The sequence below is a fragment of the Drosophila mauritiana genome, chromosome 2R, assembly GCF_004382145.1.
Source record: "Drosophila mauritiana strain mau12 chromosome 2R, ASM438214v1, whole genome shotgun sequence".
NCBI classification, from domain to species: Eukaryota; Metazoa; Arthropoda; class Insecta; order Diptera; family Drosophilidae; genus Drosophila; species Drosophila mauritiana.
The window spans coordinates 1645270-1789448 of NC_046668.1; the positions used below are offsets into that span (position 1 = coordinate 1645270).

General features: G+C 39.6%; 3 protein-coding genes across 6 annotated transcripts; all 3 read right to left on the reverse strand.

Moving 5' to 3' along the window:
* Window positions 1-25884: 25884 nt before the first annotated feature.
* LOC117136631 (nipped-B protein) lies at window positions 25885-83747 on the reverse strand. Of its 3 annotated transcripts, XM_033297620.1 has the most exons (24): window positions 83559-83747; window positions 83189-83307; window positions 82935-83106; window positions 82764-82879; window positions 82549-82708; window positions 81910-82489; window positions 81600-81837; window positions 81367-81531; window positions 74929-75107; window positions 73118-73558; window positions 45887-46561; window positions 45597-45828; window positions 38364-38685; window positions 38069-38297; window positions 37820-38014; window positions 36595-36687; window positions 36042-36535; window positions 31710-31858; window positions 31367-31654; window positions 27274-27509; window positions 27036-27193; window positions 26319-26973; window positions 26102-26269; window positions 25885-26043 (listed from the first exon to the last, which is right to left on the reverse strand). In XM_033297620.1, exons 2-24 carry the CDS (start codon window positions 83253-83255, stop codon window positions 25891-25893), a joined length of 6165 nt encoding a protein of 2054 aa, XP_033153511.1. In that variant the 5' UTR covers window positions 83256-83307; window positions 83559-83747; the 3' UTR covers window positions 25885-25890. The 3 variants fall into 3 exon arrangements, with proteins under 3 accessions (XP_033153511.1, XP_033153510.1, XP_033153509.1); XM_033297619.1 differs by having other exon boundaries at window positions 81600-82489; window positions 83566-83747; XM_033297618.1 differs by having other exon boundaries at window positions 81600-82489.
* Window positions 83748-106429: 22682 nt separating this feature from the next.
* LOC117137326 (protein CNPPD1) lies at window positions 106430-108431 on the reverse strand. 2 transcript variants are annotated; one of them, XM_033298714.1, is made up of 4 exons: window positions 108323-108431; window positions 107975-108268; window positions 107490-107612; window positions 106430-107440 (listed from the first exon to the last, which is right to left on the reverse strand). In XM_033298714.1, exons 1-4 carry the CDS (start codon window positions 108356-108358, stop codon window positions 106757-106759), a joined length of 1137 nt encoding a protein of 378 aa, XP_033154605.1. In that variant the 5' UTR covers window positions 108359-108431; the 3' UTR covers window positions 106430-106756. The 2 variants fall into 2 exon arrangements, with proteins under 2 accessions (XP_033154605.1, XP_033154604.1); XM_033298713.1 differs by having other exon boundaries at window positions 107975-108384.
* A 3737-nt stretch (window positions 108432-112168) lies between these two features.
* On the reverse strand, window positions 112169-118908 carry LOC117135604. The gene is made up of 2 exons (XM_033295954.1): window positions 118152-118908; window positions 112169-113852 (listed from the first exon to the last, which is right to left on the reverse strand). Exons 1-2 carry the CDS (start codon window positions 118551-118553, stop codon window positions 112194-112196), a joined length of 2061 nt encoding a protein of 686 aa, XP_033151845.1. The 5' UTR covers window positions 118554-118908; the 3' UTR covers window positions 112169-112193.
* Between the last annotated feature and the right edge of the window lie 25271 nt (window positions 118909-144179).

Genomic DNA, 144179 nt, shown 5'->3' on the forward strand with positions numbered 1-144179 from the left:
GCGTTCTTGGACCAATCCTCTACACGCTGTACACAGCAGACCTTCACATCACACCCTCCCGGAGCCTTATAGTGGCCACATACGCTGATGACACCGCCTTCCTAGCCTCCGCCTCAGACCCCCAAGAAGCATCAGCCATCATCCAAAGCCAACTGGATGCCCTCGATCCATTGAAACGATGGAACATCGCAGTGAATGCAGAGAAGTCCTCCCACCCCAGTCATTCTTTCCCATCATCAAGCTCCCCGAAAAACTTAGGACTGACTCTAAATAACAGGCTCACATGGCGCCCTAGTTCCTGTGGCCGACGGAGGAAAGCTTCCAAAAAAACATCTGAGATGTTTGAGGTATGAAATAAGAATAAATCTCTTTATTACAAAAGTTGCATGCTTCTCATAAATGCGTCTTCGTCCGAGTTCGTATTGGCGATCTTCTTTGAACCTTCGCTCGGCTCTCAGTCCCTTGTTGTTGGGTCGGTGTTGTCTTTCTCTGCAGTACTGGGTAGACCGAGAGACCCCCTCTCTAACTCCCTCACCTGATCTCCAAGCGACACCAGGCTGACCTGCGCCTAAAGCAACTGTACTGGCTCATCGCGAAAAGGTCCAAACTGAGGGATATCCTATAACTTATCCTTTACAAGGCCGTACTGAAGCCAATATGGACATACGTATCCAGCGCTTCCAAAACAAGTGCCTGAGGTTAGTCGCAGACGAAAACTCCACAATACACAAGGGGCATGGAATGCCATGGGTAGCAGAGGAGATCTCCCGCCTCAGTGGAAGATACAATAAAAGACTGAACCACCCAAGCTATCTGGCCATGCATCTATGTAATCTCTTAAGTTAATGTACACCAACCCCCACCAACCCGTATTATGTATGGGCTGATTTATAGCTGGACCCACTGTTATGCAAATATCTCAAAAACTGTGGATAATTTTTTGTAATTTTCCTGCAAAGTCCTTTAAGTTGGTCATTTTTTCAGAATTCACCTTAAGTAACGACAAGAAATAAGTAAATAAAAGCCTTACCAAGTAAATTATATGTATTCATGATCTAGTCAGTCCGTGTAAACTTCGTGATCTGGAGAGTTATAAAAGCTAGACAACAGAAAGTTGTCACGTCCATTCGAAAAGTCACAAGACGCCCAACAAAAATTAAAATATGTTTCGGTTCTTTTAAATTTAATTTCCGGAAACCTGACAAAACTGCCATGACCAAACTTAAAAAACATTTGTTTTTTATTGCCGTTTATTAGTGATATATTTTCACCGATCTACTTTTTCTATGATCTGTACCTAAACTAACAATTTAAAAATTTCTAGCAGTCTAAGATTGCGAAATAGTACTGGCTAATGCCACCAAGACTCAAACTGGCCTTAGAAAATAATATTATCACCACCCTCAAGGCCTCACTAATATTATTTATGTTATCTAAAGCCAAAAACATAATTTAAATATATATAAATATTTAAATAATCCTAAATTTAAAATTTCTCATTATTTAAAGTTGCATAGACGTTCGTTGTACGCTTTTTATATAAATACATTTCCATCTAAGGATTTTAAAAATTGCAATATTGTGCAAGTTATCCAACCCGTAAATACAGCACTCTGTCCTAGTTTATAAACAAATTTCAAACTCCAATCTCAGCAGCATTGCCTTTGCCCTTGTTTTTGTCGCCACACTTATCCACCCGTTGTCGCCAACAGTAAATAACCAAACTTAAAGTAAACAAAACTTCCGCTTGGAGACCAAGCCATGATCAACTTATTGCGCTCTAATCAAACTGCATAAACTGCATGAAGTGAAATAATTTAAACATAAAGCTTTTATCCTAAACATAATTGAAAGTTCAAAAAGTTGCGAATGAAAACCTTCTGGCTGAGGTTGATTGGATCAAGTTGAAGAATTAGAAAATATATCTGAATCGGAACGAGATCGTGAACAGCTCAAGTCAAAGATAAGCTATAAAAAAGTGTCTTGTAATACTATAAGTGAAAAAGTCTATTACCGAATAAATATTAAATAATAAAAAATTCAAATTATTTTTTTAAATGATTAAATAGTAATAATTTTAATTGTCGCCGGTCGTGGGGCGGTGTACTTCAAGAGTTCTTAAAAGGTTTTAAAAAATGAATGATAAGTTAAATATAAAACGAAACTCGCGCCGCCAACAACTCCCATTTTTAGTAGAAAAATTACACATTAATCCAACGACATCTAACCCGACAACAACTCACATTTTTAGTAGAAAAAATCCACATTAATCCAACGACAACTGTGATAATGATCCTGGAAAAACTTAATTGAAATAAATTAATGCAATAATCCATCGAAGAATTTAATATTTTATGACAATTAAACTGGAGGAAGACCCCAACAGAAAGTAAAGACAACTAAACGGAAATAAGACTCAAACGGAAAGTATTGTGAGCGGAAAATACTATTGTCTTTAAAAGAAATTAATAAAATAAGAGCAAGATACTGGGAATACTATACAAATTTAAAAGTAAACATTACAACATCAATTTTAACAATTTATTAAAGAAAATAATCTGGAAAATTTGGCAACCGGAGGGTCAGAACCAACCTTATCTGCGGGCGGAGTATCCAGCGCCACCAAACTGACAATTGAATTATTTAACCGATTAATAAATGGACAATTGGGTGAAGTGACCAGAAAAATTGAAGAGATAGAAGGGCAGTTAAACGCTAGCAGAAATGTAGTGGAGGATAATAAAATACAAACAATTGACCCAACCATAAAATGCGAAACTACCCTAGAAGTAGTTAAATCCTTACCAAAGTTCACATGTGAAATAACCCAATATGTAGGCTGGAGAGAAACGCCAGAAACTGCCATGAGTCTATAAAAAATTCAAAGCAACTAAAGCAATATTTATCGCTTTAACAATTCTACGTAATAATATCATGGGAGCAGCACATGATGCTCTAATTAACCATGGTACGGTTTTAAACTTCCAAGCAATTCTTTCCAGATTGGATTTTATTTATAACGATAAAAGACCAATCCATATTCTCGAATCAGAATTTAGCATCCTTAGACAGGGACGCTTAAGCATTACAGAATTCTACAACGAAGTAAACAAGAAAATGACATTACTCATAAATATAATTATAATTACATATGGAAATAAATAAATAACCAAAGAAACTAATAAAACAATTAGGAGCAACGCTCTTTTATTGATTTTTATTTCTGGATTGAACGGTTCAATCTCAGAAACACTCTTTTCCCTAAGCCCACCAGACTTGCCAAATGCTCTGGCAAAGTGTCAGGAATTAGAGTCAACAACAACGAGCCCAATTCGCAAATAGGTATTCTGAGTTTTGGAATGAAAATAAAAATCAGGGAAACAACTTAAGATTTAATCCAGTAGATTCGGGACAGAATAATATTACGTTAAATAGACGAATGATAATTGGAATAATAATCATAACAATAATCAGAATAATAATTGGCCGGAAAACGGGAACTTTTGACAACAATAATTGGAATTTAAATAACAATTTTAATGTACCACCCCAACCAGAACCAATGCAGGTAGATAGTCCCATAAGGTATGAAAATCGTCAGTATAATATCTACAATCGTCGGAGTAATAATTACAGGCGGGCGTATAAAATTAGAAGAGAGAATTATAATAATTTTTCGCCAGGAAATAATTTTAATCCACAAGAACTGAACCTCAAATCCCATTAAAAGGGGAAGCAACTGGGACCGTAAGTCAACCACCCCAGACAGTCGCGATCGAACACTCGACGAGTGCAGACGTGCCTGCGGATCGACAGCAAATTGTTAGCAAATTGTTCACAGTTGTAAGTCCCGTTACTTGTGCCCAGCCACTTCGCGTCGCGTGATCTTGTCGCGCGTTTTGATTGGCCCAGCCAACGTACCTAACGGTAGTTCGCACTAACACCATCGCACACCCGAGTGTGCGTGTTATCAGCGCAAAAAACCCAGTGCTCGAAGCAGCGGTATAATTGCAAAGCAGCAGCCACGTGCTGCCTGGCTCACCGGCTTACGGTGCCCAGCTTCCCCCCCCCCCCCCCTCCTCACTCCTTATCAACTTTGGAGAAGATGGACTGGCAGGCCCCCCCGCGCACCCACAAGCTTGGAACAACACCACGCAAAAAGGCTCTGAGAACACGCAAGAGCAGCTCCAGCAGCGAGGGAAGCACCTCGCATACAGAGCCGGGCGAGATAAAGCGAAAACCGGCAAAGAAAGCACAGGGAGAGGAGCTGGAAGATAAGCCAAGCACTAGCGCAGCTCTGCGCAAGAAGCTCGCCAACAACGCCTTCGCTTTACTCTCGACCGAAGAAGACGAGTACGACCAAGAGAGCTCTGATGACGAACCCGGACCTAAAGACGATTCCAAGCCCAAGACCCCCGAGAAACCAAAGCCCACCCCGAAGACCATCAAGCCACCTCCGATTTTTATCCCCGATGTGACCAACATCTCGGCACTCGTCAAGATGATCACGACTCTTGTAGGCCCGAAGAACAATTTTACCTACAAGACCGTGAATGGCAACAACGTACGTGTCATGATGCCGGACAAAGAGTCCTATACAGCTCTGCGTCTCCAACTTGTGGCCCAAAACAAGAGGCATCGGACTTTCCAGCCGAAAGATGAACGTGCATACAAGGTTGTCATCAAAGGACTCCACCACTCCACCGATCGTGAGGAAATCATTGAAGACCTTCGCAGACAAGGGCACGCTGTTAGAGATCTGCACAATCCCATTGGCAGAAGAACTAAAGAACCGCTGGGAATATTCTTCGCCAACCTGGAGCCTTCCAGCAACAACAAAGACGTCTACCAAGTCAAGCGGATCTGCAGGTCGGTAGTAACCATTGAACCGCCGCAGAAGTTCAACGACGTGCCTCAATGCTTCAGGTGCCAAGGATTCGGTCATACACAGCGCTACTGCTTCCTGGAATACCGATGTGTAAAGTGTGGAGGCCCTCACGAATCGAGGGCATGTGAGAAGAGGGAGGACGACAAAGCGTGCTGCTTCCACTGCCAGGCGGACCATCCTGCGTCTTTCAAGGGATGCCCTGCATACAAAAGGGCCAAAGCACTCGCTGCTCCGAAAACAAGGCCCGTCGCTAATGCTAACAAGGCGCCGCCCGTGGCATCACCAAACGTCACCTCTGGCAGGAGCTACCGAGACGCCCTCAACGGAGTGCACGCAGCACCGCAGAATCCCACAACCCCAGTCCAAACCCAAACAGAAACCCCACACTCCGGTCAGATAGAAGCGATGTTCGCTCGCATGGAAGGAATGATGGAAAGGATGATGGAGCGCATGTTCACCCAGATGACACAGCTGGTGGCCACCATTCTCAACAGCAAGTCATGCAACTAAAGCTCCACCTAGTCGTCTGGAATGCGAACGGCCTGCAGAACAGCAAGGCCATAGTCGAGCACCATCTGAAGACCCACCAGATCGATATCCTACTCGTAGCCGAAACCCACTTCTCCCCCAGATCCCACTTTAATATCAGCGGATATGACCTCATCCATGCAGACCATCCTTCTGGCAGAGCACGCGGTGGAGCAGCCATCCTCATCAGGAGCGGTATTCAATACCTAGAGCTGCCCGCGTTTCAGCAAGACTGGGCACAATGTCCTGTCATCAGGATTGTCAGCCCGCAAGGAGATTTAGACATTGGAGCGGTCTACTTTCCCCCCAGATACCGCATAACAGCATCTCACCTCAGTGAGTTCTTCGAGCATTTTGGGCCCCGCTTCATAGCAGCTGGAGATTATAACGCCAAACATTCTTGGTGGGGATCGCGCGCCAACAACCCCAAAGGGAAAACTCTGTTTGGGTACCTGCAACGCCACCGACTGGACTGCCACTCCACTGGCGAGCCCACTCACTGGCCAACGAATCCCCTCAAGACTCCAGACCTACTGGACTTTGCTGTGTCGAAAGGCATAGGGCATGCGAAGATCAGCTGCACAACAAATGCTGATCTCCTGTCAGACCACTGTGCAATAAACGTGCTAATCAACACGCCAGTCCTCAGGAAAACCCCGCTCAGAAGGCTCACTGGAAAATATACCGACGCCGCCAAGTTCGCGTCCTGGATGCTCTCCACCGTCAATCCAAACCCCATCCTCAACACACCCAGGAACATTGATGAAGCTATCGGGAATCTCACCAGGCAGATGCAAAACGCTGCGGAATTCGCAAGCCCACCGCCACCAAAGACTGCGAGAACACCTAGCAGGGACCTCCACCTCTGGTCCCCGGAAATTGCGGCACTCGTGACTGAGAAGAGGCGTCTCAGGAGAGTTTGGTTCTTGACGCGCAATCCAAGAGACAAAACAGCGCTCAATCACGCCACAAAGGAGTTGAAGGACAAGATCTCCAGCCTACGCCAGGACTCCTTCCTCAGATTCCTCGAGGAACTCTCTCCCGGGGACCCAGACCACAATCTGTGGAACGTCACCCGCCACATTAAACGACCAGCCAAAAAGGTTTCCGCAGTGCGCAAAGCAGATGGATCCTGGTGCCGTTCGGATGCTGAAAGAGCAGAAGCTTTCGCCGAACACCTTTACAACGCCTTCTCTCCGTTCGACTGCTGCACTGCCGAAGAACATGCTGAAACAGCCCGGTTTCTCAATAGCCCAAGCTCTCCCGGTCCCCCGTTGGAACCAGTCGACCCTGAGGAAGTTGCGCAGGAGATTGCTCTACTGAAGAACAACAAATCTCCAGGCCTGGATCGTATAGATGCGGCGGCCCTAAAAATGCTCCCATTCCGCTGCACACAAATGCTGGCCAGCATTTACAACAGCTGCTTCCGGCTAGGGTACTTCCCGGAAGAGTGGAAAAGAGCAGAGGTTATTGTCCTCCTCAAGCCTGGTAAGCCTGAAGCCAATCTCGCCTCCTATCGTCCGATTAGTTTGCTGGCAATCCTCTCCAAAATACTCGAAAGAGTATTTTTGCGCAGAGTATTGCCAGTACTGGATGAGGCTGGTTTGATCCCCGATCACCAGTTTGGCTTCAGGCGCTCCCACGGAACACCAGAGCAATGCCACCGGCTAGTCGAACGGATCCTCGAGGCATTCGAGCAAAAGAAATACTGCTGCGCTGTAATGCTCGACGTGAAGCAGGCATTCGACAGAGTTTGGCATCCTGGACTCCTCCATAAACTCAAATCCTACCTCCCAAGCCCCCATTTTACCCTCCTCAAATCCTACACTGAGGGAAGAGCATTCCAAGTCAGATGCGGAAGTGCAATAAGCCTACCCAGACTGATCAGAGCTGGAGTTCCGCAAGGCAGTGTGCTCGGACCAATACTGTACACCCTTTACACCGCAGACCTTCCCATAATCCCCTCCAGGAACCTAACTATAGCGACTTATGCAGATGACACGGCTTTCCTCGCCTCCTCATCCGACCCACGAGAAGCCTCCGAAACAATCCAAAGGCAAATGGACGCGCTACATCCCTGGCTCAGCAGGTGGAACATCGTAGTGAACGCGGAAAAATCTACCCAAACAACATTTGCACTAAGGAGAGGAGACTGCCCACCGGTCACGCTAAACGGAGTCATCATTCCCAACGCACCCGCACCCAAGTACCTAGGACTTACCCTGGACCGCAGGCTCACTTGGCGTCCCCACATCGTCAGCAAACGCATACAGGCCGATGCGCGTCTGAGGCAGATGCATTGGCTTATTGGGAGAGGGTCCAAGCTAAGGCAGAACCACAAAATCCTGGTGTACAAGGCAATTCTCAAGCCCATCTGGACCTACGGGATACAGCTATGGGGCACGGCAAGCCACACGAATCGCCTGCGTATACAGCGGTTCCAGAACAGGTGCTTGAGAATTGCCTGTAATGCGCATCCCTACCACGAGAATGTCGCCATACATAGGGAACTTGGAATCCCACAAGTCGCTGATGAAATCTCCAGGCTCAGCGAGAGATACCTGAAAAGGCTCGAAAACCACCCTAACCACCTCGCCACCAACCTGTTAGACAATAGCCAAACAAGCAGACGTCTCATGAGGAGACACCCTCTCGATCTTCCACAACAATAGACAACACATATAAAACCCGCCACAAATACATGTACAATAGTATCCCTTAAGCTAATGTTCCCCCGCAAAACCATTTAATTATTGTCCACTAGGACAGATTTTAAATAAATAAACGCACGCTAAAAAAAAAAAAAAAAAAAAAAAAAAACCACCCCAGAAAGGAATGAGAATAAATAGCATTGATGAATATCATTTTTTAGATCAGAACCCTACAGGGGAATGCCTCATATAACAAAAATAGACATAAATACAAAAAAACAACTAAAAATATTAATTGACACAAGAGCCATATATATATCAAAAAAGGAATTTATGAAAATAAAAAAGAATTGCCAAGGACTTGTGTTTAATTGAGGAAAATTTGTTCTTCCACTAATAGAATGTATTATAAAAAATACTTTGATGAACATTTAAGCCCGAAACGGTAATGAGCGAAGGAAGTTTATATAGCATGGGATCAAAGAATCCTGAGAACGCCGACGTTGAATTATCCGTGAACAAAAAACTAATAGCTTGGGATCAAAGAATCCTGAACACGCCGTCGTTGGGTTTTTCGACTAAGACAAAATGCATAATCTAAAAATAATTTCAAATCAAATAAAAGATTTCGAAAATAAGATTATTAATAAAATTGAAAAGGAGCATTCTAAAATATTCGAGGAGAATTAAATACTAACAATGATAGGGCAATTTATAGCAAAAAATATACTTATGCTATATCAGTCTGAGATTTCTTTAATAATGAAGTCGATAGAATGCTAAAAGAACAATTTATAAGACCAAGTAGAAACCCTTATAATTCACCAGTCTTAGTAGTACCCAAAAAGGGTCAAAACGAAGATGGAACTCTAAAACATCAACTAGTAATTGATTAAAAAAAACTAAACGAAAACATAATTCCGGACAGATACCCGATGCATGAACCGTCTGTAATATTATCTAACTTAGGAAAGTCAAAATATTTCTCAACAATTGGTTTGGAATCAGTATTTCACCAGTATTTTCCTCTGTCAATTCGTCCGCCACAGTGTGAAGACGTTTTTTATCGAGCTCCGCACAAAATCGGTTGTTTTTGAGTGAAGTGAACGCCAAATAAAGTAAACTAAATAAAAAAATCCGAAAGCGAAAGAGACGCTCTATGCGATGCAAGATCGCTTAAATATATATTGATTTGTTATCTTAAATTATAAAACTATGAGTCAGAACGACACTTGCGCTCAGCGACAGCGCGAGCAAGACGAACGCCGGCTCTCAATTCAACGCAACAACGCGTACTTCTCCTACGTCTCACCGACAATCCCAAACGCAGACATCGAGCGGTCAATAAACCTTCTTCTACCAACAAATCAAGATAGAGCGCGCTCCTGCTCTCCCGCTCTCTTAGCTCCGACAGAAGCCCCGCTACCTCCAACAACAACAGCTGGAGATAGACCGAAAGCCCGCTCTACCTCGTCATCGGCTGCACCCGCTCACGCTCTGACTGAGTCAGCGAAAGCAAAACCGCAAGCAATAAACGGTACTGCTGCACTACCAGCAAAACAAAACGAAAACGTAAACAAAAAAGCTGGGTCGACCTGGCAGACTGGAATGGACCGCTACATTACAATAAAGCGAAAGCTCAGCCCGAAAAATTCAGATTTGGAAAACAAGCCGAAAAATACACGCGACAACTCTACCTTGATCAAAAATGTAGCCCCTGCAAATACCAACAGATTTGCCTTGCTGGTAGACACCGCTGAGGACGTGCCGCTGGGATCCGTTGATATCGAACCGAAGAAAACAAAACCTCCGCCAATATACATCCGCGAGAAGAGCACAAGCGGTTTTGTAAATACTTTGATTGGCCTTATTGGAAAAAATAGCTTTCATATAATTCCCCTCGTAAGAGGTACTATCAACGAAATCAAACTTCAGACGAAAACGGAGGACAACTACAGAAAAGTCACAAGCTATTTTACCGCACAAAAAATAGGCTTCTACACCTACCAGCTTAAAAGCAGCAAGGGCCTGCAAGTAGTCCTAAAGGGCATTGAGTCTGATGTTACGCCCGAAGAGATAACTGAGGCGCTAAAGGAAAAGGGATTTTACGCCAAAAGCGTGTTCAATATCAAAAACAGAAACAGGCAGCCCCAACCACTCTTCAAGATTGAGCTTGAACCAGAAAACAAGCCTCCTAGAAAAAACGAGGTTCACCCAATTTACAAACTCCAGCTCCTTCTGCACCGTAGGATCACGGTAGAAGAGCCGCACAAACGTAACGCTCCTGTACAATGTACAAACTGCCAAGAGTATGGCCACACGAGGTCGTATTGTACACTTCGCCCGGTATGCGTAGTCTGTGGAGATCTCCACGACTCCAAACAGTGTCAAACTAACAAAAAAAAAATGCATGCGAGAAAAAATGCAATAACTGTGGGGGCAACCACACAGCAAACTACAGAGGCTGTCCAATCTACAAAGAGCTGAAAATCCGTCTTCACAATAGAATGAACACGGCGCGGGCACACCAAGGAACAGCTACGCTGATACCATCAGAGACAAATCCTGAAGTAATTTTCTCGAAAGCAGCAAGTTTCGCTCCCTGGCCTACATCCAACACTAACAAGACAACATTTGCAAACGTTTTAAAATCAGGTATGACGCCTCCAACCCAAAATTCCCAAACTCCACATGAAGTGCACACAAAATTAGACACACAACAAAACTATAACCCAGCTGCGCAGCAGGAAACAAAAACTGAAGCTATGATGCAAGCCTTACAACAGAGCATGATGGAATTTATGACATTTATGAAGACCACCATTCAAGACATGATGCGTAATCAAAACCTTTTGATACAAATGCTTGTAGCCCAACAATCAAATAAATAATGGCTACCTTACGCATAGCTACGTGGAACGCCAATGGCGTCTCACAGCGCAAACTTGAGCTAGCTCAATTCCTACATGAGAAGCATATCGACGTAATGCTTCTTTCGGAAACTCATCTCACAAGCAAATACAATTTTCAAATAAGAGACTACCATTTCTACGGTACAAATCACCCCGACGGAAAAGCACACGGTGGCACCGCCATACTCATAAGGAACCGTATGAAGCACCACTTTTACAAAGAATTTGCGGAAAATCATCTTCAGGCCACATCCATCAGCATTCAGCTGGATGACAACACTCTCCTTACACTAGCGGCCGTATACTGCCCCCCCCGTTTCACAGTATTAGAAGCTCAATTCCTGGATTTCTTCCAAGCACTAGGGCCACACTTCATTGCAGCAGGCGACTACAACGCTAAACATACTCACTGGGGATCGCGACTTGTGAACCCAAAAGGAAAACAGCTTTATAAGACTATAATAAAAACCACTAATAAACTTGACCATGTTTCCCCCGGGAGTCCTACATACTGGCCATCAGACCTCAATAAGCTGCCTGACCTGATCGACTTCGCAGTTACGAAAAATGTTTCCCGCAGTTTGGTTAAAGCTGAATGTCTGCCGGATCTGTCATCTGATCACTCGCCTGTACTAATTCACCTCCGCCGGTACGCAGAAAACGTGAAACCACCATTCAGATTGACTTCTCACAAAACCAACTGGCTCAGGTATAAAAAATATATAAGTTCACATATTGAGCTAAGCCCAAAACTCAATACTGAATCTGATATAGAGAGCTGCACGTGTGCATTGCAATCCATCCTTACTGCAGCAGCTCTTACTGCAACACCCAAAATAACAAATAATACAATTAATTCAAAAAAGACCAACGTACAAATCGAGCAACTCGTCCACGTAAAACGACGCTTACGCAGAGAATGGCAATCTTCCAGATCCCCGACTGCAAAACAAAAGCTAAAAGTAGCCACACGGAAACTGGCCAACGCTCTGAAACAAGAAGAGGGCGACGATCAGCGCCGATACATAGAGCAACTCACACCGACAGGCACAAAACAAAAGTCACTGTGGCGAGCCCACTCAACTCTTCGCCCAACGACTGAAACCGTTTTGCCGATAAGGAATTCCTCAGGTGGCTGGGCCCGTAGTGATGAAGACAGAGCCACCACATTTGCCGCTCACCTACAAAATGTGTTCACGCCAAACCAGGCTACTAGTACATTCACGCTGCCGTCCTATCCCGTAAACCGCCACCAGCAACACACCCCAATTGTGTTTCGTCCTAAAGAAGTAACTAAAATAATCAAAGACAATCTCAGCCCGAAAAAATCCCCCGGCTGCGACCTTATAACACCGGAAATGATCATCCAGCTGCCATATTCTGCAGTTCGCTACATAACCAAGCTCTTTAATGCCATCACCAAACTTGGTTACTTTCCACAACGATGGAAGAGGTCGATTATCATAATGATTCCAAAGCCTGGTAAGAACCACACAGTCGCTTCATCTTACAGACCAATAAGTCTACTCTCATGTATTTCGAAACTATTCGAAAAATGCCTGCTGATCCGTCTTAATCAACATCTGATATACCACAATATAATCCCAGCCCACCAATTTGGATTTCGCGAAAGCCATGGAACCATTGAACAGGTGAATCGTATTACAACGGAAATAAGAACTGCATTTGAATATCGCGAATACTGTACAGCAGTATTTTTAGACGTATCCCAAGCATTCGACAGAGTCTGGCTCGACGGCCTAATGTTTAAAATCAAAACATCCCTACCCGAAAGCACACACAAACTTCTAAAGTCTTACCTCTATGACGGAAAGTTTGCAGTACGGTGCAACACTGCCACTTCCACTGATCATACAAGGCTGGAGTCCCCCAAGGCAGCGTTCTTGGACCAACCTTATACCTCATCTATACAGCCGACATCCCTACAAATAGTCGCTTAACGGTATCCACATTTGCCGACGATACAGCTATCCTTAGCCGTTCAAGGTCCCCTATCCAAGCTACAGCACAGTTGGCACTGTACCTCATCGACATTGAGAAGTGGCTCTCTGACTGGCGAATAAAAGTAAACGAGCAAAAATGCTAGCACGTGACGTTTACGCTAAACAGACAAGACTGTCCTCCGCTCTTGTTGAACAACATACCACTCCCGAAAGCAGATGAGGTAGCGTACCTAGGAGTACACCTTGACAGAAGACTCACATGGCGCAGGCACATTGAAGCCAAAAAAACCCAACTTAAACTCAAAGCCAACAACTTACACTGGCTCATCAACTCTGGTTCTCCGCTCAGCCTAGATCACAAGGTCTTGCTCTACAATTCTATATTGAAACCTATCTGGACCTATGGCTCACAGTTATGGGGCAATGCCAGAAACAGCAATATTGACATCATACAGTGAGCACAATCAAAGATTCTGAGAACCATCACTGGGGCACCGTGGTACGTTCGGAGTGAAAACATCCAAAGAGACCTAAATATCCCATCAGTTACCAACGCAATCACGGAACTTAAGGAAAAATACCATAGCAAGCTTTACACGCACCCCAACCACCTAGCGCGAGGTCTAATCCAGCTCAGCAGCCGTTCCCGTCTCCGGCGAAAGGACCTACCAACCCAGCGAATAAATTATTAGGGCCGTTTAATCATAGAACAGTTGGAAAAATAATACAACTGTTCAAAAAATACTTGTTATAGTTAAGATTTTTAAACTTATTGTTAGTTCTTATACAAGAAGATTCAATAAATAAAAAAAAAAAAATTCTAAAAAAAAAAAAAAAAGTATTTCACCAAATCTTAATGAAAGAGTCAGATATTGAAAAAACAGCCTTTTCTATTAACGGGAAATTTGAGTTCTTACGTATGCCATTTGGGCTAACAAACGCACTTAGAATATTTCAAAGAGCAATGGACGATATATTAAGAGAACAAGTCGGAAAAACTTGCCATGTTTATATAGATGATATAATAATCTTTTCAAATACAACTGAACATCATTATCCTGATTTAATTCAAATAAAAAATATTTTACAACAATCTCTCTTGAAAAAACTAAATTTTTTAAATTAGAAACAGCATTTCTTGGTTATATTTTTTCTCACAATGTAATTAAAACAGATCCAACAGATCAAATCTATGATAGCGCAATTCACAGGTGACGTTCAGAGGACATGGGACGATAACTGGCCGGAGATGCACCAGGCAGTAAACACAAGTGTGGCGGAGACCACTGGATAGTCGCCGCTATTCATTATGCAGGGAAGGGAGCCGAGGCTGCCGAAGGCGTTTTTCGACGAGCAGACGAGCGGGATGGGCACGTCTACTTAGGCAGGAGAACGCAGAGAAGATGAAGGAAATCTTCGAGCTGGTGCGGAGAAACATGAAGAGGGCGGCGCAGGATCAGGGGCGTCACTATAATCTCCGAAGGCGGCCATGAAAGCCCAAGGTGAAAACCCAACATACCTACAAAAAACATTCCAAATACAAAAATATAATATGAACTGTAAATTGTATGCTTTTTAAGGCCGGGTACAAAACCACAAAATTACAATAAATTTCACACCTTAATAAAAAAAGGAAAAATATTATAAAAAATAAAAAAATTAAATTTTAATTTTTAGTTATCCAACTTATCCTGCCTTTGCCCTTGTTTTCGTCGCCAATAAATAAAACAAACCCGATAAATAACCAAACACAACCTCCACTTGGAGACCAAGCCATGATCTTTGCGCTTCAATCAAACTGCATCACTCAGCAAATTTCACTTTCACAATGCTGTGAAAAAATTTCAGCATAACGCTTTTATCCTAAACATAACTGAAAGTTAAAAAGTTTGAATGAAAAGCTTAAGGCCAAGGTTTATTGGATCAGGATTAAGAATTAGAATATCAGTCCGAATCGGGATAAGATCGTAAACAGCTTCAAATCAATAGTAATAAAGTGTCTTGTAATAGTATAAGTGAAAAAGTTTATCACCGAATAAATATTAAATAATACAAAACAAAAACAATTTTTTAATAATTGTGCTTATGCTTAATCTCAACTCCAGCCTTTATAGTGACTGATCCTGGTCAATAATATATGTACTTTTTATGGTCGGGAACGCTTCCTTCTACCTGTTACATACTCTCGCCGATCAACACGAACAGGACTTCGCCGGCTTGAAGTCCCACTTCAGCTGCTCCTTGGCACAAGAGTGCTTACGCTGCGTAAGTCAGAAATTCTGTTGCGCAAGCTCGTCGACAATGTGCATGCGTGCTGACGTTGCACATGATAGCTCAACAATGTTACGTCGCATCAGCTTGCCGTCAACGCGCCGGCGTAAGGAACCTGACGCTGCACATTATTGCCGTAGCTGCTTCCGGTGCTTGTGCTGAAGTTGCGATCTCACAAGCAAGGGTGGGGGCGTCAGCGGGGTTTGGCTAGGGCGGTCGTTGGCTCTTGAAGAGAGCAGGTAGTTAACTCATGTTTATAAAAGATTTAAAATTCATTTAAAAATTATTATGCTCATTCAGATTATTTTCATCATTTAAGTTTCAGTTAGATAAACATAGATAAACAAATGGTAAGACTAGTAATTGTTTTGATTTGATTATGGTTATATATATATATATATATATAAAAGATTCAAACTTCATATAAAAATTCATTTTGCTCATTCAGATTATTTTCATCATTCAATTCGGTTAGCCCCAGTTGGTCTCGCAGTGCAGTGAATGTGGAAGTTGATAGTGGCTTTGTCATAATATCAGTCAATTAGTTTGTTTTCAATTTGTTCTCTGGTAAAATGATACTTGATATCTATGTGCTTAGTTCTCTTGTGGCAAGTATCGTGTGCCAAAAATTCGTATGGCGTTACGCATCTTGTTATTCTAGTGTCTTTAGTGGCACCCTTGTGGGACACCGGATGTGACTCGGAGAATACAAGATAGAGAATTTTTAAAGAGGACTTTTTGCGTCCTGACATTCAGATAGCTTGAAATCCAATTTAGAAGATCATCAGGGAAACCTAATAGATCAAGTTGCCTTACTAGAAGGTAATGATTAACAGAGTCAACATTGTTAGTGTAGATCACATCTGTTTGAAGATTATTTGATTATTTGAAACCCTGTATTACGAAAGAAGTTAGCTCCAAGAGGTTAGTGGTTGTAGATCTGCGTTTCATAAAACCGTGTTGACACGGTGATATGATTTTTCGAAAAGTTTTGGGATAGCCGACAATTTAGAGATTCCTCTGTAATTGCTTGCATCCAGTTTGTTACCTTTTTTATGAAGAGGAATCACAAAGGACTCCTGCCATATATGAGGAAACTGTGAAGATTCCAGAGATCCTGTGCGTTTCGGATCCTGTGCGAACTGGAACTTATAACGGTTTAAATAATTCCTGTAGCACTGAGCATTAAGCACGGTAAAGTTTAACCGAGCGCTTACATATTTATAAAGGATGGACTGAGAACCGGTTTTTTAAAATTGTGTGTAAGGTCTGGACTTTACATTTCTTAGATGTGTCAACTCTTTATTAAACCAAGGAGGTTTAGAGATTGACGGATAGTACATCGGAACACAAGAGTCAAAAATGATTTAATTGCGGTATAAAACATATTAATCGCATCCGCCATTATGTTGCAGGAGTAAAGATCGGACCAGTTAAAGCCAGCAATAAAATTGTTTAGCCTCCGTAAATTTGTCTTGCGAAAACAGTGAATTCGCTTTCCTGATTTCTCTGAATTTACTTTTAATACCGTACCTGTGTCTATTGCCACCTCGAAAGTATGATATGGATCTTCAGGTTGAGTAAGAGGTGCTACCCTGGACAGAAACACACTTGTTTCTGGACTTGTTACAAAACATAGATCCAATTATCGACCAAGAGAGTTTCGAATATAATTTACTTGCGACAACGATAAGTCGAGCAAGCCGTCAATAAATTCATGTTGTGCTAAAGGGAGAAGGATATTCGAATTTTCATCTGGGGACCACGTTGTGTCAGGTATATTTAAATCACCTAGAACTACCAATTGGTCCCTGTCCGACAGTTTATTCAAGATGGACTGGATAGCGGACAGATGATTCTGATATTCTGGGAATTCAGAAGATGGCGGAATATACGAGCACGTAATATAAACTGATCTGTCGGAAAAAGACAGCTTTACACATAAGAATTCCGAGTTACGGGAATCGTCCAAAAGTAACTCCTCCGACGCGAGGGAAGATCTTACCGCAATTAAGACTCCACCTCCCCGTCTGGATTGACGGTCATACCTATATATGATATAGTGTACATACCTCAGAAGACTTCGGAGTTAAGTATCTCCGGCTTTAACCAAGTCTCTGTGAGCACTATTATATTATACTATCACAATACAATTTGCCTAATTTGCTACGCAAGCCTCGAACATTTTGATAGGAGATAGTAAGTTTTGTAGTTAGTTTTTTGAAGAGGAAGAAGATGAAGAGGCGGATGGTGCAGTGGTCTGGCCACGTGAGGGAAGTTTAATTCCCACGGGCACCTTTTTCTTATTTTGGATCTTAGCTTCGAACTCTTTTACCACCATACTATCCGACCAAAAATCACCCCAACATATGGTCAAAAAAAGCTCGAGAAACGAAAATTTGTTTCTTTAGTGGAACCACCGCGAGGGGTTTTGGCCATGCAGATTGTATTTTTGCAGTGCCAACTTGTGCCGGTAGTCCGGACTCAATGTTCCCTTGTGGTAGTAAACTAATCGGGCCAGGTAGAATCACTGGTTGAGAGACCAGTGCAGACAAATCGGAATCTTTATCAATCACAGGGTGGGCTCCCTCCACAGCGGATTGATCGGATTGCTCCGAATCTTTTTTAGATGCCGATCTTAACAACATATGCGGATTTGTTGCGATAGACAGCTGATCAGTTGTGGAGTCCTGTTGATCATTTGCTGGTGGTTGCGTGCCCCTATGCAGCCTACCACCAGCGGCTTTTGTGCGCTTTGGAGATTCATTTAATAGCTTTAAGCCATTAAGATGTGAATTAAGCGCGGAAAGAAGATCATCAGCTCGACGAAAACTATCTCTAGCTACGCCAAAACTGTTGATCAGTTCTTTCAAGCCACCTTTAGTTTGGCGCATAAATAGGTGCACATTGCAGCTTATGTGCATACAAAAAACAACACTAAACAGCACTACGAACAACGCACAAAAGGGAGAGTAAACAAAATACAAAGACAAAAAATGCAAAAGACTTTGTATTTTTGTTTAAACTACTGCACAAATCACATAGAATCACTCGCGAAGCGAACGTATCTTTAATAATTATGTTTATGTCGCATTACGAATGTATTTTGACCACTGTACGTGTCTGTCATATTATTAGCATGGTTTGACCACTGTGCTTGTAAGACGCAGCTGCGCAATGAGTTTGGTATATTGTGAGGACATTCTTAGAATTTGACTACAACGTAGAATATGACTGGCGCCAAAGTACCGTCACGAGTGAGGCGACGGCGTTGTCGCGCTGTCGCCAAGTGTAGTCCAGCTAGGGTGTGTAAAGGATAGATCGATGCGTATAAAATACGATCAGTTGCATACAGACGATCGCGCACGCCGGTTGGAATTCGCTTCACTCGAAAAGTTTATTTGCCAATATGGAAGATCTGGCTCAAGAAAATGCCAACGCTGCGACATTTACAATATATGAGACTAAAAGATAATTATTAAAAACTTCGGCAGGTTTGACAAATACAAAATTTAACTCTGAGCTAAAAAAAAAACACGACTGTTCGCTTTGAAGTATGAAGCTTGTTTTGGTGAATAATATGAATAAAATGAATATAGTTCCTGAGATCGAGACATTTCCATAACGGTTTTTGATCCTGATTAAGAATATATAAGGTTTAAGGGTATACTTAATTCGTTGACAAGTATGTAACAGGTGAAAGAAAGCGTTGAAAATAAAAATCACTAGGAGAGTCGATCTGGCCATGTCCGTTTCCTGTCCGTTTGAAGGTAAGTTTAAATTTACTTAGAATTTATCACTTATCACGATATGCACAAAAATTTTGGTCACGCCCAATGTAACAATTAAAATTACAAAACACTACTTCAACGCCTTTGTTAAATTTTTGGGTACGATTATATTTATTATTTGTCTTCCCAATTTCTACCAATTCCGTCAAAATTTCGAAAATTTCCAAATTGCTTAAGGAAAAATTTGTCACATATTGTTGGCAAAAACTAAAAATCTTTGGAATCGACACATTTTCTAAACATGTGGGCGTGGCACTTTTGGGATGTTTGTAGACGTGTGGTTTTGGCATTCCAATAGAAATCGCAACACAACTCAATAAAAATCAAGAAAGAATGCTATAGTCGACTTCCCCGACTATTAGAAACCCGTAACTCAGCCAGTGGAATGCGATCGCGAAATTTCGTTATTTCTCTGGGATATCGGTAGACATGGTGAAAAAAAAATGAGAGTCCGAAAATCTTTATTGAAAACGACAGTGGAGTCAGTTGTCGGCAAAGGACGATACACACTGCCCATCATAATGCCATTCGAGCCGGCACGTGGTCCGTTGTCCAGGACACACAGAACAAAGAAGGCAAGGCGTCGCATTGGCAACGTCAGTTGTTAAATACTACAATAAAGCGACTTTAATCTGAAACTGTCTTCTCCTTGGACAATCACAGAAATCATAAAACGACACAAACTCTCTGAGCGAGCCGCTGCAACTCGTAGCGAGCAGAACTAAGACAAACAGTTCGTAACAATGTAAAGCTGATTTGCGAATCGGGATGTTATAAGCTGCATTTATGATCCAGAGTCGATCCGAGCCCGGCAAGGAACAAAGTCTCCCGAACGCTTCCAGGAGCACAACATCTTGAATAAGATCATGTTCAAGAAGAGGAGCAGAATTTTCTGTCAATGAAAAGGGTTCCACGGCATGATATAGATCGTTTCTACACAAATCAGATGTTCAATTTCATCACACCTGACTGCCTGGCGCATTGCTTGCTATGGCGAGCTCCATGTTCCCGAACGCTTCCAGGAGCACAACATCTTGAATAAGATCATGTTCAAGAAGAGCAGCAGAATTTTCTGTCAATGAAAAGGGTTCCACGGCATGATATAGATCGTTTCTACACAAATCAGATGTTCAATTTCATCACACCTGACTGCCTGACGCATAGCTTGCTATGGCGAGCTCCATGTTCTCCAGCGTTCTGCATCGCTGCTCCAGAAACGATGAAATGGATTCCCAATGGAATTGAACTTTTGAAGATTGGGTCCTCCAAATACTCTGGACGCTGCTGATGGCCACAATCACACGGAGAAATGCCGTCAGCAAAGGTTAGGTCGGAGTGCATTTGCGAAACGCGCTTTAAAATCTCGCCCCGATGTAGGGACTTAATTTCATCCGAATCAAGTTCTTTAAACTCGCTTAGAATTTTCATAAATGCTCATCGATCAGCTCCAACCTCACATGAAGAACTGAATTGTAAAACGAAGTTAACGCAGAACATGACAAGCAATATGCTAATCCGATGACTAATGTCATCGTAAAAATAGAATAAACTAGAATAAAGCATAGCCTCCAGCGAATTTTGAAAGCTCAAGAGGGAGCAACGACGGTGCCCTATGCCGAAGTGGACGCTGCTGATGACCACAATTGTCAAACGAAGTTATCGCAGAACATGACAAGAAACCGCTAATCGTTCCACTCTATAATATATTGCAGTCGCAATGCGCTTTAAAAATCTTACTCTGTTTGCATTAGCGTTAACGTTTCCATAATTTTCAGCAGGCATTGCAACAGCAACAACAACGAAACTGCAGAAATAGTGACTCGAAATTATATTCAAGCGGGAAGATGAGCGCAAAGATGAATTACTGGTAGCTTTCGTTATTTGGCTATATACGCGCACATGTATAACTCTGTATGTACTTCTAATGTTTACTGCCTTTCAAGTCTTAAAATTGCAGACACCAATTGTTGTTCAACAACACACTCAACAGCAAAAGCAATGGCAATAAACAAGGACATACATTTAGGAACTGCTGGCTGCTGCTATACCCGACCCGACATACTCCCCCCGTGGGAAGCGTGGCTTTTAACAACATCCTTCAGGAGTAGCAGACTTACCTTACCTTATTCACTGCCCGCTTCCTCAATCCTGTTGCTGTTTTTATCTCTTCCAGCAGGAATTCAACGACTCTCGCTAAATGCAACTTAATGAGCGGCATGGTTTCATCCATAGCAAGGACAACTTACGTAGGATTGAGAGTGCGGTAAAAGTCATGCTTTGCTGTCTTCACTGCACAAAAAAAGTTAGTCATACCAAATTTCTCGTGGCCTCCTTTTTGTGTATAAGCCCTTTTAGGCTATGCAAGAAAGCAACAGTAGGGATATATTTGATAAGCTCCCAATGTATCGCCTTGGTTGGAAAGCAAATAAAAACACAAACGTAGAATATTACAGGACCCTTATTGAAGGAAGACGTTTACTCCTCCGTGCAGACGGACGTCTTGTATTAGCGATGCACAAAATTTTCGATTTTTACGGTGTTGTGTCGGTCAGTACTAGCGAACTGGGCAGACACGTACTCAAAATACGTAGAACTCAGATGTTGCTGGAAGTAGAGCGAAACGCGTTCCCAAGCTTAAGATCTAGAAGCGACGCTCAAAGAGATGGCCTATCGGGCGCTATCGTGCAGCGGAATGAACGATAATACGACAGCAGAGCAGCTACACAGCTGCCTCGTCACTCAATTCCAGGGCTTACTGTTAAATCCAGAGGATGTCAGGGGGATTCGCAGGATGCAGGATGGGACGCAGATAGCATCACTGCTGATGAACGCGAACGATGCGATAGGGTCCTAAAACAGGACATTTTAACTGTTTGGTGGTCAAGGCAGGCAGCTGTCTAAGATGCGGTGAGCGTGGGCACAAGGGCAAGGGGTGTGTTGCCAAAAAAGCCTAATCTGCAGTAGCGAGGTAGACAGTTAGCTTAGCGTGCCTTACATACCTACAGAGCGAGCATAAAAGAAGCCATGAACCACGCCCATACTAACGTAATCCAGCTCAATGTTAATCATTGCGCAGCTGCTCAGAGCCTCCCGGCTCAGACTTCGTCGGAAATATCAAATAGGGATGCAGAGAGTATGGCGGCTGACCTCATAAATATGCTGGGTAGAATTTGCGTTGCATACACGACAAGGAAGAGTGCTACTCTAAGTCATCTAAGGTTTGAATGCCTCAGGACTAGAAGAACGGCGCAACAAACCAGAGGGAGTACCCACTACGTGGATCTCATGGAGGCTTTTAGAAGAAAACGCTTAGAATTTAAGCACAGCATAGAGGCTTCCAAAGGGCGGGCCTATAAGGAACTGCTGGATACCGTAGACAGAGATACCTGGGGTCTCGCCTGTAAGGTCGTAACCAACAAACTAATGAAGAGAGGGGTAACACCATCGGATCCTGGGGTCCTGGCTAATATTGTAGGGGAACTATTCCCAATGCAGACCATATTATGGAGGCCAACAGCAGTAGCCACTGCCCCCGATTTTCCGTGCGGCACAAAACTCGAATTCGTCGAGGCAGCAAAGCGGAGCAGTTGTTAAAGCAGTGGCGTTGGTTAGACCTGACATCTGCAGGGTCAGCAATGTCTTTTGGAGGTATTTTTTCTTACAAGGTAAAATGCCAGAAGCTAGTCCTGTTTCCAAAAGGCAAAGGACAAGCACATGCAATATGACTTCCGGAAATGAATGAGTACCCTGGACGCTCTTCTTGGCCGTGAGTAACATCGCCAAGACCTCCCTTGCTGGTGATAGATGGCTAGGAGGCAGGAAGGAATATTGTGACTATGGACATAAAGAACGCCTTCAACACCGCTAGATGGCCCGTAATCCCCGGAGATTAACAAAATGGGGATTCCGGAGACACCGATCTTCTGGTACGATACGGAAACTGGCCCAAAAAGATACCGAGCTTCGGCAGGTGTTCCCCAAGGAGCTATACTTTGATCGATCCTGTGGAACATCATGTACGATGGGATCTTGGGCATCAACATTGCCTTGTAAGCAGAGCTGCACTGTTCTGTTGACAATGTAGCAGTCGTCAAAACAATTGCAGATTTGCTAGAAAAATGTAACGCTATATGCTGCACCAATCTGGAGCAATGCCACTAGTAGGGTATCATACCTGAACGGAGCGCGCCTGGCCCTTGGGCTCATTAGAGGATTCAAGACTATATCGAAGATGCATATCGAACTATATCGAAGCTCTGGCGGGCTTACCGCCAATCAATTTGGAGATAAAGGCTCTCTGCCTAATGCGAGATGGCAGAGGAGATGGCAAACCTCTCAACAGGGGAAGTGGTCTTACTAGCTCATACATGAAATATGAGCAGAATACCAACAAAAAAGCACGGCCTAACACCCAACCCAGTTCCTTACGGACCATGGTTACTTTTGGGCCTATCTACTCCGGCTCCGCCACGTAAAATAAGCCCAATGGCTGTTCTGCGTCGATTGTGAGGAAACAGCAGAACATGTATGCACTTCTCCAGGTTTGCGGTGGAGAGGGAGCAGCTAAAGGAACTGTCAGGTACCCCGTTCAGCCCTAGTGGCTTGTTCGCGTCTATGTTGGCGAACAGCTAGGAGTGGGAGCTGGGACACGGTTTATTCATTAATATCATAAAACGAGTCCGATCCACCGAGATTGCCAATAGAGTGGGTGGCCTAAGTCTTTTTTTACGACGTCGTTTTAGTGCCATTGTCCTCGGAAAAGATTAGAATTCACCACCGGGCAAGGGTGCACAACATATTGTAGATTCTTAAGTCCCGGGATTTTGTGTATGATCTCTCTCTGGGATAGTTGGACTTCTATTGATCTCCACTTCTCCCTGGACACGAAATCTCTATCTTTTGATTCCGATGCCTCCCGAGAGTATCTTCCCCTAAGAGAGGACACTCGTGACTATCTCTACATTTAGAGCTAGAGCTAGGGCTAGGGCTACAGCTTGCTCTGGACTACTTCGGCCATCCTTTCCATGGGCCAAGTGTTCCCACCTAGGAGTAATATATCTCCTATTTTGGGTGTCAATGCCCAATTACTGGAGTAGAGCTTCAATGTGCACTATTGCGACCGCTGTCGAACTGCATTTTTTTCTCTATCGATTCCCTCCTTTGGTAGATCCGTCATTAGTAAGAGGGGTTTCGTTCGAAAGCACCTTACGAACAATAGGACAATATTGGAATCGAACTATGCTAAGAGCGCGGCCATATTAATTGGCTGATCCTTCGATGGGATGATTGATTGTCACTGCGACAGCAGTGACACTAATTCCAAAAAACCCAAATGGACTTGGTGACAGCTTATTATACAAACTTATCATGAGTAAACATGAGCAACAAAAGATTAAATTTAGCTTTATGATATATTTAAAGAAGTAAGATTTGTAGCAACTAGCGTGCGTTTTATGGATGCTTTCGGGTTCCACCAAATAGTCGGTGGATTGAAATTTTTTTGAAATTGAAGCGCAAGTATATTCTGTGTCACCCCTGCATACTTTATTAATTATATTAAGGTCTCAAAAAACCTAAAAGGTCATTTCGTTTTATATACATGACGTTTTCCCAAAACCACGTTTATAGTGCAATGCACCACATCTTCCACAGCTATAGAACTACCTTTTAAATTCAAAAATTATTGGTTTACATTACTTTTCTTACTATACGAATTATAGGAAGTGTAAGAATACTAATTAAATGCAAAAGGTTGTAACGAAAAAGCTTTCGTATAAAAATAGAAAGATAATATTTCATATATCCAATATCGCATAAAGATGTTTTGACTGCTTGTAAAATATATAAAATGTAAATATAAAATAATCCTATTTCCAGGATTAACAAAAAATTTTGTTTAATAATCTCATTCGATAGCTTATGCTTAAAAATTTTAAATTACTTTGAATTTCTTATAACTTCATTTGCTAAATATATAAGATATTTAAGGTAAATAATGGGACAATAGACAAGCTGTTTTTTACTTTATGTGATTGTGTATAAATATATGTGGGATTGGTTTTTGTCTGTTTACACAATCACCACTAGTATGAAACCGCTTATACCTAGACAATGCAACAACGAGATCCAGAAGAGTAACCACTATATACGAAGAAGGTTGCCATCAACGAGGAGCAAGAGCGCAACGCTATGGATAGAATGAAAGATGTTGTGCGTTCTGCCTGGGTGGCTCCAAGAGCGACAAAGACGACGGTGTTCTTAATTAATTAATCTATAAATACTAACCAACCGGTTAGGTATGCTGGTTGGTAGTAGCAGCCATATAATTCGCAATTCTGTTTTGTTTTTCAAACGACTCGCATTGATTACATGACAAGTTCAAAAGCAACTGGAAGTGGAAATGCACGCCAAACATGAGACCCAAAACTTCACTAATTAAATATCATATTTCATAGGATATTGAATGAATTTTGGATGCGTCCACTTGAGCCCACAAGCCCGAAATTGCCTAATGGATCCAGTTTTAGCATAAGTTGCTTAAACTAAAATTAAATTAGGAAATATTGGAAAGTTATTTGTGTTGATACCTACATCAAGGTATTTAACAACAAGGTCCAATTTCTCCTTTTTAGTGTTAATAATAAGTATAAGTATTTTCTCCTATATAAAAACATATTGTATGGAAATAGAATAGGAAAAATTATTTTATTCATCAAGTTATTACCAACTAATACAATTCATTTTTATCTTATTTTATTTGCATGATAATATGTTTTTGTGTTGTAATATACATGTAATTTTATTGTTGCTTAGTTTCGACTTCTGCTTAGGTACTAAAAATAAAATTTTAAATGTTATTCAATACACAAAATTATAATGGTTCGCTCAAGCATATTCAGCGTCACTGGTTTCATCATCCGTAGAATCCATTTTTCTTCTTTTTTTTTTAGTTCGCACAGGATTTGTTTTGCGACCACTAGGTTTTGAAGTCAAAAGAGATGCCTTCGCCATATGAGACATTGGGACATCAACACCATCCTAATAAAAACGCGTGATATTGCGGAAATTATATTTTAAGTAATTTTAAGGGACTTACCGTGACGGTTAATGAGTATCCATCACAAGCGGGGTGAGAATTTTTTGCTGAATTGGAGAATGTCACCCCATCAGAAGAAGCAGAGATATTTAAAATTGTTTTGTCGCGGGATTCATCAGCATCGGAGTCTCCATCATCCGGATCCAGTTTTAGCATCAGTTGCTTAAACTAAAATTGAATTAGAAAATATTGGAAAGTTATTTGTGTTGATACCTACATCAAGGTATTTAACAACAAGGTCCAATTTCTCCTCTTTAGTAAATGTAAAATGAATGTCCGTACTCAATTTCTCTTGCGACATTTGTTTCTTTATAACATCAATAGTCGTTTTTGGATTAAAATCATTAACACTTTTACGTGTTACGGCTTTTTCATATAATTTTTGTTCGGAAGGTGAATATCTTGAAATTTTACTGTCAGTAATCGCATACATTTCCTTCAGATGATCTTTCAGTATTAAAAGAAGCATACATGCTTGAGCAGATGTTATACATTTCATAATTTCTGTCATATCTTCGGGCAATCTGTTAAACAACACCTCTGGATCTTCTACGTCATCATCATCTTCTAAAACATCTCCTTCCTTGTCGCTCGGTTTTATATGTTCCTTGAATGTAGCAAGTAAATGTGTCCCAGCCATAGAAATAAGAAGATCTATTTGATGGATTAGATATAAAGGTTCATCTTGAACTACATATGGAAAATAAGCCAGGTTATCAGCAATATATAACATTTGTTGTAATGAAGTTTTCTGATCGTCAAACTGTTTAGTAACTGTTTGCACCAAAGCACGCCTTTGCGGTTTAGTAGTGCGAAGAAGTGTATACAGAAAATCGTTTAAAGCGGTAGTTGTATTATCTGGTCCACGACTCCTTAAATTGTATAATATTTAATATAAATATAAAGATTCAGAAATATTTAATGAATAACTTACGCATAACCTCTAATTATTTCCAGTTTCCCTCTGTTGTTTATTTGTAAAATTTTTTGTAGCTTAAAGCAAAGTTGTAGCCCGAATTGCACTTTCATATTAACAAATCCAGAGTATGTTTTATCAATATCTTTTAACAGTGCATCAGCTCGATGAGCGGACTATAAATATGTATATAAGAATTTAGAGTTAACAACTAAGTTAGGAATTTAGAGTTAAGAAAACTAAGTTTCGTACTAACCTCTATTTTATGATCAGTACTTAGGCAAATTAAATACGGAACCATTCTAACAGGGTGAACCAAACCTTGACGGAGGACAATCTGTATTACTTTGACAGCCCATAACCGAACTGTGTCATCCCGATTAAGAAAGCATTCGAGAATTTCTTCTAAATATAGTTGAATTATTCGACTTGCCATGCCAGACGAAACGTCGTTCATTTCCTTAAGATCTTCGTGTTTTGATTGTTTTTCCCCTGTAATCATTAAATATGAAAGTTGAAGCTCAAAAATGTGTCGATAGATGATGTAAGAGATCCTGTTCTTATTTATACAAAAGATTTTCTCTATAATATTATTCTTAATAACGAAGAACTCCACCGTAAGATTTTTTTTTTGTGATTATACCGGAAACTTTAAAAACTTGAAAGCTTAGACGAAGGATGCTGTGTATGTTCACGCCTACACTTTTAAACAAGAGAGAATGCTATAGTCGAGTTCACGGACTATTAGATATCGGTCACTCGGCTAGTCCAAGTGGGATCAAAAACGTTCAACATTTTTGAGAAATTTTGAAAGAAAAAGGGGATGGTGTGGGCGGTAGAGACTTGTCAGGGCGTATCGATGGAAATTGGCAAGACAACTAATATAATCTTACAAAATCCCTCTAGAATTAGTTCTGATGGGTTCGGACCACTATGTATATTATATAGCTGCATAAGGAGTAATGGAAAAACATAGGAAGAAAAAGCAATCAATAAGTGAGAAATAGGAGTAAGGTTTAAAAAAAGTACATATAAGGCTGCGGAATGTTATGTTATTTGATTTGTATGAAAGGTTAAGCAAATATCAGAGAAGAGGGGCAATTTTTACCACTCGACTCACACTGCGGATGCGGGTGCCATATCGCGGGAACTTACAAATACCTAGTCAAAAGCCGCGGGTGCCGATCACACTCGCCCCTCATAACGGGGGAAAGGCAAGTGCCCAAAAAGGGATGAGTGACAATAGCACTCATGGGTTTCTAGAAAAAAATTTGGATGACTCGTAAACACTTTGGTGTTTCGTAGACACTCGTGTCTCGATGGAAAAATAAGGAAAAGTGTTACCCTTACCAACCAGTAGAGCAGAAGCTGAGAGAGCGTTTTCCCTAGCTCTTAACTACTAATTACTGAAAAACGAAATAGATTATGCCCAAAATCTGTATACAGGCTCCTTTTTTTTGCATTCTTTTTACAACAATTTAAAAACACGAAATAGGCATTCCTTTTTTATATATTATATAACTAGTTCTTAATATTTTCTTTTCGAATTTAACTTTATAAATGTATAAGTTTTCTTTTTAATTTAATAAAAAAAAAAACAAGTAAAAAATCAAATTGAATAGTGTTAATTCAGTATAACATTTTTTTAGGGTGCATCCAAAAGCAAAAACATGTGCACGACCTTTTTCTTGGGTGTTCCCTTTAACCCTTCATTTCTTTAATCGTTTCGTTTCCACCCATACAAATTGTATGAATACAAAAAATTACCTGCGTCCTGTGTGTCGCTCACCCAAGGCGTTATTGTGCAGCATGTCCCGGGTGTCCTTTAGCAAGTAATAAAAAAAAACACCAAGGTTGCAAAACACTCGGGTGTTTGTTATTGCCACAAGTAGTGTCAAAAAATACCTGGCTTGCTGCAGTTATCTGCTATACATGTATTTTTATAGTAAAAAAAACCCAACGACATGTTGTGTGAATACACTACAAGATCTGGCTATTTCTGTTTCGACTTCCCCGATTGAGATACCCGTTACTCAGCTAGTGTAAATGCAACCGCGAAATTTCATAATTTTTCTGCGATATCGATAGATATTGGTGAAATAAATAAGAAAAAATTAACGTGATCATGTGTGAGCGTGGCGTTTTTGGTCGGTTTGTGGGCGTGGCAAAAAGTTTATGGTTATAATCGATAGAATTTTACAAAACTAATAGTCATGAAAAGTTATGAAAAAAAAAATTGAACAATTTTTCATAATTGTGGGGTATACTAGATTCGTTAAAGAGTATGTAACAGTCATAAGGAAGCGTTTCCGACCATATAAAGAATATATATTCTTGATCTGGATCAATAGCACAGTCGATCTGGCCACGTCCGTGAGTTCGTATAAACGTCGATATATCAGGAACTAAAGAAGCTACAGAGTTGAGATTAAGCTTACAGTTTCCAGAGACATAGACGCAGAGCAATTTTGTTGACCCAAGTTGCTACGCCCCCGAACCGCTCAAAACTGCCATACGCACAATTTTGCAAAATGTTTTGATGTTTGTTCATATTTTTACTGGTCTTGTAAATTTCTATAAATTTTCCAAAAAACTTTTTGCCATTACTATGAAAACCATAAAGTTCAAAATAATAGTACTGATTCTACACATTATCTGCGCCTTTACATTTTTTCGAAAAGCCCATTAAACGACTACAAATGCTTACAAGTTACAAAATAAATCACGCTTGTGATTTGTATTTCTTTGGTGTTGCCTGAAGGTATGGTTGAAAGTAAATGCTGTTTTGGTTCTAATCCGATATAGATGGATTACTCGGTGAACACCTCATGGAACATTCGAATAAAACAAGAGAGAATGCTTTAGTCGATACCCGTTACTCAGCTAAAAATGGAAACGCCAAATTTCATAATTTTTCTGGGATATTGATAGATATTGGGGAATCAAATGAGAAGAAATTTAAAAACTGTTCTAATGTGTGGCCATGACCGGTTCGGCGGTCTAATAAAACTGAAAAAAATATCGAAAATGGTTCAAAAATATGGGCGTGCCAGCTTTGGTCGGTTTTTTTTTGCGTTACAGTGGGCGCGGGCGTTTTTAGGGCGTTAGAGTAGGAGTGGCAAACATTTTTTGTAACCGATAAAAATTTACAAGACTAATAAAAATGTAAAAAAATATCAACACATTTATCAAAAGTGTGGCCCTGGCAGTTTTGTGCGGTTTGTGGGCGTTAGAGTGAGTCAACAAAATTGCGCTGCGTCTTTGTCTCTAGAATCCGTATACTGAACATCAACCTTTTTTGTCTGTAGAATCTGTATACTGAACCTTCTAGCTTTTATAGTTCCTGAGATCTCGACGTTCATACGGACAGAAGAATGACATGGCTAGATCGACTCGGCTATTGATTCTGATCAAGAATATATAGTCGGAAACGCTTTCTTCTGCCTCTATGTAAGACTTTTCAACGAATCTAGTTGAATCATAAAAAACTCCACGATAACTATAGCCGAAGAGAGCTCATTTAAAAGATAATTTATTTGATTTAAGTAATAAAGTCTGCAAAAGTGTTAATGTTTGCAAATGTTAAATAGTGTATGTCAATGACATTGCATTTTCTCGTCTTTCAGTTCTTGACTATCTACAGAGTTGGATCTGTTATATCTGAATGGAGAAGGGGTATAAGGTGATCCTAAGCTGCAAACCCTAGACACCACTGCTGTTAAGGGGAAAAAGGAGATCAGTACAGTCTGGAATTGGTAAGGCCTTTACCAACGCAAAGACCAATAATTATTTGATTCTAGTGTAAAAAAAAATGTAAATCAAAATGTAAGTAAAAATGCTTAAGTATTAAAATATCCCACAGAAAAATAGAACAATATTAAATAGTTAAGCTATAATCTTAATGTTATTATTATCTTATTAAAATCTAATAGTTTTTAATCAGAGTCACTTAGCCAGATGATCATTCCACGTTTGCTATTATACTTCTGAATTCATTTGTTATTAATTTTAAAACATGAGATAACAATATAGTAGGAGTAATAAAAAAATTCGCATGCTTATTTTAAACTTTATATCTCTTATAGCTCCTGATTTTGAGGCAATTAAACGGAAAGACGAACATGGCCTGATCGACTGGGCTAGTGATACTGATCACGCATATATATGCTTTATAGGCAAAAGCTCTTTTCTTCCTGTTAATCCTTTTAAACTGATCACCATTGTACTCTACGAGTAACGGTAATAAAGTTTAAGTTTATATATAATATTTATTGGACTTACTTATTGTTCAATAAGTCCAAGTCATGTGTCAGCGGATAAATTAAATAAAAAAATTTGAATATACTAACATTCTTTTTCCTTATTGTGCATAAACATTTCAGATTCCGTTAGATAAATCCAAATATTTCGCATGCAGATTATTTTAAAGCCAGCATCGTTGGCTATTGAACTTAGAATTTCGCAATACAAATTTTTAAGTTCGGATCTAGTAAGGTAGCCATCGTTTAGTACACAAAATGATCCAAGCGAAATAAGTGCTTGCTTTCGAATTTCTTGATTAGTACAACGGCAGAAGAACATCAAGCAATGGAATACATCCTCACATATAGAAACAGGCAGTCCATCATTTGTTTCACCTAAAAAAAATATATATATGAAATTAGCCGAAATCAATAAAAAAAATTTACATACCTAACGCAATAGGAGACTTAAAGTCGAAATATCGCATTAGTATTCCGATCGTAAACAAACTTCGCCGAAAGCTGGGAGTGTAAATATTATCTACGCTGTTGTTTCCTTGTATTACTTGACTTCGAGACACATCAAGAACCCGATAAAATCTATAAAAATTTAAATTTATGTAAACATTTTGTTACAATTTTAAATAAGTACATTTTAAATATCTTCATTATTTATAAGGATACCAGAACTATCATAGAGCATACCAAGTCTTTAAATCTTTGCAGATTTTACAAATTACATCTCTTTTTTATTTTATAATTATAAATATTTTAAAATAAATTATGTACAGCATCTTTTCATAAATGATATTAAGGTTATAAATACAATTTTCGTGCTGCTCTGCTCCTAATTCCGTGAGTTGTGCAGTCCAGGAATGGCTGCACGCAATCGAAAAATGGACTGCCAAATGGAATTTGGCCATTAACTCCTCAAAGTCAGCCTGTGTAACTTTTTCCCTGCGACCCGGAACCTGCACAGTTCTGACCTTCAATGGAAGCCCTATCACCAATGCTAGATCGCACTGCTACCTAGGAGTTCATCTAGATCGGAGACTGACCTGGGGGGCCCACATCACGTCGGTCAAATCTAAGTCACTGGCGAAGCTAAAAAAGCTCGACTGGCTCTTCCACTCCAGCAAACTTCAAATGAGCTCTAAGGCTCTTTTAATCAAAGCCATTCTCGCTCCAACGTGGAGTTTTGCCATCCAGGTGTGGGGAACTGCCGCCAAATCCCAGCTTAATAGGCTCCGTGTGGTCCAGTCGAGAGCTGCACGTCACGCATCTGGGCTCCCCTGGTACGTGACGAACATAGTCATCGAAAGAGATCTGAAAATTACCCTTCTTGGGGATCAGATTAATTTCCACAGCAGCCGTTATGCCGACAGGCTTATGGCCCACCCGAACCGACTAGCAACTATCCTAGCTGATCCCATCTCCCTCCGAAGACTGAAGAGGGTACACCCCAGCGATCTCCTTACCCGGAGGATAACATAACATATTACATTTTCTTTTGTACTTTATAATTAAGATACCACTTGGTCTCATTTATCTTTATCACACATTAGGTTAAGTTCAGAGGAATTACTGAACGATTCCTTTTGAAACCATTATAAATAGAATTAGTGAATTTAAAAAAAAAAAGAATCTGTATACTAAACATCAACCTTCTTTGTCTCTAGAATCTGTATGCAGAACCTAGCTTTTATAATTCTGAGATCTTCATACGGACAGAATGACATGGCTAGATCCACTCGGCTATTGATCCTGATCAAGAATATATATACTTTATATAGTCGGAAACGCTTCCTTCTGCCTGTTGCATACTTTTCAACGATTCTAGTATACCCTTTTACTCTACGAGTAACAGGAATAAAAAGGTATTATAAAACGGTATTTACATGTTTCATAATTGTTGGCTTGACAGCGTTTTGTAGTTTAAGGGCGTTAGAATGGATGTGGACAAAATGATTTTAAATTATAGATAAAAATTATTTCACACTGCCCAAACTGTTAGCATTCGCAAAATAAAAAAAAAAATAATATATCATATAAAAGTTAAGTGGAAGCGTGACGTTTAGCGTTAAAGGTGGTTGACTTGCACGTATCATAAGTGGAATGCCAGAAAGATGGTGGGACAGACGGACATATCCAGATCGGCTCGCTCTTAGTAGAGGTAATTAAAAATTATTTGCGTACCACTCGCCCCAATAAAATATTTTCCTTTGTAGTACGTTTGTATTTCGTTGTAGATTTGAAATTCAAAGACCATCGCGCACTGGGCCGTCATCAAAAATGTGAGGAGGAGGAAATTAAGTGAGAGAAAACTATTACAAAACTTTACAAACACTGTGGTCCAGAATTCGTTTTTTTTTGGCATAAAGTCTAAAAATAAATTGCGGTACAGACTTGAAACTTTATACATTTTGTTGTTCAATCACAAATAGTTTGCACACCAAATTTGGAGTCTGTGCGACCACGCCCTCTCTTGCCACCCATATTAACTACTGGTATGACTCAGGAGTCAACGAAATTGCATTGTTTTTTTTTAAATAAAAGTGTGTATATTGTTGTTTAAAAAATAATCGCCCTCTTCTTCTTCTAGTTCTAGATTATAAATTTCCAAATCTGAACTCGAATCAGAATCAGAATGTGAATCCAATATTTTGTCTGAGGGATCAGGTTTAAAATTAGACTGCATTTCCGAAAGACTTATTATTGCCTTCGGAAGTGGTTTTTTCCTATTTTTTCTCTCTCTTTATTTAAGCATCACTTCATTATAGGGCGGATATATATCGCTGTTATGGCTTTTATTTAAAAGCCCGGTGCTTATATATTGCTGTTTTTTCAGCGTGTTTTTCAGTAGATAAGCTAGAGCTTCATCTGGTGAAAGAGGAGTTGGTTTTTGCCATTGAATTTGCATCCTCGATTCGCTTGGAAATTCTGTTTTTAAAGTTTCTTTAAGAACAAAGGCCACGTCCCTCTTGCATTCTTTTCTAGCAGAAACAGTTGCTGCATGAATCAAAAGACTTATGTCGTGGTCACTTTCACTTGCCAGATTCGATGCCAGTTTCCTTTTTAATCTTTCTCCTGCATTTTGGTAAGATAAGTTTCGGCGTCCCATTCGCTGGGGTGTCTTGGAGTTTTCAAAATCACTACCAAGAATTGTTTTCTTAGACGCCATCCACTTGGTGTGATTGGAAATAAATCGGTCTAGTTGTCTGTTACACTCGGGCAGTTTTCTTTTAATAAATATTTAAAAATTTACTATTTTTTTGTCAACCTCTTCTGTCTTTTTCGATTCCAGATTATTGTTGTTGATTGCGGAATAAACGTAACCTGAAACATAACTTATTTACCTATTGTTACGCCTACAAATGTCCAGGAGGTCGCTATGTCTTAACTCGAACTTGCCTATACAAAATCAAATTTTAAGAAAACAAGCAAAAAAGGGCAAAAGATATTACTTTACCGTCAAAGACAATAGTGAAAGGTACAAACTGACGTTTATAACTTTTGTCAGAAATTTATTTATACTCCACGAAAAACAGGAGACACGGGGACACGTTAGAATTTTCTGTTAAAATACACATAAATTGGATTACACAACACAAAAACAGTAAAACTACACATATATTACCTACATACGTTAAAAACATCATACCTTGGCATTTATTTTCCATATTTTACTATAATTTAAGGATGCGTATTAACGATCGTACCACGTAAGCAAATAATTTTTCGGGAATTGCATTCTCTCAATCAGCTTTTTAACACTTCACCTTTAAAAGCTTATACAACGATTTAGTGAAGCTTTCGGTAAATTTTGTTTTTGGTTTTTATTTGAATCAATTTTCTATTAGAAAATAATTGACAAAGGACGATATATTGACATAAAAATTGAGACTATGCAAAAAAAAAAAAAAAACGAATTCTGGACCATAGTGCAAAGGAATAATTAAACAATAATGAGAGGGGCAGTGCGTTGACCAGCAATCGCAAAATTGTTTGGTTTTTTTTACCAAATGTCTATCCAACAATATTATAGCCCACCTGTTTGAAGCAGCGGGATCGACGAGCCAAAACTCTTATACAGGATATTAAGCTGGGACCAGCCTTTCATCGCTGATCTCAAAAATTGGCAAGATTCTTTTAAGGGCTATCCAACCCTGAAGAACGTTCTGATTTTAAGATGGGTTTCTGGCTGGTTAACCCACTTGTGGCGCTTAGAACTTTGTACAGTGCCTTTAACTGAACTTATTGTAGCAGTCTGTTCACCCCCAAATGCCACATATGAACAAAGAAACGTGTAAGCCGTGTCTTGGTGTATACCAAGACTACATTCGTATCCAATTAATGATTTCCGGATTTCGATGTTACCGTATTATGACAATTCTTTTCTTGTCAAGACCGGTTATTACCAAGGTTATTATAGACAAAAGCATTGTGGACAGTGCTAGACATTGCCGTCGAGAAGAGAGAACTTCGTATACGCTGATATACTGTTTTTTATATGTTGAAGTTCAGTGTTAGTATGAATTGTATTGAGAACGTGAACCACTAAAATGTAGTAAGCCATCCGATTAATGTTTACTTATACTTATTCTTAAGACATCTTATACAGACCGATTAGTTTCTTAATATTTTATAATCGTAATACGGACCACAGTTTATTTATTATTTTAAGCTAGCTCTATAATGCTGAAGATTTTGGAAATAAGATTGACAAAGAATAGACAAATATTTTTAATAATTAAATGTAGAAGGTATAAAGATTAATACATACTTTTGAAAACAGTCGCGGATCAATTTAAAGTTATGTGTAATCTTATTCACAAGTGCTCCCAAGCAAGAAACACAGCTAGTAACTTCGGCTTGATTTCGTGAAACAACCAATAACATTAAATGCTCTTCCAACGATGCTAAAAAGGATTCACTGGCATTATTAACCAGAGGAACTACTTTTTCGAGAATATCTGCAACTGCACATATGAACTTTGCAGCTGTGGCAGAATGACATTTTATGTTGAGATATGGTTCAATTGTTATAGCATGCTTAACCAGCAGTTGTGGCCGCACTTTAGCCAGTAAATGTAGTGTGGTAATACAACCCAGCATTCGCGAGTTATCTGTATCTTCCAATTCAATTAGTCTGTCAACTAGTCCGTCCGCTAATTGTTGACAAGCTATCACAATATCCATTGGTGGCTCTGTGTTCCTCTTAATAAATTCTTGAACGCATCCTTCAGACCTTAGCATATTATCTCTTGGCTTAAATATCTACATTAAAGGTAAAATAAATATTAATTATAATACGTTGTATGTTTTTTTTAGCTTACACTCATTAGAAGGCCCTCTAACCAAGTGGTTCCAGTATCATGTGCAGTATTTACCACGTCAATTATATGATTTATTTTCCTTTGTATTCCAATCTAAATAACAATGAGTAAGAATTATTCAAATAAATAACCATTAAGATTAAACTTTAAATAATACTATGTATAGCCCCGTTTACAGTTACAATCGATACTACCAGATACCCTTGACTCAATTAGTGAGTGTGAGGGAGAAATTAATAGATCGATAGAAATTTGTTATTACAAGTCAATTATCATATATCCGTTACTCAGCTAGTGTGAATGCAAACGCGAAATTTTCTAATTTTTCTGGGATAACGATAGAAATAGGGGAATAAAATGAGAAGAAATTAAAAAATTGTTCCAAAGTGTGGGCGTGACCGGTTCGACGGCTTTAGGGCGTAGAAGTGAGCGTGTCAAAAAGTTTTTCGGTAAATTGATAGAAATTTTCAATAAAACTATGAAAAATATCGAAAAATGTGGGCGTGGACGTTTTGGGCGTTAGAGTAGGAGTGGCAAACATTTGTTTAAACCGATAAAAATATACAAGTCTGGGAGTGGCAGTTTTTTGCGGTTTGTGGGCGCTGCGTCTTTGTCTCTAGAATCTGTGTGCAGAACCTAGCTTTTATAGTTCTGAGATCTCGACGTTCATACGGACAGAATGACATAGCTAGATCCACTCGGCTATTAATCCTGATCAAGAATATATATACTTTATATAGTCGGAAGCCCTTCCTTCAGCTTGCTACATATTTTTCAAAGAATCTAGTATACCCTTTACTCTACGTGTAACGGGATAAATATCAAACAAATTTTAAAGCGAGTTTTGAGTGGCAAATTGATAGAAATTTCCGAGACAAATAAAAATTTGTCAAAACTGTGGGCGTGCCAGTATTTGCGGTTGGTGGGCGTTACAGTGCACGTGGCAACATCTGAAAACAAACAAACTTTCGATTGGGGTAGTTCCTTCTGTATGCTTAAACTTAAGCTTCTATCTTTTAGTTTGCTAGATTTCGACGTTCATACGTACGGACATTGCCAGATCGACTGGGCTGGTGATCCTAATCAAGAATACACATACTTTATATGGTAGGAAACGATTAACCTTTTTCAATAACAGTCACATTCCTTTTTGTTTAAGCGAACCATGAAATTTCTTTTGTTTAAAATATCCTTTTAAATACTTTAAATTTGAAGTAGTACTCACTTTATCATTTTTAATACACGGTGTAAACCACATCTTCATAAAAACTTCCGTAACAAGTTTTTGAATGCCTTCTTCGTCATGAACACGTCGAATCATTTTTACGCAAATTTCGGGAATTTTTGCAAAATCTGGATATTCTAAACAAATATCTCTCAAAATTTTAATGACCCTTTTCCGTACGGAGACACCAGTATCCTTTAAAAAATATATATTTTTTTTAATTTATTAAAATTTTTTTTTGTATATTACCAAAATACGAGTAGACAGCATATCGTAATACTGATCGATTAGATCTTGATTACTAAGAACAAATTTTCCAACCAAATCTACAGCAGCCTCTCGTACCGAAATAGCTGTGTCTAGGAATTTCTGATTAACTCCCATTTGCATATCTTTTCGTTTTAGGACCAATGGATCAACTTCCACAATGTTGGCAAGACATTTCATTGCACGTGTCCTTACTGCTATCGACGGTTCACTGCGTTATACCAAAAAAGAACAATTAGTATAATTTAAATATATACAGTAATTAATATATACTTACTTCACAACTAAAATAATTTTCTTTAAGCATCCATCAAAAGATTGACTAAAGGGCCTTTTGGTGGCCAGATATTGCGCTATTAACTGAGCGTTATTATAATCTATGTATGTTTTGATGTGCTGAATTGACGAGTGGTTTTGCTCGCCAAAAACTGAAAATGGCTTAATTTTGTTGATAAAATATTGCTTTCTGGCTTCTAAAGCCTTATAGATGTTAATATTTAGTTCTAAATTATTGCTTTCCATACAGTGAATTCTCTTTTTGTTTGTATCGGTATCACTATCATCGCACGATCCAGAATCCGACGTATCTAAATAATCACCTTAAAAAAATAAATAAATATATTTATATTAAATAAACAAGAGTACGGATCACCTGTTTGGAGTCCACAATACGCAGTCCACTCGGACCGCATTGAATCGATCCAAAAAAACTTCTTACTTTTTGCCTTGCGGCGCCTAAATTGGGATGCAAACCGTATATTACCTCCTTATTCCAGTAGACTACTTTTAATTAATTTACCGTCCCTAGCTAACCGTAGAACTATGCTTGGAACAGTCTTTATTTGTAAGCTTATTCGTGGGGATGTTGAGAGTCCCGACTTGATTAGTCGGCTTAACTTCTCGGTTCCAAGTAGATTCACTAGAAACTATATACCCCTTATCTTAAATCATTTTAGATCTAATTATAAGTTGCATGACCCTTACAGAGTTTTATGTTCTGACTATAATAGACTTTATCCTATTATCTGTAATCTTGACTCTCTGCCGCTATTAAAGCAATCGATTTTATCTTTTCTATTACATAATTAGATCCTACTAACACTAATATTTAACATAGTTATTCCACATTATATTCATTTCCTCGTTCCTATTCTATTTTTTATATCGCGTCTATATCTTCTCGCGGATCGAGCCGTACGATACACGGCAGCGCCCCTCGGTCGGTTGGGCGGAAGGTGTGGCCGTGAGACCCGTGCGAAAAAAAAAAAAAAAAAAAAAAAAAAAAAAAAAAATGTATTTGCGGAAGAACATAGGCAGGGTACAGCAGGGTTTGTCTGTAAGACGTCCCTGAGATGAGTCAAATTTATGTATACCAACATACATGTACTATTAATTAGTAGAATTCAGTAATACATACATTATTATTAATAATCAGAATCAACAGCCGAGTCGAACTAGCCATGTCCGTCTGTCCGTATGAAGGTTGAGCTTTTAGGAACTATACAAGCTAGAAGGTTGAGATTCAGCATACAGAATCTTGATACAAAGACGCACCGCAAGCTGGTCGACCCACGCCCACTCTAACGCCCACAAACCGCACAAAACTGCCAATCCCACACTTTACATAAATGTGTTGATATTTTTTCCCATATTTATTAGTATTGTAAATTTCTATCGATTTGCTGAAAAAAACCACTCTAACGTCCCAAAGCCGCCAAATCAATAACGACCACACTTTTGAACAATTGAAAATTTTTTTCTTATTTTATTCCCCAAATAAATGATGAAATTTCGCGTTCGCATTCGGGGAACTCTACTGTAGAATTCTCTCTTGTTTTTAAATTATGAATATTAGTACGCGAAAACATTATTTTGCTAGCCAAATCTTTATTGCTGGCAATGTTGCAGCGCGTTCATTTCGAGTGCACCTAAAATAAAATGTTGTGTACTCACTCTCGCACTGTACAACAACTTAGTACACTACCTCTAACTAAGAAAAGTAAAAATGTTGTGCAGTCTTTTCTGGTGTTTTGAATATACTCTACATATTGGAACTGTTAATCTAAATATGACTACATTCATGTAGAAGTCTATTATCAACACTCTGATGACAGATGGGGTAGGGCCTCGTCGATAATTAGATTTTATTTGTCACCGCCAAAGCAATTAGGGGTCTGCTGGCCAATATGTGAACGTGAATGTTTTGGGTGGTTAGTGGGCGTTGCAAAAATTATTCTGGTAAAACGACTGTCTTATAAATAATACTGTTGGGTCATGCAGCCGCAAAAACTGTGCAGTAGACTAATCTCATATTCTTTAATATTGTAAGCCGAATTAGTCAGTGGTAGCAGTTGCGATGCCCATAGTGCAAACCGCTGTTCTCGCACGCATTTATCTGTACGGCGCTCATTCCTTGTTTGTTGTTGTTAGCTACGTTTAGCTTGGGCGCTGCATTTCGGCTGCCTGCCCCGCCAGTTGCCAATTCTTCGTGTTTCGGAAAAGACTAAACTTGTGCATTCTATATAGCTCTTTGTCGGCACTAGCTGCCTTAAACAATTCGCAAAATAATCAGTGTCGTAATATAAACAAACTTTCTTCGGCTTTTTATTATTCGCAACAGCTATTGAAAAAGCTCAATAGCTAAACATTGGTGACCCCGACGTGATCGTGTTAATTTGCATGCATTTATTAATGCACTTATCCCGTTTATAAATAAATATAAATACATTAAATCGCAATCGGTTGAACAAGTGAGTGGTGATTTCGGTGATAGTGGCTGTGCTTAAGCGAGCTAGCATTACATATATACATACATTGCTACATATATCGTTACGTGCATTGACCCCGCTTGCATTTTCGGCGTCTATTTTGTGCTCATCTTCCCGCTGACCCGAATTAAAGGCAATTTGTTGCTATGCCCGCTGAAGGTGAAAAAAAAAACAGGGTGACCTTTTTAAAGCGCAAAGCCAATGCGCTGTTCAGCAGGTTGCAGAGGCTACAAACGTCGCTGTCTAATGAGACGCTTAGCGGATACGACGAACCCACTCTTACGGTGAGGCTGGAGCAGATTGATGAGCTGCAAAGTGCCTTCAATGTTCTGCATACAGAACTGGAGGAATTGGGTTTCGACGAAATTGGCAGTGAAATGAGCGAGTCTTTTGATGAATTCATCGTTGAATTCAAGGCTAGTGTGCGCGCGGAAATAGCCAAACGCAATGTGCATTTCGCGCCGCACTCAACGCTTGCGGAAGGTGTTGTGCTCCACCAGTGTAGTGGTCCTCAAACGCAGCCGCGGCCGAGGCCGATGCCGTTGCCGCCTGTGCAGCTGCCAACGTTTGGCGGAGGCTACGCAAACTGGGCGGATTTATACTCCGTGTTCACGAGCATAATCGACAGCCATCCGGATCTCTCCAACATTGAGAAATTTCAACATCTGCGGTCATGTTTGAGGGATTCAGCGCTGGAACTATCCGATCATTGGAGATTTCAAACAGCAATTACGAAGCGGCTTTAGAATTGTTTCAAAAAAGGTTTGATAATCGGCGTCTCGTTTTTCAGGCGCACATCACTGAGATTCTGGGTTTAAAGGTAGTACGGAATGGTTCAGTGGCATCGCTTCGGGAATTGTCGGACAAGTTTAACGCTCACATTCGTGCGTTGAAGGGTTTGGGCACCACTGAGCAAATCGCTGGCTGCATCATAGTGAAAGTGCTGCTGCAAAAGCTGGATGCGGCGAGCGAAGCTAAGTGGGAGGAGCGCTTGGAGGATCCGGTCTTTGCCAACCTTATTCCGTCGTGGGAATCGATGGCTGCATTCCTGGAACAGCGATGTAGGACTTTGGAGGCCGTGGATTGCGCTATGGCAACCTATGCGCCAGGCGTTCAGGTGGGCAGAAATCGTTCGACGCTAGTTGCTACCACCCAAAATTCTCTTGGTTGCATGCTTTGCCATAGTGCAGAGCATGCCATATATTATTGCCCGCAATTTAGAGACTTAGCGCCAGTAGATCGTCTGCGCGAGGCAAAGAGACTAGCACTTTGCCTAAATTGCCTAAAGGCAGGTCATCAGCTACGTCAATGCAGATCGAGCCGCTGCCGCACCTGTGGAATCAGGCATCATACGCTGCTCCATCTAGATGGTCCGCCTTCCTTGCAGCCACATGGTCCGGTGTCTTCAAGCTCCCACACTGAGCCTTCTGCCCCGCTTTCGACTTCTTCTACTCTAATTGCCAAGGATCTCGGTAGTGACCTTGTGCTGCTAGCCACTGCAACCGTTCTAGTGCAGAATCGATCGGGACTGTTCGTTCCCTGCAGCGCCTTGTTAGATTCTGGCTCTCAACTGCACTTGGTCACCTCTCGGTTTGCAAATCAACTGCAACTTAAGAGGTCGAGGTTGTCCGGCTCCGTCACTGGAATCGGGGATTCCAACTTCGCGACTGATGGATTCTCGGTAGGAATTGCGATTCGGTCTGTCACTTCGGACTTCTCAACGAGCATAACAGCAGTTATCGCTCCCAATATCACGGATCGCCAGCCAAGTTCTAATGTGGACATTGGGGACTGGAAGATTCCAGAAAACCTGCAGCTCGCCGACCCGGAATTTCATAAAGCTCAGCGTGTTAAAATGTTAATAGGAGCTAGCCTGTTTTATGAGCTGCTGTGCGTAGGTCAGATAAAGTTGTTGCTAGGACTGCCCCTGCTTCAAAAAACTCGTCTGGGCTGGGTTGTGTCTGGAGGCTGCGCGCGCCCTTGCGGTAGCGCCTTAATAGCTTCACGCGTTCCTTCTTCAGCCAGCAAGGAAAACATATTTGTGGCAAAAAGGGTTGCTGCCATTCAGGAGCTGACAGATGTCACGGCTTGGCGTTATGTTCCAATAGCGTAAAATCCGGCTGACATCTTATCCAGAGGATCCCTGCCGTCTGAGCTTAGCGAATCGTCACTATCGGCGCATGGACCCGCCTATCTTACGGAGCCTGAAAGAAATTGGCCAACAGCTGTTTGTCCTGTTTGGCTTCGTCGAAGTGTGTTCATCGTAAAGTCGCAGTGCGTGGATGTAATTGCTAGCTCCAAATTTACAAATTTTTACCCCTCACTGCAACGAGTGTTTGCATACATTTACAAATTTTGTAATGGAATTCGTCATCCTGGGCTCACCGTCGCACACATTCAAGAGGGTACTCATATGATGCTGCGGTTGGTGCAGCGCGCGCATTTATGGGAGGACCTGCAGTCCCTAAAAACGCTGGGAAGAGTTTCCTCGTCTAGCCCCATATTATCGCTCTCGCCGTTCCTGGATCAATTTGGACTTCTTAGAGTAGGCGGTCGCCTCCGGAATTCGTCATTGGACTTTGATGGCCGCCACCCAAAATCCTTCCAAGGTCCCATCCGGTGACTCTAGCAATTATCTCGCATTACCATGAAAGCAATCTTCATGCCGGACCTCGAGCTCTTCTGGGTGCAATTCGATCCCAATATTGGCCTATTGGGGGGAGGAAGACGGTTACCAAGGCCGTGAACAGGTGCATCAGATGTTTTCGGATTAAGCCGCGGCTGATAGAGCACATAATGGCGGACCTTCCCAAGGAGCGCTTGGAAGGATCTCACGCTTTTGAGGTTGCTGGTATAGACTTCTGTGGACCCTTCTCTCACAAGTCGGATACTCGAAACAAGCCCGCGGTTAAATGCTACGTCTGCGTATTTAGATGCTTTGCAACCAAGGCAGTGCACCTGGAGCTGATCAAGGATCTCTCGACAGTTGCGTTTCTGTGCGGAATCAAGAGGTTCATATGCACCCGGCGGAAGCCGAAGCAAATTTGGTCAGACAACGCCACCAACTTTGTCGGCGCCAAAAATGAACTTCTGGAACTTCGAAGGTTATATCTCAGCAGCGAGCATCAAGGCTCCGTTCAGAATTTTTGCCTTTCGGAGACGATTGACTGGCGGTTCATCCCTGCACGGTCGCCCCATTTCGGTGGACTTTGGGAAGCAGCGGTGAAAACGGCCAAACATCATTTCTACCGCGCTGTGGGTACGGCGGTTCTGACCTTCGACGAGCTGAGGACGCTGGTGTGCCACATCTCGGCAGTTATTAACTCCAGACCTTTAGTTCCCATTTCAGAGAACCCTGCCGATCTGGATGTCCTCACTCCGGCGCATTTTCTCAATGGTGGTCCGCCTTCGTCGTTTGACGAGCCAGATATAACGGGCCTAAACTATAATCGGCTTGACTCTTGGCAGCGCATCTCCTTTCTTCAGCAAATATTTTGGTCGCGATGGAAGGAAGAAAACTTGACGTTGCTCCAGCAGCGTTCCAAGTGACGCACCCCAAAGCCTGGCGTAGCCGTGGACAACGTCGTTCTTGTTAAGGACGAGAATCTACCCCCAATGAGATGGCCTTTGGCGAGAGTCACGCAGTTGATTCCTGGCAGAGACGGCGTCGCTCGAGTTGCAGAATTGAGGACCGCGTCTGGAGTAATAAGGCGGGCAGTGAACAAGCTGTGTCTGCTTCCCCTTGAGGACTCTGTTGGAAGCCAAGCTTCCAACGGGGGGAGGATTTATCTGTACGGCGCTCATTCCTTGTTTTTTTTTGTATCTACCAACGTTAAGCTTGGGCGCTGTATTTCGGCTGTCTGTCCCGCCAGTTGCCAATTCTTCGTGTTTCGGAAAAGACTAAACTTGTGCATTCTATATAGCTCTTTGTCGGCCCTAGCTGCCTTAAACAATTCGCAAAATAAACAGTGTCGTAATATAAACAAACTTTCTTCGGTTTTTTATTATTCGCAACAGCTATTGAAAAAGCTCAATAGCTAAACATATACAAAAATTATATATAATTTCGATTTGAAATCGAAAAATCGGAGCTCCGGTTTTCGAAATCGTAAGAATTTTTCAATTTGTAAAACGGCATCAGATCTTATTTACAAATGGAAAAATAGAGTCCCCAGTAGTCTCTTGATGTTTCTTAAACATCCACATCATTCTAAAAAATTTATTTCTTACCCCACCTCAAATTTGACAAACAAAGTTTTGCCGTTGGCAAGAAAATGTTTCAATTTGTCGACGTACGTCGACAAAAGTTATCGGAAAGACTGCCATACTGTTGATGAAACGAAACCGGCAGGCATAAATGCTTATAAAATATGAAGGAATTCATTAATTAATTTATAGGAGAGCCGAAAGTTTCTTTGTAAATAATGCTATGTAATTTAAATACTTAAATGGTCAAATTGGAGTAAAAAAGTAATTGCGAGCGGAATTAAAACTATGAAAAGCTTGGCCGGTCTATTGTATGGAAAACAGTTTAAACAGCTGTTTAGTGTTTAGAAAACATTGCGATTGTTAATGTACCAATAAATTCATTTTTTACGATAAATAAAATGGAATTGACCGGATAGTCGGGCCATAGATGAAAAATATAATGCAATATTTTAATATTACTACATTACAAAATATATAGAACTGTATAAATAATAGTACGTTGTTTTAATACATCTTTTGACGCGTTAACTTACCATTCGTCTTCCGATTATTACAAATTTTAGACTTCCTGAAAGCCAAACCTTTTTTGCCATCATTTATCCGACGTCTTTGATATATGACATCCCGATACCATTGTGCCAAATAAAAATGTCTAGCATAATCCCAGATTAAGTTTTCTTCTTGAGCATTTACAGCTAGAAAGTCGAGAAGAATCTTTTGCAAAAAATCTGTTCGCTGCTCCTCGGGCTCTAGTTCAAATTGATCCTGCAATGTACGATCGTAAGATATTTTTGTTAACAGTAAATCCGATATGATTACTTACATTGTTTGATGTTACATCTCCCTCCTTTTCTTGCTCTAATTTGATGGATTGAATCATTGAATCAATAATGTTAACTCTACACCGAGATTCCACTGTGTCTTTTCGCAATCGAGCAGCTACTATGCCCAGGTAATCCAATGATACCAAACGAATGCTTTGTTCTATACCCTTATCAGAAACGTATCGAACCAGCATAGTTCCCAACAGCGAAAGCAATAATTCAGATGCAGGCCATTCAGGCTTATTCACGGTGGCCAGTAAATCATGAATAAAATTTTCAAACAGAGGTCGAAAATCAGTTTCATTAGACCGAGATTTGCATTTGTTAAGGAAAGTTGTTAAGAAATTTCCACCAATGCTGACAGCTACATCATATTTTTGTAAAACGAGTAGATCCTGACTAGGCTGAAGCAATTTTTTTCCTTCTTCATCAAAAGAATTTCCCTCTTGTGGTTTGTTACTAAATTTGCCACTATCACAAAGGGAATCCGGTAAAATCGTGGCGCATTGAATTAATTGCAATACAAGTGCTGTAACCATTTGAATATTTCCGCCATTGTTTGTAAGTTTATATGGGCGAAGATTTTTTTTTGACGAAGGTAACCGATCAATAGATGTCAAAATGTCGCCTAAGATACTGTTTCTTATTTTATCGTATCTTTCCTTGCGAAAAATCTGAAATGTAATAAATAATATTTTGTAATATATTATTAGCGCACCGCTGACCGTGTATTGTACGGCTCGATTCGCGAGAAGATTGAGGCGATTAATAAAAAAAAATACGGCAACGAGGAACTATATAAATATTAGAAAGATCTAATTATGCGTTAAAAAGTAAGAATTAATTGCTTTAAGAGCGCTAGAGTCAGGACTAAAGAAAACTCTGTAAGGGTCATGCAACTCATAGTTAGATTTACAATAATTAAAGATTAATGGTATGTAGCTTCTAATGAATCTACTTGGAACAGGTAAGTGTAGCCGGTCAACCATGTCCGGACTATCAACATCACCACGAATAAGCTTACAAATAAAGACTGTTCCAAGCATCGGTCTACGGTTAGCTAGGGAAGGTAAATTAATTAACATTAGTTACTAGAATAAGGAGGTAATATAAGGTTTGCATCCTAATTTAAGCGCCGTAAACTACTAAGCAGTAAGTTGGGCCGATTCAGTACAGTCCGAGTAAATTACGTATTGACTACTCCAAACAGGTGATCCATACTCAAGGATCGGACGGACTAGCGTAATGAATAAGGTTTTGGTTGTCAAATTCATCAAATTCCTTTGACCACATTTTTATAAAACCATGCACACCCCTGGCCTTATTGACAATAGACGAAATATGGTCAGAAATACGATCTGAAAATGTTTGATCTTTCAATAATAAGCCTGAGCCAGTAGAGTCGCTCTCTTATCTTCTAAAAAAATTAAAATAATATTACACCAGTATCCCGTAGAGTTCCGTGGGGGAACCAGGAACTTTCTTTACTAAAAAAAATCTAAAAGCATTTAACCACAACAAACCATGATACAAAAATAATAGACACTTGTCCAAGCTAAGTGCCCCATTTTCACCAATAAAAACCAATCCAATTAAAAAATTCTACTTCTAGATATAGCTACCAACACATCTCTAACAAAATACAATAACTCTAGAACACCCTTCACAACTTTCGAACGACTCTTTCAATCCCTAAAAAATTCTATTCCCAACCAAAAATTCCTTTACACAGATAGATGGAATAGAAAGCTATAGTGTAACAAGCGAAACCAGCAAAATCAAATTTGGAATTCTGCACCATTCTTTTCAAGCGAAATAATATACATAAAGGAAGCAGTTAAGAAGCTACCACACCGAATTACTCCTACAACACCACAACCCGCACCAGGAAAACCCAAACACTTATTAGCAGACTCAGACTTGGACACACCAATGCCCACTACATGAACAGATCCCTCACCAGCATATGCTCTCTTTGCAACCATCATCTGGGCTGGGAGAAAGCGAAGAGCTTTACAGCCAGGAGCTCTCTCCTACGCATACAGTTACAGCCGACGACTTTATGTGTGCACAAGTATGCTCATGCATTGTAAATTTCATAAAATATGCCCTTTACTTTAGAAGTTCTTAGACTTTAAATCTTTATTCTCTATTCTTTTCATATTTTTGACATTTTTATTTATTTTATAAATTTTTACTTTCTACTATGTATTATTTATATGAAATATATTTTTTTCTCAATGTAATGACTTTTTTTATGTTTTAAATTACAGTAGTTATAATAATTTCATTTGTATTTCCTTTGTATTAAATAGTATATTTATTAAGTCATTTGACTTAATAATACTGTATGTAAGTGACCCACTTTAATTATTTAAATTTCAAATAAGATTCAGTTGTAATGTCCTGTCTGTGGTGTTCCTTGGATACCGATTATTATATAGATGTATTACAAATTTTTATTAATTATCAACAAAAATGTTGTGTAAACGTACAAGCTTGATTTCCAACTATTTTATTAAAAAGTATTTACACGACATGAATGTGCTAATGTGTGACCGTCTTATAATAAACTTATAATACCTAACATGCCCATTCTTCTTAGTTTTGCTTATATATGTATATATGTATATACCAATATAACATATTCATATTTGTATAAAACAAATATATCTTAAGTTATTAAAAATATACGCCTTTTACACATATTTTTTTAGTTTTCATTTAAATTTCAATTGCTTTTCACATTTTGTTTTACATTTTTATTTCGATTATATTTTTAAATTAAATTTTATCATTAGACATTCTGAATAGACTTCACTACGATTGTTTAATGTTTTCATTACATTTTTCATTTGATATGTTTTCATGAATGTTATTATCGACACCGGTGTTTTGCTTTTCATATTCATTTAATTTTACATTTTCTTGATTTCTTATTTGATTTAGATGGCGTTTTGTTTCTCGGTTGTTGTGCTAAAAGATGCAATAATATGATCGAGATCCAAGTCTTTCGCTTACAACTGCTTGAGTCCAACCCAACCTGCCTTGTTCGGTTTTTTATAGTCCCTGACCATAACTTTTCGACCTTTCGAAAAACGAACATTTCTATTACCTTTTTTATTTCTAATAATTTTGCCTTGTTGTTGTTTTGTGTTCTTTCACCAAAGGTGGTTTCAATAACGAAAATGTGTTTTCAACATTCGACCTAGAAATAATTTAGCAGGTGATTCCCCAGTTGTACGATGAATTGTGTTCCTATAATCCATAAGAAATCTATTTAATGTGATGTCAAAATCACAGTTTTTGTCAAAATTTGTTGAAAATATATATGTAATAAAGTCAATGCACTCTGTCTCCCTCTTTTGGTCGCGGTAACCTGAAGCTTTTTTCTCTTATTGTGAGACTCTCTTTAGCATGTAATTTGGCTGCCTGCGTGCAGTAATATTGTACTCAAGATCAGTCACAATAAATATTTGAATCGAATAGGTTATGGGCCCAGCTCACGCGGACATAAAAGTGAATACTTCTAAACGAATTAGAATATTCGGCATCTTTAAATATTGTGATTCAAATTCAACAATTTAATACGAAAAAAATTATCGAAGTAAAAATGAGTTCATCAATAAACCAAATAGAAAAACTTGATGTATTTTGTACTTGAATTATGGGGGGTACTGTGTGGACGTGTGGTTAAAAACGAAAATGATAGTGCTGAGCTAAAGGCTTTGTTCGACGCGAAGGACGAAAAAGCATTTGCAAGTATAATGCTATGCATTAAGACATCCCACATTAAAACAGTGAGACGGCTGTAGAGGCATGGCAAAGGCTTGGTGAAATCCACACCCCCTCAGGACCGGCACGTCGTATATGTTTGCTAAAGCAGTTGTTGCACATGAAAATGTCTGAAACAGAAGTTGTTTCAAGTCATGTGAACAATTTATGTGCGGTTGTCGAAAAACTAAAAGAAATCCAATTGGTGATCCAAGAAGAGGTCCTAAGTATTCTCCTGTTGTCCAGTTTGCCGGAATCGTTTGAAAATTTCGTAGTTGCAATAGAAACGCGCGATGAGTTACCCACATTGAAAATGTTAAAAATAAAATTACAAGAGGAAGGGCACAGGCGTATGGCAAATGAAAGTGCATTCGGAATTGGAATTCGGTCTGCGAAACAAAAACCGAAAAGTGACATGTAGAAGAGTGTGCAAGTAAATAATCGGCAACTGCCTAACGGAAAAAGAACAGTTAATTGTTTGAATTGTGGTCGCAGCGGCCACAAAGCTGTAAACTGTAGGCAAAGGAAAGGAGAACATAGAGAGAGCGAAAACTTAAATACCGAGAAATCATTCTCTGTGCTCTGTTCAACTGTACAGCTTGGCGAATTGCCAAAAAATATGTGGTGCCTTGATTCAGGAGCAACGGCTCATTTGTGCAGTGAGAGAGCGATGTTTAAAAACTTCAGAGAGCATAAAGAGCGCATTCTTTTGGCTGACAATAAATATATTATGGCTGACGGTCGTGGTACAGTGAAAATAACCTGTCGCGTGTCGTTCGAAAACGGGCGCTGAATTTTAAAGAATGATAAGAATAAAGTTGTTTTGATTGCTGAACAGCAAAGTGATTTGTTTCTGTTCCAAAATGAAAGAAAAGTTGAAAGTGCATGTTTCGTTGCACAGACAAATTTAATCAGAAAGTGGCACTAGAGATTCGGTCATTTAAACTTTGTAACTTGATCAAAATGATCAAACAAGAAATGGTACTCGGACTAAAGAAAAAATATTTAAGTGGCGCAAAAGAAAATGACTGTTTGAGTTGCGCAAAAAGCAAAATATGTGTGAAGAGTTTTCCAAGAGCCTCTGGAAATCGCACAAATGAAGTACTGGAGCTAGTGCATAGTGATATCTGTGGTCCAATGCAAGCGACGTCTGTGGAGGTGCACGCTATTTTGTCATAGATAGATAGATATTTCACAAAGACGAGAGATGAAATACTGGCCAAATTCAAGGAGTTTAAAGCATTTGCCGAAAACCAAAGCGGCAAGAAGTTGAAAGCATTAAGGAGCGACAACGAGCCTGAGTATTTGAGTAAAGCGTTTCAATCTATCTTGACAGAAAACGGCATAAAGAGACAATTGACGGTACCGCACACCCCACAACAAAACGGTGTAGCGGACGCGCTAACCGAACCCTGGTCGAGATGACAAGGACTATGATGATTCACGCAGGCGTCGGCGACTCACTATGGGCTGAGCTGAAGCTATCAATACTGCTGCTTATCTACGCAATCCGTTCGAGTCTTGGACTGGAAGAAAGCCATATGTGTCCCACCTGAAGATATTTGGGTCGAAGGCTGCGAAGGGCGAAGCAAATATTTTGGTTGGATACTCTGATGCTTCTAAGGGATGCTTCAATCCTACCAGGAAGAATGTCTATGTTGCTAGTGACGTAATTGTATTTGAAAACGACAAGGATGATGGTATGACGGCAGGGCAAACAGTATCTTCTCCCGATATTCAACTTGTGGAGATGCAGCACCTTCCAATCTGTGTTGCTAAGGGTAAGAAACAAGATGATGTTTTCCAGGTGTCAGATGAACCCGATTACGACGTAGCGTCTGTCGAGCAACACGATTCAGAAGGAGTAGCGTCATCCACTGAAGACAATGAAGCCACCGAAGTCAGAGGACGTGGACGGACGAAGAAGATTTACACTTGTAAACCTGGAAGACTGCGAAAACAATACAACATGGTCAACGGCATGAGTACGGATGAGGTTCCGATTCCAACAAACGTCAAGGAGGCTTTAACCATAAGAAACTCTGAGGAATGGAGAACCTCAATGCACAAGGAGTTGGAGAGCCTACGTGCGAATAAAACCTGGTCATTGGTGGATTTGCCGGCAGGTGAGAAGCACCAAATGGACGTCTCGTCTGCATATTTGAATGGTGATCTTCACGAAACGGTATATATGAGGCAGCCAGAGGGATTCATCGATGAACGATATCCGAAGAAGGTGCTGAGGCTACACAAATCTATATATGGACTGAAGCAGAGCGGCCGAGAATGGAATAAACTACTGAATGAAGTACTGAAAAGGATTGGGTTTTCTCCATGCCCTAGCGAGTCATGTGTTTACACCCGTAATTCTGGAAAAAGTAAGAACCTTGTTGTAGTATACGTAGATGACCTTATCATAGCCAGTTCAAGCAAGGAGGAACTGTGCGATATTAAAGCATCAATTTCAAAAGAATTCGATGTCGTAGACGGGGGCGAGCTAAGTCATTACCTGGGTATCGAAATTGAACGTGACGGAGAAACTGGTGGCATCAGGATTGGCCACAAGCAGTATATTGAGAGCCTTCTCAATGATTACTCAATGCAGGATTGTAAGCCGAATCTCATCCCACTGGAAGCAGGTCGATTGTCAGAAGGTGAATCAAGTCAGCTATCAATCGCGATTGGCTCATTAATGTATCTGGCAATCACAACTCGACCTGATATTATGCATTCGGTTATTAAACTATCACAACGGAACGCTGACCCACATAAAGAGCACGAAGCCGGTGCAAAGCGAGTTCTGCGATACTTGAGAGGCACAGCTGATTTGCAGTTACACTACGAGCGTACTGGTGTGCCTATACATTGCTATGTTGACGCGGATTGGGCTGGTGACACCACGGACCGAAAATCCTTTACTGGATGGGCATGTATTGCTGCAGGAGCTGCCTTTACGTGGGACTAAAAGAAACAATAAGTTGTTTCTCTAAGCAGCACAGAGTCAGAGTATGTGGCACTTTCCATGGCAGCGAAGGAAGTGGCGTATGTTCAGAAATTGGTCAACCAAATGGGTTTTGGTGAAACCCAGGCAACTAAGGTTTATATCGACAACCAGAGTGCCCAGTGCACGTAGTAAGCATATAGACATAAAATATCATTATATCAGACAACTGTATAAGAACAATATAATAGAAGTTAATTATGTACCCACAGAAAACATGATAGCAGATGTTCTACCCAAAAATTTGAATAGATATAAACATGAAAAGTGTATCCAAGGGATGGGTTTAAAATAACAGAATAATGTATTTTGATTTTGGAATTAAGATAAAAAATATCTGTAAGGGTTGACATATTGCATTGAGATGTAGTGTTGAAAATATGTATGTGTCGAAGAGTCATCAGGATGCCCTTCTCCCTCTGCACTACACTCGTTATGGTTCGCGCGACGTTTCCTGGCGCTTGAGCGAAGCATGTCTGTTATGCACAACGATCGAAAACTGACTGACTGATCTCTTCTTCACAAAATCAGAATTATGCGTAGTCCTTGACTTTACATGCAATACCAACACAATTATAACAGTTGTTCTAGTCCGCATACACCAATACTTATGCACACCGCATTCTTCTGTATGCTTCTCGTTTTCGTACAGACATCTACTTCCCCCCGCTCCTACCCGCGACCAGGCTACGTTCGGCAGAAACTCTAACGGTTGTCTGCCGCGCATCAGAAAAATAAAAAGAGGCGCCTGCATGGCGCGTGCCAAACAGAAACACGAAATTACGTCTCATTTAAATGATCTGCGACATATGTAATAAAGTCAATGCACAGTTTCTCCCTCTTTTGGTCGCGGTAACCAAAAGCTTTTTTCTCTTATTGTGAGACTCTCTTTAGCATGTAATTTAGCTGCCTGCGTGCAGTAATATTGTACTCAAGATCAGTCACAATAAATATTTGAAGCGTATAAAATTCATGCTTGCATAAAGCGACTTTTTTACTGTTTTGACGACATTCCCTGCTTGGTCATTAGTTGCTGGATGACCAGTCGAGGTCAATATGTGATTTATACCATTTTAAATTCATCAGACGTGAATTGTCTTACGTTATCGGAAACTAATGTATCAAATAAACCATTTCTACAGAACAAATTTCGTAATTTAGATATTGTGAATGATGATGTAATGTCTTTGTCTTGAAAACCTCAAGCCATTTGGAATATAAACAAACTACAACCATTAGGTAATTATTTTTTATTGGCCCTGCAAAATCTACATGGATTCTGCTCCTGTCCATCTGCTTCAGTTCATTTGTTTTCGAAGGAATTATTGAAGATTTTTCTGGGCTTGGTTGTTGCTCCTGGAACGGAACATTTTGATTTTCACCATACCAAGATGTGACTTATAAAATTATTGTAGAATCTTTTGCCTAAATTTAGTAGGGATAACATTATACAGTCATATTCTACAGACAATCCATTGGCCTTATTGATGAAGCTACCAAATATATTTTTATTTAATTTTTGTAGTGATCCAAATTTTACAGATTCACAAACTTTTGACAAGATCGAATCACGTCGTGTTTCACGAGCAATACTCATGAAATTCAATTTGCATGGACTGTTTGAGTGTATAAAGTTCACATAATTAAAATCATCATCATTCTTATCAATCACTCCGATTTGCGGAATTCTTGACATTCTGCTTCATTCGAAAAACCTTTAAAAACCCTTTAATATGTTCAATGCTGAATTGAAAACCTGATAAGATGAATGCCCATCATTGCAATCGTGCAGATGCCATAAGTGGCAATCCTTTCTTTTCTCCAAATATACCTAACAGAGGTTTGTGATCAGTTTTCAAAATGAATTTCACACCTAACAGATATTGTTTCAATTTCATTACGCTATATACAATAGCAAGAGGTTCTTTATCAAGTGTGCTGTAATTGATTTCACTATTTGATAGTGGCCTTGAAATGAATGCAATTGGTTTTAGACCATCTGAGAATTTGTGTGCTAAAACACCTGAAGCTTCATAAAAACTAGCATCTTTCGTAAGTACAATTGGTAAGTCAGGATTATAGTGAACTAACACCTGATCAGAAGTTATCTGTACTTTTATTTTGTTGTATGAGTTTTCACAACTATCGGACCATTGAAATTTTGCGTCTTTTTGCAATAATTTATACAACGGACTCATTATCTGTGCAAAATTATTTACAAATTTTGAAGAGTAATTAGTCATTCCTATGAAAGCTCGAAGCTTTGATATATTTTAAGGTGTCGGTGCCGATAACACACATGATACCCTGTCTACCCTTTGCAAACGAGCTCCAGACACAGTAATCTCGTCTTGATTAACTACTATGCCTTGCATGCCTTGAAACAATCTTTCCATTGTCTTTTGGAAAATAGCTGCTGCTGTCTTTATACCAAAAGGTAATCGCTTTACTTTCAAAAGACCAATGTGTGTGCTCCAAGTACATCTTAGTTGAGATTCCCCATCTAAGTGTAACTGATTATATGCGTTGCTTAAATCAAGCTTTGTATTTAATGTGCCTTCTTGAAGTGCTGCAAATATGTCGTCTATTCTCGGTAATGGGTATCTAAAATCAATCAGACATAAAGTAACTTTATAATCACCACATATTCTAATATCACCATCGGGTTTTAAAATTGGCACCAATGGAGTTCCCCAATCAGAACTGTCAACGTGCTCTAAAACACCTAAGTCAATAGTCTAAGTCTTATCTTATGTTCAATTTTATCTTTCCATGCTAGTGGTAACTGCCTTGGCTTGAAAAATATTGCTTTAGAGCCATGTTCTAAATTCAATGTAGCTTTACTAGCGTTGAATGAAACTAAATCGGTTTAAAATACTTCCGAAAATTCATTTTTAATTTGTTCTGTAACTACAGAGTACTGCTCGTTCACATTTATGCTGTTTACCTGTACTAAATCAAAGCTAAAGGCTCTTAAAAATGTCCTACCACGCAAAGCTGGACTCGTTGTATTTGTAAATACGACTATCATTTGTTTTTTTATGCCTCGATATTCAATCATTGCATCGTACTCACCAACAATTTCGATAGTGTCAACATTATAATTTACAAACGTCACTTTACATTTTCTTAGTGTCCGCTTCATATTTGCTTTTTCATATGTTGCTTTTGGAATCAATGTGCAAGGTGCACCAGTGTCGCAAACAACATTCATGTGAAAGAGATCGAGAGATTAAAGTTATCGCGGTTGCTTCTATGTACGTAGTTCACGTTCTCTTTAGCTCTCTTAGCGGTAATCTTCGTCTCCATTATCATTGCTTTTCTCAATGCGTCCGACAGAGATAGATGCTCGTCTTCTTCACAAAACCGTTTAAAAATTGCACTTGGAAGACTCATGATGAATTGTTTTAAAACAGATGTTCCAGATGTTGTCCAAACTTGCAATTTAATGCTAACTGACACGTGCATACCAACTTCCAACGGTTTCATTTTCACTTCATTTTTCAGTGTACGGTACTGATCCAATAGATTTTAGTAACAATGCCTGTTGAATGCTTTCTTCACTGAGATTTAATTCGCACAAATGGATATCAAATTTTTCTTTCCATATCGAAAATGGTTCACTTTCTGGATTGAATTCAGGAATGCTGATCATTTGGCAGAATTTCGTCTTCTAGCACAAGCACTCACACATATACACGTTCACGTCTATTGTTTCTAATCACACAATCATGTAAATTCTATTTTCTTTCAGTTTTACCCGAGCGGAGAGAGGGCAATTTTGGCCGTCACCTAAAAAAAGTGGATGCATAGTGCAAAACCAATGTATGGCCGTTACTCATCTTGTTATTCTAATGCCTTTGATTTTACCATTTCTTTAGATTTTTCGGAAAAGCATTGATTGATGACGTTGCTGAATCTCTTAGTTGTTCTGCAAGGTTCCAATGTTCTATACGCTTATTTTCGTAACTTACATGAACAAGATCAGGCGATTCAGTTGGCGCGTCAGAGTCATTTTCACTTCCGGTTATACTAAAATTCCAAATCAAATGACTGAATGTACGTATAAAACACCTTTCCTCCAAAAAATAACACACAATATATACAGTAAAATTAGTTGTGATATTTTTAAGTCGAACTAATGTCCCGTCAGTTGACTAAGGACAACGCTAAGAAATAAAAAATTATCGGGGAAATAGTTTTCACGTCTTTATTCTTTTGATCTCAGCTTAAGACTTAATATCAAATGTAAATTTGATTGAGGAGAAGCCTCAGTATTTTAATAATAATTGTATTTCGGGAGAGCCTCGCTCTTGGATTCTTAGGATTAGGAAATGGTTAAAAAAGAGCAGTCAAATCGGCTTAGGTAAGGCTTTAGGATGTTTACAAGAACGGCTATTAGACCGGCTTTATTAGAAACGGATGCTGCGCAGCTGGGACATTATTATATAAGTTAGCACCAAAAGAATTCGCAACAACAATCTGCGAAGGCTTACACGCGCATCTGGCCGTGCACCTGCAGTAGCCAATAAATGCAAGATCAGCGTCTGGAGCGCTTCCGTGGGAGCGACGATGGCAGAGCCAACAACGGAGTTGGCACTCACGATAGCAGAAGCAGCGACGGTAGTTCCGATTTTTGTCAAAATAAAGACGGGCCACCGGTCCTAATTACCTTCTTGTGAAAATAAACAAACGATTACTTTAACTGGCGCCCAACGTTAAAAGGGTCCTGCCGCGGAAAAAATCCTTCGTCGTAACAAAAATCCAGTAAGTGCACCCCATAGGCTGCACCGGTTCGCGAACGATAAAAACAACAAAAACAAACAAATACAACAAATCTGTAAGAGCACCCAATTGGCTGCCAAGATCACCGTGGGACGGATCCTGCACAAAAGGACTCACTTACATCGGCCTGAAGGCAATCGCCGCAGACGACTGGACGGAAGTGTTACGAAGGTACCCCAGTAGCCCCCAGGAGCAAGAAGGAAGAATACCAAATAACCGGTTCAGGATGTATTTTATACTGTAAGTTAAGCAAGTTAAGAGATAAGAATAAAAAAAAAACGCAAGTGTAAAACATACAAAATCTATACGAAAAGTGAAAAATCTATAGGAGAAATAATCTAAAAATATAAAATATAAAACAAAAAGTAAAGGAAAAAATACTTGTAAAACAGACAAAATTAAAATTTAAATCTAAAATTTTCTAACAAAAATTTAAGGAAAAAATATTTGAAACATACAAAATTTATATGAAATAAATTTTTTTTTTAAAAGAAAAATATTTGAAAAAAATTTTAAATCTATACGAGAAACACTTTGAAAAAATATTAAGAAAAAATATTTTATAAATAATCATGGCAAACCCAAACAATCTACTTAGGCCTGCCCTACTTAATAATAACACTGGCCCCGAAGTAAACCAAGCCCTTAACATAGCCAATATGCAGGGACAAATTCAGGAAATAGTAGAGAGAATTTTGAACCAAAAATTAAACTCATACACTGCACCACTACTTGATCAAGCAGTCTATATCAATAATGTTAATATGAGTGAATTAAAACGACTCCCAGATATAGTAAAGTGTTTAAGGGAATTTTCTGGCCAAGCAGGAGAATTTAGCTCATGGAGAAAAAGCGTAGAGAATATTAAAAATATATTCATCATTAGCAGGATCCCCCAAATATTACGGAATCCTTAATGTTATCAGGAACAAAATTGTAGGCAACGCAGACTCAGTCCTGGAGTCTTACAACACCCCACTAAATTGGACAGCTATCTCAAAATGTTTGACAGCACACTACGCGGATAAACGCGATGTGACCACACTAGAATACCAAATGACCTCGCTGGTGCAAGGAAATCAAAGTACAGCAGATTTCTACCAGCAAGTTTAGACCCACCTATCTCTTATTTTGAACAAAATTACTTGCATGGAAATGGGAAAAGAATCAATGGATCTTTTTGCCAAATCCAAGGCACTTGACACCTTCGTCAGAGGCCTGAACGGCGACTTGCCAAGACTGTTGGGAACCAAAGAGCCCGCAGATCTCCCATCAGCACTTCAGCTATGCGAGAAATTGGAAATCCAAAAATTTAGAACCAATTACGCAAATAATAGCCAATTCGAAGGCCCTGGTAGAGGACCACCCCTACCAAGAAAACCCGTACAACAATTCTCAAACGCAGGTCGACAACCATTCATTCCACACTTGGCTTATGTTCCACAGACCCCTAGAATAACTCATTATGTACCACAGCAACAATATGGAGGGAATTATCAACAACACTATGACAACCTACCAACACAGCCACCAAGACCATCGGCCCCAAAGCCACAACTTAGGCCAGAGCCTATGGACATAGATAGAAGTATGCAGACAAAACAAGTTAACTACATGAACAGACCCAGATTTGGACAGCAAGAAAAGAGACCATCACCACAAGGACTAAACGGACTGCCACCGCTAGCGAACAAACTACAGAGTACAGCGACGAACCAACAGGAACTGATGAAGCAACACTCAATGAATACTATTCAGAAATCTAAAATTTCGAGCAGGTTACAGACGAGGCAGAACATACTGAATTACATTTTTTAGAGTAGAACCCTCTTCGTTACCCTACTTCCAATCTAAAGCAGGTAATGGAGAGATGATCAACATTCTGATAGACACCGGATCTAACAAAAATTACATCCAACCAAGATTAGCTAAGAAACCAATCAAAAACAACCAACCCTTTTTCGTTAACTCTGTGTTAACTTCTTATAACACACCATACAATCGCCAATCCTTTTGACATAAAAAATACTTTTATTAAATTTTTTATACTACCCTCCTTAAAAACCTTCGATGCCATTATCGGAAACGATACACTGCGCGAAGTAAAAGCATAAATTAATATGCAAAAGGGGTATATTTCATAACAGAATAAAAAAAAATTAAAATAAAACAGAAAACCTCACGCGAAGTCAACAAATTTGATACTCAAGTAGAACACGCTACAGAAACTCAAAAGAAACATTTAAGAACTATTTGCTTAAACTTTAAAAAACTTTTTGGGGACCCAGACGAAAAACTGACATACACAACAAGAGTAGAAGCCACTATAAGAAGTACAAACGAGAGCCCAATATACTCAAGACACTACCCGTACCCAGAGGCTCTTAGACCAGAAGTAGAAAAACAAATACAAGAGCTGCTCGCAAACGACATAATTAGACCCTCACGATCTCCATACAATTCCCCATATGGATTGTCCCAAAAAAAAATGGACGCATCAGGACAGAGAAAACACAGAATGGTAATTGACTATAGGAAATTAAACATGGTTACCATTCCAGACAGATACCCCATACCGGACATTAACAACGTACATGCACAGCTAGGACAGAATAAGTTTTTCTCAGTCATTGACCTCAAAAGCGGCTTTCACCAAATCCCACTAAGAAAATCCGATATTGGAAAAACAGCATTCTCAGTTAACCAGGGTAAATACGAGTTTACCACTCTACCGTTTGGACTCAAAAACGCTCCTTTAATTTTTCAACGGACGCTGGACGATATACTTAGAACATATAGGAATTAGGTGTTTCGTATACATCGCTGACATCATCATCTTTAGCAAAAATGAGGAAAACCATCTAAAAGACATCAAGATAATATTTAATATTCTAGAAGAAGCAAATATGTGAATCCAGCTCGACAAATGTGAATTCTTCAAAAAAGAAGTGGACTTTTTAGGGTTTTTAGTGGCCGATACTGGAATAAAAAAGAATCCTGAAAAAGTCAGGGCTATTGTAGAATTTCCCGAGCCAAAGACCCTCAAAGATCTTCGTTCCTTTTTAGGACTCTCAGGGTTTTTACGTCGCTTTATCAAAGATTATGCGAAACTCGCAAAGCCCCTTACAGCCCTTTTAAGAGGGGAAGAGGGCCGAGGCCGTATTTCAAAAAATGCCTCCAACAGAACGCTAATCTACCTGGACGAAAACGATAGGGAAGCATTCAATACCATAAACTAAAACAAACTCTAGCTTCCGAAGAAGTCATGCTGGCTTTTCCAGATTATAGTTAAGAATTCCAATTGACCACCGATGCCTCCGATTATGCATCGGATAGGAGCCGTATTAGCTCAGGAGGACAAACCAATAATGTTTATTTCTAGAACCTTAAGTAAGGCAGAAGAAAGTTACTCACCGAACAAAAAAGAAAAGCTGGCCATAATACAAACTTTTTGAAATTTTTTGTATGGTCCAACCAAAATAAAGATATTGACAGATCACGAGTCTCTCACACACCCAACCAATCCAAAAAGCCGTAACGATCAAATAAAAAGATGAAAATCAATTTTAGAAGAATACACCCACGAACTTTTGCACAAACCTGGCAAGAAAAACGTGGTTGCAGATGAATTGAGTAGACCTCCCTTGCAAACGCATGGAAATGCTATGACAGGAACCGTGCACAGTAGTTTCAGCTCCCCCAAAAAACTAATACCCGTGGCAGAAGAACCAATAAATGTTTTTAAAAATCAAATATTGCTATCTTTAGGAAATAAATCTTACAAATTTGAAATTGTTTTTCCAACATATCACAGACACACTATTACAGAAGAAATATTCAATTCAGACAATTTGATACAAATTCTAAAAGATAGACTCAATCCGTCCGTCTTTCATAAATGGAATCTACACCGACGAGGAAACCTTAGCGAAACTACAAGAAATTTATCCACTTTTTAATAATTACAAAACCAGATTCTCTAATAAAATAGTTACAGACCTGACCGACGAAAATGACCAAGAAAACGCAATTATATCGGAACACAGGAGAGCACACCGCAATAGCAGCGAAAACAAATAGCACCTGTTAGAAAAAGTATATTTTCCACAAATGAGGGCTAAAATCACAAAAATAACGAAGGAATGTCGGACCTGCAAAGAACAAAAATACGAAAGACACCCAAATAAGCCAGACCTACAAAGCATACCTATACCACAATACCCAGGGCAAATTATTCATGTCGACTTTTATCTCACATGTAAACAAGTAGTCCTCACAGCAATAGATAAATTTTCTAAATTCGCACAAGCTAAAATAGTCAATTCACGAGCAACTCGAGACATAAAACAACCCCTGAAAGAAATACTAATAAGCTTCGGTATTCCTGAAGTAGTGGTAATATATAACGAAAAGTTCCTAGGATCAGGTCCCATAATGCGAATGCTGCAAGACCAGTTCAATATAAAGGTCTATAAAGCACCACCCTACAACAGCTCAGCCAACGGTCAGATCGAACGCTTTCATTCAACTCTTTCAGAAATTATTAGATGCCAAAAAGCCGAGAAATTACACAGTTCATTAAACGACCTTATAGAGAGATCAGTTGTCAAATATAATTATTCAATACACTCAACCACAAACAGGAAACCGGTCGATTTATTCTTTGGCAGAAAAGTTTCTCTGGACCCTAAACTATTACAGACAGAAAGACAGAAAATTACGGACAAAATAAAGCTCACACAGGAAAAAGATCTAGCTCACCATAATACAAGTAGGAATCGGATAAAAAATAACTATCCTGGACAAGAAATATTCGTACAAAACAATAAAAGATTAGGCACCAAATTGTCACCCAGATACAAAAAAGAAATTGTAAAGGAAAACAGAAACACCAGAGTACTAGCAGAAAGCGTGAGAATAATTTATAAAAAACTAATTAGAAATTAAACACTGTCACTTACAGAGCCCTTCTGACTGTGTGCGCTGCGGACGTACAAATAACGGACTACACTAATTCTGACATTGTGACACTGACTACAAGACTAGCCAGGTTCAAACGGGGATCTTTCGATTAATCCATATTATTGACATAGAGGAATATGAAAAAACAATTGATAAAATAACCAGACAGCCTTAATGAAATTAAAAACTTGCGACCCAATCCTACCCTTCATAATAGAGGAAGTCAGGATTTCTAAAAACCTAATCAATAGCTTGAAAGTCAGGAGTAAAAAGAAAAGACATATAGATCTAATAGGTAGTGCTTGGAAATGGCTGGCTGGATCTCCAGATAGCAGAGATTTTGAAATAATTCAGGAAAAAATAAATTCAGCTTTAACTAACAACAATAACCAGGTTATTCTTAATAGGCTTATCATTGACAATATAAATAAAATCACGCCTGCCAATAGAAATTTAATAAACAGCCTGAAATATGAAGGAGACGCTCAAAGGGATACTAGCACCACATTAATGTTTCAAATTCAAATGCTTAATGAAGAAATTCTTAATCTTAATCAGGCCATACAGTGGGCAAAAGCAGAAATTAGCAACCCCCAAATACTAGGAGACGAGGAGATCAATGAAGTTAAAAGAATATTAGATCAGAATCAATTACCTTACACAAACTTTGAGGAAGCCATGCACATAGCAGAAGTTAACATAGCCAGTAACGGACCAATGTTAATCTATATTGTAAAAATTCCTGTAACCGATACCAAACTATGTGAAGAAATTCTAATTAAACCAAAAAAAATTGGCCAATATGTCAACAAAATAGAAACCGAAAATGTAATTAGATGTAAAGATAAAATATTCGCAATAACTACAAAATGTAATACTTATAATGAAATAACGATTTGTAAACATAAGAACATGACAGACATTAGTAATTCATCTTGCCTACCGAATCTCCTAAAAAGTCGCCCTGCCACCTGCATTATAATCAACAATCAACACATCCCCACAATTGATGAAATCGCACCCGGAGTTATATTACTCAACAAATTTTCAGTCAACGGAACAACGTCAACACTTAATGGGTCATTTGTCATTTACTTCAGCAATACCACAATAGAAATTGATGAACAAGGCTTTACGAACAAGTACACCGTATGCCGGCAATCCTCCAAACCGAAATGACAATTAAAAACCTAGAAGAGAAACTATCACTAGAATTTGTCAAGGAACTTAATGTCAATAATACTAAAACCTTGGAGCTGTTAAAGACAACCTCCCACACAGCCGATATACTGATGGGCTGCGTCCTAATAACCGGAATCGTCGTAATAACGATCCGCATCTTGATTAAGGTTACAAAGGTTACAAAATTCCATATAAACCAAACCACCGACGACAAACCGACCAAAGACCGCAACGAGTGGGGACACTCGATTTTAAAGGCGGAGGAGTTAGCACCAAAAGAATTCGCAACAACAATCTGCGAAGGCTTACACGCGCATCCGGCCGTGCACCTGCAGTAGCCAATAAATGCAAGATCAGCGTCTGAAGCGCTTCCGTGGGAGCGACGATGGCAGAGCCAACAACGGAGTTGGCACTGACGCTAGCAGAAGCAGCGACGGTGCTGGGTACCACCCAATTTTGTACTTTAAATTTAGTTCCGATTTTTGTCAAAATAAAGACGGGCCACCGGTCCTAATTACCTTCTTGTGAAAATAAACAAACGTTTACTTTAACTTATAGCCTATAGCCTATACTTGGGATGGGATTGATGGATATAGTAAGGGAAATGGAGTTTCTTCTATTTCTATTTGTTGTGGAGTGTTTCGATTTAGATTTTTTCTTATTTTAAGTTTTGCATTCAGCATCATAAATGTCTTAAATGATACATATCTTAAATATAAGTACAACAAATTTAATGCAATTATTACAATGGTCATTAGTATGTAAAGTGTAATATTGTTCTCTGAAATCATCTCAACAATTTCGTTGTTTTAAATTTTTTATTTTTGTTAAATTAAGTGGTGTGTATAGTGGTGTCAAATCTATAAAACCAGAAATAGATTTTCACCTAAAATTATACTATTGATTTATCCTCCAAGTGGATGTTTTAATATTTAAAATATTATTAAATTATTATTAATATTATATAGTTTATTAATTTGGGGTTAAACAGTCCAAGTCCAGAAAGCTGCATAGCCATTTCCAAATCTTTTACGTATTCCCTAAACTGCATTAGTTCGAACAAAAGACTGTTAATGGTGGTGTGGTTATTTTCATAGTTCTGTCTCTTTTGCATTCAGTCATTTATCAATTCAGGGTTATTCCGACTAGTTCTCTTTTCATTTTATTGTATACACATTTGATCTGGGGTGCATGGTAATCGGTTCATAGTCTTTGCTCAAAATAGTCAACCACGATGTCTATTTCAGTTTAATTGATTTTTAAGCAATGGTATTCAAAGGAGGATGGTATGTGGACTGGTTTATCAGAAAAATTGAGATATCCCTGGTTGGTGTCAATATTATTAATTTGAATTTGCTATCCGTGAACAGCTGTGATCGGTATAAGCAATAGTGTTATCAGATACCAGGTGCCTGTGAAATTGAGAATTGATTATTTTTCTTTTGTTTTTTGAATTGTGTTTTGTAGTAGTGCGTAACTCTATTTCTATTAGTGAGGGTCTGTTTTTTCTACATTTTTGGTTGGTTTAAATGGATTTTCTAATTTGCTTTTCTGTAGTGGACCTTTCTGTAATTAGTATCAATATTAAATTCCTGTCGGTCTTCATTTATGTTTATCTATTTTATTCTCTTTAATTTTTTGAGTGTCTAATATTAGATGCCCAGCGTAAAGGAAAATTTGAGCAGGTGTCTGTCCAGTCGTGGATTGTTTTTATCTTGCTTAATTTTACTTCTTCATCATCAGATGAATTTATTAAACGAATTTTTTATTTATTGTTTTGTGTAATCTTTCGACGTCTGCTACCCCGTTTTTTGCTGTATTGAGCTGTAATTCGATTTCTTCTTCTTCAAGCCATCGCTTTAAAGCTAAACTGGAGAAAGCTCCGTCTCTGATTGATTAAAAATGCGCATTAATGAATGCTCACGTGTATCGAAATTAGAATAAATATCAAGGCAATGTTCCGGTTTCGGTGTGATTTTTAAAGGCATTTCGGTGTTTCTTTGTTCTATTTTGGCCAAATTGCATATGATGCATTCGTTTAGTATATATTTTGAATTAATAGTTGGCTATTTGGAAAGAAGTTATTTTCCTTAAATAATTTTGTCATTTTCTGTATACCAGGATGTAAAAGTTTTTCATGTGATTGAAGCATGATTTCTTTGAATTCGGCGTATGAACCAACGTTTTAATAGGAAAAGACTCCGAATTACTTTTGTGTATTACTTTGGTATTAATAATTTCTATGTGTGCTCTTGGAATAATTTCAAAATCTACATCGCTCTCAATATAGATGGTAATGTTTCTATGGATAAAGAATTCGGAGTTATTCGGAGTTACCGAATATTATTGAATGCTCTACTTTAGTGCTACTATGCTACTACTATGTTGAGTAGCTTCACTATGATGATTTTCTTCAATTTTAATTCTTGATAATACATCGGCAGCTGAATTTTCCTTCCCTTTAATATAATCTATTTTAAATTGGTATTCGCTTAATCTAACTAAATAATGTCGAAAAGTTTTTGTGGCCCAAACTATGGCGAGTAATTCCTTTTCGATTGCACTGCAATTTAATTTGTGATTGTTAAGTGTTCGTTCTACTAATAAAAGATATAGGATGACCGTTTTGAGAAAGGACAGCCCCGAGGGCCAAGTTACTAGCGTATCTATTTTTGCTCCTTTTTTTAAGCAGCTGGTCATGGGTTTTGCTATGTCTGCGTAATTTGGAATAAATTTGCGAAAATATCCTGTTAATCCGAGGAAAGCTCCAATCTCTTTTACTTTTGTCAGAATTGGGTATGAAACTACTTTAGCTCCAATAGGATTTGATTAAATACCATCAGGAGTTACTATGTGACCAAGAAAGTTAGCTTCCTTTTTTAAGAACTCATTTGTCTAGTTGCAATTTTAAATTTGCTTCTGCAAGCTTTGAAAAAATAATTGTATTGAATTTAAATGTTCTGTAGGGGATGTTGAAAAAATTAAAAATGAAAATATTAAAATCTTGAATAGTGCATTCCTAAGACCAAATGGCATTCGAAGGTATTCGTATTGACTGCTTTTGGTGGAGAATGAAGTTTTAGGAATTGATTCCTCGCCCATTTCTATTTGGTGAAATCCATTTGCCAGATCGATTGTAGTAAAATATTGCCATTTACCCAGATTGCCAAGAATTTCGTCCATATTTGGAATTGGATATCTGTCAGGTATGGTTATTTCATTTAGCTTTCTATAATCAATTACTACCCTGTACTTCATTATGCCAGAAGCATCCGGTTTTTTGGTACGACCCAAGTAGGACTATTGTATGGCGAATTACTTTCCCTAATTAATCCCTGATTTAGCATTTCCTGTACTTGGTTTTCAACTTCAATTTCGTGTGTTTGCGCAAGTGGGTATTGCTTCGAATAAATTGGGGTGTTTAATGGTATTTGTAAATGTTAATTTGTCTCCTTCCTTATATTAGAGATTTCTAAATTTATTCAATAAGCCTTTTGACTCTAAAGTTTCCTCCTGATTTAGGTGATCTAATCGAAACTGTAGAAATTATAATTTTTTTATTGATTTCTGATCTGAGCATGCAATTGATTCTGGTGTCCTTTGGATATACAAATTTTGGTTTCTTTCGGATTCTGAAGTAATTAAGTTGTAAGTTTGATCAAAAAGGGTAACTGTATCATTTTTGTAATTAATAACTGATTGAGCATTTTTCAACAATTTTCTGCCAATTAGCATATCGTAATTATTAGAAAATCTGTGCACATAAAATGGTTCGGTTTTTTTGAAAATACTATTTCTGGGTAACATAATCAAGTCGTTCAAGGTAATAGGGCCATTTGATGTTAAAACTTCACATCTACTATTATGAATGGGAAGACAAAATATATTTTCATTGATCATATTAATTGTGGATCCTGTGTCTAGAAGGCATTTGTATGAGCACCCTTTGTATACTATTTTTATGTAATTTTCGTTTAGTTCAGAATTATTTTGATTTTGTTCGTTATTAATTTGTACAGATTGGACTTGTTGTTGCCCATTAATGAACCCATGATTTTGATACGGATTGTATTGATTTTGGTCATAATACTGTTGTTCGTAATAATTAGGTGGAACTTGTTCGAATTCATGCGCATCTTGGAATCTCGTTTCTTAAATAGACATTATAGTTTGTTCACTGTCCGACGGTCTTAGTCGTTTAGTAATTATTATTTTTTTGAATAATGGGTTGTGTGTATTGGTTCGGTCTGAAATAATTAGGTGAGTGCCAGATTGGTGCTGTGTATAGCTAGGTCTAAATTGTTGCATGTATTGAATAAAATTAGGTTGGAAGGGTTGGGAATATTGTGGGTAACTTGGGCGAAATTGAGTTTGAACATTCGTATTGAATTTATGTGATTTCGAATTCTGATTAGAATTTGAGTTTTTATTATGGTATTCTGGGTTTTTATTAAATTCAAAATTAATGTGTTCTTCATAAATTCTTCTCAAACTCAAACGCAATGGTAATTAAGGATCTTAAGTCTGTAATATCGTGATGAGCTAAAATTGTAAATAATTGTATTGGTAGTTTCCTTATCAGTATCTTAATAGAGTCTTTAATAGCCTGAATATAAATAAGAAAATCCGATTGGTTAGCTTTCAGGTGTAGTTTCGAAATTAATAATTAACGTCGTCTTTCCGCTTCTTCGCAGAATACTCTAAGGTTTCCATTGTATGTTCTCCAGAAGTTTGTAGTTTGGAGTGTGAGTTTTAAATTCCGCGATGAGTCTTGCTTTGAGCGTAGGCCAATCTTCGATTCGGAAGTCCCAAAGAACGTGTAATCGGTCCGTCCAAGTTCCTTTCGATGGCTCCCAGTAGAACCCTTTGTTTTCGGAAACCATTGGTTTGGTAGAGCGAAATTACGTAATCCACTCTGCTAACGAAAGTGTGTGAAGGGTTTCTGGATCACCCTTAAATGGCATAATGTCATTAAGCTGCCGACGGTCTTCGGCAAGGTGGTTGTCGCTCAGTGCAACGATTTGGGGTGCGGCAATAATTGGTGTTGTGACATTTTTATTGTAAAATTTTAAATTTTGTTCTTGTTTTTCGTTTTGGATTTAGTGTTATGTTTTCTAGTTTCACTTTTTTTATTGTAAATTTTTAATATTGGTGTTGTATTATTAAATTGCTTTTTTTTATTTATTTTTATATATTTATTTACATAAAGTTTTTTTTTTTTTTTTTTTTTTACTTTACTTTCTTCTAATTTTATATGTTGGTTTTAAAACTTAGTTGCCTTTGGACTTAATGTTTTTGTTTCGTATTTCACTTCCACTTTTTATTGGATAACCGAATTGGAATTATAATCCAAGTTGAAGAGTTTTCACGAATTTATTTTTTGGAAATATTTCAAGCACTGTATTATAAAATTTAACTTATTTTCCACTCAAAGGTTCTTTTTTCGGATAATTTTGTATCTTACCGACTGCGCCAGTAAAATTAGTTGTGATATTTTTGAGTCGAACTAATGTCCCGTCAGTTGACTAAGGACAACGCTAAGAAATAAAAAATTATCGGGGAAATAGTTTTCACGTCTTTATTCTTTTGATCTCCGCTTAAGACTTAAAATCAAATGTAAATTGGATTGAGGAGAAGCCTCTGTATTTTGACAATATTTGATTCTTCAGATTAAGAGAAGATTCAAAGAGAGGAGTCAAATCTGCTTAGGTTAGGCTTTAGGATGTTTACAAGAACGGCTCAGTGCCGCTGCCAAAGAATTCATTATTAGAAACTCAAGTGCATTATAATTACATTATAATTGAAGTGGCCGGTTTGGACCACCCAAATACGTCACTATATATAGTGACTTATCCATAAGTCAGTAACTCCAAAGCTCTATTTTAGAAGAACTCTAAAATTCAAAGGCCATATTTAAAAATCTCTAGACCGAGGCTTGGACGTCAATCAATCCAGATCAATTATTTGAGTTTAGTTTGATACCTTCTTAAAAACGGTCGGTGATCTTCAAAATATAATTCATTCAGATATTAAAAATTGTATATTTTTTAACTTATGAATATTGCAAACTCTTCATAGGCGCAACTTTTTGAAAAATATTTTTATATAAAAATATCAATAATGTAAACTTTTATAAATTTGACAAAAATCTTTTTGCCCGCCCACTCTAACGCCTTAAAAACGCCCAAAAATGCCACGTCCACATTTTTGAAATTTCAAAATTTCCTTTACACAGATAGATGGAAGCTATGTAGCTATAGTAAGCTATAGTGTAACAAGCGAAATCAGCAAAATCAAATTTGGCTACCTCCTATTTTCTGCACAGTCTTTTCAGGAGAAATAATAGCCATATAGGAAGCAGTTAAGAAGGTACCACACCAAATTACTTCTACAAGACCACATCCCACAACAGGAAAAATAAAATCCTTATTAGCAGACTCAGACTTGGACACCCCAACCTTTACCAATGTCCACTACATGAACAGATCCCTCACCAACATATGCTCTTTTTGCAACCATCAACAGTTAGATGTTAAACACATCCTAGTTAACTGTCCTTCACTTCCCTTCCCAGATCCCTTTCAATCAATCAACCCAATAACCGCACTTCCTAACCCAACGAACGATGACATCATCAAAGTTATATCCTTTTTAGCTCCAACATAATACATAAAATATAAAACTATAATTTTCTCTAACTGGCTATAAACCATGGTCACCCTAGACTAGCGGAACGACATAGCTGCTAATACTCCCAGTGCTTAATTACCTTATAGTTTAGTTTTATTATACCCGTAACTCGTATAGTAAAATGTATATGTCACATTATTAACAAAGTTTGACCACTTCGCTTGCAAGACGCTGCTGCGCAATGAGTTTGGTATATTGTGAAATCATTCTTAGAATTTGACTACAACATAGAATATGACTGGCGCCAAAATACTATTACGAGTGAGGCGACGGCGTTGTCGCGCTGTCGCCGAGTGTAGTCCAGCTAGCGTGTGTGAAGCATAGATCGATGCGCGAGTAGAAAATGCGAGCAGTGGCGTGCAGACGCTTGTACACGCCCGTTGGAATTCGCTTTGCTCAAAAAGTTTGTGTGTCAACATAGCAGCCACGAGAAAATAACAACTCTGTGACATCAGAAGTGGGATCTGCTTTGCCTACAAATATCACCGATGCATACTTTGCAGCTTTACAAGTGCAAAACAACAACCTATTGGAGATCATGAAATATATGCAGACACCAATGGCATCGACAACTGATGAAAAGGGAAAACATATAACTTTGCCAAAATTTTATCCTGGGGGAGATGGTGAAGATGCCTCAGCTTGGTGTACAACAGTGGATCTCATTTTTGCTGATAAAATTCCCAAAGGTAGCAGCCTGATGATAACTTTAAGTAAGGCGCTAGAGGGAAGTGCATCACAATGGCTGTCCCAAATATGCTTTGCTGGCATCACTTTGCCACAATTTTAAGAACTCTTCAATCAACGCTTTGTTGGCATCGAAACGTCTGCTGGCACACTGATGAAAATTTTGAACGGGGCGACCAAAGTCTGGAGAAAGTTACACCAAATATGGGAGCCGAATCCTTAACATTATGTCAAAATTTAAATCTATTGATCTGGAGGATATTGCGGTTTCACTAGCTCTGCCCCTCATGGCACAAATTGATGACAAATTGTCGCATTGTTACAAACCATATTAAAACTCGATATGACATGCAACAACTACAAGCGTAAACTTTTAAAAAACGGAACGGGCGAATCTACAACAGGCGCGTAGCGTAAAAAGTCTAAGTATCTCCTTCAAGTGAAAAGCAATTATTGTGGAACGTCTGGACATAAATATGCCTAATGTTGCTTTCGGCAGAGGACAAAAACTCAAGGAAAAAGCCACAACGGATGAGTCCGTTCCATTTTGCTTCGATTCTGGCGCTGAATGTTCCTTGGTTAAGGAAAGCGTCGCCGATAAATTTAGTAAATTTAAATATAAGATAAAAGATAAGATAAGAAATAAATTAAAGAATTTGTAACATTGTTAAATTGAACGGCATAACTAATGATTAAATATGCAGCACTCAACAACTATTATGTAATATAAATATTGATCAATTTTATTTTGAGATTTTAAATATGACTATATTTGAATATATGATACATATACTAATTTATTGTAAAATTGTAGGCCAGGGCTTTGGCGTAACCATGGACGCTGACAAGTTTCAAATTCACACTACTACAAGAGTAAGAAATTACCAATAATGAAGATGTCATAGAATCAAATCGTGAACTTGATAATTTTGATAAGGCAGCCTTGAAACAAATTTTAAAATATTATTCTGATTGGTTAATTGTTGGAATACCAAAGACAAAGGTCATCACCACAGGCTTAGGCTTAGTGAAGAAGAGAAATGCAAAGTGAGAAAGTTACCCCGGTAAAGTTGACGAATTACTAAACGCTAAGATTATTCGGCCAAGCTGTTCACCTTTCGAAAGTCCCATGATGCTAGATAAAAAATGACACCGATCGACTGTGTGCGAACGAAAATACAAGTACCCATTTCCCCTCATCACTAAACAAATTGCTAGACTTCCAAACTATAAATGTGTTCTATTTACGGGCTGCAATAAACATGTCACTGGACAGCATAAGTGGCAACTACAGATAAGTACGATTGCAGCGGCCTATTGCCGAAGTGTCAAGAGATATGATCACGCGGGAGGTGATTAGCGCGGTCATCGGCCTCAAATATAGATTTAAGAATAAAACTCAGCTGCATTTACAAACGCAGACAGCAGCGTCTTACAAGCGCTGCTTTATATAATTAGATGATAAGAACCTATGTAAGAATGAATAAAAGGCGAAGCCCTCGCAGTAGCGAGTCAGTTAGATTCAAACACCCGAATTTAACTCATTAAGTGTACGCACAAGTTTATAATGTGAACACATACATTTAAATGATAGCACAAGAGTAGACTAGATCTCCTAACACTTTCATTATTGCGCGTTGGAACGTTCTTCAAGCCCAAAGATATAGGTAAAAATTCGAAATGGCCACAAGAGTGATAAATGGCGGTCGTTCGATTAAATTTGAGTGTATAGTATTCTGATGGAAGCCGCTAGTTATATATAGACACGAAAAATACCTTGCACCACGTAACCCAGAAACTATACTTCAAGTTCTGCACTCAACTTTTCTATGAGTTCTTCCTTCTACCTGTTACAAACTTTTCAACGAATCTAGTAAAACCTTTAACTATACGAGTAACGGTTATACCCGTTAAAGCCTCCAAAGCCATAATTTTTAATAATTTTACTGTAACGATTCGGAGTATGGATTCTTTCGATTAGAGAACATTATAGTCGAATTCCCTGACTATCAGATATACGATGTTAATTTTGTATGAGGGCGAGGAAAATAAATTTATTACTATACGTGTAGCTGATATAATATATAAAACTTCATGTAGAAAATATAGGGAGGACTTCTATGTTTATGCGTGAAGAGTTTTTACTTACTGTGGTAACGAGTTCCAAACATACAAATTGCAACGTCTCTATGTTGTCAACAAAAAACGGTTCAATAGCCAGTGTCGACAATGGTAAAACTATAGTATCAACAAATACACATTTGTCAAAAAGTGTAACAAAAACTTTTAATAGCTCTACAGTTTTCAAGTAGAATAGCTGCATACTTCGATTTTGAGCTTGGTGTGATTTTATTTTTTTACGATGATTTGTCCTCTTTATACTTTTTGCCGTGTAAACCGGGTCATGAAGAGGAAATATGGTTTCTCGCAGTTGAAATTGCGTAAATTTTATAATGTGTGATACGTTATCTTCTTGTAAAAACTGGAGGTCGCTTACTGTAGAATAAATGTTACATATAAGCAAGCAAGCATCCATTGCGTTAAGTAATTTTTCAATAACTTCATCATCTACAAATTCATCTTCGTCCTCCTGCAAAATTAAAATATATTTATTTTAATATTTATATTTAATTTAATGAATGGATTAATCCTTATATGAGTACCGATAGATAAACAAAGGCCTAAATCCTAAATTCAAAAAAATTCACAACTTCGTATTTATATTTACAACATCTTTAAGCTTATCAGATACCCGTTACTCAGCTAGTGTGAATGCAAACTCGAAAATTAATTATTTTAATGCGATATCGATAAAAATGGGGGAATAATATGAGTAAAAAATTAAAAATTGATTAAAAGTGGGGCCGTGACCGGTTCGGCGGCTCTAGGGCCTAGGGCTTCTAGGGCGTGGCAAAAAGTTGTGTGGCAATTCGATGGAAATTACACGACTAATAAAATTTTGAAAAAATATTAAAACATTTTGTTAAAGTGTGTGCGTGGCAGTTTTGAACGGTTTTAGAGCGTTAGAGTGGGCGTGGGTCAACAAACTTGCGCTGCGTCTTTGTCTCTAGAATCTGTATGTTAAATCTCAATCTTCCAGCTTTTTTTCCAGTGTAGAGGAAAAAGAGAGTTGGACCAAGTGCGATGCCTTGTGGGACTCCAGCTTCAGCGTGGCAAAAAAAATTTTTTTTTCAAATCGATAGAAATTTACAAGACTAAGAAATGTGAAGAAATATAACACTGTTTTCAAAAGTGTGGCCGTAGCAGTTTTGAACAGCAGTTTGGGGTTTGTGGGCGTTAGATTGGGTGTGGGGTGTGGCCCACTCTATCGTCCTACAACCGCCCAAAACTGCCACGACTACACTTTTGAAAAATGTTTAGATTTTTCTTCGTTATATTGTTTGTCTTGCAAATTTTAATCTGTATACCAAACACATTGTGGCCACGCCCATCCTTTCACCTACAAAAGCACAGATGGTTCCGCTCACACTTTTAAACAATTTTTATATTTTTTTCTCATTATATTCCCCAAATACTATCGATATCACAAAAAGATTAAGTTTCGCGTTCACATTAGCTAAGTAACGGGTATGTGATAGTCGGGGAACTCGGCTATAGCATTCTCTCTTGTTTTATTATCTCTGAAGTCTACCTTTTAAATAAATTACTCATATTTTTGTTGTTTTTTTTTAATAAAATAAATGTTCTTCTATCGATGTAAGCTTTCTGGATAAAACTAAAAACACTATAAACATTTTCCAGTAGTAATGAAGATAACCTTTCATTTCTCTCAACATTAAACATAGATATTAACAAATAAAGTTAGAAGATTTACAAGTCATCGACCAACAACTGACTAACGAAGGACTTTCAATCAAACATCAATATAATAAAAAAAGGTCTCATTTTGTAACACAGTGCAGTTGTTCAAACAATGGTATATAGGATCATCATATTTACCGTTCCAGCAAAATAATTCCGGGCTAAGTACACGTTGCGCATTGCATAATTAATAAGTAGGGTTAACTTATTTTTTGGTATGGAATCTAAAGCCTGCTTAGCTTTTAACTTGGCAACATCAGTACTCATTGAATTTAAAAGTTTTGAGGAAATGCATTCAATGGTCTCGTCTACATCCTCTGCAATAAAAGAAATTATATCCATACATTAATATCTAAAGATGTTTGATAAAGAGAGTGATGTGTATAAGTTAACAATCACCCAGCTAAAAATATATTATTTTAAGCCTAGCTCAAAAGTCTTGGGTAGTTATAGGGCAAGCTTTAGAGATAAGAATATTGCTGTATTTAGTCGATCGAGCTTCAGAGATAATAACATCTTCTGTAAAAGCTCCAGTGGATTTTTGGAGATCCACGCATGACTACTAAAAGTCGACTCAACCAACGCATCCCACGTTGGTATTATATAACCAATCGACTACTCTAGACAGCGAGTAAATAATATGGCGCACAAACGGATATTAGAACCTACGATAAATAAATAACAATAGAAGCATTCGGAGACAAAACCAGCAGCATTGCCTGACTAATAACCTAAATAATAAATATTTTCTGATTTAACGAACTTACTTAAAAACAAAAGAAACTGCTATAGATATCAGATACCCGTTACTCAGCTAGTGTGAATGCAAAAAAACGCAAAAAAAAAAACGCAAAATTTCATCATTTTTAATAATAAATACTCTTTCAGCCAAAAACGTCAACATGTCATATAAAATGTCCTTTCCAGACTATGTAGTTACAAACAATGTCAATAAAAAGTACAAATCTTGAAGGTTTGAGAGATATTTCTAATTGGACAATGTTTTAATGTAATTTAATTTTTAGATATTGGGAAATAAAATGAAAAAAAAATTTTTTTAATTATTCAAGTGTGGACGTTACCGGCTGGCTTGGCGGCTTTAGGGCGTTAGAGTGATTTTTTTTTGCAAATCGATAGAAATTTACAAGACTAATAAAACTAGGAAAAAATACAGTACAATTTTTAAAAACTGTGAGCGTGGCAGATTTGGGCGGATTTAGGGCGTGGCAAAAACGTTTTTGGCAAATCGATAGAAATTTACAAGACTAAATTTTCAAAATGTGAAAAAATATCAATTCATTTTTCAAAATTGTGGGCGTGGCAGTTTTGTACGGTTTGTGGGCGTTAGAGTGGACGTGGCAACATGGGTCAACGAACTTGCGCTGCGTCTTTGTCTATAGAATCTGTATGCTGAACATCAACCTTCTAGCTTTTATAGTTCCTCCGATCTCGACGTTCATACGGACATGGTTAGATCGAATCGGCTATTGATCCTGATCAAAGATATACATATATACTTTATATAGTCGGGAACACTTCATTCTGCCTGTTACATACTTTTCAACGAATCTAGTATACCCTTTCGCTCTACCAGTAACGGGTAAAAATATTTGTAAACATAAGTGTCAAAAAATCGAAAAAATTATTAAATTTTCTAATAGTTTTTTTAGGCCGCCTTGCCAGTAGGTATCACAAGGGGATCAACCACCTGGTGGTACGCGCCGTAATTGTGACGCACCATTAGAAGTGCAATTACACTCTCCACGCGAGGGCGGCTGGAAACAGGCTCTTAGTTAGGTCATGTCTCTGTTGTAGCTGAAAACTTTCAAAAATTTCCACATCTACGGGCAGGACTAAGGTGTCATTCGACCCGTGCCGAGAGTCTGCCAGGCTGGGGGCGCGGGAAACAACTAGCCCAGTCGCTAACGGAGAGTCCGGGCAAGTGGCGTCCGCCCGGTCTGGGTAGCCTTACCCGGGTACTGCGGATCTCTGCCCGGGTAGACCGTTTATTTCTGTGCAACTCGTGGGAACCATGAACCAGAGACCCAAAAATGTTAAAATACCGCAGGCCTTGACAGCGGGAAATGTCGCAAGACAGTTTGAGGTCCGTCTCCTTGACGGGGAGCAGCCTACTTCGGTGGTAATAACACCAAAAAATGCTCCTAATAGGTGTCCTTCGACCCGTGCCGAGAGTCTGCCAGGCTGGGGGCCCGGGAAACAACTAGCCCAGTCGCTAACGGAGAGTCCGGGCAAGTGGCGTCCGCCCGATCTGGTCAGCCTTACCTCTCTGCCCGGGTGGACCGTTTATTTCTCTGCAACTCGTGGGAACCATGAACAATACACCCAAAAATGCTAAAATACCGCAGGCCTTGACGGCACAAGTACGCCCAGCTGCGGGACGGAGGAATCGGGCAGCCACACCGAGTCACTCGACTGTGGTCCAAGCAGGACAAGCGGGACGGGCTAAAAACCCATTACCGCAACTTGGTCAGCCTGAGGCCCGGGATGACCCTAACCGTAAGGGGCTGAGCGGGGCCAGAACGAAGTGGTATCTTCGTTACCTTTAGCAGGGCAAGCCACCTGCGGAAGCTTTGTCTCTGGCCAAGACACCGCAGCCGCTAGAGCAAAGGCCCAACTCTGCTTCGAAGCGGGCAAACACCACCCTGACGCCTCCGACGGAAACGCCTAAGAGGCAGAAGGTGGAGAAGAGCAGGCCACTGACTGCTCCCTTCGATGGCCCAAGTACCTCAAAGGTGGAGACATTTGGAGACATCTCAGTTTGTGGTCTAAAGAAGGCTAAAACGGAGGAAGAAGGAGAAGCCCAATAAGCTCTCCGAATCCAGCGAGGATCTGGCGGATGATGAGGATCTTGATGCGACCATCATCGAGGTGGGGGATCAGACCCCGTTATCCTCTCAGGAGCTAGGCATGGAACTAGACCTGCTGAGTACGGAAGCAGCGATACCGGTGGATGGTGATCTGGGTATCTCCAGATCAGCAACGCCGACGATGGAGCCGATCATGTAATGGTCGGGAGTACAGGGATAGCTCAGGTGAACATTCATCGCGCCACGGCGGCCTAGGCCGTGCTGGCAAGGATGTTCCCAAGCAACATCTTGGGCTAGCCCTGATACAGGAACCCTGGTATAACCAGGGTATAAAAGGACTGTACGTGAAGAACGCCAAGGTAATTTTGGATCAACGGGCCTCTAGCCCTAGAGCCTGTATCCTGGCATGTAGAAGTATTAATTATTATATACTTACAGAATTTCTCACGCGGGACTGTGTACCGATCGTGGTAGAAGATGTGGGAGCAGACAAGAAGATTGTGCGTGCTTGGGCGTGCCCACCGCCCGAAATCACTGCACTGGCTGAACACTACAAGAGGATGCACTCACCCATCATTATTGGATGTGATGCAAATGTACATCACGTGATATGAGGTAGCAGCGACGTGAACCAAAGAGGTGAGTCAGTCTTAGAGAAGGGAATGGGATGCCTACCGGAATAAGCTGACTATGTATAACCATGAGATCAGAAAAGCCAAACGAAGGAATTATAGAACCATCTGTGAGGCAATAGTAAACAAATGTTAAGGCGCAAGACTTCACAGAGCAATCTCCAAAGGAGTGCGAGAATCAAATCAGGCACTACGAAAAGAGGATAACTCCTATACTAAAGAAGTAAGGAGAAACTTGAGCTACTACTGGCAACTCACTTTCCGGGAAGCACGCTTCAAACGGATGGGAATACCATAGTAACGGCACAAAGTAGACCGCGTGCTACTGATTGGGCCAAAGCAAAATCAATAGTAACAACGGTGATTAAGATGGGCAATTGGTATATTCCACCCCTACAAATCTCCGCGTCCAGATGGCATTCAGCAAATCCTGCTTCAACGAGCGCTAAGTCAGCTTTCAACACCGATCAGGAGTCTAGCTTTAGGACACATACCTACTCCCTGGAGTATAGCCAAAGTGGTCTTCATTTCGAAAGCTGGAAATAAAGACATCGTTTTTGCTAAAAACGTTGAAAAATCTAGTGGATATCAGCATAAGAAGCACTCTGCTTGTGGAGCATCCGCTCCAACGGACGCAGCATGCCTACAGAGCGGGCAGATCAACTGATACTGCCCTATATCACCTTAAAAGCATTATTGAGGATTCACTGACTCATAAGAAAGTGGCGTTATGTGCCTTCTTAGACATACAGTGTGCTTTCGACAATACCTCCCATGAGGCTGTCAACGTATCCCTGGCAAGAAGAGGAAGAGATGCAACAACCAGCAGATGGATCAAGTTACTACTGGTATCTAGGCGTGCCATGGCCACTATAGGAGGACAGTCGTCCACAGTATCTACCACAAGGGGTTGCCCTCAAGGGGGTGTCCTCTCACCACTAATGTGTAGCCTTCTGGTAGACGAGTTGCTGAAGAGACTGACCCGCAGGGGTATAATTTGCCACTATACTTTGCTGACGATATTGTCATTATAGCTAGAGGTAAATATGAGGAAACACTCTGCGATATCATTTAACATGACCAGCGAATGGTGCAAGGAAGTAGGCCTGAGCCTAAATCCTAGCAAAACTTGTATTGTTCCTTTCACAAATAGGTACAAGCTACAGAGAATGAAGGCAATAACCCTGTCAGAATGTCGCATAGAGGCCAGCAATGAAGTTAAGTATCTTGGGATAACCCTTGAATCCAAATTTAGCTTCAAAACTCATGTCGATAACACAATTGATAAGTGCACCAGAGCACTTTTCACGTGTAGGAAAATTGCTGGAAAATCGTGGGAAACCTCACCACGTATAATAAGATGGCTTTACCTCATGGTAGTCAGACCCATACTAACCTATGGAGTAATAGCCTGGGGTGATAGAGCACGCCTTAGCACCACTAAGGTGAAACTTCATAAGTTCCAAAGAATGCCCTGCATATGCATGACAGTAGCAATGCGCAGGGGTATAATTTGCCACTATACTTTGCTGACGATATTGTCATTATAGCTAGAGGTAAATATGAGGAAACACTCTGCGATATCATTTAACATGACCAGCGAATGGTGCAAGGAAGTAGGCCTGAGCCTAAATCCTAGCAAAACTTGTATTGTTCCTTTCACAAATAGGTACAAGCTACAGAGAATGAAGGCAATAACCCTGTCAGAATGTCGCATAGAGGCCAGCAATGAAGTTAAGTATCTTGGGATAACCCTTGAATCCAAATTTAGCTTCAAAACTCATGTCGATAACACAATTGATAAGGGCACCAGAGCACTTTTCACGTGTAGGAAAATTGGTGGTAAATCGTGGGGAAGCTCACCACGCATAATACCTGGCTGTACTTCATGGTAGTCAGACCCATACTAACCTATGGGCGAAACTCCATAAGCTGCATAGAATGGCCTGCGTATGCATGACAAGAGCAATGCGTACCTGTCCCACTGCAGCCTAAGAAGTACTAATGGAGGTAACGCCGCTTCAAATCGTCATTGAAATGAGACGGAAAGCCATCCTAATAAGATTTGAGGCAGCAGGAAATGACTGCAACCTCACAAGTACGGATGCCAGCTGAGCATAGGTTCGCTCAGAACTTCAGCACTCATCTCATTAGTAAGAACAGTTGGACATCCCTGGGGAAAGTACACCCCATGAAACCACAAACAATAAAGTGGTATACAGACCCTCACCAGGACCCAGGATCCCTCACCGACGAGGGAAGTGGGCTGGGGGTTGTAGGACCCAGGTTAAAATACCACGAATCAATGGGCAGATATACCAGCATTTTTCTAACTGAAGTCTGTGCTATTGGACGCTGTGCGGAGTTTAATCTGCAAAGGAACTATTGTGGCAGGGACATTGCTATACTGTCTGATAGTCAAGCAGCCATAAAGGCGCTCAGCAAAACTAAGATAACATCTAAGCTAGTAAATGAAGTGAGGACAGCCCTAGACAAACTGGGAGCTGTCAACAAACTCACAATAAGGTGGGTCCCGGGACACAACAACATCCCGGGAAATGAGCTAGCGGACAACCTAGCCAGGAAAGGGGCAGAGAACCCTCTAATTGGGCCCGAACCATTCTGTGGTGTTGGTCACCACAGAGTACTGGGCTTACTTAAATCAATAGAGGAAGAAAAATGTCTGTCCTTCTGGAAACACCTACCAGGACATAGGCAGTCTAAGATTCTCCTTCGTGAATATAACCACAAAAGATTCAAGACCTTAATGACACACGGGAAAAACACCGTGCGCATTTTGACTGGCCTTCTTACGGGGCATTGCCGACTTCACAGTCATTTACATAAGATTGGCATTGCAGACAGTGAACTCGGACCTTCTGCTGAATGGAGGAGGAGAACTCTGCACATATTATATGTGATTGCATGGCGCTTGACATCAAGAGGAAACAATTGCAGCCCTGAACCCCAATAAAATTCTGGCTTTTATACAGTGCATTTGACTTCAGGGGTAGTACAATAGATCCGACTGGGTCGCAGTACACTTACAAACCCACTTAACAATAATAATAATAAAAGTTTCTTAAATATTTTCAAGTTTTAGTATTTTAACTTACCTGAATCAAAGTTAGGAGATTCACTATCGTCTAAAATTTCAATTATATGATCCATGTTTCGAATAAATTGTTGATATGTTTGCGAACGGGTGACTTCTTCCTTCACACACTTTGTGTTAGAAAGAGGTGTAATTCTTTCGACCCGACGCATTTTAGGCTTTGAAACTACATAATACAATTTTGATTAGTTTACATTTGTATATATTATAAGGGAATTATTATTCATTACTTACATATTTGTTCCGGTGGGATGTCACCAACTGATATGGCAAGTTTTCTTTTCGCGGATCGTTTTTCATCGGCTTTTATAGTAGAAAATGTATCAATAGGGATTTTGACTGTATTATTTGTACTGGACGCACGACTCACTACTACACATTCTTCCGCACTTGTGTGTATAATATTCAAGTTTTCATGTTGCTGCTGGCACGTTTCTTGTAGTAACCCCATGCTTCTAGCCAATTCTGGTGACTTTTGTACAAACTTTTTAATACTCTGTTGCATAAGGCGAGAATCCTCAATACTAAGGCGATTTATACATACCCGGACCTGGGACTTGCCACTTGACGAAGTAGATGTCGATGTAGTTGTTGATACATTTTGGTTCGTTTGGTACGTTGAACTTTTATTGATAATATGTAAGCTGGTATTTTCTAACAACTGTTGTCGATTTAAAATGCTGACGTCAAGAATTTCCGTTTTTTTTTTTTTTAAATATTCAATTGATGAGTTGTGTGCTTGAGTTGGTTCTGATTCAGTGGAAGGTGGACTTTGTACATATAACACGTTGGGGATATTTACAGAATTTAAATTAAAATTTGATAGCTCATGGGGAAAAGTATGAGAAATATTTTGAATTTGACCAACATTTGTTGATACTTGTTTAAAATCATGTTTTAAATTATAATTGGCTTCTTGTTGCTGAATAAAAAACTGTTCTTGTATTGATTGCACCGTACTTCTTTCCGGTGTATTAGACTTTTTTTTTAGAGTATTTTGTGTAAGTATCTTAGTCACATTTAAATCTGAATTTTCGATAAAGTCATCAATTTTATCTTTTTCTGTTGAATTTTCTTTAAAATTTATTTGTGAAAATTCTTCTAAGATTTCTTTTGAGGTCATACTAAAACAAAAAAATGCATTAAATGTAAGGCTTGTAGTATAATAAAAAATATAGCCCACCTAGTAAGATGATTGAAACAGACTTGAGCGTCTTGCAATTGATGTTCATTTGAAATGGACACATTCGTTGGTGATGCATAACATTCCGGTATTGAATAGGAATCAATTTGCATTTTCTTTGCCTCTAATCGAGCATTAGCAGTATGTTGGTCCGGAGAGTCTGTGGATGAAATTCATGTAACACGCAAATATTTGATATTATTTTTAAAACATACGTATTTTTATGGATGTATTAAAAACCGCTGGGCGAAAATGATATATTCCCTGTAGAAGCTCAGGATAAGTACTACAGTTAGTTGCTGTGTCTTCAACTGGGCACTGTATTAACTCTCTAAAATACAAGTTATTTTAATAAAGCAAAACAAACAATATATTAAACAACTAACATATTATCGGAGTTTGTTCTCTCAATGGCAGTTACCAATTGTCGAACTAGATTTTCATTTCGCATAGAAAGTAAATTGCTAGACTCGTTAGCTACCAAAGCATGGAACAATAAAGATTTATTTAAGGACGCTGCACTCTGGAGCGAATCCGCCACTGGTAGCTCGCTTAGCACTTGCATTTAAACGAGAAAAATATTTATAAGTTTTGAAACGTGTACATACATATTATTTTTTGTGGCACATAAAATACTTACAATCAGAAGTGCTGGTTAAACCAGCTAATGTTGTTACAGGTACGGTTGGGTTGTCACGTTCCCCCATATTAAATGAAAGTATAATCCGACAGATTACAACACAACTTTGATTCTAAGAGCTGGAAAAAACAAATCTATTATTTATTACGGTACAACTAAACATCATTTCATAAACATGTTAAACAATGTAATTGGAAACAATGATTATATGAATATATTAAAATATATGGATATTGTCCAGCTGTATTATCACTTTATATACTATCTTATCTTTTTAATTTAGAAATTATAAAACTAGTAGATAAATCACTTTACATTGATTTATAATAAACAACTACATATGTAGTTAAAACAATTTCAGTAGCATTACCATTTACCGTTACGTTAATGCGAACAACAAATATTAACGAATTGGCACAGTTCAATTTAAAGGAATTACTCCGATTCTCCTTTGCGTTTTAATTAAATACCAACTTATAAATTTACATTACTAAGTACTTTTAATATTTTAGTTTTCGAAATAGTGTTTGAAGAATATGGCCGACCTGTAGGATAGTGTGGCCGCGCTAAACTTAATAAAGAATACCGTTTCAGCCAAAAACGTTAATACTTCAAATATAATAAAAGGTCCATTCCAGACTATGTAGTTACATAGAAGGTCAATGAAACGTAGAAATCTTGAAGGTTTCAGAGATATTTCTAAATGGACAATGTTTTATTGCAATTTAGGACATTAACGACTTGAAGATACTTCTCCTGTCCCGATACTTACTTAGATCAATAACTCTTAATAGTGTACGTGTAATAGTGCAGGTCTAGCTGTCTGAAATCGGAATCGACCACGAAAAAGTCAGGTCTTCATTAGGAAATGCCAGAGGAGAAGTAAAATCTCTTCCTCCTTTTTTATTGAGTAAGACAGGCAACAATATTTAAATATGCGTATATCTATTTTCTACAAGCTTAATATAAATTTGCGTCTTGGTAAAGTCAATTACCCTTCTGATACATGCAAGAAGTTTTAAAAAACTGTCACGGTTATTATATTCTTTTATGTTAGTAAATTACTTAGTTTGTTATTTTTGTATTTAATATAATAAAATACTTTTAAGTATATTATAAGCCAGCCCATCAACCATATAATGAAACACCTTTATTGTTCTTACTGTTCAAAAATTATTTTACTCTCTGAATCGGAAAAAAACGATTACCCTATAACATGCTTGTGATAGCCAACAGAGTACCAAGAGAACAATAATAGAGCGTGTTCTCGCTTTTCACGATCCTCTTAATTTCATCACTCTCATAAACACGAAACTTTGCAATAGTGTGACTCTTGTATTTTCAAGACGCCACCTCAAAAATCACACTGATACAAATTGATTATAAATTTAATGATGAAAAATTATTTTCAGAGGAATGCGTGCGTTTTCAAATAGTTTAATCAAATAACAAATTTGACAAGATTCACTTATATTAAACATAGTAATTAGTCTAGTAATTGTTTTGGTTTGATTATGGTTATATAGGCTAACGCCGGTCTCCGTTCGGCGACCATCGCGTTGATCTTGGCGATCATAGATCGGACAGATCGGAACGATATTATTAATTTTAATTAAACCTTCCATGTCCCTTGAGATGTTAATAATAAGTTTTGGAAGCTTGGTTCTTAATAACAACTTTATTCAAGACGCTCCGTTCCTGTTGATCGGCGAATCGACTCTGCCCAAACCGTCCGGCTTGAAGTCCCACTTCAGCTGCTCGTTGGCACAAGAGTGCTTACGCTGCGTAAGTCAGAAATTCTGTTGCGCAAGCTCGTCGACAATGTGCATGCGTGCTGACGTTGCACATGATAGCTCAACAATGTTACGTCGCATCAGCTTACCGTCAACGCGCCGGCGTAGGGAACCTGACGCTGCACATTATCGCCGTAGCTGCTTCCGGTGCTTGTGCTGAAGTTGCGATCTCACACGCAAGGGTGGGGGCGTCAGCGGGGTTTGGCTAGGGCGGTCGTTGGCTCTTGAAGAGAGCAGGTAGTTAACTTATATTTATAAAAGATTTAAACTTCATTTAAAAATTATTATGCTCATTCAGATTATTTTCATCATTCAAGTTTCAGTTAGATAAACATAGATAGAACAAATGGTTAGACAAGCAATTGTTTTGATTTGATTATATACATATATAAAAGATTCAAACTTCATATAAAAATTCATTTTGCTCATTCAGATTATTTTCATCATTCAATTCGGTTAGCCCCAGTTGGTCTCGCAGTGCAGTGAATGTGGAAGTTGATAGTGGCTTTGTCATAATATCAGTCAATTATAAATCTGTAGAAAGATACTTAACACAAATTAGTTTGTTTTCAATTTGTTCTCTGGTAAAATGATATTTGATATAGATAGTAGAATTCATCTTCCAGCACTGGAAACTCTGAGTTAAAGCACTTATCAAACAGCTTATGTATGGGAAGCATAAACAATAAATAAACAACGGGAAGTTTCGTGATAGGCGGCAAAATATGAAATTTCTTGATCATTCCTTTAAGGTCCAGAGGGGGCTGCCCCCCCACATCTCAAAGCAGCATCTCGCAGCTTGTTTTAGACCATAAATGGCTTTATTAAGTTTACATACTTTGTTCCCATTATACTGGATTAAACCTTTTGGAATCTTCATATAAATTTCATCCTTTAGTGCTCTATTTAAAAAATCTGTTTCAACATCTATCTGATGGATCAGTAAATTATATTGATTTAAAAGAGCTAAAAGATATCTAAAACTAGAAGTTCGTTTTGTTATATTTTTAATTCTCTCACTGCGTCTGATTTGTTCTTAATTTTTTTTTTCTTTATTTTATCACCAGTTTCAGCTACTGGATTGGTATTCTCGAGACAAGTGGAATTTTCATTTAGATTTTCATCAGACTTCGAATCCGTAGATTCACAATTTTTCGGCAATTCGACTCTTCATTCTCTTCAATTAGAGAATCACTATATTGGTCAAAAACATCATGTTTTTCCACAGAGTCATTTTTATTTGAAGTTACAGATGCTTATGTTTATTTCATCCACCACTACATCTCTAGCTGTCATTCATTTTCTCGAGTTCTCATGCCTTATAGCCACACCTTACAGCCATTTGGCTCATATCCGACAAGTTTAGTTTTGATCGATTTCTCGTAAAATTTTCGCTTTCGCACTTTATTTAGTGCATATGCTGTCGAGCCAAATATCTTTATCTATTTCAATACTGGCTTCTTTTTATGCCACATCTCAGATGGTGATTTTCTTTTATTTTCTTAAAGCTCTACTTGGGGACCCGTTAATGAAATATTTATGTTGCTGTCAAAACAGCTTCAGCCCAAAAACATTTATTAAGTTAAGTACAGTTAATCAAAGAGCAAGCTTTTTAGTGATTGTCCTAATCATCCGCTCTGCAACACCATTTAGCTGTGAGGTATGAGGAACCGTTAAATGATATCGGTTCAATATTTTCTTTATTTTTGTGTTTTTTAAATTTTAGTCTTGATTGCTTTCCGTTAATACACGACTCGCATAATTTACTACTATTTACTTGTACGTTTTTTATCAGTTCACTATATTCAAACAAGCTAATTTCACCATAAATGCAAATGCGCATTTTTGCTGCGTTGCTACCTTCTGAGTCTGTCTTTCTCTAACTTCTACATTCATCAGAAACGCACGTTCTGGCTGTGTTTCTGCCGCCATCTGCGCGTGTCTCTCTCTAAAATAATTTCCATCGGTAATATTCTGGTTTCCTGCATTTTTAATAGAAAGCAATCGTTCTTTATATGACCCAATTTCTTGAAATGAAAACATTTTAGTTTGGACTTATTCTTAAAAGGTTTCTTCATAAATTTCATGACTTTGTTTTTGCATGTATTTTCCCTAGACTCTGGATTGCCTATAGTTTGCAACACTTTAGCACTTGTGTCTTTGTTAATTCTTTTTTTTAACTTTATTCATGATCGAGTAGCCGTGTCTTAACAAATTCTTATGTCAAATTGCTCTCAGTAAGAGATTCGATAGCTGCTATTACTCCTTCATAGTTAGTCGAAAGTATATAAAGTAGGTTAATAATTTCGTTCAACTTGGATCCAGATGCAACTAACTCAGTTATCAAATCATCAAATAAATGAAAATGTTTTACTAGCGGAGTCTCACCATTTAATTTTAAAGAGAATAATTGCTTGCGTAGTGACAGTTGAGATGCCACGCTTTTACGCTCATAAATATTATCCAATCCAAAAAAGAATCACTCAAAAATTCTATTATGATCCCCTTTGCAAATTATCTTGGCTTTACACTGGACAGGAGACTTACATGGAGACCACACCTGCTAAAGAAGCGGAAACAGGCGGAGAACCGAGTCCGTGAATTCTACTGGCTGATGGGCAGACAATCTAAGCTACCGACTTTCACTAAGCTCCTTATCTACAAAGCGATCATAAGGCCAATCTGGACGTATGGCATTCAACTGTGGGGCACTGCATCGAAAAGTAACATCAACATTATCCAGACATTCGAAAACAAAACGCTCCGCACAGTCTCAAACGCTCACCCTTTCCACGATAATGCCACTATACACGAGGTCCTCAGCTTCCCCTGGGTGAAGGATGAGATTAAGAAAAGCAGCAGGCAGTACATGCAGAGGCTTCAAGACCACCCAAACAACCTGGCACAAGACCTGCTGGACACCAGTCAACGCACCAGGAGGCTGCACCGATCACACCCTTTGGACCTCTCTGGGATTAGACACGCAAATTAAATTAAATTATATACATACATTATCGACAGTTATTGTATAGTTTCGCAACAATTTATGTAATCAATTAATTCTCTACCGTTAAGTTTAGTCATCAAATTTAATGATTGTCCGCGAAGGACAGTTTTAAATTAATACATCCAAAAAAAAAAAAAAAAAAAAAAAAAACTTCCTCGCTTGCTCCTGTTTGTTCTTTATCAATTGCATTTAATAAATCGTTTTCCTCTAACAGTGCCCTTACTCTGAACTTCCAAATTGAATTTTTTTCACTGTCAAACGGTTTTATATTCCTCTTTTTTATCCATGTCTTTTTTTGTTTAAATTTTAACTACGCGTCGTCGCGATGATTAAACTAACTGTTCTTATTTTTCTTCTTTGTTTCTGAATTTGCCTTGCGCTTCTTAGAATCAGTTTTTCATTACTGTACTGGTTTTACACTTAAATACAACCAAAAGTTTTTTGTGGATATTTATACATATTATATTATATTATATATGCATGTTCAATAAATATGTCGGGGTATAAATATTGCTTGTTTCTTGGAGTGTAAATATTTCGCATAAACTTTAATTATTTTATCATTTTATGTTTTTCGTCTGTGCATTGTGGTTGTTTCTCTTCGCCGTTACAGTACCGTCGGATCGGGGGACAGCAATACGTCACCTGTTTGGCGGGACGACGATGCGTCGCGACGTTGTTGCCAAGTTTGGTTTCAGGTAATTGGGGGACAAGAAAAACGAGTAGATAATGATCTAAGCTTGAGTTATTGCCTTAAAAATACTTGGAAACGCGCTACGCTCTAATGGAAGACGAGCATACTTCGACATCAGAAGTGTGATGGGGCCCTGTACCCTTAACATCAGATGAACCATGGTGTACCATCATGGAATTTAAAAATAAAAATGTGATCGAACTTGGGCCATACAAACAGCGGCATCTGATGCAGGCCAAAGTAAAGCGGTGCAACTACCCATTGTGCAAATAACGAAGCTGATAGCAGCAAAACATTCATCTGAGAAAAGGGAGTGGAGCAGTGCAGTGTTGCAGTACCTAGTGGATTTATGACCATTAAGGCCAAATTTTCGAAATCGCCTTTGATTCTGGAGCGGAATGCTCGCTGCTGAAAGAAAAGCTAAGTACTAAATTTTCTGGTATAAGGTTTAATAATATTGTTATGTTAAAAGCCAGTAATGGAATATGTAGCACAGTGCAAAAATTAAGTAACGTAAAAATTTATGATTATTGCATTGAAACTTTGTTTTGTCATTGGCCGCGAAATACGAAATCAGTGTTTTGACATTGTCATTTCTTCAAGCGAATATAAAATTTTAAAAACCAAACCATTAATTTATGCACCGCCAGTGAGTCAGCCGATATTGATTCTGAACTTTATGAACAGAATAAAATAAAACTACATTCATTGTTGTCAAAATAATCAAATTATTTTATAGAGGGTATCCCATTTACTAAAGTTAAAGATGGCGAAATTAAAATAAGATTAATTGATCCAAAAAAGACAGTTCAGAGAAGGCCATATCGATTAAACCCATGTGAGCAAGATTTTGATCGAGAAAGAAATTGACGAGTTTCTGAAATGTAATATAATTAGACCAACCTGTTCACCTTATGCAAGCCCTATATTGCTGGTAAAAAAAAATGGTTCGGATAGACTTTGTGTTGACTATAGAAAGTTGAATTCAAACACAGTCGCTGATAAATAGCTGCTGCCACTTATACAAAATAAAATAAATAGACTTCGGGGAGTTTATTATTTTACATGTTTAGATATGTTTATTACGTGCTCCTATAATTCCCAGAATATCAGAATCATCTGTCCGCTATCCAGTCCATCTTGAATAATCTTTCTGACAGGTACCAATTGGTAGTTCTAGGTGATTTTAATATACCTGGCACAATGTGGTCCCCAGAAAAACAATCGAATATCCTTCTCCCTTTAGCACAATATGACTTTATTGACGGCTTGCTCGACTTATCGCTGTCGCAAGTTAATTATATTCCAAATTCTCTTGGTCGACTTTTGGATCTATGTTTTGTAACAAACCCTGAAAGTGTGTTTCTGTCCAGGGTAGTACCTCTTACTCAACCTGAAGATCCATATCATCCTACTTTCGAGGTGGCAATCGACATAGATACGGTATTAAAGTAAATTCAGAGAAGTCAACAAAGCGAATTCCCTGTTTTCGCAAGGCAAATTTTCGGAGGCTAAACAATTTTATAGCTGGCTTTAATTGGTCCGATCTTTACTCCTGCAACATAATGGCGGATGCGATTAATATGTTTTATACCGCAATTAAATCATTTTTTGACTCTTGTGTTCCCATGTACTATCCGTCAATCTCTAAACCTCCTTGGTTTATTAAAGAGTTGACACACCTAAGAAATGCAAAGTCCAGACTCTATATAAAATTTAAAAATACCGGTTCTCAGTCCATCCTTTGTAAATATTTAAGCGCTCGGTTAAACTTTACCGTGCTTAATGCTCAGTGCTACAAAAATTATTTAAACCGTTGTAAGTTCCAGTTTGCACATGATCCGAAACAGTTTTATAATTTCGTTGGCACTAAGCGAAAAACAAGTTCTTACCCTTCCTCGCTATTTTTTGAAAACACTACGGTTACATCGGATCAAGCAATAGCCGATCTATTCGCCAAGTTTTTTCAAACAACATATTCAACTTTAGCTCATTCCGAACAGCCATACTCCTATGCGGTATCTAAGTCGAATCTAATGTTTTGCCCCACTATAAACGAAAGCTTACTGCTTAACGATCTTCAGCGTGTTAAACCGGTCTATTTGCCAGGTCCCGATGGAATCCCTGGCTGTGTGCTCAGATTCTGTGCGAAAGCCTTGTGCAAGCCTCTACTGAAACTGTTTACCTTATCTTTGGAATCTTCACAATTCCCTCATATATGGAAGGAGTCCTTTGTGATTCCTCTTTACAAAAAAGATAGCAAACTGGATGCAAGCAATTACAGAGGAATCTCTAAATTGTCGGCTATCCCAAATTTTTTCGAAAATTTTATCACTCCTCATTTGCAGCACCTTTGTAGATCAATCATATCACCGTGTCAACACGGTCTACAACCACTAACCTCTTGGAGCTAACTTCTTTCGTAATACAGGGTTTCAAAAATAATCTTCAAACAGATGTCATCTACACTGATTTTAGTAAAGCATTTTTACTCTTTGGACAGAATAACACGAGTTGATGATCTTGGTGTTCTTCTGGACCCAAAACTAAAATTTTCTGACCATATTTCGTCTATTGTCAATAAGGCCAGGGGTGTGCTTGGTTTTATAAAAAGGTGGTCTAATGAATTTGATGATCCTTACTTGACTAAAACCTTATTTATTTCGTTAGTCCGTCCGATTCTCGAGTACGGATCACCTGTTTGGAGTACACAATACGCAGTCCACTCGGACCGCATTGAATCGGTCCAAAAAAACTTCTTACTTTTTGCCTTGCGGTGCCTAAATTGGGATGCAAACCGTATATTACCTCCTTATTCCAGTAGACTACTTTTAATTAATTTACCGTCCCTAGCTAACCGTAGAACTATGCTTGGAACAGTCTTTATTTGTAAGCTTATTCGTGGGGATGTTGAGAGTCCCGACTTGATTAGTCGGCTTAACTTCTCGGTTCCAAGTAGATTCACTAGAAACTATATACCCCTTATCTTAAATCATTTTAGATCTAATTATAAGTTGCATGACCCTTACAGAGTTTTATGTTCTGACTATAATAGACTTTATCCTATTATCTGTAATCTTGACTCTCTGCCGCTATTAAAGCAATCGATTTTATCTTTTCTATTACATAATTAGATCCTACTAACACTAATATTTAACATAGTTTTTTTACATTATATTCATTTCCTCGTTCCTGTTCTCTTTTTTATATCGCGTCTATATCTTCTCGCGAATCGAGCCGTACGATACACGGCAGCGCACCTCGGCCGGTTGGGCGGGAGGAGTGGCCGTGGGCAGCGCACCTCGGCCGGTTGGGCGGGAGGAGTGGCCGTGGGAACCGTGCGAAAAAAAAAAAAAAAAATGTCTAGTGGGTATTACCAAATATCTTTAAATGCGAATTCAATTGAGTATACAGGGCTTGTGACACCCGATGTCCAGTATGAGTTTTTATCTATGGCATTCGGGCTTAAAAATGCGCCTTCGGTAATTCAACGTTTAGTAGCGTCAACACAATGTGAGGCGTTAGAAAGATTACAAATTGTTCTAGAGGTTCTGACAGAGGCCGGGTTTTCATTCAACATTACAAAGTGTTCCTTGTTGAAAACATCGGTTTAATATTTAGGCTATAATGCTAGTGCTGGGGAAATTCGCCCAAACCCTTCAAAAATTGTTGCGTTGACTGTTCCTCCACATTCAGTCATATCGCTTAGGCAATTTATTGGATTAGCAACTTACTTCAAACAGTTTGTTAAGGGATTTCCACAGTTGATGGAAGCCATATTTTTTAACGTCAGACAAAAAGAAATTTATTTGGAAAACAGAAGATGAACAGTTACTGAAAAAGGTCATTTCTACTCTTACTGCTAAACCAGTCCTTGTTATTTTTGACCCAAAATATCCAGTTGAGTTGCATACGTAAACTCTATTAAATATTTTCGGCAATATGTGTTGGGCAGGAAATTTACTGTCTTTACCGACTGTAACTCACTAGAGACTACAAGAAATTAATAAGACTCGACCCCTAGAGCCCAACGTTGGTGGGCGTATTTGCAATCATTTACATTTGAAATTCAGTATAGAAAAGGGAAAAGAATTGCACATGTTGACCTTTTGTCGAGAAATCCTATCTTACCAAAGTCTATTTCTGCTGTAAAGGTGATTGAAGAGAAGACAGTTAACTAGGCCGAAATTTCAAGCAACTGGCTCATTGCTGAACAGCGTCGAGACTCTGCCACAGCTGAAATCGTAAGCAAATTAAAGGATTTTTCTCTTGCTGAAGATATTGCGAAAACTACAGAGAAATGGCAGAACACGCTGTCTACCAGTGGTGCCGCTTTCCTTCAGGTGGTCTGTGATAAATGAAGTCGGTAATGCATTTAGGGAGCGAAAAGACACTAAATAAAGTTTACGGTTTTTATTGGTTCCACAATATGTCAAAAAATGTTAAAAAATTTAATGACAACAGGAAAAATGCAGACCGAGTCAATATTCCTTGGCACACTATCCACATCGATATAACAGGGAAATTAAGTGGCAAGAGTAACCACAAGGAGTATGTAATTGTTCAAGTGGACGCTTTTACCAAGTATGTCTATCTTAGTCATAGCCTTAAATTAGACAGTGAGAGTTGCATAAGTGCTGTTCAATCGGCCGTTTCGTTGTTTGGAGTACAAAGCCGAATAATAGCTGACCAGGGAAGGTGTTTTACGGGCGCAAAGCTTAGTCAATTCTGTTCTGTATGCTAACGGCGGTTGAAACTGTAACGCAGTCTTGGCAGGATGTGTTAGGGGAGGTGCAGTTGGCAAGTCCTCTTGAAATGTTATTCTGAAAGGTAGCACGACCATTAGGATTGCTTCCACCTGGTGAAATAAAAAATGATGTTGATCTGTCAAATTCAAGAACACAAGCTAAGAAGAATGTTTTAGCCACTGTAGCTTATGACAAAGAGCGAGTTGATAAAAATAAAGTAAAAGTACTTAGGCACAAAGTAGGAGAATTTGTGGTACTTGAAAGCGAAGAAAGGCATCAAATCAAGTTGAGTCCGAAATTTTAAGAGCCTTTGAAATTTTACAGATTTCGGAGAGTGATGGTACATTTTAAAGCCCTTAACCAATAAAAGAAATTACAAATATGCACGTAGAGATTTGAGATAATTGCAAGTGCTCAAGGAGCCCGAGGAGCTGAATGTGTGTGATGATTTTAATAATAATGTTGAGAATGATAAAACAGTTGCAGACGGTGTAGAGAGCGAAAATAAAAAAATTGAAAATGTTGAAGCCACTGAAGAAGTTGGCCAAAGATAATGGCAGAGTAATCAGACCATATAAAATAATGCCAGCACAAGTGCAAAACAAACTACTATTGGTTTTGATCATGGCGTGTGGGGCATTGAATGAGTAACTCTAATGTTGAATGAAGAGTAATTATTAATCTTGGGTGAAATTGCTTTGTAATGAGAATTTTGCAAGGATGTTGGTAAAGGAGGCTTGATACTGTTTTGTGGAATTGGCTTAATAAGTTTGTACGACTTGGAGTGGAAATGTTGAACAACCACGCTTGGTGGCTTCTTCTTTTACCGTGGGGTCAGTACAGTAAGTACCCATGGTTGCGATTTAGAGAAACGAAGATCAAAACGAAAAGGGATAAAGTTCGTTTAGCCTTTCTTTTCCTTAGTATTTCTGCGCTTGCTTATCTTAGGGTCAGTACGGAAAGTACCCATGTAGGGAGTGTATTTCAAAGGTAGGTATTTCAAACATGGCTCGCCGCATTCCTGCTCGTTACCGCAAGATGTTCACTGCACGACAGCCTTGTGTCTAGTATGACCCCTGCACTGTCCGCTGCGTACTCACCAGGGTCAGGGTTCCGAAATTCTCAGGAACGAATCCGCTGGAGCACCTTTGGTTTAAAGTGCCTTGGGGCGCTGGGGATGTGGATGGTATTCTGCTGGTGATGCCGCAGATTATTGGCTTCAGATTATTCGACTTCAGTGCAACTTTACCCGGGGCCCTATATGTTGGCTCGCCGATTATTCTTGGGACAAATGTAAAAATAAATATCTTTGCGGGAATATAAAGTTTTAAACTCACTGCATTTGCATTTCATGATCCCCGCCGTATTCCCGCCTTGGATTTAAGAGTAATCCCGGATCGAACCTTTGGCTCCACCAAAACTACTTATCGATAAGGCCCTATAATCGACTCCAACTATAGCTCCAACCAAAGATTTCAAGAAGCGCTATATGAAGCTTTGGCAGTTCGAACGGCGCTTTACGTGGGGCCCTCTCTGTACGGGAATTATATTTTTTTGGGTCCTTGACATTGAGTACTTTATTCTTCCGTTCTGCCGGTCATTGGCATGATACACTCCCAGCATGCGTTCTTGAAGGTGTCCCAGTAAGTACGCTTTATTCTCAACGCCCATTACAGCCCTCGCTTTCAGGAACTTACGGTCTAACTTGGCGTTGAAGTCTTTGTGTGAATTTACTCAGCCCAAAGCTCCTCCGGAGAACTTCCGCTGCCTTTGGCGTGGATGACCCGGATCTTATCCTTCGCCTGCATCCCTTTATTTTTATGGTCGCGCAGAGACCTTAGTCTTGCTATCTAGCTAGCGGTGGCCGAATACAGTGAAGAACGTTGCTTCTCCTGAGGCTGACAGTATTCCGTATGGCCACCTCGATCCTCGTCAGATGCGTATCCCACTCTCTGTGATCCTTGTCCAAAAAGCTCTGGATCGCCAGCATATTTCGATTTACCCTCATCGCTGCGTTGCTTTGGGGTGAGTGTATCGCCGTCTTGATGTGTTGGACTCCGAACCTATCTACCATCTCCTCAAAAAATCTAGTAAATTCGCCGCCGTCGCGTCCTTCATAGGCTTCAGAAATAAGTATTTCAAGAATTGGTCAGCTACGATAAATATCCATGCGTGACCACTCTTGGTCCTCAGATATTTACCTAGGAAGTCGATCTGAAATGGTCTTCCAGATTCTATCCTTATCCCTATCCTATCCCTACTTGCTTCCTGAAGTTGATACTTTTGTCTCCTTACCCAACTCACGCCCCTTAACGAAATCCCTCACCTGGATGGTCATCCCTGTCCAATAAAAGTGTGATACCCAGTATCTACACTTTCTTTGCCATTCCACCATGGACAAACGTGGGGTCTAAGTGAACACGTTCTACCAGGCTGTAGGTCATTCACAGGTTCCCTTCCGCTTCTTTCAGTTCCTCTCTCAGGCTTGGATTTCCTCTGCGCTTGAAGATGTGCCCGTTGTGGACTTTGCGGTCCGGTAGGATATTTCTATTTTTCTTGACTTCGTGTCACTATCGGTGACAATGTTCTCGCTTCCCTTGTGATATTCCATGCTAAAATGGTACCATCCCGCTACCATCTCGGATTTCGTATCCTCTGAATGGCCGACACTCGCACGGGTTCCATTAGCAGTAATCCGCTTTTGCTTTTAAGCAAAACTCGGATTTTTAGGCTGATTGTTAGCCCAGCTAGATTAAGGCTCTGGGCTACGCGAAAGAGGTACTTCAAGTGCGTCTGGAAATAGGGAGGCAGGAGAACGAGAAGCTCATCCAGATACACAAAATAGTTGGATCTCAGCTCCAAATGGCATCATACGGTACTTACACATCGGTCTCCTATTCCATGTCGTAACATTCGATTTGACAGAACGCAAACTTGCGATCCACACTGGAGATATTGTGCGTCTGGTTTATCATAGAGAGGATACTTTCACCGTCAAAGCATTCAGCTAGCGGGCATCAAGACAAAACCTAAAATTCCCTGGTTTGGACAACACTATCGTGCGATTGCATCTTGTCAACTTTATCCTTAACGACATTTTGCTTCACTGGAGACATGGGATAGGGTCGATCGTTGAAGACTCGGGCTTCTTCGAATAGCTCAATGGAACAGCATGTCACGTTAGACACTCCAGACAATCTATAAGACTTCCCTTTCGCCAAAAATCGATTCCTAAGTAGGCAGCTTGTTCCAGGTAAGGGCAAATGTAAAAAGATATTGTCCTACTTATCCCTCCAAATTCTACAGGCCAATCCAAGCTTCCAATAATGAACCGATAATCGCTGAACCGGAGCACCTACTGCTTCTACGAGCTTCCTGCAGTACTTCCCGACCACGATGACACTGTCTTCCGTGCCCAACAGTGTTGCCTACCCTACGCTTTTCGATCATCTGATACTGAAGCGGCCCCACGCCTTATGCACCTTCCTCGAAACTTGCCGCATGCCGCTTATCTGGTGAGAGGTTTGTCGTCTTTATTGTGGACAAGCACCTCATTCACCCGAATCTCGCCTCGGCGATCCGACCCTGTCCGTCTGTCTGTCCGACCGAGGTATGAACTCCGAGATCTAAGGAACTATAAGAGCTAAACGGTTAAGATTAATCATACAGATTCTGGACACATAGGCGCAGCGCAAGTTTGACCTATGGTGTCATGTTCACTTTAACACTCAGAACTGCCACACAAACACATTTGAAACATGTTTCGATATTTTTTCATATTTTTATTAGTATTACAAATTTCCATTGATTTGCCAAAAAACTTTTTGACACGCCTACTCTAACGCCCACTAACCGATCAAAACTGTCACGCACACACATTTGAAAAATGTTTTGATGTTTTTTTATTTTTATTCACAACCAAACCTGACAAGCCCATACTTTTGAAATCTTTTTTTAGTCCGTCCGATTCTTGCGTATGGATCACCTTTTCGGAGAACACAATACGTAGTTCACTCGGACCGCATTGAATCTGTCCAAAACAACTTCTTACTGTTTGCCTTGCGGTACCTTAATTGCCGACCTAATATTACCTAATTAGATTATCTTTAATTAATTTACCTTCCTTAGCTGACCGTATTACAATGCTTATTCGTGATGAAGTTGATAGTCCCGACTTGATTAGTCAACTAAACTTCTCTGTTCCAAGTAGATTTACTAGAAACTACAAATCCCTAATCTTAAATCATTGTAGATCTAACTATAAGTTGCATAGCCCGTACAGAGTACTCTGTGCTGACTTTAATAGACCTTATCCTATTATCTGTAATTTTGACTCTCTGACGGTCTTAAAGCAATAAATTCTAACTTTTTTAATACATAACAAGATCTTACCAATATTTATATATTTATTATACTTTTCTTTGTTATTATCTTCTCGCGAAGGTGTGGCCGTGGGACTCGAGCAAAAAAAGGAAGAGTGAATACCAAGCTTCGAAAGTTTGGCCTGCAAAGCAAAAAGACAAACTTTGTCAAAGGCTTTAGAATAATCTGTGTACATCGAATCAAAATCATTAGAATATCAAGATGCGTAACGGCGATGCTATTTTTGCTGCAATGCTCTAGAGCTGGCTCCAGGGTCTCTGGAATTTTTGTTCAAAACCCAGAGAGCGGAGAGCTCTGCAGTCAGCATCTTTCTTCAACGCATACAGTGCCAGTCGACCACTGTATGCACACGTACGCCTTTGATTTGTAAATTTGACAAAATATTGCCCTTCACTTTACAAAACACTCTACAAAACAACAACAGGCGCCAGCTCATTTGAATAAACGCTCAAATGATGCTCTCTGAATAACGGAACGCTTTCCATGAATTTTATTATTCGCTGCTAATTCTTAACATAACGATAACGTATCAATAACATAACTTCGGTTACATTACATACAATTACATTACATACATTACAATACGTTTGATCTACTTAATCTCCGACATATGTATAATTTTTATGAAATATGTTTTTTTTTAAGTATTTTATTTTTTGGAAAATTGAAGTTTTAAATTAGAATAACAATTCCAAATCGCAGCTTTAATTAATTTATTTATTCAAATAATGATGTAATTAATTTTAATGCTGTAAGATCGCCTCCACAAAGAAAAAAAAACTGATCACAGTTCCCTGTTGAAGTTTGTTGTCAGTTTTCAGTTTTTTCCGTTACCAAAACAGTGGCTGCATAGTGCAAAACCAATAAATGAATTACGCATCTTGTTATTTTAATGTTTTTCACCAAATCAACCTGAGAATGGTCTTCAAGGCATGCATGCAGTGCTCTGAGAAGGTGGCTAGGTTGGTAGTAGGTGAGCGCCGACGCATAAGGCCATGCTGATTGTGATCGCTATAAGAAGTAATTTCCTAATTATATATTAATATTATTATTAAGTGGGTTTCTATGTGTACTGCGACAGTAGGTTTCCCGTGGGACTACATACATGCCCAGGAGTCAGTTCCTCCTGATATAAAGCGCCGTGAAATCACATATAATATGTTCAGAGCTCTCCTCCTCCATGCAACAGAAGCGACAGAGTTCACTTTCTGCAATGCCAATTTTATGCAAATGACTGCGAAGTCGGCAGTGCCCCGTAAGAAGGCCAGTTAAAAAGCGCACGGTGTTTTTCCCGTGTGTTATTAAGGTCTTGAATCTTTTATGGTTACATTCGCGAAGGAGAATCTTAGACTGCCTAAGTCCTGGTAGGTATTGACTTAAGTAAGCCCAGTACTCTGTGGTGACCAACACCACAGAATGGTTCGGGCCCAATTAGAGGGTTCTCTGCCCCTTTCCTGGCTATGTTGTTCGCTAGCTCATTTCCCGGGATGTTGTTGTGTCCTGGGACCCACCTTATTGTGAGTTTGTTGACAGCTCCCAGTTTGTCTAGGGCTGTCCTCACTTCATTTACTAGCTTAGATGTTATCTTAGCTTTGCTGAGCGCCTTTATGGCTGCTTGACTATCAGACAGTATAGCAATGTCCTTGCCACGATAGTTCCTTTCCAGATTAAACTCCGCACAGCGTCCAATAGCACAGACTTCAGCTTGAAAAATGCTGGTGTATCCGCCATTCGTGGTATTTTAACCTGGGGCCTACAACCCCCAGCATACTTCCCTCGTCGGTGAGGGATCCGTTTGTATACCACTTTATTGTTTGTGGTTTCATGGGGTGTACTTTCCCAGGGTTGTCCAACTGTTTTTATTACTGAGATAAGTGCTGAACTTTTGAGCGAACCTGTGCTCAGCTGGCCTCTCATCCCTTGGTTGCATCAGCAAAGGGATATCCCTTTTTAGGCTTTCAGCATCCTTTCTTGTAAGGTTGCAGTCATTTCCTGCTCCCTCAATTCTTATTAGGGTGGCTTTCCGTTTCATTTCAATGACGATATGAAGCGGCGTTACCTCCATTAGTACTTCTAGGGCTGCACTGGGACAGGTGCGCATTGCTACTGTCATGCATATGCAGGGCATTCTTTGGAACTTATGAAGTTTCACCTTAGTGGTGCTAAGGCGTGCTCTATCACCCCAGGCTATTACTCCATAGGTTAGTATGGGTCTGACTACCATGAGGTAAAGCCATCTTATTATACGTGGTGAGGTTTCCCACGATTTTCCAGCAATTTTCCTACACGTGAAAAGTGCTCTGGTGCACTTATCAATTGTGTTATCGACATGAGTTTTGAAGCTAAGTTTGGAGTCGAGGGTTATCCCAAGATACTTAACTTCTTTGCTGGCCTCTATGCGACATTCTGACAGGGTTATTGCCTTCATTCTCTGTAGCTTGTACCTATTTGTGAAAGGAACAATAACAGCTTTGCTAGGATTTAGGCTAAGGCCTACTTCCTTGCACCATTCGCTGGTCATGTTGAGGCCCAGTTGAATGATATGGAAAAGTGTTTCCTCATATTTACCTATGGCTATAATGACAATATCGTCAGCATAGCCTTGGCAAAGTATACATTTGCGGGTCAGTCTGTCCAGCAACTCGTCTACCAGCAAGCTCCAGAAGAGAGGCGAGAGGACACCCCCTTGGGGGCGTCCCCTTGTGGTAAATACTGTGGACGACTGTGCTCCTATAGTGGCCATGGCTCGCCTAGATGCCAATAGTGATTTGATCCATCTACTGGTTGTTGCATCTAGTCCACTTCTTGCCAGGGATGCGTTGACCGCCTCATGAGAGGTATTGTCGAATGTACCCTGTATGTCTAAGAAGGCACATAGCGCCACTTCCTTATGAGTAAGTGAATCCTCAATAAGGCTTTTCAGGTGATATAGGGCAGTATCAGTTGATCTGCCCGCCCTGTAGGCATGCTGCGTCCTTTGGAGCGGATGCTCTACAAGCAGAGTGCTTCTAATGCTGACATCCACTATCTTTTCCAACGTTTTTAGCAAAAACGATGTCAAGCTGATGGGTCTGAACGACTTCGGATCAGTGATGTCTTTCTTTCCAGCTTTTGGAATGAAGACGACTTTTGCTTACTCCAGGCAGTAGGTATGTGTCCTAAAGCTAGGCTGCTGATCAGTATTTTCCTGATCGGCACTGCGAGCTGATTTAGCGCTCGTTGTAGCAGGATTGTCTGAATGCCATCTGGACCAGGAGATTTGTAGGGCTGGAATGTACCAATTGCCCATCTTAATCTCTCCGTTGTTACTATTGATTTTGCTTTGGCCCAATCAGTAGCACACGGTCTACTTTGAGCCGTTACCGGGGTATTCCCATCCGCTTGAAGCGTGCTTCCCGGAAAGTTAGTTGCCAGTAGTAGCTAAAGTTTCTCCTTACTTCTTTAGTATAGGAGTTATAATCTTTTCGTAGTGCCTGATTTGATTCTCGCACTCGTTTGGAGATTGCTCTGTGAAGTCTTGCGCCCTCACATGTGTTTACTATTGCTTCACAGAAGGTTCTATAGTTCCTTCGTTTGGCTTTCCTGATCTCATGGTTATACATAGTCAGTTTATTCCGGTAGGCATCCCAGTTCCAGAGCGATCGAAGAAACAATTTGAACTCCGTCGTCCACTTACGCTAATGATAAAGCTCTTTGGCTAAACATTGGTGGCCCCGACGTGATATTTGCATAATAAACAATATAGCTTAATGTAAATCGTGAAACACGTAAATATCGGCAAATAATTAACCATAAATACTACTGCAAATTTTGTGTTCCCTCAACGCGAGAACTACTGCTGAAGCTGTGTAGATCCATATCCAACGTTTCGATTTTAGTTTTCATTATAGGCAGCAGTTATTAATTGCTTACATATATATGCTTTATATATGTAGTTATATTATATACCTATATATAAATATACTGCCGCTTGTTTAGCTGCCGTTAGCTGTTTTTCGTTCTCGTGCGTTCTGATATTTTGTGTTGCTATTAAAGCTATATGCCATGGAGAATGCAAGCAGCCCAAACAGGGTGCACCTCTTGAAGCGTAAGTCAACTGCATTATACGCAAGGGTTCAAAGGTTGCAAACGTAGTTTTTAAATGAGACGCTAAGCGGCTGCGAAAAACCAACGCTGCTTGCGAGGCTGAAACAAATCGAAGAGCTTCGAAAACCTTTCAAGACGCTTCACCCCGAGCTTGAGGAAGAGGAGTTTGAGGAAAGCGGCAGCGAGTTAAGTGAAAATTTCGTCGAATATATCGTGCACTTCAAGGCGAGCATACGAGCGGAAATAGACAAGCGTAATGCCAATTTTGCTCCGCATACCACTTTTACCGAAGGTGTCTAAACGAAGCGTTCCACTGCTTCGGACTACATTACAAAAATAACTGCAACAATTCCTCCAAATATTACTGACCGTCGGCCAAGCTTCAACATTAATATTGGGCACTGGAAAACCCTCACTTTAACGAAGCTCAGCGCGTCGACCTGCTATCAGGAACTAATCTTTCCGTTTATGGCCAGGATTGCCGCTGTTGCAAAAAACTTGTTTGGGATTGGTTGTGTCTGGCGGTAGTGTACGGCCACTTCCTTATTAGCTTCTCGAATTCCATCCCAGACCCCTGAGGACAATGTTAATTGAAGGCTTGATGTTCTTTTGCAAGGCTTTTGTAGGTTGAAAGTTGTCTGGACCCAACAGTTCAGTCTACAAACAAAGAGTTGGATTGTGAGGCCCATTTCGTGAAGCACTTCGCCCGAATGCCGTCTGGTGATTATACTGTCCGGTTGCCGGCCAAATGACGCTTGGTTTTTTATGAGATTTCTATCAGAAGGCCATCCAGAGATTTCTCTCTCTTGAGAGGAAGCTTAATTGGTTTCCTGTCGTGAAGGATGAGTATTCTGCATTCATAAAGGAGTATGTGGACCTTAGGCATATGTCTTTTGTTCCTTCATCCCTGGTCAGTTCATGCCGAGACTTCTTACCGATCTAGATCTACAACTAAGGCTCTAGCCGTCTTTGACCGATCAGCGTCGGACGGATCGCTGTGTAAAGATTTCGCACCAGAACAGCTACTTGCAAGGCATTTTATGGAGAGACTCCTCCACAGATGAGATTAATGTGAATAAATTAAGTTCCTTCCTGTCCTGCATCGATATAAGAGGCGTGACAGGGTATGTTCTTAGAGTTGTAGAATTCTTCGCTGAATTTCAATGGCCAGCACTCAACGATATTTCCAAGATCCCATCCAGTAACGTTGGAAATTATTTTGCATTACCATGAGGATAATCTTCATACCAGCCCTAGAGCTCTTCTTGCAATAGTTCGTTCCAAACATTCGCATAATGGTGCGAAAAACCACCTGGGACCAAGGTGTACGATGTTTTCGGGCTAAACATCCCTTCCTGGAACACATGGTGGATCTTATGTAGGAGCGGCTTGACGAATCGCATGCCTTTCAGGTCACTAGTCGATTTCTGTGGGCCATTCTCTAGCTCTTTATATGCACCAGGCGAAAGCTTAAACATATTTGGACGTCGCCACTTATTTTGTCGTCGCCAGAAACGAGCTACCGGAACGAAAGCGGCTGTTCCTTAGCAGAAGTCGGTGCTCGATGTTTGTCTATCTAACTATCCATTGGCGTTTCATTCCTCCACGGTTGCCCCATTTTGGTGGGCTTTGGGAAGTGGAGGTGAAATCGACCAAGCACCATTTTTATCGTGCTGTGGCTCCTTCAGTCCTAGCCTTCTATGAATTGAGGCTTACAAAAAGCCAATGAATATTTCTGGACCCTAAGTCTTACTTTTAGAGAGCCCCGCTGATGTGAAGATTCTTTCCCCATATATATCTTGAATATCTTGAGCGGCCATCCTCCTAATTGCTTCGCCTTACGTGACACGTTTTAACTACATCTGCTTGCATGCAGATTTGTTGAAAATCTTTGGATCTAAGTGGAGGGAAAAGTATCTCACGTTACTTCAGCAGCGTTCCAAGTGGCGAACTCCAAGGTCTGTCGGTGAAGGGCATTGTTTTTGTCAAGAACGAGAATCTACACCAAAAGAGTGGTATCAATTTGCCTAAATAACTTTTTGCCGCACCCACTGTAACGCCCTAAAACCGGACAAAACTGACACACCAACACTTTTAAACTTTTTTTGGATATTTTTTCATAATTTTATTAGTTTTGTAAATTTCTATCGATATGCCAAAAAAACGTTTTGTCACGCCCACGTTCATTCGTTCGAATTCGCCTCATTAAGTGCAGACTGCATAAATTCTATTATAGTCTGTATACTCACACGAATAAATATTGTCTAAAACCTTAACCATAACTGGCGCCCAACTAAACCTAAAACCAGGGTAACTTACCACAACTTCAAGAAAGAGAGCAAGAACAAGATAACCCAAGGCCTGTGCAGGCACAAATTGACAAAAGGACCAAATAGTGGCACTGCCAGGTTTACAGGACCGAAACATCAAAGAGTGAACCATTTAGATCTAGATCTCTAGAAGATCTAGAGGAGTCAGATGAAAATGATTATGAACAAGGGGCAACAGCAGCTGTTGAGGATATTGACCACGAACTTAAAAATTATTTATAACAGGTCCTTGCTACCGTTTATAGAAAGAAAGATAGCAGGTAAAACGACAAAAATCTTAATCGACACCGGCTCTTCAAAAAAATTTATCCAGCCCCTCACAGAACTTAAGTACATAACGCCGGTACAAAAAGAATTTTCTGTTAAGTCTCTTCATGGTTGCACCACGGTGAAATATAAATGCATTGTTGAACTTTTCAACAAGACTGTTCCCTTCTTTATTCTACCGGACCTCTCAAGCTTTGGCGCTATATTAGGATTTAACACACGAAAGCAGATGAATGCAACATTGGACTTGAAAAATTAATATTAAAATATGAATAATATGAAAATATTATAAATGGAAAACTCAATCGAACCAGTTAAATTTGTAAAATGAAATAGCGTTAATTTCTCTGATATAAAGGACATCGTAGTACCAAACCAGATAGCCGACAAATTACACACAATGTTAGAAACCCAATTGGGTGTCTTTGCAGACCCAGAACGGGCACTGCCATTTAACACCAATATTATTGCTACCATAAGGACGGAAGATGACCAAACGGTATACTCAAGACTTTATCCATACCCCAAGACGAGGTAAAAGACGGAATTATTTGACCCTCGCGCCCACCCTACAACAAACCGGTTTGGGTAGTCGACAAAAAGGGTACAGATGAAAAGGGATTTAAGAAAAAAAGGATGGTTATATACTTTCGGAAGCTAAACTCAAAGACTTTAAATTCACGTCAGAGGAAAACTAAAATTTTAAGATCATATTTCGACTACTGTCAATTAGAATAGAAGTGTGCTTGGATTTATACAACAATGGCCAAGGGATCCGTACACGACCAAAACCTAATTCATTTTGCTGGTCCGTCCGATTCTGGAGCGTTGATCACCTGTTTGGAGTCCACAATAAGTAGTTCACTCGGACCGCATTGAATGGGTCCAGAAAAAATTCTTACTGTTTGCCTTGCGGCGCATAATTTGGAATGCAAACTTAATACTACCTCCATATTCCAGTAGATAACTTCTTTATTTGTAAGTTTATTCGTGGTGAAGTCCTGACCTGGTTATTCGGCTAAAGTTCACTGTTCCAAGTAGATTCACTAGAAACTACATACCTCTAATAATTAAATCATTGCAGATCTAACTATGAGTTGCATGACCCTTACTGACTATAAAAGATTTTATCCTCTTATCTGTAATCTTGACTGTCCGCTGCTTTTAAAGAAATCAATACAATGTTAGATCTTACTAGTATTTATATTTATTATACTTTTTTTATATTATATTTATTTCCTCAAATCGAGCTGTACGATACACGGCAGAGCCGACTGTGTGTGGCCTTCAGGGAGAGAAATGAAAAATCCATAATAGATATATATCCAATACCACGGATAAATTATATTCTTTCTAAGCGCTTTCTAAGCGGCATAGACTTCAGGGATGAGTAGTGGCAAATACTTTTGTAAGAAGCAAATCGAGGGTTCACGGCATTCACGGTTCCAGAAAAAGGCGTATTCCAATGGCGAGTTATGCCGTTCCGATTTCACTATGCTTCGGCCACTGGGTCCGGGTGATTAGATCTGATGTGGACCACATGTCTTGCTTACCAAGATGATATCATCGTAATTGGGCGCACCCTAGTTGAACACAAAATAAACTTCAGATAAAACTTCCGCCGCTTGAAGAACGGAAACCTGAGGATAAACCCAGAAAAATATAAATTCTTGCAACCATAGCCCAAAAAGAACCACCATCGTCAGTCCGTCAGCTAAGACAATAAAAATATACGTCATGGTACCGGCGTTTCGTGCCTGAGTTCGCGCTCCTCGTGAAACCAATCAACGACCTCCTTACTGCTAGTATGTGTGCATAAATCCAACTTACGTATCTCGGAAAAACGCTCTTAGTGGTCGAAAGTTCGGGAAAACTAAAAGTTCGATGGCCATAATTTTGTTCCTTAACAAATATTTCCTTATAGAGCAACATACACATTTTATTTTAATATAATATAGAACAATCTAACTTATTTCGTCCATTTCACCTTAACAATAGGAAGTTTTCAAAAGTATCCACCTTTAGAGCAAATATAATAATGTGCTATTATAGTTTTCATAACAGTTTGGTTAAGCCAGCGAACATTAGTTCCGTGAAGAAATGAAAGCAGTCAGTTTCGTATTACTGTTATGTATGTTATGTTACTTGTACGCTTGGTTATTTTATTATCAATATTATTATATTGATATTATATATATATATATATATATATATATATATATATATATATTATAGATCATTAGTTTTGCGGTAAAACCAATTACTGCATTGCTTCGGTGTTGGTTTGCCAAATAACGGAAACATTTTCAGCCTTTTGCTCTTCTAGTTGTACGGTTCTAACTGTTATTGAAAGGTTTCTGTTGTTTTTATAGTTGGTGTTAGGCGATTTAATATTAAGCCAATTCCTTGTTCCATCTTGAGCATACAATAAATCAAGTTGTGGACAGGTGCTTATGAATGATAGCGTAGGTACTGGTTGATGGCGCGGATACTCATATTCAATTTTATTCAGTCTTGCCTCGGCGCAGCTTGGCTTCTCAAGATTCATCAATTCAACTTTTATGTTACTCGTTTTACGTAAAAATGAAGATACTTTGACATTAATGAAAGGTGTGGACTCTAATCCATTCGAAACAGATACCTGACTGCTAATTGTCATGGTGAAGTCTGAGGCAGTTTCCACATTCCGATGCCATAACGTACCGGGAACTTGGCTGGCAATAAAAAAAGCTCCGGCTAACGTTATAATACTTGCTGCATAGCTTAGAGATAGTACAGACAGGCTGTTTACGAGGAATTTCGTCCATCCAAGGCTAGGCAGCAAATGCACGAGCTCACTGTATGTGAGCCACCCTCTACGCAGTCCCTGCTGTTCAGCCAAAGAACGTTCAACGTTTCTTAACTTATTGAAGAAAAGCTCATTGGAAATGTATATATTCCAACCCTAGAAAAAACGTAATTTATTTTTGTATTTAAGACAATGTAAAGTTTACCATAGCGGAAAGAAATTCGAGCTCGACTGCCTTGAGCCTATCTTCCGTCATACTAGCGTCACTGGCCCAGTCTTCCAGATAGAACCGTTCGTCGTGGCCCGCGTAGAATTTTGTGGAAATCATCTGTAAAGATTTTAATTATTGCCATTATTATCTTTAAATCAGACAAGCACCTATGTATTATGGATGACACATATGTATTCAGGGATATTAAAGCGGATTCAAGCCATGGTAGTCACGTTAAAACTTCTTGTTGACTGAGTGCACGTACAGACACGTACGTGAGTGCCGCTGTCAAATTCTACAATTTATTTCTGGTCAAATTCATCGCCAGTTTCATTCAGCCGACAGCGAAACTAACAGAGAAATTTGTTTCAGCATCTACGTGTACTCTTTTATGTTTAAATAAATATATAAAATGTACGGTGTGTTCATATTGTTATTTGTTTTAGTTTGCAAGTTACAGGAGTTAAATGCGTACTTACTAGTGACACAACAAACAGCTGGTGTGGTGTAATTCTGCTGCTATAGCCCGAGTTGATGTCGTTTAAGCGATCGAGGTATATTAATGCCATAATTAAAGAGCAAGGCGTGGCATGTACTTGTGCAGCAGATACGCAACTTAGGCGATGCAAAGAATGCCCGCGGTGAGTCTCCGAAAACAAATCTGCCGCGTACTCCGCAAAGGGTAAGGAGACCGACATTTCAGTGTCTGGTGTTCCAACGCCATAGTAGAGGCTTTTTCGAATGCGTTTTATAAAGTCTTCGTACTTCATAACCTGAAAATTTACAACATTTTTAAATACATACATTCGTAGAACATTTGTAAATACCTTTCTCGGCGAAGCACATAACTTAAATCGCCCCATTTCTATATTAATAACTGAATAAGATTATTTAGTCCTATAAAAGAGCCGATAACGATTTAATAAATTTTTAATCACTTTCAAAATCTTCGTCAAGCTGCCGGCGTTAACATGCAGAGGTTTTTAGAAACGATGAAAAAGGAATTACTTTTTTTTTAGTTAATAAAATTTTTGGATGGTGATGTACATCATCAAGCGTTACCAAACGCAGTAAAAACTAAAAAAGGATACGTCAAATAGACCGATTTAGATTTCTTGTTTTGTGAACTGTGTATATATACAGCTGCGGTTAAAATAATAGCACTACTGCAGGTGGAAAGTTGATTTCCTAAAAAAAGGTATTGAATGTTTTTTTTTTTTAAGTCCGATTGCATGAATAATAAGTACCATATGTTGTCTCTTTAAGCAAGAAATTTTTAGTCTCTCAATGTAACGGTTATTTTTGTTTTTGGGCACTTTCTGCAAAAGCGCGCTAAATGAGGCGGTAACAAAAATAGCACTGACCACGTTTTTGCTGAATAAAATTAATAGGAGTGATTGCTTTGGGGTTTTTTCCACAAATTTTGAAAAAAGGAGTTGAATTTTTTTCGAAAGAAGACCAAAAATTCTCTAGTTATGGGTCGGGGAAAGCATTTTACCGTCGAAATAAGGAATTTGATTAAAAACATATCTCTGAAGGTACTACGCTAAAATGGGACGGTTTGTTGGTTTTTCAAACAAAATGATCCGCAACGCACTGCTGTTTGTCGAAAATAACGAAACACATGGAAGAAACCCCTTAATGTCCAACGTGGAGATCAAGCGCTTGGTTCGGCAAAGCACGAAGGAGCCTTTTAAGCCGGCGACGGAACTGAAGAAGGAGCTTTAGATAGCTGCAAGCGTGGAAACAGTTCGCAAACACTTAAGACAAAACAACCTTAATGTGTGCAGTCCCAGAAAAGTCCCGCTTTTGACTGTGAAGCATGTGGCAAAACGAATCGGATATGCAAAGATAAGCAATGACTGGCATGTGGAGAAGTGGCGCCACATTTTGTGGTCAGATGAGAGCAAAATTGTGTTTTTTGGTGGGAAAGGCTCTCGGTCTTATGTTCGGCGTCCACCACGAGCTGAATATAATCCTCGCTTGAGCTTTAAGACGGTAAAGCACGGGAGATCAAACATCATGGTATGGGCGTGCTTTTCATACTATGGAGTAGATCCGATTCATATGATTCAAGGCATCATGGGATCAGCACATTTACACAGATATCCCGGAAAATGTGATAGCGCCATATGCCGAGGATGAAATGCCGTTTTTTTTGGATATTTCAACAGGATAACGACCCAAAACACACGAGGAAGAAGGCTCGAAAGTGGTTTGAGCAGAAATCGATCCGAGTAATGAAATGGCCTGCTCAGTCACCCGACTTGAATCCAATCGAAAAACTTTGTGCGGACGTGAAAAAAAAGGTTTCTGAAGGCAAAACCAACAATATCGAACTTTGGATTCATGGGGGATCGAGGATCAAGGATTCATGGAGCAAAATTCCTCAAAAACGGTACCAGGACTTGGTGGACTCCATGCCAAGAGGATGCGCAGCTGTCATTGCCTACAATGGTCACGCAACCAAATATTAAGATTCTTTAAACATAGTTCTTAAGATATAATCCATTTGTTGAACTCCTATTTTATTTTTTTATTTAGTTTTAGCAAAATATGAGAAACAGTGCTATTTTTGTTACCGCCTAAATTTGGAGTTTTTTTTGTTTTACCAATTATTTTTAAAATATCCATTAGATCTGTTACCAATTTTATTATTTCGATTGAAAATCATTGTAGTATTTAAGATTAGTGAAAAAAATGATGAAATAATGTCTGAAAATAGAGAAACGCTGGGGCAAACACGAAATGTGCTTATGGTGCTATTATTGTTACCGCAACTGTATAAAAAAAGTGTAAACGGTGTATAAATATAAAGTACTAGCTAACACTATTAATTAATTGTATTGTCTTAAGAACAAGCGATAGTGTGATCAAGATCGAGGCGATTTTTATAAACATATTTCCAACGATATGTATCAGGAAGGAAGCGTTTCCGGTCATATACAGTAAATGTAATCTTTTTTTTTATATGCGTTGCTTTGTTTATTGAAGCTTCTCATTATGAGACTAACAATAAGTTTACAAATCTTAAAAAGTACATAACTAACAGTCACTATTGCAACTGATATGAGTTTGTGTGGCCCTAATAATTATCGTTGGGTTGGCATATCATTACGACGAAGACGGGTTCGGCTAGATATATATATATATCTATAACCTGCTCAATTTGAACATTTGTCTTACGTTGCATATACTGTACAGTTTTTTTTGGGGTTGAGGCCATGGGCTGCTGCAACAAGGACAGACTCCAAAAGTTTGGTGGTGCTTTCTATGTCAGCCTTATTAATGGTTCTTGGGTTCAGTTCAATGTGCGAACTTACGAATTTCTTGTATTTTAACCAGTTAGTTCTATTGGATGTCAATCGACAGGGTGAATCCGGAATCTGAATTTTCAGATCCGGACATTGAAGATAATTAATGAGCACCGGCGAGTGATCAGGAGATAGGTCTGATGTTTGATGTTTCCTGTAACAGCAAAGTCAGTCAAGTCTGGTATCTTTCTACGGTCCGTTGGCCAATATGTTGGTGTGCCCGGAGAGGCGCAACTAAGCTTGCTGCTCACTTTAATAATTGTATTGTACAATTGTTTTCCCTTAGGGGTTGAAAGACGAGATCCCCAGTGCGTATGCTTAGCATTGTAGTCACCAGCAGCTATGAAGCGATCCCCTAGTGTGTTGAAAAAATCCAAAAATTGGTTTTCGGGTATCGTAAAGCGAGGTGGGCAGTATACAGCAGCAAGTGGTATTTGTCCGTTACCCAGCTGTATATTTAAAGATGTTGCCTGTAAGTAGTTTGTCGCAAAGTCGTTGCGGAAAGTATGTTTTATGCGGTTTCTAATCAGGACTCCAGTGGCTCCATGTACTTTACCATCAGGGTGGTTGGTGCCGTAGAATATATAACCATTTATTTGAAACTTGTACTTGTTTGTAAGATGTGTTTCAGAAAGGAATAGATCCTGATTACGCATAAGATTTTTCATGGTTGTTCTCATAAATGTCATGAATTCGGTCATGCTTTGTTGCAAGTTAAAGATCATTGTTTCAATATTGCCTTGTGGCTGTGCTGTTGACTGATCAGCATTTACCTTGTTTTGTTCAGCGAGTTGTAGGATTTGTAAATGCAAGACCTGATTTTAGCGTACTTGCAAATGTTAGGTTCCTGTTGGTCAGAATGTTTAAGTGGACATCAGGTGTATGTTTTGAGGGTATAATTGTGCTCGGCGTGCTTTGCCCACGCATGGCAACCTCTGTAGTTTGCTGTGTGGTTTCCTCCGCAGTTACTTAACTTTTTCATACTGGAGTCAGCTTTGTTTGATGGGCAGTTAACAGAGCTGTGAAGCTCACCACAAGCTACACATACAGTGCGAGTACTTTGCGCTTATGCGGCTCTTCAACAGAGATTCTACAGTGTAAGAGATATTGCAGCTTATAAATGGGGTGACTCTCGTGTCAGGTTGAACTTCACGTTTATTCTTTTCTTTTATTAATCACAATAGTTATATGTCTTCAGTATACATCTGCCTTCATCGTTCACGCAGCGAGCACACGTCCGCACTCCCTGGCATCTCGCAAGCAACTCCCTCTCTCTCATGCTCTTCCTCTTGACATCCGGCCTCTCCTGACATTCCTGCGTCGTCGTTATATTCATATATCGGCTCATCTATATCCAGGTTTGGAATTAAGGCACACATTGGCCTCATATGGTCGCTTCTTCGACCGTCTTAGATGCAATTATGACTTCGTCCACATAATTGATAATATTCCGTTGGTGTTTCAGCTGTCGTATGATCTCAGTAATGACTTCTTGGAAGACCATCGGTGCGTTCACCAGACCAAAGGGCATGACCTTAAATTCGTACAGTCCATCTGGTGCCATAAATGCCGTCAAATTTTTGCTTTTCTCGTCCATCGGAACCTGGTAATAACCGGATGTCATATCCAGCGTCGTGAAGTATACATTTCCGGATAGCTTTGCCAATTGCTCCTCTACAATCGGCATCGGATATCGCTTCTTTATAGTGACTGCGTTTAGAGCCCGATAGTCCACGCATAGCCTCCGTTCTCCATTTGCCTTTGGCACCAATATTGCTGATGCTGCATGCGTTGACGTGCTCCTTTCAATTATCCCGTACTTCAGTAAGTCACCTATTATCGTAGTCATCATCTCCCTTTGGGCAAACGGCACTTGATATCGCCGCCCCAAGATGGCTTTCGTAGTGGATACCTCTATATCCATATTCGTCGTTTTGCACCTGCCAATATTTGACAAATCTTCGGCAAAACACTCTTTATAGCTCTTTAATAGATCGCTCACCTGTTCCTGGTGGTCGGGGTCAATGTCCGTGTTAACATTAAACCCGACCTGCTCCACTGCTGTCAACGTTGATCCTGAATCTTCGGCAACCAGCATTTCCTGATCGTGGCAGATGATATCTCTGCCCACGAGGACATCATATGGTAGGACTTCGTTTGGTACCACCTGAATTTGCGTGAAGAGTCTCAGTTTGCCATATGCAAACTCTGAAAGAATGCACTCCTTCGATTCGACCACAGATCCTCCAAAGCCTTGCAGCCGTTTGACTCTCGGCTGCCGTATTGCTCCATCTGGCACTGCTGCTTCTTTCATTAGGGTGTTATCACTGCCCGTGTCGATGAATGCTTCAAACTGTTGGCCTCCAATGAGAACTGTTTTCATTATTGGCGGATACTCCTTGTGATGCGACTCATTCACTTGAGCCACCGTTGACGATGTTTTCACCTTGCAATCCTTTTCATTATGCCCAATCTTAGAGCATTTGGAACATCTTTCCTTTCGCTGTGGCTCTGTGTATTTTGCTGCAAAGTGCCCGAAATTATTGCAATTATAACATTTAACTGCTTTCATCTTGCCATCAGCATCGTTGTATTGCTTTTCATTGATCGTTGACGCTTTGTATTGTTGTTGATGTATCTCTTGTGAAAATCTCAAATTTTCCAACGACTTTAGCAGCTCTGAACAAGTGCTGTTCATCGCTAATAATGATTTCGTGAGTTCTTTTGAATTAAGCCCGTTGATGATATACGAATTTATTGATGGTTCATCGACACTCGCACGCCGTCCACTAGCTACCATCGCATAAAAGTATTCAATTAATGACTCGCTATTGCGTCGCTTGCGACGCATCAATTCTCTGTGCACATCGGCCGTACTCACTAAACATGGAAAATCAAGAGCGAATGCCGATTTGAATTGATCCCATGATCGATATACCTGCTGTGCATCCAGCCATGTTTTTGCTACTCCACGCATCTTATGCTGCACTGCAAACAGCACAGCGTCACTTGTCCACATGTATACGCTTTGTAGTTGCTCTACCTTTGCAATATGATTCAAGGCATCATGGGATCAGCACATTTACACAGATATCCCGGAAAATGTGATAGCGCCATATGCCGAGGATGAAATGCCGTTTTTTTTGGATATTTCAACAGGATAACGACCCAAAACACACGAGGAAGAAGGCTCGAAAGTGGTTTGAGCAGAAATCGATCCGAGTAATGAAATGGCCTGCTCAGTCACCCGACTTGAATCCAATCGAAAAACTTTGTGCGGACGTGAAAAAAAAGGTTTCTGAAGGCAAAACCAACAATATCGAACTTTGGATTCATGGGGGATCGAGGATCAAGGATTCATGGAGCAAAATTCCTCAAAAACGGTACCAGGACTTGGTGGACTCCATGCCAAGAGGATGCGCAGCTGTCATTGCCTACAATGGTCACGCAACCAAATATTAAGATTCTTTAAACATAGTTCTTAAGATATAATCCATTTGTTGAACTCCTATTTTATTTTTTTATTTAGTTTTAGCAAAATATGAGAAACAGTGCTATTTTTGTTACCGCCTAAATTTGGAGTTTTTTTTGTTTTACCAATTATTTTTAAAATATCCATTAGATCTGTTACCAATTTTATTATTTCGATTGAAAATCATTGTAGTATTTAAGATTAGTGAAAAAAATGATGAAATAATGTCTGAAAATAGAGAAACGCTGGGGCAAACACGAAATGTGCTTATGGTGCTATTATTGTTACCGCAACTGTATAAAACAAGTGTAAACGGTGTATAAATATAAAGTACTAGCTAACACTATTAATTAATTGTATTGTCTTAAGAACAAGCGATAGTGTGATCAAGATCGAGGCGATTTTTATAAACATATTTCCAACGATATGTATCAGGAAGGAAGCGTTTCCGGTCATATACAGTAAATGTAATCTTTTTTTTTATATGCGTTGCTTTGTTTATTGAAGCTTCTCATTATGAGACTAACAATAAGTTTACAAATCTTAAAAAGTACATAACTAACAGTCACTATTGCAACTGATATGAGTTTGTGTGGCCCTAATAATTATCGTTGGGTTGGCATATCATTACGACGAAGACGGGTTCGGCTAGATATATATATATATCTATAACCTGCTCAATTTGAACATTTGTCTTACGTTGCATATACTGTACAGTTTTTTTTGGGGTTGAGGCCATGGGCTGCTGCAACAAGGACAGACTCCAAAAGTTTGGTGGTGCTTTCTATGTCAGCCTTATTAATGGTTCTTGGGTTCAGTTCAATGTGCGAACTTACGAATTTCTTGTATTTTAACCAGTTAGTTCTATTGGATGTCAATCGACAGGGTGAATCCGGAATCTGAATTTTCAGATCCGGACATTGAAGATAATTAATGAGCACCGGCGAGTGATCAGGAGATAGGTCTGATGTTTGATGTTTCCTGTAACAGCAAAGTCAGTCAAGTCTGGTATCTTTCTACGGTCCGTTGGCCAATATGTTGGTGTGCCCGGAGAGGCGCAACTAAGCTTGCTGCTCACTTTAATAATTGTATTGTACAATTGTTTTCCCTTAGGGGTTGAAAGACGAGATCCCCAGTGCGTATGCTTAGCATTGTAGTCACCAGCAGCTATGAAGCGATCCCCTAGTGTGTTGAAAAAATCCAAAAATTGGTTTTCGGGTATCGTAAAGCGAGGTGGGCAGTATACAGCAGCAAGTGGTATTTGTCCGTTACCCAGCTGTATATTTAAAGATGTTGCCTGTAAGTAGTTTGTCGCAAAGTCGTTGCGGAAAGTATGTTTTATGCGGTTTCTAATCAGGACTCCAGTGGCTCCATGTACTTTACCATCAGGGTGGTTGGTGCCGTAGAATATATAACCATTTATTTGAAACTTGTACTTGTTTGTAAGATGTGTTTCAGAAAGGAATAGATCCTGATTACGCATAAGATTTTTCATGGTTGTTCTCATAAATGTCATGAATTCGGTCATGCTTTGTTGCAAGTTAAAGATCATTGTTTCAATATTGCCTTGTGGCTGTGCTGTTGACTGATCAGCATTTACCTTGTTTTGTTCAGCGAGTTGTAGGATTTGTAAATGCAAGACCTGATTTTAGCGTACTTGCAAATGTTAGGTTCCTGTTGGTCAGAATGTTTAAGTGGACATCAGGTGTATGTTTTGAGGGTATAATTGTGCTCGGCGTGCTTTGCCCACGCATGGCAACCTCTGTAGTTTGCTGTGTGGTTTCCTCCGCAGTTACTTAACTTTTTCATACTGGAGTCAGCTTTGTTTGATGGGCAGTTAACAGAGCTGTGAAGCTCACCACAAGCTACACATACAGTGCGAGTACTTTGCGCTTATGCGGCTCTTCAACAGAGATTCTACAGTGTAAGAGATATTGCAGCTTATAAATGGGGTGACTCTCGTGTCAGGTTGAACTTCACGTTTATTCTTTTCTTTTATTAATCACAATAGTTATATGTCTTCAGTATACATCTGCCTTCATCGTTCACGCAGCGAGCACACGTCCGCACTCCCTGGCATCTCGCAAGCAACTCCCTCTCTCTCATGCTCTTCCTCTTGACATCCGGCCTCTCCTGACATTCCTGCGTCGTCGTTATATTCATATATCGGCTCATCTATATCCAGGTTTGGAATTAAGGCACACATTGGCCTCATATGGTCGCTTCTTCGACCGTCTTAGATGCAATTATGACTTCGTCCACATAATTGATAATATTCCGTTGGTGTTTCAGCTGTCGTATGATCTCAGTAATGACTTCTTGGAAGACCATCGGTGCGTTCACCAGACCAAAGGGCATGACCTTAAATTCGTACAGTCCATCTGGTGCCATAAATGCCGTCAAATTTTTGCTTTTCTCGTCCATCGGAACCTGGTAATAACCGGATGTCATATCCAGCGTCGTGAAGTATACATTTCCGGATAGCTTTGCCAATTGCTCCTCTACAATCGGCATCGGATATCGCTTCTTTATAGTGACTGCGTTTAGAGCCCGATAGTCCACGCATAGCCTCCGTTCTCCATTTGCCTTTGGCACCAATATTGCTGATGCTGCATGCGTTGACGTGCTCCTTTCAATTATCCCGTACTTCAGTAAGTCACCTATTATCGTAGTCATCATCTCCCTTTGGGCAAACGGCACTTGATATCGCCGCCCCAAGATGGCTTTCGTAGTGGATACCTCTATATCCATATTCGTCGTTTTGCACCTGCCAATATTTGACAAATCTTCGGCAAAACACTCTTTATAGCTCTTTAATAGATCGCTCACCTGTTCCTGGTGGTCGGGGTCAATGTCCGTGTTAACATTAAACCCGACCTGCTCCACTGCTGTCAACGTTGATCCTGAATCTTCGGCAACCAGCATTTCCTGATCGTGGCAGATGATATCTCTGCCCACGAGGACATCATATGGTAGGACTTCGTTTGGTACCACCTGAATTTGCGTGAAGAGTCTCAGTTTGCCATATGCAAACTCTGAAAGAATGCACTCCTTCGATTCGACCACAGATCCTCCAAAGCCTTGCAGCCGTTTGACTCTCGGCTGCCGTATTGCTCCATCTGGCACTGCTGCTTCTTTCATTAGGGTGTTATCACTGCCCGTGTCGATGAATGCTTCAAACTGTTGGCCTCCAATGAGAACTGTTTTCATTATTGGCGGATACTCCTTGTGATGCGACTCATTCACTTGAGCCACCGTTGACGATGTTTTCACCTTGCAATCCTTTTCATTATGCCCAATCTTAGAGCATTTGGAACATCTTTCCTTTCGCTGTGGCTCTGTGTATTTTGCTGCAAAGTGCCCGAAATTATTGCAATTATAACATTTAACTGCTTTCATCTTGCCATCAGCATCGTTGTATTGCTTTTCATTGATCGTTGACGCTTTGTATTGTTGTTGATGTATCTCTTGTGAAAATCTCAAATTTTCCAACGACTTTAGCAGCTCTGAACAAGTGCTGTTCATCGCTAATAATGATTTCGTGAGTTCTTTTGAATTAAGCCCGTTGATGATATACGAATTTATTGATGGTTCATCGACACTCGCACGCCGTCCACTAGCTACCATCGCATAAAAGTATTCAATTAATGACTCGCTATTGCGTCGCTTGCGACGCATCAATTCTCTGTGCACATCGGCCGTACTCACTAAACATGGAAAATCAAGAGCGAATGCCGATTTGAATTGATCCCATGATCGATATACCTGCTGTGCATCCAGCCATGTTTTTGCTACTCCACGCATCTTATGCTGCACTGCAAACAGCACAGCGTCACTTGTCCACATGTATACGCTTTGTAGTTGCTCTACCTTTGCGATGAATTGCTCCGATGTGATAGATCCCTTGATAGGATCAAAATCCGGCAGAATTCCTATCATTTCTTTGATGCTTGTAAAACCTTGACCTTGAGCTTCTAGCTGTGGCGATGAGAGCACATTTTCCGGTTTCATCCCGTTTGGCGCATGTGTGTGTCTCGATCCATCCAGCGTCTGACGTAAGCGTGTCGTTTCTTGTTCCACAGTCCCTTGTGCTTGACTTTGTTGCTGCAAGCATGCCGTTTGGACCATCGTTGCCAAGTTTGCCACCATCTCCTTAATTTCGTTGATTTGGGCTTGCATACTTGTACTTGCGTTTTTTTCCATTATATCGTAGTCGTCTGTCTCAATTTCATCACTTTCCAGTTTCGTCATCAACTCATTGATCTTTGCCATTTTGTTTCCTTTGACTTGGAGATCATGAGCCCTCAAGATCACGTCCAAATCTCCAACCTTTAAATCCCTTAACTTTACACGCACTTTCGAGAGCCTTTACTTGTGCTCGTCTGCACTCGTTGCCGTTCTGATTCGCTCTCCCGCCAAGTTTGTCGCTCAGTCCGTCTACGTTGCTCTCTCTATTTTCCTTTTACCATATACCTGTACCCTTTGTGGCTTCGTATGTATACCTTTTTTTTAACCGTTCTCGTTGTTTCTTGCTTTTTCCTTTCGATCAACCGTTTGCGATTCTTTGCCTTTTGCTATTCCTCGCCGTTTGTCGATCTTCCTTGGTTTCTCTTGTGCTTTTTTTTTTTTTTTTTTCTTATTCGACGTTTGCTATATCGTGCCGTTTTTCCGAATCTCTCTTTGCTCTTGTACAACCGTTTTGCTATTACGTGCCGTTTTGTGACGTCTCTAATCCAATCGTCCACTACTTAACTCGTTTTCTTTAATTCACATTTTCCACTTAGAAATGAATTTGTATCCCACTTCTGAATTGTCAGGTTGAACTTCACGTTTATTCTTTTCTTTTATTAATCACAATAGTTATATGTCTTCAGTATACATCTGCCTTCATCGTTCACGAAGCGAGCACACGTCCGCACTCCCTGGCATCTCGCAAGCAACTCCCTCTCTCTCATGCTCTTCCTCTTGACACTCGTTTTTCTTCCATGCCCAAGTGTCTGGTTCAAGTTCAACCTTGAAAAGATCTTGTGACTTTTTATCTTTGTTAAATATGTTGGTAACTGATTTCGGCTTAAAACCTTGTTCTATTAGGGCTCCTGATATTTCCTCAGGATTTAATTTAGGCCCTTAATAACTATTTGAAGTCCCTTGCTTCTTTTTAGCTGGTACGTATAAAAGTTTTTCTTGGCATCGTTGACCTATTTGGTAAGCGCTCTGAAGTTTACTTCCGTTTTGACTTGCACTTTTGTTTCATGAATGTTACCCTTGGTCAGGGGTATTATGTGGAAACTGTCTTTCCCAATAAGGTCCATTATTTTGTTTACGAGGGCTGGAACTTTTTTCTGTGATGTTGATTGGAGGCGGCTTAGGGGTCTTCTTAATGGCTTTGTCAGAATTTGGCAGATCGTCTAAATCATCGGCCAAAATGGCAAATCGGATATCATTGTTGGGCATTAGTTAGTTTAGTTTCTTAGTTTTCTGTCTTGTTATGTCAGAATTTATTTTTGATTTATTACCCATTGAAGAATTTTACGGGCTTAGTTTTCGCTTTATTTGTATGTATCGATCTATACCAGTCTGTATGGTCGATGAACTTTTTGTTTGCTGAGGGTGTAGCACACAGTGAATTTATTTTTAGTGTTTGCTCAGCAGAACTTGCAGTCATCGTTTATCAGGCGTGTTCCGGTGGAGTTGTTGTTTTTGTCACAGCAGGTGTAACAGAGCCAGTTGATAAGCAAAGATTTTTAGCTTGCTTTTGCTCGGGCATTTCAACGGTCCTTTTAAAGGTTGATGAAGAGCAAGACCGCGCTCCCTCACTTGTCGTTGGTAAGTCGTGGTTTTTGATTGGGTCGGGGGTGAATGACCCTACAACTTGGTCTTGCTCAAGTTGGCGCTGGGCCCGAAGGTCTTTCTGACTCATTTTTTTATTATTTTATGTTATTGATACAAACGGTTTTTTTTTTGTTTGCTGTTTAGTTAGCCGGGCCTCCCGCAAAATTGCTTATATATATATTTTTTACAATTGACCGAAAAAAAAAGAAAGAGTGGAATTCACGTCTTTTTCTACCTACTCTTCGACTATTTCTGACGGCGACGTCGTTAGAAATAGTTAAATTTCGCGCAGCGTTTCACGTCCGGTTTAAGCGGGAACTCACATATATCATATATTCTTGATCAGGATAAAATAGCCGAATCGACCTAACCTTGACGGACTGTGAATCCATCTGTATGTTAGTCTGTATGAACGTCGAGACTTCAGGAACTATGTATAAAATCTAGAAGGTTGAATAAATATACAAATTCCAGAGATTTTGAGCTAATGCCCATTTTTATTAGCGGTCTTTAGTAATTAAAAGACGAGGTTTATTATGCGATTTCGAATGATATGTTTTATTGAGTTAGCGAACGAGATTTTACAATAATGCGATATGTACATGATAACGAAAGTAAATGGTAATGATCGACTTAACTACAGAGCGATCAGCAGAACGCTAAGCAAAAATTGTAGGAGCGAGAGTACAATAGAAAGAGCTCGCGAGAGAGGGAAGCTTTGATAAGGAAAGATAATGGCACAGCTGAGATGCCGCTAAATTGTGACTCCAAGGTTGGCATCAAATAAACAAATAACAATATTAGGAATGGCTTGCGGCTGCGTGAGCGAACATACTTCCCCTGTTGGAAGCGTGGCTTTGAACAGAATTCCTAAGGGGAAACAGACACAGCTTATTCACTGCCCGCTTTGTCAATCCTGTTGGTTTCCTCAGCACAGCAACTCGACTCCATCTCTTCATAATGCCGGCTACGGTTGTAACTGCTTATGCTGTTTTCATCAGCATTTCCGCCAGCAGAGCGGACTGCTTCTCGTTTTTCCAGCAAGGTCAACAGGGCGGGCAGGTTTGACATGCCGAAGAACTGGGTTGTACAGGATGCGGCAGAATAATTTCCAAATTCAATGAAAACTATAGTAGGCATCGGGAAATATTTATTTATTTATATGATATCTAAAGTTTTTCTTTATATTTTTTTGAAGATGACATCTGATAGGTGACGTCCCCCATTCTCCATACAATGCGTAAACCAATTTCTGGCGTTTGTCGTGACTCTTGTTTGCATAGCAGGTGTTATGTTGGCAATTTCTTCTTCGATGTTGGTTTTCAAATCATTTCAAAAAACCCCATAAAAAAAAATTACAAGGGGACAGATCGGGAGACCTTGCCGGCCATTCCAAATCGCCTTTAATTGAGATAAGGCGCTGTGGAAAGTCTTCCTTCAAAACGCCCATCTATGCTCTTGAAGTGTGTGCTGTTGCACCGTCTTATTGGAACCAAGTGTCCCCCAAATCCAACAGATGCTTGTTGCGCGCAGAACGCCGTGTGGATCGCAATATAGACGCTCTCACTGCTTCAATGTTCTCAGGTGATCTAACGGGTCGAGGGACTCAAGTTCTTCGTTTTGTCGCACTTGCAGTTTGCCTGAATCTAGTGATCCATGTAACAATTGATTTGCGGTCTGGGACAGGAGCCATCGCGGCTAAATTAAAGCGATTCCGAAATGCACGCTGTGTTTTAATAAGCGAAAAGTAGGCCTCAAAGGCAAAGGCACGCTCCTCACTATTCCAACGCATGATGAACCGTGTCGGGACAAAACTTTGCAGTAGCCTCTTGAACGGGACCACTAAAGATGCGCCATGGATCCATCGGGTGTCTTCTCCTTCTTCACCAGCTGCGCTCCACCTCCGGGCATTTCTGAAGAAATGTATCCAGCGGGGGCAGTGGCTTAACAATGAATACCGGGTCCTTCTTAAGGCACTCCAGGAGATGGAACGCTGCCGTGGGATGCCTGTTGCGGTGGTGGTCGCTGAACTCCTCCTTGTTGAACCGATTGCTGCTGATGGGCTAGAATGGGATTTGGGATTGGCGCAGCTTAGTGGTGTGTGGACCCATGTTGACCAAGTTAGTATAGCCTCCAGCGAATCTTGGAAGGTCAATAGGGGACAGCGACGGTGTACTATTCCTAAGTGAACACTGCTGGTGTTCACTGCTGCTACTTCATGCGAAGTAATGGCGTCATCAAAAGTTGAATGGGAGAGAGAGAGGATAGAGAGGATTTCAGCGTTACGAGTATGTCATCAAACTTCTCAGCCAAGTTACATTCGATTTCATCCCAATCAAGTTCTTCGAGTTCGTTAACAATTTTCCCAAATGTTTGTTGAAGCTCATCGATTAGCTCCGTTCATTTTCCTGTGCGTGAGCAAACTGCCAAAGCTGACCCTCTTCTAATGGGAACAGTCCTTAACGTCCAATTCCGAAATCCCATCTAGGCAAGAAATTAACACCTTCCTGAGCGAAAGGTATCGGACATAGGAGGCCATCGAGAATGTGAAACCGATTCAGGCAATTCAGAAAAACTTCAATTCTTCGAGACAAAGGTCAGCACGAACGGATGTGACTTGTGCTCCAAGAACAACCATCATGCCCATGCCCGCGCTTTCTCCAAATGTCAGTTGAATCGCGTTCCGCCTCCATCAGATATAAGCAGCTACACGAGAGGAAACAATAAACGGTTGTCTCCACGAGTACACTCAGTTGCTTTACCTGTAACAGGAGGCAACGTACGTTGCATCGCATCCGACAAAATTACGAGAATGCGAGTTCCTTAACTCCCTCGCCCCGTCAAAATCAATCTCGTCCTTTGAGACCCTCTAACAGAAATGCATCGGCAAGCATTTTAGCGGTGCAAACCTTTTTCGCTTCCGGAACTTCAGCCGTACTATTGAGCACGGCAAACATTGACGTGTGTCATTTGGGGACGACTTACGGCGCACGAGCTTTAATCGACTCGGGATCCGAGGCTACGTTGATTTTCAAACGCTTGCTTAACCTCGTTAAGTTGCCATTCCGTAACATCCAACCCCAAGTCTCAAGCTGTGTCAATTCGGGATTCGCTCTCAGAATAAGCCAGGTCTACAATTAGACCTGAAAAAATATTTACGGCTCGCTCCTGGGTCAAGAAACTTTTTTCGGGTGGGTGCTAACGGGGACGATTTCCAATGGTAATCCGAAACGGGTCACATCCTTCATGGCTCAGGTGCACCAAAAAGGCGACACTGATTCGCTCGACACGCTTCTCAGCCAGTTCTGGGAGGGATCCAAACAACCAAGAAGGACGTAAGCGGGAGATACATGGTGGCGCTGCCGTTCTGTGACCCCGAGACTGCCGCATTCAATTAAAAAGTTCTGTCGATTCATAATTCGCCGACTTATCATATTTCTCATCATGCGGCAGTTAAGCCCGACAGCACCAATACAAAGCTTTGCGTTCGTCAGATCTGGGTCGACTCAAAGCATAGAATTCTGTTCCGATAAAAAGGTAGGAAATATCCGAGACAACGAATTGCAAACAGTTACCTCCGTTCGTCGCCATTTGAGTACTGCAGAGGACGTCCAAGTGTCATTTCCAAAAGACAGCCGCATCATTAACAGCACAGGTATGTTGATGATGTTCTGGCAGGGGCGATTGCCGTGAAGGAAGCCCAAAGTTCCATTCGAGATATGAAAGCAGCCCTAAGATCTTTCGGGTTTCCGTTGAGAAAGTAGACATCAAACAAAAAAGGCCTACTGAAAGACGTCCCGGATGAGCACCTCCTTCATCGCGAGTTCATCGACATCGAAAAGCACGGCCAGACGCTCGGTATTCGGTGGAGGGCGAAGTCCGACGAATTCTATTTCGTCCCTCCTAGAATAACTTTCGAACCCTTTTGTACAAACCGAGAAGTTTTGTTCCAAACCGCTGGTCGTTCGATCCTGCCGGGTGGCTCGCACCGTTCATAATCCGTTCCGAAATTTGAGATTTGGTTGCAGGACTTAGTCTGGGACGATAAGGTTCCCACCGAAATAAATCAGAGGTGGCAATCGTTCTAGATCCGCCTTCCGAGATGGGTCTGGTATCAGCCGGAAGTATCCATTGAGCATCACGGATTCTTTGAGCCTATAGAGCGGCTATCTACATCCGCATCGAGTGGTTCCGGTGAAAAGCGTATCCCTTTCCCAGCTAAGGCTCTGATGTGCCATGCTGTTAACCGAAATGGTGACAGCGATTCTTCCAATTTTGACTTAAGCCCTTCCGCAAGGGCTCGTTCCCGCCCAATTCACGGCACACTAGTGAAGAAATCCGAGAGGCAGACACTGATCTCCATTGCGCAGTACCGAGCATGTAGGCAAGAGCAACAGCATCTAACAGTTAAAAGGTCCATTCCAGTGTCCAATCCGTTAATGAATCTAATTCCATTCATGAACCAAGACGCCCTTTTAAGGGCATGCAGGCGGTCGCATACTGCCTCCAGAAGCCTACAATATGATGACGCCATACGATAATTCACCCCTACGACTGTAGACTGTCTCGCCTTCTAATACAGTTTGCTCACAAGATAACTCTTCACGGCGGTAATAATTGATTGTACGCCTGATCCGAATCCGATCGAAGAAGTGAATTCCTAAAATCAAGAGTATGGTATTTGCACGATTTACAGAGAGATTTCAAACCCAGATAATGGGCGATTTTCCGACAGATATGCACGGCCCTAATCGCTGCCGCGAGGACTCGATCCCGCCCAATTCTCGTGAGGAAATCCGAATTGGTCTGAAATATTTGTCCGGTTCCAAAAGGTTAAATCAAATCGACCTAAATAACCTAAACCTGAATAAATTTCAGTTATGCCGATAAAGAGAAACAAAAAAAAATCATCTGCGCCAGGAAAAGAACTAAAAATAAACCCACACTATCCGCTTCCCGCTCGCGCTAAGCCAGCATCCAAGTCCGCTAGTCCAAAAGGCAGAACAACGACTTCCACTCCCAAAGGAATTGACCTGCTATCGAGCAGTTCGAAGACACCGAGAATAATCATTTGCCGACCATTGACAAAAGCTTCTAGCGAGTCTTCACTAGCGGAAAACTCCGAACACCCATCTACAGTTGGGATTAAATTCCTAAGGTTAACCCAAAAAAAAAAAAGGAATCCTCAAAACAGCCATCGGCCACATACATTGCTGTCAGCGATCGCGTGAGCCTCTTCGAAGCCAAGATCAACACTCCTGATCAAGCTTCGCAGTCCCTACATACGTTGCAAGTCCGTCTGCAATAAGTGCACGTCCTGAGAGTTCGCAACACGCTCGGACCACCGTTACCCTGATGATTGAATCCATATTATTGAATCGTACTGCAGGCTCCTTTCTTAATCTTCGGTAAAGTAGCATTTACTTTTCTCCTACATCAGAAGGAATCGGTGACTCCAATTTTCTTCGGATGCCTATCATACTTAGCTTTCGCGCATATTTTGCATATTTCATTGGCCAGTTTGGCCATTTTTTGGAAGTAGAACTCTTTGAGAACCTGTTTCACATTTTCTTGGGCTGACCGGTGGCCCCTATTGTGTTCTGCTAATATGACTTCCCTCCTTTCCACGCTTTTTGCAGTGCCAAAATTTTGTAGTCGGGAATCTCAGCACTAAGGCGTCGCAATGGAGGGCGTTTACGCCCTTGGGAACTATTGCATCCGCGAGGTCATTGAGTAATGACTCCATGTCGGTGAAGCTGATTGCGTGTCGTTTCTTATTTTTGAAGAGAACGAAATAGCGTTTTAGCGGAAAGCGGCCCTCTTCTAGAATTAGTTGTTTCTGGAAGCAGTTTAGTGATGCGCCGGCCTGTGTTAACAAATCGGCCCCGATTATCCCGTTGTAAAATCGGGTATTTGTCCGGGATAGTCCTTTCGTTTAGCTTACGAAAGTCTATGACTAATCGTCTATTTAAATTGCCGGCCTCGTCGGTTCCTTTTGTATCAACCGCCCATATTGGGTTGTTATAAGGAGAAACCGACTTCTGAATTATATCATTTTTAAGCAGGTCTTGGATCTCGTTGACGAAATCTACTGCCCCCATGGGGTATGGATATAATTTGGCGTAAATGGGCTCTTCGCTAGTCGTTCTAATCGTGGCCACTACCGATGTGTTATATGGCAGGGCCTCGTTGGGATCTGCGAAGGCGTTTTTTCGGCTTTTGATCATTCCAGAAATGCCTTCTTCGCCAAAGGTGGTGCATCTGCGCACTCCACGTTAGTGAAGTTGACGTCAGTGCATTTACGTTGAGAGAAACTTTCCTCTTTTAACTCCCAGTCTTGTGGTCTGGCAGACTAATAAATAAAAATATGTTTTACGACGCTTAGTCGGAGTTGACGAGCTGCCACTCTTTATTCTGCTAAATGAAAATTCAAACTGAAACTTAAAATTATTCTTAAAGTGTTTGCCGGCTGCGTACGGGTTTCCGGGTACGCAGAGTCCAAAAATTGCGAGTATGCCTCTCAATGGAGTGAGGCGATGCAGTGTGAATATGATGCACTGGTATCTAACAAGACATGGCAGATCGCAGAATTACCGAATACACATAAGACGATTGGATGCAAGTGTGAAGCGTGGTGCTGAAGGCTGTATTGATCGATTCAACAGCGTAGCAATTGCTATAAGACTCATAATTGAACTTGGCTGCGGCGATGTCGAAACTCCAACCGTTGTTTACGGCGATTGCTTATGCGCGCAACAATTGGCAAAGAACCCTGAACATCATGCAAGGACCAAGCATTATATACGTTATGATTTTGTTCAGGAGATTGTGGATAAAGGTCAAATTGTTTTAAAGTATGCTTCAACAGAAATAATGATAGCAGATGTACTAACCAAGAATTTGTATAATAAATAAATGGACCAGCGTAATCACACAGTGTTGAAATGGCAGTGCCTCCGTAATTAGAATCCTCGGTAGATAAGCTTTGAATTGCTGTGCTGTTTGTGTGCGTTGCCGAAAGCATTTCTTGCAGTCGGCGACCAGTTTTCTTATTAGATTACGTGCGCCAAAGATCCAAAATTTGTCGTAGAATGGCAAACTCATTAAGTGTAAGACGCAGGCTAAGATCCGAACTACTGTTGACCACGACAAGATACGCTGAAACAGAAATTTCAGTAGGGTATCCGATGATTCTTGCTGTGTGACCAACGACAAAGTTTTGTCCGTGCTTTTCTGAAAGGAAGAACATAACCTTAAGGATTTTAACTTTACGGCCACGATGAGCCCATCCACCAAAGGTCTAAATCGAGCAGGTCAGGTGCGAGCATGCCCCGTGACGCGCAGTGGGCAGGAATTTTCATTCAGCGAGTTTTTTTTTTAAGTAGCGTGTCCCAGCCAAGATCGAACAGGCATTATTCTTGAAATAGAATCTTTTAATTCACCACTGCTGGCGACAGTATGCCAAGCGGGGCAAAGATCCGTGCCACGTCAGAAAGCATTTTCCGTAGGATAAAATGTCATCACCTGAATACCAATGAATGTCAAGAAACTTTGCTGACGAAGAATTTCTCTTGTCTGGCTGTCCCTATTAGTTTTGGCAATTTACGTGCGAATGCCTGATGAGTTCGTGACCCATTTGCTAAGATCCATGCCTTCCGCGTTACAGAAGTTGTATCAGTTCATGTCGATTATTAAGAAGTTCTTCTTCCGTGTATGCTCCAGCGAGTACGTCATCTATATGAACTCGTGTTGGTGGTCGTGAGCTAGCTGACCCAGTAATCTTACTGCTAAGAAGGGTGCGCTAGATGTTTTGTACATTACTGAAGACAGTTGGTAGTATATATTATTGTCGATATATTAACAATATCTGCAGAAAATAAAAACTTGTACATTTCCTGTTGTTTTGTCCAGTAGCGTCCAAGCCGCAAAGCTGATGCTAGTCTAAGGTTATTTTAAGCAGTTCCGTAAGTTAAGACAGAAATAGCCATGTAACATATTCAATCCGCTGCATCGCCCGTGTTGTACGACTTTAAATAGTAATAATTCTGAATGTCAGTTAATTGCTGCTTGTTGTGAATAGTACTTTCGCTGATTTTCTTAAATGCTGGGTATTCATTGTAGTCTCCAGAAAAGTGCTAAATGTGTATTTTGGGCAAATCGTCTTGCACTCCATTTGCCGCAGAGCTTGCGCCATTATTGCTGTAGCTGCTTGTTGTTCATCCAAACGTTCGTTCAATTCTTGTTATTGTTATAAAAAGCGCGCATGTGATACGTGTGATGCGGCATCATCGAACTCGTCGTCACCACTAACGTGTGGCTTTTTGCCGGTCCTAGTGGATGGCTCCCATTACCTGCCTTTACCATTACGCCACTTACCCATTACCTACCTTACCTCCCAGTACCTGCAAGCCTTAGGGCTTAGGGCTTGCAGGTACTTATCTTTCTTTTCCTCCTTGTAGTTAGATGGATCAATATACTCGTCGTAACCCTTGTCGTAAAGAGCCATTTGATTTCCCAATTCTTCAAATTCTTTCCAACCTTACCTCCCAGTACCTGCAAGCCTTAGGGCTTAGGGCTTGCAGGTAGTTATCTTTCTTTTCCTCCTTGTAGTTAGATGTATCAATATACTCGTCGTACCTTGTCGTAAAGAGCCATTTGATTTCCCAATTCTTTAAATTCTTTTCAACTTGAAACGAGTATGTCCAATTGGGAGGTTATTTCCTCCAATGTGTGTCTGTCACGTGGACTCAGTGACACCGGAGCAGTCGCGTTATGCCTGATTTTGCACGACTTCTAGCTGACTTTAACTCTTTTAACTGAACTATGTTGAAATGTTAATTAAAGAGTAGTTTATATACAAAAAAAATATAATAAGGAATAAAACATTCAAAATTCACGGAACTCTTAAAAATTCTTTACTTCGTGTTTATTAGTGACTGCCTCTTAGCGTTTGCATAGGTATAGCAGATCCGACACCACAGGACCAACGGTATGCTGAGTAACAAAGTTTTTGATTCGTGTGTCAGATATATACTTGCAGTGCAGCGCAACAGAAATACTAAAATTCATATATAATAAAGTTTCACCTCAATATAGGCGCATTTCGTTTATCAACACTGCCAAACTTGTCTTTTTGACTTGTTTCTGATCTCTACATACAAACTGGCACTTGTAATTATATCTATAAATATTACTATGAACAACACCTTCATCAACTTTTGGATTTTTTTTCCTTAGGGACAAATTATTTTATTTTTGTTAAGGTATGGGGCGTTAATATGCTGACGTATTACCATTTCAGCTCTGATACACGTTTCTCAGTTGCCTTTGTACAGCATTCTTACGGAAGAGCACTGAAATAACTCTGTTTAGAATATTAAGTCACCTAGAGGACTCTAGAATTACGTTATGAAACTCAACGTACTGAAGTTGCGAGCTGTTATGATTCAGATATGTTTGGATTATAGCCTGTGCTTTAGTTTTGATATCAATACATTTGAAGTGTCCTCTTGCAACTAAATAAGATTTGATTCTCTCCACTGACTGCCGCTAGGTCTTCAATAAAGCGTTAATATATCTTAATGTTTTGTTGCACATTGAGAGGATGTTTTTAAAGTATAGGGTTTATTTATGGAATTGACCTTTTCCAATTATTTCGAAGGAAGCGAACAACTGAACAAATAGGAAAAAGCTTACACCGCATTTCTATTAGTTTTTTTAAGGTCGTAAAGAAATTCTCCATCAGTAACAGTCAAGTATAAACTAAATTTACCGTGATAGTTTTTGTTATCATTTAAGATTACTTTGTTTTCTTGATTTTCCCTTGACCTTGTAAAATGTTATGCATGATATGATAATGATATTTTTTTATTCTATAAGAAACTTGAATTTCAAAAGCCGACCAAATTTTATGTTTCTCATGGTCTTGAGCCCATGCTTACGCGCAGGGTTAAATTTCTGAAACCGTGAGAATTAAGCTGTTTGATTTATCTTCCCTCTACCTGCCAGGATGCCTTTTTGAGTTTATTTGTTTTGAAGTCCAGATTACTGTTCTTCAATGTTAAGAATTTTGCTGCCAATTTAAATCTATCTATCTGTTGCATATTTTTCTAGTAAGCATTAGGACTTTTTCATTAAAGAATGGTCGTGGAGTAACTTAACTTCCGGCGTCACTACCGCATTAAAACGCTAAACAGCAGATGGCGAGGAGGAGCAAGCTTGAACGTCTACCTACTCGACCGACATCACCAATATCATTAAAAGTTAGCCGTGCTTAAACATTGACATTTGAGCTGGAACATACCCCAAAACCTTCAGCTCACAGACCCAGAGTTTTATCGTTCTCAACGCATAGACCTACTGATTGGTGCCAGTCTCTTCTACAAACAGCAGTGCGTCGGTCAAGTCAAGCTTCTGCCGGGATTGCTGCTAATGCGACATACTCAATTAGGCTGTGTTGTTTTTGGAGGTTGCAGTCGCTCAGATATCAAGGACTCCATAGCTGATTGGCCACATACAACATTAACGGATCTTACAGCAGCAGGATCGGCGAAGCAAGCAGTAAATCCGCGGCGTCTACTGCCACTTAAGAATTCTTTCAACGGTGGGAGTATTTCGAGCCTCGCAGCCGCTAGCAACTCCTAAATTTGTTAGTTGTAAAAATGCTTTGGAGACATAGTTAAACCAAAGACACTAGAATAACTACTACTTGAAGCCACTTGAAGGACCTAATTTCCATTCTTGGAGTTGGTGGATAAGGGATCGAATACGTATTTTGTCGAAGTCTTTGGAAAAGTCCAATAATATTATAGAGAGGTAGCGCTTTGGAAAGAGTGATCTTGTTGCTGGGTTGTGTACGTATTCTATAACAGATTTATTCCCCTTAAAAACCGAACTGGTTGTTGTGAATGAGTTGGTTGGTTTAAGAAAATTACCAGAACTTTAGCCAGGCATGCAGGATGTGGCTTCAAGTAGCGGTTTTTGTGGCTTTAATATAAGGTCCGAGCAAAGACACTATAAAAACAAGATGAGTAACGCCATACGATTTTTTGGCACACGATTTTTTCGCTGTGGCTCTAGAGGTGGCTCCAGGCTCTCTGGAATTTATGTTCGAGAGCCAGAGAGCGGAGAGCACTACAGCGAACAGCTCTTTTCTACGCATACAGTGATAGCAGACAACTGTATGTGTTCATACGTATGCTCATGCATTGTAAATTTGACAAAATATGCCCTTCACTTTAGAAGTTCTTAGACTTTAAATCTATATTATTTTTGATAAATTGGCACCATGCGAAAAATTCATGTTTTGCATAGCCTTAACGTTATTATTATTAAATAAAGCTTAGAAATAGTAATAACCGAATCTATGTACATAATATACCAAAATAAATTTCACAAATGACTTTATATTATAATATTTGTCATTCGCGTATTCAGCTTGCGACGTGAGAAAAATTAAAAGGCTATGATTGTTGAGTGCTTGGGTAAGCACTTCGAGCCTCAAGATATGACTTTTGCAACAAACTGTTTTCATATTTTTATGAAAACAAGACCTGCTGGACACCAGTCAACGCACCAGGAGGCTGCACCGTTCACACCCTTTGGACCTCTCTGGTAAATTATATTAAATTATATTATATACATACATTATTATATACATCATACTTACAATATCGACAGTTATTGTATAGTTTCGCAACAATTTATGTAATCAATTAATTCTCTACCGTTAAGTTTAGACATCAAATTTAATGATTGTCCGCGAAGGACAATACATCCAAAAAAAAAAAAAAAAAAAAAAAAAATATTTTTATTAATTTTATAAATTTTTTTACTTAAATTTTTAATAATTCGGAAAACTAAAGGCACCATCTTTTCTTTTTTTTTGTTGAGCATTTAGTGCACAAATAAAAGTAGTGTATATGTATTACACATAATTAATTATCAACATAAATATAAATATGTAAAGGGTATTCGAGCGGCGATCTTAACAAACGAATTTAAAAAAACTTTAAAATTATAATAGTCAGAGCGTGAATTTTTAATTATTATTTTATTTCATCATATTGCTACTAAAGTGGGCAAAACTCCAAATATGTAAATTCGTTCAGAATCAGAATAGATTTCGGCCCGATTATCGTCTTCTAGCACAAGTCCGCACACATATACACACGTTCTCGTCTCTTGTTTTTACTCACACAAGCACACAATTCTATTTTTAGATTTCTTACGTAGCGAGCGAGCGGAAAGGGAGCAATTTTGACCGTCACCAAAAAAGTGGCGTCATAGTGCCAAACCAATGTATGGCCGTTACGCATCTTGTTATTCTAGTGTATTTGGTCCGAGAGGATTTCGATTTGGGGTGCTTTTGGGAGGTGCATTTTTGGATACCCGTTTTTTTAGATTCTTTAATTGCTCTTCGATATTTCACGTTCGGGCTTTTAAACTATAATTGTTGTGTTTACTTTTCTTTGAAGGATTTTCCGTTTATTGTTTTTTGATTTTTTAGTAAATAAAGTTTTTCGTTCCACCACGGGAAAAGTTATGTTTTGTGGAATAGAAGTGTGTGCGCCTTGCATTATAATGCCTTTAGTTGATTAAGTGCCTTAAGTTGGCTCTTGGGGAACCCCGGCAAGAATGCCTTCTGTTAAAGTCTTCAAGGACTACGTTTATGGCGATAGAGAGGGATGATGTGGGGGATGACGGTAGATATTGAGAAATAATGTTGGTTTGGGTATGTTGCTTAATTAGCTAAGACACTACTGAGCACAGAAGAGTAGGAATGTTCTTTAAGTAATTAATTAAATGCAAATGCCATTTAACAATATCTAACCAACCAACCGAGGGACACTACCATAAATAGTAAGGAAAATATATAATATAATAAATAATTATGTATTAAAAATGTAGTATTAATCGCTTTAAGAGAGGAAGAGTGTCAGGATCAGAGATAATATGATAAAGCCTATTATAGTCAGAAAATAATACTGTGTAGTGGTGCAACTCATAGTTTTATCTAAAATAATTTAAAATTTGTGGTATGTACTTTCCAGTAAATTAAACATGTCAGGACTCATACACATAAAGACTGTTCGTTCTATGGTTAGCTAAGGATGGTAAATTAATAGACATTAGTCAATTGGAATGTAGGTTTTCCTCCTTCCCTCATTATGTTCGTATGTAGTACTTCGTAGACTATGAAAGGCATTGTGAAATAGTTGTGCACAATATGTCTTTACCCATACGTTGGGCTCAGTCCAAATATGCAGATCTTTTCTGAAGCCGTTGGGAAATCCCAAATAAATATGTAAACGTTGCGAAATCGTAGATATAAATGTTTATCTGTTTTTTACTTAACGTTTATAATTTTTAAAGGTTCCTTCCAGTTTTGGTAGTGTGCGACATAATACAAACAAACGTCAACAGCTCCAAAAATACTGGGAAATATTAACATTAAATATTAAGAGACATTAAATGATATTAAGAGACAAAAATAACATTAAAACAACAGAGAATGCTATAATCGAGTTCCCCGACTATCAGATACCAGTTACTCAGCTAGTATGAATGCGAACGCAAAATTTCATCATTTTTCTGGGATATCGATAGATATTGGGGAACAGAATGAGAAAATATTTAAAAATTGTTCAAAAGTGTGAGAGTGACCGGATCGATAGAAATTTGAATAAAAAAACCTAAAATTTTTCAAAAGGTTCGTGCGTTCCACTTTTGGCTTCTGTGAATTAGAATGGGTGTGGAATATACAAATATATGTCGGAATCTGATGGCCAGACTCAACCATTTAAACCTCTTGTGCCCCTTGAATCGGGGCCTTGCGTTTCCTCGATAATATTTTAAACTGACTTCTTCAAACTTCACTTTCACTTACTCGGACTACACAATTTTGCTAGCACAATATCTGGCGCTACTTGGTATTGCCTCATCCAATCTGTTTATACATATACATAATATTTGTATCGCTCTAACAGTCTAACAGTATCGCAGAACAGTCAATCTGTTGGGCTTGAGAAGGCACAAGTTGAAAGATGGATGAGAATGATGGTTATACGACTTTAAATAGTAATAATTCTGAATGTCAGTTAATTGCTGCTTGTTGTGAATAGTACTTTCGCTGATTTTCTTAAATGCTGGGTATTCATTGTAGTCTCCAGAAAAGTGCTAAATGTGTATTTTGGGCAAATCGTCTTGCACTCCATTTGCCGCAGAGCTTGCGCCATTATTGCTGTAGCTGCTTGTTGTTCATCCAAACGTTCGTTCAATTCTTGTTATTGTTATAAAAAGCGCGCATGTGATACGTGTGATGCGGCATCATCGAACTCGTCGTCACCACTAACGTGTGGCTTTTTGCCGGTCCTAGTGGATGGCTCCCATTACCTGCCTTTACCATTACGCCACTTACCCATTACCTACCTTACCTCCCAGTACCTGCAAGCCTTAGGGCTTAGGGCTTGCAGGTACTTATCTTTCTTTTCCTCCTTGTAGTTAGATGGATCAATATACTCGTCGTAACCCTTATCGTAAAGAGCCATTTGATTTCCCAATTCTTCAAATTCTTTCCAACCTTACCTCCCAGTACCTGCAAGCCTTAGGGCTTAGGGCTTGCAGGTAGTTATCTTTCTTTTCCTCCTTGTAGTTAGATGTATCAATATACTCGTCGTACCTTGTCGTAAAGAGCCATTTGATTTCCCAATTCTTTAAATTCTTTTCAACTTGAAACGAGTATGTCCAATTGGGAGGTTATTTCCTCCAATGTGTGTCTGTCACGTGGACTCAGTGACACCGGAGCAGTCGCGTTATGCCTGATTTTGCACGACTTCTAGCTGACTTTAACTCTTTTAACTGAACTATGTTGAAATGTTAATTAAAGAGTAGTTTATATACAAAAAAAATATAATAAGGAATAAAACATTCAAAATTCACGGAACTCTTAAAAATTCTTTACTTCTTGTTTATTAGTGACTGCCTCTTAGCGTTTGCATAGGTATAGCAGATCCGACACCACAGGACCAACGGTATGCTGAGTAACAAAGTTTTTGATTCGTGTGTCAGATATATACTTGCAGTGCAGCGCAACAGAAATACTAAAATTCATATATAATAAAGTTTCACCTCAATATAGGCGCATTTCGTTTATCAACACTGCCAAACTTGTCTTTTTGACTTGTTTCTGATCTCTACATACAAACTGGCACTTGTAATTATATCTATAAATATTACTATGAACAACACCTTCATCAACTTTTGGATTTTTTTTCCTTAGGGACAAATTATTTTATTTTTGTTAAGGTATGGGGCGTTAATATGCTGACGTATTACCATTTCAGCTCTGATACACGTTTCTCAGTTGCCTTTGTACAGCATTCTTACGGAAGAGCACTGAAATAACTCTGTTTAGAATATTAAGTCACCTAGAGGACTCTAGAATTACGTTATGAAACTCAACGTACTGAAGTTGCGAGCTGTTATGATTCAGATATGTTTGGATTATAGCCTGTGCTTTAGTTTTGATATCAATACATTTGAAGTGTCCTCTTGCAACTAAATAAGATTTGATTCTCTCCACTGACTGCCGCTAGGTCTTCAATAAAGCGTTAATATATCTTAATGTTTTGTTGCACATTGAGAGGATGTTTTTAAAGTATAGGGTTTATTTATGGAATTGACCTTTTCCAATTATTTCGAAGGAAGCGAACAACTGAACAAATAGGAAAAAGCTTACACCGCATTTCTATTAGTTTTTTTAAGGTCGTAAAGAAATTCTCCATCAGTAACAGTCAAGTATAAACTAAATTTACCGTGATAGTTTTTGTTATCATTTAAGATTACTTTGTTTTCTTGATTTTCCCTTGACCTTGTAAAATGTTATGCATGATATGATAATGATATTTTTTTATTCTATAAGAAACTTGAATTTCAAAAGCCGACCAAATTTTATGTTTCTCATGGTCTTGAGCCCATGCTTACGCGCAGGGTTAAATTTCTGAAACCGTGAGAATTAAGCTGTTTGATTTATCTTCCCTCTACCTGCCAGGATGCCTTTTTGAGTTTATTTGTTTTGAAGTCCAGATTACTGTTCTTCAATGTTAAGAATTTTGCTGCCAATTTAAATCTATCTATCTGTTGCATATTTTTCTAGTAAGCATTAGGACTTTTTCATTAAAGAATGGTCGTGGAGTAACTTAACTTCCGGCGTCACTACCGCATTAAAACGCTAAACAGCAGATGGCGAGGAGGAGCAAGCTTGAACGTCTACCTACTCGACCGACATCACCAATATCATTAAAAGTTAGCCGTGCTTAAACATTGACATTTGAGCTGGAACATACCCCAAAACCTTCAGCTCACAGACCCAGAGTTTTATCGTTCTCAACGCATAGACCTACTGATTGGTGCCAGTCTCTTCTACAAACAGCAGTGCGTCGGTCAAGTCAAGCTTCTGCCGGGATTGCTGCTAATGCGACATACTCAATTAGGCTGTGTTGTTTTTGGAGGTTGCAGTCGCTCAGATATCAAGGACTCCATAGCTGATTGGCCACATACAACATTAACGGATCTTACAGCAGCAGGATCGGCGAAGCAAGCAGTAAATCCGCGGCGTCTACTGCCACTTAAGAATTCTTTCAACGGTGGGAGTATTTCGAGCCTCGCAGCCGCTAGCAACTCCTAAATTTGTTAGTTGTAAAAATGCTTTGGAGACATAGTTAAACCAAAGACACTAGAATAACTACTACTTGAAGCCACTTGAAGGACCTAATTTCCATTCTTGGAGTTGGTGGATAAGGGATCGAATACGTATTTTGTCGAAGTCTTTGGAAAAGTCCAATAATATTATAGAGAGGTAGCGCTTTGGAAAGAGTGATCTTGTTGCTGGGTTGTGTACGTATTCTATAACAGATTTATTCCCCTTAAAAACCGAACTGGTTGTTGTGAATGAGTTGGTTGGTTTAAGAAAATTACCAGAACTTTAGCCAGGCATGCAGGATGTGGCTTCAAGTAGCGGTTTTTGTGGCTTTAATATAAGGTCCGAGCAAAGACACTATAAAAACAAGATGAGTAACGCCATACGATTTTTTGGCACACGATTTTTTCGCTGTGGCTCTAGAGGTGGCTCCAGGCTCTCTGGAATTTATGTTCGAGAGCCAGAGAGCGGAGAGCACTACAGCGAACAGCTCTTTTCTACGCATACAGTGATAGCAGACAACTGTATGTGTTCATACGTATGCTCATGCATTGTAAATTTGACAAAATATGCCCTTCACTTTAGAAGTTCTTAGACTTTAAATCTATATTATTTTTGATAAATTGGCACCATGCGAAAAATTCATGTTTTGCATAGCCTTAACGTTATTATTATTAAATAAAGCTTAGAAATAGTAATAACCGAATCTATGTACATAATATACCAAAATAAATTTCACAAATGACTTTATATTATAATATTTGTCATTCGCGTATTCAGCTTGCGACGTGAGAAAAATTAAAAGGCTATGATTGTTGAGTGCTTGGGTAAGCACTTCGAGCCTCAAGATATGACTTTTGCAACAAACTGTTTTCATATTTTTATGAAAACAAGACCTGCTGGACACCAGTCAACGCACCAGGAGGCTGCACCGTTCACACCCTTTGGACCTCTCTGGTAAATTATATTAAATTATATTATATACATACATTATTATATACATCATACTTACAATATCGACAGTTATTGTATAGTTTCGCAACAATTTATGTAATCAATTAATTCTCTACCGTTAAGTTTAGACATCAAATTTAATGATTGTCCGCGAAGGACAATACATCCAAAAAAAAAAAAAAAAAAAAAAAATATTTTTATTAATTTTATAAATTTTTTTACTTAAATTTTTAATAATTCGGAAAACTAAAGGCACCATCTTTTCTTTTTTTTTGTTGAGCATTTAGTGCACAAATAAAAGTAGTGTATATGTATTACACATAATTAATTATCAACATAAATATAAATATGTAAAGGGTATTCGAGCGGCGATCTTAACAAACGAATTTAAAAAAACTTTAAAATTATAATAGTCAGAGCGTGAATTTTTAATTATTATTTTATTTCATCATATTGCTACTAAAGTGGGCAAAACTCCAAATATGTAAATTCGTTCAGAATCAGAATAGATTTCGGCCCGATTATCGTCTTCTAGCACAAGTCCGCACACATATACACACGTTCTCGTCTCTTGTTTTTACTCACACAAGCACACAATTCTATTTTTAGATTTCTTACGTAGCGAGCGAGCGGACAGGGAGCAATTTTGACCGTCACCAAAAAAGTGGCGTCATAGTGCCAAACCAATGTATGGCCGTTACGCATCTTGTTATTCTAGTGTATTTGGTCCGAGAGGATTTCGATTTGGGGTGCTTTTGGGAGGTGCATTTTTGGATACCCGTTTTTTTAGATTCTTTAATTGCTCTTCGATATTTCACGTTCGGGCTTTTAAACTATAATTGTTGTGTTTACTTTTCTTTGAAGGATTTTCCGTTTATTGTTTTTTGATTTTTTAGTAAATAAAGTTTTTCGTTCCACCACGGGAAAAGTTATGTTTTGTGGAATAGAAGTGTGTGCGCCTTGCATTATAATGCCTTTAGTTGATTAAGTGCCTTAAGTTGGCTCTTGGGGAACCCCGGCAAGAATGCCTTCTGTTAAAGTCTTCAAGGACTACGTTTATGGCGATAGAGAGGGATGATGTGGGGGATGACGGTAGATATTGAGAAATAATGTTGGTTTGGGTATGTTGCTTAATTAGCTAAGACACTACTGAGCACAGAAGAGTAGGAATGTTCTTTAAGTAATTAATTAAATGCAAATGCCATTTAACAATATCTAACCAACCAACCGAGGGACACTACCATAAATAGTAAGGAAAATATATAATATAATAAATAATTATGTATTAAAAATGTAGTATTAATCGCTTTAAGAGAGGAAGAGTGTCAGGATCAGAGATAATATGATAAAGCCTATTATAGTCAGAAAATAATACTGTGTAGTGGTGCAACTCATAGTTTTATCTAAAATAATTTAAAATTTGTGGTATGTACTTTCCAGTAAATTAAACATGTCAGGACTCATACACATAAAGACTGTTCGTTCTATGGTTAGCTAAGGATGGTAAATTAATAGACATTAGTCAATTGGAATGTAGGTTTTCCTCCTTCCCTCATTATGTTCGTATGTAGTACTTCGTAGACTATGAAAGGCATTGTGAAATAGTTGTGCACAATATGTCTTTACCCATACGTTGGGCTCAGTCCAAATATGCAGATCTTTTCTGAAGCCGTTGGGAAATCCCAAATAAATATGTAAACGTTGCGAAATCGTAGATATAAATGTTTATCTGTTTTTTACTTAACGTTTATAATTTTTAAAGGTTCCTTCCAGTTTTGGTAGTGTGCGACATAATACAAACAAACGTCAACAGCTCCAAAAATACTGGGAAATATTAATATTAAATATTAAGAGACATTAAATGATATTAAGAGACAAAAATAACATTAAAACAACAGAGAATGCTATAATCGAGTTCCCCGACTATCAGATACCAGTTACTCAGCTAGTATGAATGCGAACGCAAAATTTCATCATTTTTCTGGGATATCGATAGATATTGGGGAACAGAATGAGAAAATATTTAAAAATTGTTCAAAAGTGTGAGAGTGACCGGATCGATAGAAATTTGAATAAAAAAACCTAAAATTTTTCAAAAGGTTCGTGCGTTCCACTTTTGGCTTCTGTGAATTAGAATGGGTGTGGAATATACAAATATATGTCGGAATCTGATGGCCAGACTCAACCATTTAAACCTCTTGTGCCCCTTGAATCGGGGCCTTGCGTTTCCTCGATAATATTTTAAACTGACTTCTTCAAACTTCACTTTCACTTACTCGGACTACACAATTTTGCTAGCACAATATCTGGCGCTACTTGGTATTGCCTCATCCAATCTGTTTATACATATACATAATATTTGTATCGCTCTAACAGTCTAACAGTATCGCAGAACAGTCAATCTGTTGGGCTTGAGAAGGCACAAGTTGAAAGATGGATGAGAATGATGGTTATACATAATCTTTCAATTCTTTACTTCCAATTCTTCATTAGTGTTGTGTCTAAATATGTGTTTAGACATGATAAGTAGGCAAACTATAAATATGTTCTATTTATGGGCTGCAATAAACATGTCACAGGACAGCATAAGTGGCAACTACAGATAAGTACGATTGCAGCGGCCTGTCCTGTTGCCGAAGTGTCAAGGGATATGACCACGCAGGAGATGATTAGCGCGGTCATAGGCCTCAAACATAGATTTAAGAATAAAACTCAGCTGCATTTACCAACGCAGACTGCGGCTTCTTACAAGCGCTGCATTATATAATTAGATGATAAGAACCTATGTAAGAATGAATAAAAGGCGAAGCCCTCGCAGCAGCGAGTCAGTTAGATTCGAACACCCGAATTGAACTCATTAAGTGTAAGCACAAGTTTATAGTGTGAACAGATGTCATTACAGGACAATGATTCACTAGGGATGGTACTTAACGACTAACAAAATCAATAATAGCATATAAATTATGAAAAGGTGTTTTCCCGCGATGGTCCAGAGACTTCTCCCTCAAGGTTACAGCGGTGGTAGGACGTCTTTCGTCGGAGTCTTCTACTGAAGATTAGGTTGGAGGGCTTGACTTCGCCCCCTTTGGTTTATTGTCTAGCCTTGTGGCGTAGCAATCTTTGTAATTAAAACAATTGTTATTTACGGCTTTAGCCGGAGCACGTTCTGGTTTATTCTGGTGCAAAACTGAGACTGAAGAGTTTACAAAATATGGAGCTAAGTTTACCCTAACAGCAATGCATCGCGCCATCAAGACGAGTCGGCAAAGCCGACTCAGCATTTCTTGCAGCGTGAGGCAACACTTCGAATAAGAAGAGTCAGCCTTCCGTTGCCGGACGTTCTTTGCACAGAGCGCTGAACTCCATTCTGGCGCGTCAGCATTCTATGTGTTGAGCTACTTAGTTGCTATGGATTATGTTATGCGTTGTTAACTACTCCCCCCTCAAGTTTATGACCGTCCTCGGTCATGTTGAAAGTGTGGATGGTACGCTGTATCTCCATGGAGGCTCGTCTTCTCCTTAATGCCAGATAAAGTGCGAAGGAGCCAATTAAGCCAATGTTTAGGACCACACCAGCTACGAACCAGAGTTTAGGCGGACCTTCAGATTCCACGTCATCCTTAAAGCTTTGGATGGAGAGCAGGTTCTCGTTATTCATCCTGTGTAGCAGAGGGATGCTGAGCACGGGGTCGTGCCCGACGATGTTAAGCAATGGGAAGCGCGCAATGCCTGGCTGCTTGCTTAATGCTTTCCGTAGGTTTACGAACTCAGAGCCATTGATGGTTGCCGTTCTCTCGAAGGTCACCAGGTGGGTTCCCTCGACGAGTACTTCTGGGCTGCCATCGGTGCTGACGCGAGCTGAAGCTTCGTTGATAATCACAACACCGTCATCTACGGGAGTTACTTCCTGCAAGTGGCTGGGTTGAGTGTGGCATTGGGCTGCGCTCCCTGCGTGGAGTGAGCGCGCACAAGATTCGCGTCGAGACCGCTCGCAGAACGTGAAGTGGGTGGTGTCAGTGCATCCTGTGAGCGCAAAGGTGTCATGTTCGCATTCGGCCAACGTATCCTCGTCGAGGCGTAAGATGATGTGTTGGTGGGATACAGGGTAAACGGCGACTTTCTTGCAACTGAACTTGACTCTGGGATAGGCAATTAAAATATGAATACTGTTCTCGGACTGGAGGACTCTAATCTTGGAGGCTTCTATTAAGCTGATGATAGGGGTGTCCTGTTCTACAAGAGACTTCAAGTCGGCATGATCAAGAATCGTGGGATTTACAATGTTTGATTTGGCCAAAGTAATAGTGAGAATTAAATTTTGAATTTCAGTAGAAAGCATCCTATTTCTTGCCAATAACGCTTCGTACAAATGTGGAGTGTCAACCAAGTCGCTTTTGCGGGCACGGATTACCTTATTAATGGTGTCAGTTAACTTGTTAATCTGTTTCTGGGTTTCGGAATTTATTGTTATCTGCCGGGAATTAGACTCAACTAGTTTAGCCTCAGTAATCTTTATTTTCAGAAGGTCCGTGGCATCGGGAGTGCCAGCCACTACCTTTAAAGCTGTACCTAGGAAATCTAGACTCCTGGCAATCCTATGATGGACCTTAAGGACGGACAGCAAGGTTCTAAGGTGGTCCGTATCGACCTCTAGTAGCTTACGCACATGCGATTGGGGAAAGGACTCGGATAATTTAGCTGTCTCGTCTATCATGACAGCGAATTCGGACAAGTTGCTTGAGTGCTTTAAGAGGTCACGCTGTTCAAAAACCAGCACGTTACCATCTACGACAGGGATGTAGTTGGCATGCGAAAAGTCGGTGATCCGTGCATTCGCTAATGCCAGTGTAATGAGCGTCGTGAGGGTAAACCTGGAATTTAGATATAGGGTGAGACTGTAGTGCTCGGGCTTTCTTAAGGTAACCTACTAACTAACTGCAAGGGGGGTGCCTACTTAAGGTTGTCCTTGTGGACCACCCTCCCCTTAATAAGAACAGACGTTCCCAGGTCTGCTTGCACTTTTTGTTCCGTGCATAGTGGGGTTAGCTTATTTCCTAACCTCTTGTTGTTCTTTACAAACACGTGTTCCCCTACCTCAAACACACGGTTTTGCCGGGAAGGGTTGCATCTTCCGATGCTGTCTTGCTGAGCCTTTGCTAATCTTGCCTTGATTTCCAGGCAGCGCTCGTGGGCCCCTGAGTGAAGAACCTCAATTGGTCTCTCACGAGTAACTGAGTGCATGGTTTTGTTATATTCCACCATGGCTCTCAAGATTAGCTCTACTGTGTCATTTGTCTTTTTGTCCAACTTCAGGCATCTGGCTATTTCTGACAAGGTGCTGTGGAATCGTTCAACTTGGCCATTGGACACGCTGTGCAGAGGAGGCGCGTTCACAATGTCGATGCCGTAGTTGTTTTTGAGCATTGACGTGATTGTCTCTGAGTTGAAAGCGGGCTCATTGTCGCAATAGATTGTTTTAATGGTGGGAAAAAGGTTAACAATCTGCAATAGGGGGCCAGTGATGTCCACTATTGTCCTAGATGCGATCGGTTGCACTACTGCAAACTTAGAGAATTTGTCAATGCACGTCAAGAACAGCTTCCTGTCTGTTGAAAATATGTCAATGCGCACCATTTCGCCAGCATGACTGGGTATGGGCGTTTCCCCAAGCTCTTGCTTTTTCGGGTGCCTGTCGTACTTTGCATGGGTACATACCCTGCAATTAGCAACCACTTCCTTTGTCATGCTGCCCATTTTTGGAAAATAGTAGTCTCGAAGGACTTGTTTGACATTTTCCTGCGCGGCTCTGTGTGCACGGTTGTGCTCTGCAGTGACAATTTCGTACTGTTCGTTTTTATCAGTTATATCCGACACGACATTCTTGCAGTGACGGAATTGAGTGGCTGGGAAGTGGGTAATGAGGTCGTGTTGGAAGCTTGCCAGTGTAGGCAAGTCGCAATGGATAGCATTCACGACGTCAGGGTTAACAACTTCTTTGAGAGTTTTTAACAGGTAACCCTTGTCAGCGAAACTGATCAAGTGGCGAGTTTTGCTTCGGAACAGCACTAGGCTTCGCTTAAGCGGGAAACGTGCTGCCTCCAGAATGATCTGGTTCCTAAAGCAATTTAAGGGTTTATCTGTGGTTTCGACCGTGTAGGTCAGGGACAGCTCACTGTGAATAGTCGCAGCGTCTGACTGGTGTTCGTCTTGTAAGGCGTTAAGATTTTGCCTGGACAGTGCATCTGCCACGAAATTTTCTTTGCCAGGTTTGTAGAAAATCTTGGCATTGTATTGGTCTATATAGGATTTCCATCTCTTAATCTTAGCGTTCGTGTTTTTGTCGGCAACAGCGAACGTGAGAGGCTGGTGGTCGGTGAATATGTTGATTTCCCTAGAGCCGTACAGAAAGTTTT

What these genes read in the sequence shown, in the direction of transcription:
- LOC117136631 (XM_033297619.1), bottom strand. Translation starts at nt 83,255, where the DNA reads ATGGGGGAACGTGACAACCCAACCGTACCTGTAACAACATTAGCTGGT. An exon ending in TGTTTCAATCATCTTACTAG is followed by an intron (nt 82,490 to 82,548) that starts GTGGGCTATATT and finishes TTTTTGTTTTAG; the next exon opens with TATGACCTCAAAAGAAATCT. An exon ending in AAAATTATTTTAGTTGTGAA is followed by an intron (nt 38,298 to 38,363) that starts GTAAGTATATAT and finishes GGTATAACGCAG; the next exon opens with TGAACCGTCGATAGCAGTAA.
- LOC117137326 (XM_033298713.1), bottom strand. Translation starts at nt 108,358, where the DNA reads ATGGGGCGATTTAAGTTATGTGCTTCGCCGAGAAAGGTATTTACAAAT. An exon ending in AGCTGTTTGTTGTGTCACTA is followed by an intron (nt 107,613 to 107,974) that starts GTAAGTACGCAT and finishes AAATCTTTACAG; the next exon opens with ATGATTTCCACAAAATTCTA. An exon ending in TCGAATTTCTTTCCGCTATG is followed by an intron (nt 107,441 to 107,489) that starts GTAAACTTTACA and finishes CGTTTTTTCTAG; the next exon opens with GGTTGGAATATATACATTTC.
- LOC117135604 (XM_033295954.1), bottom strand. Translation starts at nt 118,553, where the DNA reads ATGGCAAAGATCAATGAGTTGATGACGAAACTGGAAAGTGATGAAATT. An exon ending in CGGAGCAATTCATCGCAAAG is followed by an intron (nt 113,853 to 118,151) that starts GTAGAGCAACTA and finishes CATATTGCAAAG; the next exon opens with GTAGAGCAACTACAAAGCGT.